The following is a 144,179-nucleotide window of genomic DNA, read 5'->3' on the forward strand; positions in this document are numbered from 1 at the left end:
TGTCATTATATGTCTTATATATCCTGTGTTTTAAAATGTCTTTACATACACATCTCATATCTACAATGTAAACACTAAGACTGTCTCCTCACTCTAAGAGCTTCTACTGAACATTATATATATATATGAACCTCTTTATAACACGAACAATCTCTCTAAGTCAACAACATCTCTCTCTCTAAGACTCAACAACATCCCTCTTAATAAGACTCATCTCTTAATAAGTCTCAACATCTCTCTCAACAACATCACCTCTCTCTAAGACTCTCACTATAAATAAGACCTAACAACAACAAGAAAAGAATAATCATAATAATAATAATGAACTATACAACAACAGTGTAGGACTCTACGAAATCAACCCCTGTCATTAGGTAAAGAATAACAAGTTATCCAACATGACCGTTCAGTTGGACCATATTTGATAATTTTACCTAATGTTTATGTACTTCAAATGTGAATTTCTCAATACAAAACGTGTATTTCTCAATAGATTTTAACTCCAAAAGATTCCTCACATAATATTTAACAAAAACAAAATTTTTTAATGTCTACACAGAGTTTTTTTCTCGCAATAAACTGATGCCGGGATTTAGTGCGCAAAAAAAGTCCAAAAATTCAGTACTCAAAGTTAAGATGCTGGAAGTGAACTTGGCTTATCTAAATATTGAACGGAATGGAAATCACTGAACATGAAATGAAATACAAAAGTATATGGAAATAATTTATTTCAAAAATTTTTGTTAGTTTTAACAATTTTTGTGTTATCATGAAACAATAAAAAAAACTAATAAACTTTCATTTTTTACATTTTATAAATTGTTTTTCTTTTTTTATAACACTTGTTTATCACAAAAAAAAAAAAAACTAATGAGAATTTTTATTATTTAAATTTCTATAAATGATGTCTTTTTGAAATAATATATTTATGTCTTCCACAAATTTTATCACAGAATTTTGTCATGAATAATGTATGAAAGTTTTTTATTAACACTTCTTCTGTTATCACTAGGGTTATGACAACAGCATATTCTTTTCATTGTTTTGACTCTCGAGTATATATCCGACACAGACACAGTTAATCAACCAAAAACTACATCACTCTATATAAAAGCGTGTAAGATATAAACGGATACACACTCGAGTCAAAACAATGAAAAGAATATGCTGTTTTCCTAGCCCTAGTTATCACAAAAAAAAAAAATTATTTTAAACATTTGTATAAAAAAGTTTCTTAAAATGAATGGAATTTTTTCATAAATAATTTATGAAAGTTTTTTTTATTAACACTTCTTGTGTTATCACAAAAAAAAATCTTAATTTTGTTTCATGCTTAGTGACTTCCATTTCATATTTAGGTAAACTGAGTTCACTTCCAGCATCTTATCTTTGAGTACTGAATTTTTGGACATAACCAAAAGGTTTACCTCTGTTTCTCCCCTAAAATAATTTTCTTGTTCATCATGAGATTTCAAGAAAAAAAAAAACTATTTGATTGACCAAGACGATTCTCCTTGACCAATAAGCAAACACTTGTAACATAATTGGGCGGGGGGGGGGGGGGGGTTTACCAAAATATGTTTTATAGTGTAACAAATATATAAAAAAAATAGGGGAACTAATGAAAACAAAGTGTCGTAAATAGAAAAAAAGGGGAGCAAAATAAAAAAAGGAGCAAATAAAACTAGACTCCCAAAATTCATTTAGCCCAAGTTTTATTAAAAAGAAATAAAAGGCTGATTTCTTTTATTGCCCAAAGCAAGGGTCAAAAAATTAACCTTAAAGTAACAATTACGAAAATAAAAATAGAAACATATGTAAAAAAAAAAAAGGGTCTATAATTGAGAAACTATTCCAGAATTAGCTTTATCGACTGGAACGACAGAGTTAAATTTATCATCAACAAATAATAGGAAAAACGAGGAAATATTTGTTAGGCTATCTATAATATAAATCTCACCGGTCTGTTTAAGTGTATGTATGTATGTCTGCCTAAAACTTTTGGCAGAGGCGACGGATTTTCACGAGATTGGTATCGTTTTGAAGCGCGACCCTTCGGACGACCAATATCGAAAAATTGGCTAAAAACATTAATTCCTTCACCCTCAACTGGACACTTTTCTACAAGAAGGTTTGTTTTTTTTTTTCAAATATCTTTGAAAATCATGTCCTCTGTTCGACTGACTAGCCTTAATTTAAACCATCGCCATTTCCGGTTTGGTGACTGATGCAACGGCAAAGATGTCACATTTTTTTGTCACATTCTTTTCTTCCTTCGCAGTACGAATTCGAGCCTGCCTGCCTACTACAACTTTTTTTTTTTTTTTTTTTTTTTGCTCAACACACCTCCAAACACCCGGGCAACGCCGGGCACCCAGGCTATTTTAAAATAAAAGAACAATTTTACTAGACATAAAAACATGAAAAGGCAAGATACATGCAAACATATAAAAGGTCTTAAAACTGTTTTCTTCTTTCAGTCTTTTTCTTTGAGATACGCTCTCTCAATATTCTGGGACCTTCTTGTCGTAATATTTTTTCTTTTAAAATAAAAATGTCCTATGAAGAGTTCTTTCTCTTATCACTCTGGGCTAAATTATCTTTCAAAACTGTCTCTTCTTTGAAGTTCCTTGAATTTGAAGAGGGAATTTCTTTTCCTGAAACTGCATGGAGACAGCCAATAACCGGCACATCTTCATCTTGTCTGAATGGTCGGCGAATTAAAATTTTGTCTCTTACAGAAAAATCCTAAAAAAACACGTTTTTTCTGCTGGTCTTCTTGAATCGAATAATTTCCCAGTTGTTAACGCCTTTTTGCCTTGTAAATAATGTGAAATGAAATGATATTGAAAGTTTAGTAATAGTTAGTGAAGCTTCAAAAAACATATTTCTCTAAAGGAGAAATACCTGGAACTTTCTATATATTTAACGCCAAACTTTAACAGAGAAACAATGTTAGTGACCCTCCTTTAGGGCTGGCTAAACTCGGTCTGAAGAAAACAAAACCGGCATTGATACACCCTCTCACTCCTGTGAGAATTGCTGTAAGACAGTAATGATGATGAGTCATGAGCCCCACCAAACAGGAAGGAGCTGACAGGGCACGAAGTGTAGGCTTCCCGCCCTACAAAGGCAAAAAGGACCGAACCCTCAGCTTCCTCTTGGCACCGCTTGATGACTGAGGTTAAAAAAATAAAATTCTGAAACTTAATTTTGAATGATGGAATGAAAAAAAAAAAACAAACCTTTATATTTCCTCTTTTTTTAATGTGATCAAATCCTGTTGCGTTCGTGAAGATAATGTCACTTTTTGCTGATTCTTATAACTAGCAACAACACTGTATGAACATGAAACTATTTATTAATGATAAAAAGAAACGATTATTATTTGTAATGCCTGTCTGCCATCTTAGGTCTGTTGTCTTTATGTCAGTCGTCTAGTCAGGGGAGATAACTATTTTGTTATTTCCCTTTATTTCTGCTCATAAGAAGTCCAATTAAAAAGTACATTTCAATACAAGCTGAATCTGAATATTCAGAGAACCGTCTATTTTCTTAGGCGATAATGAACTCTTATTACAGTTGAATTTCTTAAAGCCATAAATACAATTAGTTTTGCGAAGACTTCTATATTATTAATATACACATTTTATCCTTTAATCGCTGTCATGCCTTTTTCTAACTTTGCCAAACGGAACTGTTCTCTTGCCAAATCACTTTATTACTCGAGTTCAAATCTCATGCAAGTATTACAGATTGATCGACCTCCTGTGCACTACGAGTAAGTTGCTTGAATCTATATATCTATAAAAGTGAAAATGTGTGTGTGTACATTCCCTACTAAATAACTCTGTCAATTTTCAGTCTACAGACTCGAGATTTGATATAAGGAGTATTTAGGTTTGGGAAAATCTTTTTAATCGTTTTTTTGCCAGAAATTTGGCTGTCAAGGGACCAAAGTTCAATGATTTGACCTTTGAAAACTCTACCAAACTCCTCCGCCAATTTTGGGTCTAAACCTTGAAATTTTAAATGAAGGTTACTTCGACATGGATCAAACTTTTTCATTTGATTTGAGCCTAAAAAAATAAATGTTGGGGGGAGGGGTCAAAATTAAAAAAAAAAAAATTTGACCACTGCGGTCACTAATAAATAAGTCAGCCAATTTCTGGTCTAAACATTTGAAATTTTACATAAAGGGTATTTAGAGATAGTGCAAGCTTTTTAATCAGTTTGGGTCGAAAATTTGAACTGCCAAGGGGTCAAAGTTCAAAAGATTTGACCTTTGCAATGTCTAGCAAACAACTCAGCCCATTTTGGGCCTAAACATTTGAAATTTTTACATAACGGGTATTCAGGCATGTGGCAAGCATTTTAATCAGTTTTGGGGCAAAAATTTAGCTTCCAAAAGGTCAAAGTTGAAAGAGTTGACCATTGCAGATTCTATCAAATTCCTTTGCCAATTTTGGGTCTAAAGACTTAAATTTTAGATGTAGGTAACTTGGACGTGGGTAAAACTTTGTATTTTAATTTGAGACCAAAATAACTGCTAAGGGGTCAAAGTTTGAAAAAAAAAATTGACCTTTGCGGTCTATGAAATTACTCAGACAAATTTTGTGTCTAAATATTTGAAATCTTACATGAAGTGTATTCACATGTAGGGCAAGTTATGAACAGTACATAAGGTTTGAGCAAAGCCGGCCTGAACTGCTAGTCTATATATATAAAAGCAAAAATGTATGTATGCTTCTTCTCGATGTCCACAAAAGGCTTCTTTCAGAGAAGCGCTCGCTCGCTTCGCAACTTCTTATATCATCTATAAATTGTAATATCTCACACTTAACCACGGAGCTCGCCTGTCTATTTAATTTTATTGACTTTCAAACGTTAATTATTCCACATTTCCCCACATCGGCACGCGTTACATTCGGGTTTCGGTATAAACAAAAAGTGAAACTCGACTAATTACTGGCCGAAAGCCAGTGGTCTCTAGAGAGCTAAGTAACATTTGGACAATGTCGACTTTGTCACATCAGACAGTAGCTTTCAGCTTTCATTTCGAGACGAGACGCTCCCCCTAATAAACAGGGAGCGGGTTTTTAAAAACAAACAAAGCGATTTATTGACCTCATTAAAAACTGTCCCGCACAAAATGCTATCTGCTGAATACCTATCGCCGTCACGTCAATCAAAAACGCACAGTTTCCCCCCCCCCACTTTACTATTTTCCAACTGCGCGTCAACGCTTCGTTTTTTTTTCACGGGCACCTGTTTTTTTTTTCACATACACCTACAAACACCCGGGCAACGCCGGGTACCCCTCGCTAGTCTGTAATAAATCCAGAAGTTGTCAACCAATCTTACTGACAAGCAATGTGGATTTCATCCAGCAAGATATACAGCTGACTGTGATATCACAGAATCAGCGAATCTTTTGACAGCAATTTAGTTTCTATGGCGATAGCTCTTGATATGTCAAAGGCAAAAAATCGCTCCTTATTAGCTATGGAATATCTGAAAATATCCCCTCAAATAGGTTCATAATAATTATGGACAAGCAAAAGTCCAAAGCACACAGCATCAATCATCTTGATCTTAAAAAAAAATAAAAATAAATAATGGATTATTAACAAATACACCTCCCATGCCCTACTGATTACACAATTTCCAAACCAAATATTCTTCAGCTTCTTATAATCAATCAAGTCTAATCGATAACGTGTAGAACCATGCAGATCCTACTGACAATCGTTGACCCATAACATTTGTATGCCATGATTACTTTCTCATCATCAGTTCTGGATGCATCATCATGGCAATTGGCAGCCAATGGTTTACATGAATACAAAAACAAAACAACGCAAACTTACCAGAGAAACAAACTCCAAGACAGTGTATAAATCAGTTAATCAAATATATCAGTTAAAACACAATTGAGATAATGAGTCGAGCTCATCACCGTCATTTGGTTGATCTGCCAAACTACCTTCAACAACTGACTACTCAAACTTCAAATCCTAGACATCTGGTCATTTGTCTCAAGAAAGATTGATAAGCAGAAAATGGCTTTCTAAGCCAATACCTGCTGTCTACTCAACCTACTTTCAATCATTTTTTTTTTTTTCATCAGTTTCTCAGTGTCCCTGAGTATTGGCTCTAGGGCAAGGGACATAGCCACTGTTTCAATAGAAAGTCTACTTTTTAAGTTTAAACGTTGGAATTGCTATGAAAAGCAAAGGCCCAAGAGTGAATGTTACCAAGATTAAAGTAATAATCAGTGATTGTATTGTAAATCTATATAAATCTCACCTGTCTCTTTAAATGTATGTATGCCTAAAACTTGACAGAGGCAAAGATTTTCACGAGATCGGTATCGTTTTGAAGTTTGACCTTTCGGACGACAAATGTGGAAAAAGTGGCTAAACATTAATTCTTTCACCCTCAACTGGGCACTTTTCTACAGGAAGTGGGGGTCACTTTTTTTCACAGATATTTTCAAAGTCATCCCTATTCGATTGACTAGCCTTAATTTGAACATTCGTCACAGGTTTGAGCCTGCCTATTTACTACCACTTTTTTTGGGGGGGGGGGGGGGCTCAACATACACCTCCAAACCCCTGGGCTAGTCACTTCGAAGAAAGTTCCTATGCTTAGTTTGCAGTCAGGTAGCAAGGTGCAAGTCCATCTTTTATAGTAATTGTAAATGTTGGGTAGACGAGAAGTGCAATATAATTACTCGTAGTTTGAGAGTTAACACTCTTTGAACACAAACTGGTTCAACAATGGCGATGATAACAGATGGAAAAATTACATGTGAACCTGAAGCGGTAGAGAAAGTTTATAACCTTGGTAATAACATTGGTGCTAGTGTGATTGCAAAAGTTAGGAGTGAATAGAATAACCCTGTCATTATTAACTAGCAATGAATTACCACTATTGACTAAGGGAAGAATCTATGAGGCACATGTATGCAATGTGAAGATTTACGGAAAAAAATGTCAGTGTTGAGGACACATTTTTTTTCAGCATGCAACATGAGAATATGATGCATAACATGTCTTAAAATCAAGTTTAAGCTTGATGACTTTAGAGTCAGATGAAATCTCGGAAGTATATAGAGATGTATGCAGAAGAGTAAACATAGTATGACCATGTTGAAAGAATTGAGTTCTTGCATTTGTAGAACAGTTGAGACGGCAGGGTCAGGCCAGGGAAAACATAGGAGAACCTAGCTTCAAAGAAATCAGTTTGAAAGTCAATTTCTAAAATCCATTCAGTACATGCCACAATGTGTACAAAAAAAAAAAAAAAAAAAAAAAAATACTTCTGATACAAAAATCAGTAAAAATACTTATGTCTGGTTTTACTGTTACTGTAAAACAAACGATCTCCACCAGATCTGTCTAAATTTAAATCGGTTGCTCAAATATGACAAGAATAAACAATTGCAACAGCAATTTGGGCCTAAATAGTAAAACCCTAATTTTGTTGTCTAGAGTATATATTTGGGGATGGGGGGGGGGGGCAGAGAGAAGAAAAGAAAAAAAGTAGGGTAAGCGTAAACCAGACTGCTTGAAAGGTTTATGTAGCTGGCAAAAAAATAAAAATAAAGTACTCCTTCATAAACCAAATTTGGTATCATTACAATAATTTACCATTATTCATGACAAATATTCACACTGCACAATCTTACTTTTTACCAATAGAAACAGTTGATATTTCTATGACAAACTCAAAAGATATTTAAGTTTACTGTTCATATGAAAATGAGGATTTACATTTCAAATCGTGGATGAACATAAATTCTCTTCTGGTAATGTAATTAATACATTGTTAATTACAAATGTACACGTTTAAGCGAAGTGGATTCATTTCACTTGCACAAATGATTATTTCATTTCTTAGAATTAATAGAATTATTGACTCGAAATTAAAATAAATACAATTTTTCAACATGGAACATTTTACATCTCCAAGTGTAACTATACGATTTTGGATATGTAAAAATAATGCTAAGGATGAAATTTTCTACATGTGGAAAATTCCATTACCAATTCAGGATTATGTGGAAGACTTGTCAAAGAAAGTTGCCAGTGACAATATGTGATGAATCAGCAGATTCCCATTTTTTTGCTGAACCATGAAGTGGTTGCTTTTTGGACAGCGCCAAAAGAGAAGTGGTATTATGTATGCAGAAATGTTTACTGCAAAGATACTCATTGCCTTTCTAACTGATGATATTAAACAATGTTCATTGCGATGATAAAAAAAATTGAGGATGAAGGACAAGTGACTGCTACATGTTGGCAAAAGGACCATACCAATCATAATCGTGCTAACCAACTACTGGTAAGATTTCAAAAACCAAATTTATCATCCAAGCAGAATTTTTCTTTTAACCAAACACGATGTATTATTTAGATTCATTCGACTACTGTTCTCATCTTGAGTGTCATTTTCACAATGTTTCGGTTGATGGGACATCTGACCTTCTTCAGGTGTATCTTGTCGCTACCCTCGTGAAGGGTTCCGCTCAAAGTTCTGAGTTCGATAAGATACACCTGAAGAAGGTCGGAGGTCACATTGATTGAAACGTCGTGAAAATCACTAGATGAGAACAGTAGTCCGATGAATCCAAATAATCAATACTAATCTAAAAAATTCAGAAACGTCAAACACAATGTTGTTGATTAGTAGACACCCAAAGATTTTCACAAGTTATGTAGGTATGATGTAAACAGTTCTAACTACAACCGGAGAAAGCAAAAAAAAAAAAAAAAAAAAAAAAAAAAAAAAAAAAAAAAAAAAAAATTATTTTGTCAACAATTTCATTCAATTAGATTAAATTTTGATTTTAGCGGGTAGGATTGCATCTGCACAGGGCATATCCATGGAACTTCCTTCCTCCCAGATATTGTATACAATCAAACAATTATGTTGAAAAGAGAAAAGGGGACAAATCACAAATTGTCATTTTAAATTTAGTCAATTTTATTTTTTTTTTTTAAAGAGAAAAAAAAAAAAAAAAAGCTTTAATTTCATTCATGTAGAACTTTCATTTTTTCTCGTTCCTTTTACCTAAATGAGTCGTACAACAATTTGAGAGATGCTGGTGCCTATAGCAACTAATAGGCTGACAGTGAGGAAATTATAGATTAAAAAATAAAAAGACAGATTGTTTAGAGTTTACTGAAAAATGCCAAAAGAATTTGGACAGACAAAAAAAAAAGTCACAATGATTGAAAAACAAAATAAAAGGTGAAAAAAATGTTAGTAAAAAGGTTGGTGAGTAAAAGACTTTATTTCTCCAAATTAGGGATTTTTTTTTTTTTAATTACTTTTTTATAATCCATTTGTTTTTATTGCAGAAGAGGGCACATTTGTTTTGATTCAAACTGAGCCCCTTGTCAGCTGGTTGAAGAGCCATTTTTGTTTCGTTTATGAAAGTCCAGTACAAAATAAGACTCCCTCCTTTTTTTTTTTTTTTTTTTGTTTAAATGTGACAGAAGAAATATTGTCGGTAAAAATTCTTTGGCAGTTTTCAATGTTGTTGAAAAAGTTGCAGCTGTAGTATTTGTTGTTGTAGCAAGGAGGAAGAGGGCGATGGAGAGGAGACTGGCTGGAGGCAGAAGAGGAGGATCCGGCCTGTAAAATATCTTTAATCTTCTTCATCTTCAGATTCTAAAAAACAAAAAAAAAAAAAAACAATGAAAAAAGAAAAAATTAGAAAATGGAAGAGAAAATTGAAAATTTTTTTTATTAGAAAACTTGAAACAATGGACATATCTAGAAATTTTTTTATTAGAAAACTTGAAACAATGGACATATCTAGAAATTTTTTTATTAGAAAACTTGAAACAATGGACATATCTAGAAATTTTTTTATTAGAAAACTTGAAACAATGGACATATCTAGAAATTGAACTATATACATTTTGCTGATTTACTCAGATTGTCTCTCTTATAAATGTAGCACCTTATACTTTAGTAAGAAAAGAATATGCCCGATTGGTATGGATTTAAAAAAAAAAAATAAAATAAAATAAAAATAACAAAAAAAAAACAAAAAAAAAACGTAAAGCATGCATGGTCCCTGTGAGTGCACAGTGAATGAGGCATAAAAAAATGACTAAGTTCAGCATTGAACAAACAGTGCAGTTTTAGGCCTTAAAGTTTTGCACCATGCAAAAAAAAAAAAAAAAAAAAAAAGACTAAGTCCATCACTAAGCCCCTACCACCATTTAGCCCAAAAAGTCCCCAAGGTCTTAACATATTTAAATTTGAGTTCAGCACCATGCAAAACTTAAATAGACATACACAGAAAATTTTGGACAAATATGGTAAAATAGTCCTAAAAATGGAGCGTTTTTATTAGCCCTAAAAGAGCCCCTGGGGCACACTCAAAAGTTATTGCGAAGTAGAGACAAACAAAATTATATAGAAATCAGAACTTTTCAGAGAGTTTTATAAAAATCCAAGGCATCAATTTTTTTTTTTTTTTTTTAACAAGCATAAAAAATTTTTTTTTAATTTTAGCCATTTTAACCTGAAAGACACCCCTAGGCAGGCAACTGAAGTTTTCCCGGAAAATCCGTTCTGGTACTTTTTTTTTTTTACTCATCATGTTTAATGTTTGTGCAAAATTTCAAAAAAATTCTAAAGGAGTAGTCGAGAAAAGTGCGGACAGACAAACGGACAAGGTGAATTTACAGGTTCACCCTCCTTTAATTTTAACAAAATTTCGAGCTCTTATTGTTCAAGTTAGACAATAACCACTGAGACAATAGGAGAGCGATGATAAAAACCAGTTGCTCTCTCTTGCAGTTTGGAAAAAAAGATTTGTGCTATGTGTCTGGCAACTTCTTGCCGATGACAAAATATCCTGCTACATTTTGTAACTCTAATCTCTTCAGTTCTAATGGAAGTTAATACTACTATAACCATATATTTCATCTTCATCAAGTGGTGTACTGCTTGGTAGCAGCATTGATGGCTATGCCGCTTCATCAAGGAATTCATGGTTGCTCATTTTTATGTTGCCCAGGTATTCAGATTTCAACGTATGTTTCTCGCAGTAGTTCTCTGCTTCTCCTACTCACAATCTTTTCCGTCAAACTAATCAGCTCTATTGTGCTTTTTCTGTAGACATGGTCCATGAATCTAGTGTCTTTTTCATACCGTTACCTCTTGGAACCATATATTTACTCTAGTCTAATATATTTTACAACCTCTAGCTCTAAATGTGGGACGAGAAAATCTAAAAAGGGCATGAACTGAATTTATGACAATCGTAAGTTTTGTTTACCTTCTTCAGCATGTCTCAACCATTCAACAAATTGTTTCATTTGATTCAGGAAGACACTTTTCCCTTTGGCAGAGTGGCTGTCCGTGTACCATTTCAAGATACAATCTTCAGACAGAACGTCGGCTGCAAGCAAACACAAAAAGTACAAATGATAAGTGTTGAGTAAACATTTTTTTTCAAGTTTTACTAAAAAAAAAAAAATAAATAAATAAATAAAAAAAAAATAAATAAAAAAAAAAAATAAATAAAAATAAATAAAAAAAAAAAAAAAATAAATAAAAAAAATAAATAAATAAAAGATAAAAAAAAAAATAAAATAAAAATAAATAAATAAAAAAAAAAAAAAAAAAAAAAAAAAAAAATAATAAAATAAATAAATAAATAATAAAAAAAATAAATAAATAAATAAATTAAAAAGATCTTTGCATTTGAAATGATTTCAATCTAATTTGATGATTATTTAGCAAGATTGTGATACAATTAGCAACATTTACAATTAGTCTTAAATCTATTAAATGACAGCAGTTTAACATTAAAAGCTTTCCCTAAATTCATTCAGTTGTAACCATAAATAATTTTTAACCATTGACAAACAAATATGGTCGGGGTGGGGGGCCTAAATAAACCAGTAATATCTGATTAGGTTATGCCAGCTTTCTTCAAAGGAACAGTTTACAAGGAATATTAAATTCATAAATGCCACATATACCCCCCCTCGCATTGCAATTTAACATACAGTGCCGTATACCTAAATAGTCACCCATCTAATACTGACCAAGCTCCACATTGCTTAATTTTGATGATCTAACAAGAACCAATGTTAGATGATGATTATGCCATACTTTCAAAACATACAAAATACAAGAAAGTTTCATTGGTTTTCTTGATAGTCGAGGTGGCTCAAGGAGTTTCCACTAAGAAAAGGCGATGGAAAGACACTCATAAAAGCAATCAATTCACTATAGTTCCCAGGTTGTGCATCAAGAACAGCCTGCATGGCAGGGAATATCGCTCCATGGCAAGCAGTGAATACATTAACAGTTTCAAATTTTTAAAAGAAATTATTATAGCTAAGTGGTTAACATTTTGGACAAAAAGAGCGTTTCCAGTAAATTTACTTCTGGGGAAAGGGAAGGGTTGGTTGTTTTTGTTTTGCGGCATATCAACCCTTTTCAAGTTATTTAATGCCGAATCCAGTGATTTTGAAGAAAAAAATTTTTTAATAGAATATATTTGTTGTTTTTTTTTTTTCAAATCAGTTTCTATTTAACCCATAGTTGGGACCCTTTGACAGGAAAGATTATGAGTAGGAGAAGCAGAGAACGGTCAGAGTGGACCTGAGAGCAACGGCAATTAAGGTGTGGCTCTACACTCCCCAAAGCCCGCAAGCTGGGGCCTCACCATCAGATATAGTTCAAGGTCATATCCAGGACCAGAAAGGAAAGGGAGTCAGATTCATAGTTTTCTTAACTTTCCCAGAAATGTTTGGACACATTTTGCTAGATAAGTAAATACCCCCCCCCTCGATTATCGCTAAATCATTTGATAACAACCATTCACAATGCAATCACTTTTGATAACTAACCGAGAAAAAAAAAAAAAAAAAAAAAAAGTGTGGGGAGACAAATAGGTTAATCAGATGAATTCAGTCGACATTTTTCTACACCACTAACCAATTTCAAGCAAGATTGGAAATTGAGACACAGAAAGCTCCATTAAGAATCGTACGAGGTTTTAACTTTCACAGCAAAATTAGCATTTCAGTTTTTAAAAGAAAAATGAAGGCAAAAGGAAGAGAAAATAGGAAATAAAAAAAAATTAAAAACTCATTTAACTTATTTGTAGGAGTTTTTTTTTTTTTTTTTTTTGAAATGCTAAATTTTATTTGTATACACATTTTGAGATTTTTAAGAAAACAAAACGTTAATAATTTCAGTTATTTCTGCCCGTTGTGAACTTACCTTTATAGAAGAGTAAAATGATCTTTGGGAACACCTTCATAAAATTCATGTTTTCGTAGCAGTATTCTTGAATTCTGAGCATAAGAGCCAACTCAGACTTGTCCGTTTTAGCAGTGGAAGAAAACAAGACACTGTAGGTACGCAGGTGCTTAAAAGCTTGTTCGGCTACAAGTTCCTCTTTTTTGTTCCATTCAACAGTCCCCATCACGGTATTCCAGATCTGAAATAGCAAATACAGAAATGGTCACAATTGCAATACACGAGATGCGTCAAAATTATGGTTTTAAATAGAAATAAACCACTGGAAAATACACTTCATCTCTAAACAAGATACTTCTGGGATAGCCCTCAGCCCTTTTATTACAGTCTCCATACCTGGAAGTTGGAGAAGCCACAAAGCCAAATCAGAGGAATTGGACGGTTGTTTCCGTAGCGATTTTATTCAGGCTAAAGCATGTAGAGGTTTAGAGATCCCTCTTTGATTGTATGTCGCCCATAGATTCCAGGGTGAGATCATGGACCTCCCCCCTCAAACAATAGGAAGTGATTTGTTTAAAAAAAAAAAAATCTAAGATTAGTAATAAGGCCCCAAAACCTTTTTGAATTCCCAAGGTAGGAAGACACCTTGTAGTCAAGCCATTCCAGTTAGGGTGGAAATAGTTGGTTTGTTATGATCAAGTGTGGCAGTGACTAACACACAAGAGTCCATTTCAGATTTTAGAGTCAATAAATTTAGAAGTCAGAACCAGTTTTATAGTTTTCAGCTTTGGATAACCGACTTCAGTGCTGGTCTCTCACACAGAATACGAAAATTTACAGAATGAATTAAATTTGTTTTTGATTTATTTTTTTACTTGTAAACCAGTGCTTACACCTTCAACAATCGACAATGTGAGAGAAGACAACATGGCCAGAACAAAAAGAGAAGATGAAGGAAAAAAAAAGTGTTGGTTAAGACTTGTTGAGAGAGAGAATATACATGGCTTCACACCGGTATAAATCCTAGTACTATGCACATCATGGGGCTCAAAATATTAGAAAGAAAAAAGTTCCAACTTACCAAAACAACCATTTCTGGTTCAGAGAGTTTATGTTTAGTCACAAATTCTTTCAAGTGAGAAATCATCTGAAAAGAGGAAATAACTTTTTTTTTAAACATTCATCTCCACATGAAATTACATTTTATATGGATTTATTAATAATTATATAAAAATCCAATAATGTAGAATACCAAAAATAACTTTAGAAAAAGCTTGCTCATATATCTAACATACCTATAAAGTTGAGTCTTGCTTAATTTCACAATCATTAATAATTTACGAAAAATAATCAAATACCAATCATCTTTAATAGTAGGAAAAAAAAAAAAAAAAAAAAAAAAAAAAAAAAAAATGCACATCTTAGATATTCCAAACCAAAAATCAATGATCAATTGGTTTTACTGTCGGTTTTGGGTTATAAATCACCAGATTCACTCCACAAGCAATGCAAACACTTCTAAAATGAAGACTACCTCGAATGCAACAAGAAAAAATGCCAACAAAATGAGAAACTTTACCTCTTTTATACATTCATTATCCTTGATCATCATGGTCAAATCCCTTTGCAACTCTTTCTTCACTTCCGCAGTCTGTTGGACACGCTAAAAAATAAATTAGATTTGAGTTTAGCTCGTTTAATAATGAACCAACACTGTATATCAAATTTTGAGTCGGTAGACTTAAAATTGACAGAGTTATTGCGTAGGGAAATGTACACACACAGACAGACACTTTCACAGCTATATAGATTAGCAACACTTAACAGAGTATTCACTTTCCCTTTTTGAACGCATTTTATTTTAAAGAGTTTTAAATATTTTTTTTTCCGTGCATACCTGTAAAGCAGCCACTTGTGAAAGACCAGCATCCTGGAAATGGATGAGAAAAGCTTCCTGACTCCTTTTATTGAGCGGGAACAATTCCTGCAGAAGAGAAATTTAAAGAACTGAACAGGATTTTCATTATTTCAAAAGTAATATTCACCAACTTATTTGGCATAGCTATTCTATATGGTGGCTTACCCACTGTAAGGATGCCTACGCACAACATTTTTTGTGGCAGGAGTTATGCAATCTCCAACAACACCTCTCCAGAGTCAATGTTTTTAAATACCAGTGGCAAGTGGAGGTTCAGGATGACTGGAAACAATGCCGAGATAAGCAGAGAGTACATACAACACTTAGAATTTCCAAATGGTCGCCCATCTGATACTAGCCAGGCTTAACGTTGCTTAACTTTGGTGATCAGACGAGAACCAGTGTGTCAACATGATTATACCATATAGATATTTTATAAATGCGCGCACACACACACACACACACACGAAACTAGCGATGAATAACAAATTTAATTAAGAGTATAACACTCAAAAAGGAATTATCACCCTTTAATAATATAATAGCAAATTTGCATCTACAGTCAAGTTGAATTTATAAAAGCAAAACTATTGAACCAATTTAAGTTTTAGCAAACGAAAGCAACATAAACCTGGATAGTTAGTGCGTGAGTGATAAAAAAAAAAAAAAAAAAGATACATAGCTAATTTGAGACAATCAGTGTAGACAGAATAAAACTTAGATAGTCACATGAACATGAAACTGTCAGTTACTTCGGAAATTAAATTCTATATAGTAGGGGTGGATAGGTAATGTATATCGGGTTGAACAGATCAAAAGAAATAAAAACAGGGAATTGACAAATCTGCATTTTTGATGAATGTACTCTCTAAATAAATATCTGGCAAAGAGATTAATAAACATTGTTTATAAAAACATCATTTGGATTACTGTTCTTATCTTGGATATCATCCTCATGTTTTAGCCGATGTAAACTCGGATTTTCATTAACACTTGGTCTCATTGGAATCCGTACAAAATTTTGAATGAGACGTTTTATTTCGTTTAAACTTTTTTCATTAAAGATGATTGGATATGACAATCATGTTGACACACCAATTCTTGCTAAGTCACCAAAGTGTGAACTTAATATTCCCATGAAACTTCCTCCTTTAGAGGAAGTCGGTTCAACCCGTCTAGGGTAAGTGCTGCTTCAGTATGACTAGATAGAAATCTTGAACAATTATATTACCAGCATCTATTGTCAGCCTCCAGAATATTGGAACTGAACACTTAGCACTTTTATCCATTGTACCATGGGTCCTTACAAACTAATCCAAATTATCAAACATCATCTTAAATATTCAGTTATAAACCTGCATCATTATTACTGTTCAATAAGTCAAGTTTTTAAATCAATAAAAAATTCAATAGAAAAAAAAGATTCAAATGACTTACTAGTAATCTGTTCTCCACCTGAGAGCGCTTCATTGTCCCACAAACACTATTGATATCTTTTTCATTCAGCCATGTTCTAAACATGATTGTCGCAAAGTCGAGAGACAAGCCTTCCTTGGCGACATGCTGTTCAAAAAGACTGGTAAGAATTTTGGCTGAGCACAAACCATTTGCCAAGAAGAGGCCTGTGATGATGGCCAACTTACGACGTTCTTCATCACTGTAAGCCTTGAGGTAGATGAGTATCTAAAAAAAAAAAAAAAAAGATTGTAAACAGTTTATTACAGTTAAAAAATTTTTTTTAAAAAGCCTTGTTTGGGGAGGGAGGGGTAAAATTGTTCTTGGTCAACCTGAAATCCAGTAAGAGCAAGAAAAGTATAAACGGATTCAAATGGTCGATTGAGAAGAGGAAAATTATATTTCCAACTTCTTTACAGTGTTCGAGGTTAAGAACTTTAAGGGAATATTCAAATATCTTTGCATCTCATATAGAAATCAAGTGTTAGCCCCAGGAAGGGGTACCTTGATTTATAAGAACTTTAACAGAAGTAAAATGAAACATACGGATGGGATAATTCCAATATTTTCAGATTCAGTACATTAAATGAGAATATAGGGGCGGAAAAAAAAAAAAAAAAAAAATGTTAAAGTCTATCAAGTGATTTTTTTTTTTTTTTTTTTTTTTTTACAGAGGAAAATCAAATTTTAATGAGATTGAGTGTCGCGGCCATTGCGAACAAGGAGGGGGGGTGCTTTTACAAGAAAAAGTGATTAACAAAGGACAAAATGAAAAAGGGACAGAAAAAAAAAAAAAAAAAAAAATCTTTCTGCCCACGCTTCAAAATCTCAACTTTTGACAAACTATAAGTGGTAATTGAGTTATCTCTCCATAGTGGAGAGATAACTTCATCCGCAAAATAAACAAAATGGCCGTGACACAATCGCTCTCATTAAAATGTCCTAAAAAATCTATAAAGCAAAATTAGTCCAAAGAAAATCAAAAGTACTTACCTTTTGTAACTCATCCTCAAAAGATCGTTCCAAATATTTGTATCGTCTGATTAGCTTGTAAAACACCTAGAAAGAAAATCAAAACAAAAAATGTAAATTGACTTGACATCACTCCAGTTATATGCAAGTTGAGCTTAACTATTGAAATGACAAAACTTGCGGGTGATGATGAGGAGGGTGGTGAGAATTCAATAGATTGTATCAGGTTATTCGAATTGAAATCAATATGAATTGTCTACATTTGTTTCCAACATTGGAGTCATTAACATATCACAAAGAGGTACTCAATTTTAACGCAATGTTACCTATGCAACTGACAAAAATGGCTATTCTTAAAGTGTATCCATTCCATGTTAAAAAAAAAGAAAGAAAGGGACAGACTAAAAATTACAAAACACTAAATTCTGCAATTAAACTTAACTAGATACATTCAAAGTAGTAGTCAAAGTACCAAACGAATCCAATTTGAACAAATGTTGGTGTTAATCGAAATGAAAAGACTTTATTAGTTGACCACGTAAAAACAGATTATGATTTGTAATAGAATAGCCCTTTTGTAAATAACAGGTAAAGATTAACTTCAGATTAAAATAAATGATACTCACTTCATAAAATGCTTTCAATGTCTCCACATTCTCTTCTGCGTGAAAAACGCAGAGTTGGGCACGAGTTGGTTCACTTGGAACAATACCACCGCCAGGTGCTTTTATAGGAGGAAAAAAAAAAAAAAAAAAAAAAAAAAAAAAAAAAAAAATCAAAATCATTGAGACTACAGTTTTTCATGAAATGTTCATCTTTTAATTCAAGAGTGGAAGGAGGGAGTGGGGGGGGGAACAACCTTTCCCCTTTAAATGATACTTATCCTCAAGATTAAAAACATTTGATCAGAATTGCCAAGTTAACATCAATTGAACACCATGTTTATTCTTATACTTTATTTCAGCTGGTCATGAGGTTATATACTGAATTACACTGTTTAAATTCAAACCCATATACAGTTATGGTGTGATGGTAATCTACTCTACTTAATGACTATATGGACACTTTTAGACATAGGTTTGTTTACTTAACGACCTATCAACTTGATATTTGATATCAAGCAGATTTTGTGGGAAGCTATTTGGTATATATTACGGAGTTCTTACATTTTTAGTTTGCTGAGCGAGTTGTCTTATATGGCGCCGTACCTGCTGGTGAGTCGATTTAGTGTCAGGTTCTTTGTGTTCTATATCATGATTTTGTTGTTATTGTGTGTATTGAGTTTGGGAGTTTCGTTCATATTTTTGGTGAATAAGTATTTCGTTTCAGAAAATTTATTATTTTGGATGATTCTATTTTGTTGAAGCTGTTTCTTTTAAGTAAAAGTGTCTGTGTACATTTCCCTACACAATAACTCAGTCAACTTTCAGTCTACAGACTCGAAATTCGATATACATGGTAGTGAGATTTGGGAAAATCTTTGTAATTGGTTTTCGGACAGAAATTTGGCTGTTAAGGGGTCAAAGTTAAACAATTTGACCATTGAGAACTCTACAAAACTCCTCCGATAATTTTGGGTCTAAAAACTTGAAATTTTAGATATAGGTTTCTTGGACATGGATCTTAACTTTATTTGAGCCCAAACCAATAAATGTTAAGGAGTCATAATAGGGGTCAAAGTAAAAAAAAAAATCTGACCTCTGCAGTCAACCAAATTACTAAAAACAATTTCTGGTCTAAACATTTGAAATTTTACATAAAAGGTATTCAGAGATAGGGTAAGCTTTTTAATCAGTTTGAGTCGAAAATTTGAGCTACAAATATATAAATCTATGTATGTTTGCATGTCTGCCTAAAACTTTCAACAGAGGTCACGGATTTTCACAAGGTCAGTATTGTTTTGAAGCTCAACCCTTCAGACGACAAATACCGAAAAATTGGCTAAAAACATTAATTTCTTCACCCTCAACTGGGCACTTTTCTACAGGGAGAGGTTGCCCTTTTCACTGATATTTTCGAAAGTCATCCCTTCTTTTCGATTGTCTAGCCTTAATTTAGACCTATATCACTTCTGGTTTGGTGTGGTGGTCGTAACAGCAAAGACGTCACGTTTTTTTCCTCCTTCGCGGTACGGGTTCAAGCCTGCCTTCCTACTACCATTTTTTTTTTTTTTTTTGCTCAACACACCTCCAAACACCCATGGCTAGTATCGAATAAAGTCAACACACTCCAGTCATATATGATTGGTGGTGAGTTTCTCCTCACATGCTGTGCATAATAGGGTTCGGTATCTTCCAGTAGGTACAAGTGTGTGATTCAGTATGACTTCACTTTTGTGCCATTAATTTGAGGCTTGTAGTCTGTATACGGTACTCGGTTGTTGAGGCTTTTCCCTTTGTTGCTTCTTGATCGGTTTTGTCACTTCCATTTAGTTCGATATGACTGCATCCAACATAGAATTATTTCTTTGTTATTTGAGAAGAGCTGTATTTTGTTCAGTACTTGAATGGTTAAGGGTCCTAGCATTTTTTTTTGTGCTAGAGAATCTGAATATAATCTGGTGTTTACTTTTAGTGATTAGGACAAGAGGCAAATCAATAGCAGTAATTCTTTCAACAATATATTGATACTGCATTAATCTTTTGCCTTGTTTTCGTTCACATTATATGGCAGCACTCCCTAGTTTATTTTGACTTAGGGAGAACGATTTTTGTGTTTTGAAATTCTTTGTGGAATATTATTGGGCTTGTTTTATCCTTAGCATATTTAGTCAATCTAGCAGAATTGTGTTCCTTTAATTGCCATGGCAGAATTTTGGAAATGATTGATTTGTGGATAATATCCATGTTTATTTATTTTTTTATCCTTTCTTTAATTCATAGATTAAACGATTCGACTGCTTTCATTTTTCCCAAATAAGGTTTTGTATGTGGAGCTGATAATAGTCATAGGCTGGATTTAGTGGATTTGAAGCTATTTTGGTAAAATATTGAATTTATCATTTCTTATTGATCACTATCAATAAGCAAAGATAAACTAGCTCCATTAGCCTCTACATAGAGGCTTTCTATTGGAAATGTGCTAATAGCACTGAGCGTGATTCTCAATCCTTGCTAGTGGATTATTTCCAGTTTTTTCAAGTATGAAGGTTTGCTGCTTCATCGTCCAACTGGGATCACACTATGGATGGTACAGTTTTAATAGAGTTTGCGTATTTGCTCCCCAGTCGGTGATCTACCACTTTTAATGAGTTCATAGTTTGTTACATTTTTTTTCCTTAAGTACATAATTTGGAGGATGAAAGATGGTTTTCGCTCAAATATAATCCCTAGAAATTTATATTCAACTTGTATTTGATTTTTATTCAATGCCAAGGTTGGTTCATTGTGTAATTCTGGAAAATTAGTGTACACATTTCGTTTTGGGTTTCTGAGAATTTGAAACTGTTTCCTGATAATTTTGTTATTTGGTTTAAGAAAAAGTGGAGTCTGCACTATCAGATGGATGTATTTGGATCTATAGTACATGAGAAAATTGTCCACGTAGAGTGCACAACCTATTCTTGTAGTTCGATTTCAAACAATACGATTTATTTTTATATTAAACTAGCCTGGGTGCCTGGAGGTGCGTGTTGAGAAAAAAATAAATAAAATAAAAAAAAAAGTGGTAGTCGGCAGCCAGGCTCGAACACGTACTGCAAAGGAGGAAAAGAACATGAAGTCTTTGCTGTTGCGTCCATCGCAAAATCGGAAGTGACGAATGTTTAGATTAAGGCTAGTCAATCGAAAAGACTGAATGACTTTGGAAAATATCAGCAAAAAAAAGCGGCCCCTACCTGTAGAAAAGTACCCAGGTGAGGGGGAAGGAATGAATGTTTTTTGCTAATTTTTCGATATTTGTCTGAAGGGTCAAGCTTCAAAACGATACCAATGTGAAAAATCTCACTTCTGTCGAAAGTTTTAGGCAGACATACAAACATACATTTAAACAAACAGGTGAGATTTCTATTATAGATGTTATGGAGAGGATACCTCCCTGTGGTACTCCATTTTTTTGTCCATGAATGCCAGAATGGACAATTCTTACGCTAAAAGATCTGTTTTGTAGAAAGTGTTGGATGAAGATTGGCATTCTTCCTTTTAGTCCTAATTCTTTTAGGCGTTTCATAACCGTTTCACATGGTGTCATACCTTTTCAATATCGAAGAATACGGCTACTAGATGTCCTTTTTATAAAGGCTTCTCTTATGTTGTCAAATCAAATGGTCAGTTGTGCTTCTGTGTTTACGAAACCCAAATTGGTATTTGTTTAAGTTTTTGGATTCTAGAAACCAGAATAGTCTGGTATTTATTTTTTTCCAATGCAGCTTGTTAATGCTATTGGTCTACAGTTTGACGACTTAGCATAATTTTGGTTTGGAGTGCTGCATTTGCGATTATATTATTGTGGTTGGTTTCCAGATTTTGGGGATATTTCCAGTATGCCATATTTCGTGCGTGTGTGTGTGTGTATATATTATATATATATCTCTGTGATACTTTTGGCAAATTTATCAGACATTTGTATGGAATTTTGTCAGATCCTTCTGCTGTATTGTGCGCTTTAGAGGGATTCTTCGAATTCTGATAAAGTGAATTTTCGTTGTAATTTTTGGTGTTTTGAGATTTGAAATTCAGGTTTTTTATCATTTTAACTTTTTGGATTTTTTTTTTTTTTTTTTTTTTTTAAATTTGGGCTGAATTTCCAGCAATCATGTTCCATACATCTTTGGTATTTGTGTTTACTTTGCATACATAGTTGTGCCAGGTGTTTTGTTTCTTTAATGGTATGCTTGGTTATAGATCTAATTTTTAAATTAGGTTTAAATTTTCTGATGTTGGAATTTGTTTAAACTTCCTAAGTGTAGCTTGGCATTTGTGAATAGCTTTGTACCGTTTAGTAAACCATAATTTATTGTATTTGGTAGAGGTGGAGAATTTTGGGAGGATTTTGTTTGCTAGGTTTATGAGAATGTTAGTCAAGTGATCATCATTGCTCGCTTATGTTATCAGAAAGGATCGACATTGTTTTTGAAAAATTTTTGTTCCAGAGTTACGTCCTGGTTTTTCAATAGTATTGGAAAGTCACTTCCACATGCGTCTCCATATATTTTCCAATTGTAATCCAGGTATATGGATAGGTCGCATAAAGCAAGATGTATGGTTGAGTAGGTTTCTGTTGCTGGATGTATGTTATATAGATGTAAATTATTTTTTATTAATTTTCCTTTTTGGTTTGTTTCCACGCATTATATTTTGACTATTGAAGTCAAAAAGTAATATAAATGGTTTTGGTAGTTGATTGATTAGATTGTTCAGTTTGGTTTCACTGGTTGTGTTGTTAGGTGGTAAATAGGAGCCTATGAGAAAGGACAAGCAGTATTTCTGTAAATACACAATCTTGTAAACCATTATGTTGTCCTAACTTTTCACAAGGTCTTTATTTGCTCGTCCTAACAAGAGCAATTGAAATGGTTTTTATGTGGGGAAAATTTCAATATCTCCACAAAAACAAACACAATCTGGATTAGGATAATAAAATATTTAGAACTAGCATTTCAGCCCGGCGTTGCCTTGGTGTTTGGAGGTGTGTGTTGAGAGAAAAAAAAAGAGAACACACACAAGTGGTAGTAGGAAGGCAGGCTCGAACCTGTACCACAAAGGAGGAAAAGAACGGAGAAAAAAATGTGACGTCTTTGCTGTTACAACCACCGCCAAACCGGAAGTGACGTAGGTTTTAATTAAGGCTAGACAATCAAAAGGAGGAGGACTTTCGAAAATATCGGCGAAAAAAGCGACCCCTCCCCCCTGTAGAAAAGGGCCTAGTTGAAGGTGAAGAAATTAATGTTTTTAGCCAATTTTTCGGTATTTGTCGTCTGAAAGGTCGAACTTCAAAACGATACTGATCTAGTAAAAATTAGTCGCCTCTGTCAAAAGTTTTAGGCAGACATGCAAACATACATATTTATATATTTGTAACTCAAGTTTTCGACCCATACAGATTAAAAAGCTTGCCCTATTTCTGAATATCCTTTATGTAAAATTTCAAATGTTTAGACCAGAAATTGTCTTTAGTAATTTGATAGAGACTGAAGCAGTCAAATTTTTAAATTTGACCCCTATTATGACCCCTTAAGATTTGTCAAGTTAGATCCATGTCCAAGGAACCTATACCTAAAATTTCAAGTGTTTAGACCCAAAATTGGCGGAGGAGTTTGGTAGAGTTCTCAAAAGTAAAATCGTTGAACTTTGATCCCTTAAAAGCCAAATTTCTGGCCGAAAACTAATTACAAAGATTTTCCCAAATCTCAGTACCCCCGTATATCAAATTTCGAGTCTGTAGACTCGAAAATTGACAGAGTTATTGTGTAGGGAAATGTACACAGACACTTTCACGGATATATAGATTATAATTTTGGCAAAGAAATTGCCCAATTTCTACACTGTCATAGAAATTGGTCAAAGCATTTAACAATTTTAAGTGTTCCCAAAGATAAGGAATTTTAGAATATTTCACATCACTCATCTACCTCAAATGCCCCCACCCCCCAACCTTCATGGGCAAAGAGTGATGAAAATTAAGGTAATTTTTTGTTCATGGAAACTAAGTTTTGATTTAAATTGATTTTTTTGCTGACTTTCACAACTAAATATTTGATATCAAACTTATTCCCCCTCCCATATGTGTGATCAGTCATGCTAAAGTTTGGAACATTTTTTTTTTTTTTTTAGTTATAAGATCCTCATTGTTCACTTAACTGAAGTAAGCTACTTACCTAGTTGACCTCCAGTAAAGAGGATGTCAAATAACACTTCAGCATAACGACGATAGTCGAAACGGGATCCACCCGTATCTAGAAACTTGCTGACCTGAAAAATAAAAATTTATTAATAAAAAGTTAGATTTGAATAAAACCAGCTTATATACAAGAAAAAAAGCAGCTTTTATTAACCATAAACAAGGCATACTGGCAATACATAAACGGATACTGTAAATTATGGCCAGCCTAAGTGGAGTTTTGCAGCAAGACGTTTGTTCATACTACATTTAAATTTCTGCACATTGGTATAGACAGAAACAAGGAAAGAATCCCAGAGGCAAGCAGTTTGAAGTAAGCTATGAGAGTAGAGATTTTTCTGGTATCTGGGGAGCTCTACAGTGAGGGGGACACTATGTTGCTGCAGAGATAGGGTAACAAGTGTAAAAAGTTCAGAACACATTGTGTTGACGTACGCATAAGACCAGTACAGGGATGGAACAGTGCGGCAATGAGATTTTTCCATTTGAGAAAGGAAAAGTTTTTATTTGCTTCAGAATTGCAAAGATTAAAACAAGTTGGGAATCTGAAAGGTTGCAATTTTTTTCTTTTTTTACTTCCCAAATTTTAAAGCAGCCAAAAAAGTGCCAATGACATGGAAACTTAACAATTCACCATCAGTAATCAAAGAAGACACAAAGAAAATATTACTTTAGTGCAGTATAACCCCCCCCCCCCTCATATCAATTCTTCTGATAATATAAAAGTTTTGTCACGTATCCAAAGCTGAACAGAAGAAAGGTAGCCTGATTGTAAACCCTTTTTGGCAGATCAAATATATTCAAGTTAGTCAATAGTAAGCAAAGACGACAAAAGTACATTTCTAACTTGCACCAATTTGGCATGTTGGTTACAGCACCAATGCTGGAAATGTGCCAAGGTTTAGGTTTAAGTTATTTATATATATATATATATATATATATAAAAAAAAAAAAAAAAATTGTTAGTGCTTTTCTAACGCTTCCTTTTAGACAATCTTTAAAAACGAATTCCTTAAAATTAATGCAAGTTCAAAATTAGTTTTTGGTGTCAGTGCTCTTATTAATAGCAACATTTCTCTACATGTTAAAAGGTAAAATTGAAATTTACCCTAGTGTTTATTTTCAGTTACACCTAGCTAAACGAAAAAAAAAAAAAAAAAAAAAAAGGCAGTGGGTGACACTTAGAAATTTGGTATCAAAGGAAATAAAATGGTCATGGTTGGTAAGGAATAACTTTTGTTTTTAATCATGCACGAATCAGAAATTTTAGCTTAAAATATTGCTATCAGAAGTTGGTAACCTGATAAACAGGAATCATTTCAGTGAGCAAAATAAAGTTTTCATTAATAGAAAAAAAAAAAAATACAGAAAATAAATTTTAGACAAACCTGTTCCAAATCGTTACTTGATTCATTCAAGCCTAAAATAATGGCGTCACGAAATGATGAAGGATCGTATTTTTCTTTTTCATCTGTAAAAAGATTAGAGTTTTTTTTATTCAAAAGGATTTACATACCTATAAAAAAAGGTTACTAGAAAAATAAGCAACAGAAAAAAAAAAAAAATTAAATGTACAAAAAATCATTTTATTACCAATGCAGAAAGGTGTAATAGTTCAAAAATATTTTATGCAATTTTATCAAACAAGAAAATCATTAAGAATCATGTTCATGATAAACAAGGTTACATTTTAGTTTTCAAATTCGGATTAAAAAAAAAAAAAAAAAAAAAAAAAAAAACTATTATATCATTTTTTTTTTTAATTAAGACAACTTAAAATTAGAAACAAATACTTTCAAACAGAACTGAAAAAACTAATATTACATCTACGATGCGATAATGTCATTTTTTTTTTTTCAGAATCAGAAAATTTATCAATATCCACTTACCCCTCTTTCTAGTCTTCAGCCGCTGGCCTGACAATATGGGTTTTTGGGCCTTCTGACTCATAAAAATGCTAATAGAGAAGAAAATAAAAAATTAAAATGGCTGATTGGGTGAAAAAAAAATCTGGATTTAATTTCATAAAAACAAGAGTTTAACATTTCAAAACAAGCACCAACATGGTTCTAACATTTATATATTGCGTGATAAAGAGCATGTAGATTTTCAAACACAATTTTGGAAGCAAATAGTTCCAATGCCATATGCAAAGATAACAATGCCATATGCAAAGATAATTAAAAATCACTGAAAAATAAAAGTTTACTTTAAAGGTTTTCAGAAATTTCAAACATCAATAATGGTTTAAGTTAAAAAATAAAATAAATAAAAACCAACATTAAATGTGTCGTTAAGAAATCCATTTTAGTGGTTAGATAAAATTTCTAAGCACATCATGACATTTCTGAATTTTTTAGATGAGGATTAGTTATTTGTATTATTTGGATTCTTTGGACTATTATTCTCATCTTGAGTGTGATTTTCACATTTCGATCGATGTAACTTCCGACCTTCAGGTGTATCTTGTCGAACTATGGAATGTTTCAGTTAAACTTGGAAATCATAATACATCTTAATTGCTACAAGGCAGGTCATCAGTGACACACTGATCAAGTTTTTATATTTGCTCCACCAGCAATCCAACCAGGTTATAAAAAAAGCTTTCCTCGAAAGTGAGGTCAGGCTATGTATGTGCCAAAAAGACAGTAAACTAAATGGATTGGAGGAGACAATATCTAACACATGTTAATCATGGTACTTAACAAATGAATTCGATATAAGCAAAAGATCTGTCTAAAATTAGAAGTGGCCAACAAGAACGTAAAAAAGTTTAAAGCAACATTGTTACTTTTGATTTTCCTTTTTACTATCAGAAAGTCCAGTTAATACATTTGGGTTTGGGGAAAGGAAAAGGATGTTTGAACAAAAAGGAAAGTCCATGGAAAATAACAGATTTTTATGTACAATGATGAAAAGGATTTCGGAATAACCTTTAATGAATTGACATTTGATTTGAACAAAAAACAAAGCAAACTAACCAAATGTTTTAAGATTTGTCACAAATTAACATTCAAAATTTAATACTTACGTGACAAAGAGTATGCAAATATTTGCCGGAAAACTTAATACACACAAGTACTTGTTGATTTCTAGTTTGTTCTATTTCTTTAGATAGAAATTCTCCAATAAATATTTAAGCAATTGGAAAACAAAGAAAGCATTCAACCAAGTGCAGTATTATTATTATTTAAATTACTTTAAATCTTAAATTGGTAAAACTTGCAGAGAACATCCTGTTTTACGGTTGTTATAAAAATTTAAATGTCGATCTGTTTTATTTATTTATTTTTCAACTGCCTCGAAAGAATAACATTCAACAATCGTATTTTTCATATACCCCAAAAACCTAGAAAAGTTGACATGTTGAATGTGAACAGTGAGTTGGACATAAAAACGGAAAAAAATTTAAATTTCCATTCCATTTTTAAAACAACCATAAAACAAAGCATTCTCTGCAAGTTTTACCCTTAAATTTTGCACCAATTCAGTTTTTTTTAAATCAACCTAGCAATTAAATATCAAACAACTTACTTATTCCCCGAGAAGGGAGGCAATATCACGAATATCAAGATTTGATATCACAGTTCATTGAAACTTAATGCAGTAGTTCAATTAATTCAATATTCTTTGTATGTATAGCATTAGCAGTATCAGAATTTTTGTAGGAATTTTTGACACCCCTAACACAAAACTGCGAATACAATATAAAAATCTCGGAATTTCTGTTAAAAGTGGGTTATTTATTTTCTTTATGGATTATACTTCCAAAATAAACTATTACAGTTGTTTTAAAAGTAATAGAAATATTTTTTTTTTTTTTTTTTTAAACAGTAATGAATTTTCCGAACTCAATATTTTTCAATTTTTAAACTCAATATTTTTCAATTTTTAAATTTTAAAAATCTATCAAAATTTTTCTATTGATTCTATTTTTACGATATTTTCAGGGTAAATGTGAAATTTTATGTTCTTTCCAATAAATCGAATATAATATTTTAGACAAACGTTTTCTTTTTTTAAATTCACGACCCCCCCCCATCCCAATTTTTAAGTGTCTATTAAAAAGTAAATACTTAATTTAGTAACCCGATGAGTACATAATTATTTACTCACAAATTGAAGAGAAAAGGTCAATACATAATATATTCAAATTTAAAACAAAAAAACAAACAGTGTTCTTATAGAATTTTACCTGTAAAGTCCAAAGTTTAAAACCTTTTTTAAAAAAAAAAACACGTTTTTTTTTTTTTTTTTTTTTTTTTTAAAAAATGAAATCTTGGTCCTTGCTCCTTTAATTGAAAAAAAAAAAAATTAGGGCTTGAATTGCATTTTCGAGGAGTTATAAGCTTGGAAAGATGGGGTGGAATTATTCACTATTTTTCACGAAATTTCTGAGACCGCTAGTATAGCATGTTTTTTTTTTTTAGGGGGGGGGGATCCCATAAACGCTTGGTTTCAGAGTTATAAACACTTAACGCGAAAGATCAAATTACTATAAAATCAAACAGTTACAATATTTTCACATGGAAGCAGGACTAACTTCTAGATTCTAAGAGTTTCCTATAATCTTGCACCATGTTAAAATTCAATAAAAGGGATCCTTTTCAATATGTACTATGGTTAAATAAACGATTTCAAATGGATTAAGAACAGAAATCAAAAGGATTAAAACCAAGGAGGCCATGCAACATGCCTACTAGCAGTGTCAGAAATTTCGTGAAAATAGTGAATAATTCCACCCCATCTTTCCAAGCTTATAACTCCTCGAAAAATGTAATTCAAGCCCTAATTTTTTTTTTCAATTAAAGGAGTAAGGACCAAGGTTTTATTTAAAAAAAAAACAAAACAAAACAATGTGTTTTTTTTTTTTTAAAAAGGTTTTAAACTTCGGACTTTACAGGTAAATTTCTAAAAAACTGATTTTTTTTTTTGTTTTAAATTTGAATATATTATTTATTGACCTTTTCTCTTCAATTTGTGATATATAAACCTATTAAACATAAATTAATTATTTACTTTTTAATAGACATTTCAAAATGAGAGGCGTAAATTATTCGACCCCCTATCTTTCTAAGCTTATAACTCCTCGAAAAATGTAATTCAAGCCCTAATTTTTTTTTCAATTAAAAGAGCAAGGACCAAGGTTTCATTAAAAAAAAAAAAAAAAAAGACAAAAAGAAAAAATGTGTTCTTATAAAATAAGGTTTTAAACTTCGGACTTTACAGGTAAATTTCTAAAAAACTGATTTTTTTTTTGTTTTAAATTTGAATATATTATTTATTGACCTTTTCTCTTCAATTTGTGATATATAAACCTATTAAACATAAATTAATTATTTACTTTTTAATAGACATTTCAAAATGGGGGGGGGGGCGTGAAAATGGGGGGGGGGCGTGAATTTAAAAAAAACGTTTGTCTAAAATATTATATTCGGTTTATTGGAAAGAACATAAAATTTCACATTGACCCTGAAAATATCGTAAAAATAGAATCAATAGAAAAATTTTGATAGATTTTTAAAATTTAAAAATATTGAGTTTAAAAATTGAAAAATATTGAGTTCGGAAAATTCATTACTGTTTTAAAAAAAAAATAAAAATATTTTTATTACTTTTAAAACAACTGTAATAGTTTATTTTGGAAGTATAATCCATAAAGAAAATAAATAACCCACTTTTAACAGAGAAATTACGAGATTTTTATATTGTATTCGCAGTTTCGTGTTAGGGGTGTCAAAAATTCCTACAAAAATTCTGATACTGCTACATGCCTACAGGTGTTCTATGCACCATCAAGCACGAAATGCCATTCAAGTGATGGTAGGCCTCACTCATCAATCTGATATGCGAGTGTTTACGAACGTATTACAAAGAATACGTCTAAATGTTGAACGAAAACTGATGTTAGCTATGCGAGAGAAAGGTGTGTGGATTATTATCATCAACCCAGTAATGCTGATTGTGATGTTTATTGGGTAAAGTATACTTCAGTAAAGAAAATGCACCCACAAAAGTTTGGATCGCCAATGGACTATGCCAAGAACAGAAAGATCATAAGTCGTTTAGAGTAATCCGTTCATAACAGCACGTACATATAGATGATAGAGATACAAACCATGTGCTTGTAACACTTCAAAACAATTGAATGAGGTGCAGCCATCCATTGTGTATTGATTCGACAAATATCCTCTACACTATCGAATCGTTCTGTTGCTCTAACAAAGTTTGAAAAGTCGCATATCAACACAAAAGCAAGATTTTCAAATGTGTTTTTAGTGGCACTTTACAACATTAGAATGCGCTGAACTAGAACAGAAATATCTACTTTCTCCAGATTTGTGAAACCTTTGCATCAGTTGTTACAACTCGAACCAATGAGAAACAGTTATCAGAAAATGTAGGATTGCAACCTGCACAGACCACCTGTAAGCAAGGGGGATGGTGTTGATCAGTACCGTCAACTGGGGTTATTTTGACATTGGAGCTACTATGATAATCCTATATCAACCTGTATTTTATTGTTTTCAAATAATCAACCTTTATTTGTTGATCCTTAGAACTGAGCTGCAACAATGTATTTTACAACTTTAACAGTTTATGCTTCCTATTAATGCTTTAATAAAGGCGTGTGAAGCATGGAGCAAAGATAATTTCAAGCCGGTTCTAGTTCATCTAGTGTGAAAAAAATAAAGTTTCCTCCAGAATATGAAAGTTCCAGTAAAGAGGAACGGGAAATTCACACCATTTGCGATCACTGGAATTCTAGTGTTGGTAAACGAAAAGTGGATTAGGAGGGATGATGAATTTAATGTATCAAGTTGTACATTAGTGAAAATGGAAGGTCAAGGGTCACCGATTGCAGTTGTGCCTAGCTATCTTTCTTTTCAGAGAAATATATATATATTCTACCATGCATTTTCAAATTAACCATACCATAGAAATTCTATAAAATGATGATCTTACATTTCATTGTATTTGAACTTTTCAAAAATTTTAATCAAGCAACAGTGAAAGGAAAGAATTTTATTTTTATCAAGTTCATTTCAAAAACAAATTAGAAACACCTGAGAGACAATACATGAAAGGGCCAACCAATATTCTAGATTTGCGTGGACCTGAAACCACGATAAGGTTTCTTTTTAAATGTAGCCAAAATTATTTAATTAGATGACGGTTTGGGAGGGGGGGGGAAGAAAGGGGAAAAAAAAAAAAAAAAAAAAAACATTTAGGAGGTTACGATGATAAAAACGCCCAAATTTGCACTCAAGTTTTTTAAAAGGGGGATCACTTATATAAATGAAATACAAAATGGACACCTAAAAATTAGAAAACCCAATTGGTAACAGGTCTATTTCCTGTTAACTGGCCACGAAATGAGTGCTCATTTTACATGAGCTTTATAAAGCAAGGCGATCCCTCATTCTAAAAATATTTAATTTTTTTAAAATTTGGTACTTATGCAAAGAGTGCTGAAATAACGCTATTTAGAAACTCTAAAAGGTGTTTTGTAACTACCTTGTACTTTCACCTAACAATTTAAAAGATACAGTAAAAATTCAGTTTAACTTGAAAATATTTTTTTGGTACATATGCACGTGTTGAAGTGCTGAAATAACATTTAGAAAGCCTTTCTTAATACGAGGAGAGGAGGGTGTTCTGTAATAATTCTGTACTTTCACCTAACAATTTAAAAGATAAAACTTGGAAATACAATTTAAAGAAAAGAAAAAAGCACGGTACAAGTACAAAAAACATTTCGTTACGAATACATTTTTTTTATAGGTTGTTTACTTGTAATTGCCCTCCAAAAGTAAAATCTTAATTTTGAAGAAATAAACTACGATGGTTGTGATAGTAACAATTTATGTTTTGTACCCCCCCCTCTCCCTATTGTTTTTCTCTTTTCGATGGTGATTGGTGCTCGCATCTCGTTATTGGGTTTTACAGAGTTAATATTGTCTGCCATGGGACCAGATCTGTACAAGCACCGAAAATTTAAATAAATCGACTTTCCTCCAGTAAGAAAAGAAAAAAGCTCGAGTACATTTAAAACGTTAACAAAGCGAGTAACTAGTGTTGTATTTATAAACGGTGAACAAAAGGAGAATTTGCTAATCTTGTAGTTAAAACGATGTTATGATGTGAAGAAAAAAATCTGATCGATTAAAAAGACATTTTGTTATAAAACATTAATTGACGAACAACAACACCAAGGGATTATTTAACCTAGAAGAAATTGAGTAATTACATAGAACGGAAAGGTGATCACACTAAATAGCAATTAAAGAGTATATGGATTTCACTCTCCATTGTACTATAGAAACTGTTGGAATATTTTAATCATTAAATAGAATTCGAAAATGGAAATTCAATGTTTTTAATCGCCGACGACCATTTTTTTCTTCTTCATTTGCACCAAAAATATGTTATAAAACCTTGAACAGTTTTGGTACTTTACAGAATACGGACAGACTGACAGACTCCCTTTTTTGAAGATATAATTTTAAAGTTGTATTCGGAATATTTCACAAACACCCCCTCCTGTCATGTCAATAACGGGTTTCTAAATGCTAATATTTCAGCACGGTCTGTAAACTACATGTTTATAATACAAAAGCTTAAACGAAATTTATTTCATTTAAGAGCATTTTTTTTTTTTTTTTTATTCGATAATTATATAAATACCATTTCATATATACGCATGTTTCAATATTTACTGAAGTACTCAATACACTAGTAGAGCCGATTAATCTAAAATACTTATGGCAAGTAAACTATACGCACCGAACAATCTGCCTAATTATATATATATATATATATATATATATATATATATATATATATATACACACACACGTGTTTATATCGACAATTCGTACCTTTAATAAACACAGCTTTGTTACAATTAATGGAATATTTGGAAAAAAATCTTCACCCAACTAGTAATTCAGCTACGTATAATATAATTAAATTAAATAAACTAGAATTTTAGTCTGGGACAATTTTTATCCAACATTTGGGCGAAATGGGAGATAATTGAACTACAGGTGGCAAAAACACTTTTTTTGTAAATAACTTTAGTTTAAAAGAAAAGGCGATTCTGGATAATACGAAAAAATTTATTGTCGTAAATTGAAGAGGGGGGGGGGGCTATAAAGAAGAAATCTTGACACGTAGTAACAGTTGTGGGTCGTCATTTTATAAAAGAGAGTTGGTTTCTCTTCCTATACTGGAGTGGGTGTTGAGAATGTGGATCCCCCCCCCCCTTTCAAGGAAAATAGCGACCAGGAGACACGATTTCGTAGTCACTTTTCAATAATTGGAGGAAGTAGTAATAAAGGACAAGAGGCACAATTTACTCGAAGTAAACGAAAGTTAAGATTTTGGTACTTTTGCAGTTTATGAACCTTTTTTTTTTTTTTTTCAAAGTTAAACTCGATTTTTATAACATTTTATTAGGTGAATATACAGAACAGTTAAATGTTAAGAATGATTTTAAATATTTTAGCACAGTACGTAAACTGCAGAAATATCAACACTTAAAAATTGTGGATAGGCGACGAAATTTTAATTACTAAAGGATACCCTGAAGCATTTGAGTTAGTCACATTAGTAGTACTATGTATTCTCGGCCCTTACTACTAACAATTTTTTTTTAATTTTACAGCTAAGTAAAATTCTTAAAAACCAAGTTTTTTTTTTTTTTTAATCTTTTAATTCAGCAATATGTAAACCAGACTGAAAAAAAAAAAAAAAAAAAAAAAAAATCGGTGCTTATGCACTTTTGCCACTGCGCTATTTTTTTCATGTTAAATTCAAGCTTCACAATATCTTTATTAAATTATTAGGTGGAAGCACAGAATAGTTACAAAACACCCTCTCCATGTTAAGAATGGCTTTCAAAATAACATTTCAGCACGGTGGTAAATCTGTGCTAAAACCAAAACGTAGCTTCTTTCTTAGAAGTGAGTGCACTGCAACTGCACGCATGTGGAACTGTTCCGTTTTCCTGTTTCCCACCTGACTACAACCTGGAGGTCTTCAAGTCCAACATAAACAAATTCCTGATGAACTTTGAACCACCCCCTTAAGTAAGACACCTTATCAAATCTCCAATACTAACGTACTGTACACGCAATAACCCTTAACCCCGAGTGGCTTCCGGGCCTTGATAAGTGGTGACCACCTTGTAGAAAAAAAAAAAAAAAGTGCACGAGTACGAAATTAATGAGTCATTGTGTCACTTAAGATTCATGGTTTTACCACTTTAAACCATTTTCAACAACCCCCTCCCAATCGAGTGGTTTTTAAGTTAAATATTAAGGCACTCATGCAGTATGCACTTATTGATCCGTGCTGAAATAACGTTATTTAAAAAGCCATTCTTAACATAGGGAGGGGAGAGTGTTTTGTACCTATTGTGTAATTTAACCTTACAATTGAATAAAAAATAAATAAATAAATAAATAAAAAACTAAACTTGAAAATACGATTTAAAAAAATAGCGCGGATCAGTAAGTGCATTCATTAGCACCAATATTAAAAACTAAGGGATTTTATAACTCAATTTTTTTAAATTTCGAATTAATCTGTTCAAAATAAAACAAGGTCAACATGTGTAAATATAAAACTAGAATCTGTACAACGACCCCTCCCTATATTTTTTTCCGTCTTACTGTAACAGGTCGCCTGGAAACTTTATATACATATAAATGTAGAAAAATATAAAATAAGCTTTTTCCTATTAAAAACAAAAAGAAAATGATTACCAAATTTAACGGCTTTTTTGTAATCGATAGACTTTTTCAGATAAAACACGGATCAATAAGTGCAGGAGGAGTACCATAGATTTTTCAGATAAAAAAACAAAAACAAAAAAAAAACGGTTTTACTGATTTTGTCGATTCTAATAAATTAGAACGGTAGCTTCAAAATTATGCAGTTGAAATTACCTGAATATTACCGAATTATTTTTTTTTTTTAATCGTGTTAGGTGAAAAATCTGGTTTAAATCAAAACGGAAAATTACCTCCCTTTTCAACTGTGTCTTACGATAGTTTTCAAATTCTATTTTTTTTTTTTTTCTTGAATAATTTTCTACCTTGTCGATTTTTGTAATTTTTTTGGATATAGTCATCTTAAAAATACGAGGAATATGTTTTCATGTGAAATTCAGTTTTACAATTTCCGAAATTTCGTCCTAATAGTGTAGAAGTGCCGACCCCCCCCCCACACATATTTACCGGATTCAGTTTTATTTTCAACTTCCTTTGCAAGGAAACACCCCAGTAAATTTGCTATAGGGTGGATCTATACGAGAGTGCCAACCCCCTAAATTTTTTTCGATGACTATCAAAAATTACAGACTTAAATATCATTAACAGAAAAGATTTTGAAAAAAATAGATTTAATGATTTTTAAGATGGGAGTTCATTTCTACCTGGACTTATTGTCCATTTCTTTTACCGACGTGTCACGTGATTAGAACCCCTTACATTTTTTTTTTTTTTTTTTCAAATTTTCTATTAAATCGGATAGATAATAATAGTAGGAGGGGGAACAAACAAACAAACAAAAATAACTTAGGGTTAAAAAACGCATATTTTTAGGGGGTGGGCACTATCATACAGGTCCGCCTAAGTCTTATCTACGATAATTTCCAGAAAAAAAAATTAAGGAATTAATTTTACGGCAGGAGGAGGAGGAGGGGGGGGTTCGCTTGTTTAGGTCCGGCAAGATTTTATTTTTGCTATATTTGCCTTAACATATATATATGTTAAGATTTTGTTCCTTAGAAGCGCCGGTTGAGCTTGAATTAAATAAGATACGTATTATATACGTTTGGAGCCATATCAAACGTATATAATACGTATCATTATATATATATATATATATATATATATATATATATATATATATTTTAGTACTCATGCAATGCACTTATTGATCCGTGCTAAATAACGTTATTTAAAAAGCCATTCTTAACATGGGGAGAGTGTTTTGTACCTATTCTGTACTTTAACCTTACAATTGAATAAACAGAACAAAAAAACTTGAACTTGGGAATACGATTAAAAAAAAGATATAGCGCGGATCAGTAAGTGCATTAGCACTAATATATATATATATATATATACACACACACACACACACACTATTATATTTAACTTAATGTTGGGTTTTCCATAAGGTTCAATCGAGATTTAATCTAGAAATATAATTGTGATACAAATTAAAAATGTTCTTTCAGTATTGAAAAAAAAAAAAAAAAAAAAAAAAAAAAATGAAAGTATACACTATTATTATGATAGAAAATTAGTTTTACTCGAAAATAGTTTTAAGGTTTTATTTAAAATTGGAAATTGTTAAAACTAAAATTTTAAAATAAATGTTTAAAAAAATCGTAACATTTACAAGAAAATACTTTAAAACTCAAAATATTTTATGTAGAGAATTTCTACAGAAAAAAAAAAGTTGTGGCTTAATCAAAGTTTTATGTAAACAGTTGAATTTAAGCATTTTAAAGATTAGAAACTTTTTGGTAAAACAATTTAATTATATCGGTATATGTAAATAAAATTAGGAATCTAGAAAATATTTAAACAAAAATGGAGAAAAAAAAAATTGTCTCCCTTAAATGAAAAACACCGACCATGCTAACTAAAACGAATCTGGCTTCACACAAAAATTATACGATTGTAAGGATAATTTAAATATATTTTGAAGAAAATCGTGCAGAAATTACAATTCAGAAATATTTATAGGTTAAAAATTAAAATCATAAAATATTTAAGGATTAAAATAAAAATGCGATCCGGAAAGAAAAATACGAGAGAAAGGATGATCACATGCTGTTCAGAAGAAAAAGGCCAACAGAAAATGATTATTTTTTAACTTGAAAATTAAAAATATAACAAAACTTGCCGAGTATTTTCCTGAATTCGAATTTATAGGAAATGGTCGAAATATTCCGGTTGCAGGTTTAGCAAGTGCAAAAGAAAGAATTAATAGATTGTATTTTTTTTTTCCAGACAAAAAATGTCGTAAGTGAGAAAGAGTCTATGATATTTCTTGTCTTCCTCTCCTTTCTTTTCCGTTTTTTTATTTTTTTATTTTAAATCTCGTTTGGCCAACTCTCGTCAGATTAATTATGCGCGAGATCTCAAAGATGGCTGCAAACGCACGCGTTTACACGCGATGGGCGACAACCGCTTTAAAATACCGGTTACAACACGTTCAGGTGAGAAGCCAAGGATATAACCATTTTTATTTTTTAAAATTTATTTTACAGAAAAAAAAATCTTCCATGATTATGTTTTCACAAAAACAGTATTATAATTCTGTCGTCCAGCCAGCCACGGAGTTATCTCCCCTCTTAAAGCATGTTAAGGACATTAAAAAGTTCCGTGTGTGTATGTTTTTGTTAATTTATTTAAATTTAATTAGTTCAAACTATTACCTGTGTCCATGTTATAAGACGGTATTATTAATTAGTTAAAATAACCCTGCCATTTTTTGTCTTCGGTGGGGGCAGCAGCAAAAATAATGATAAAAAAAGACAACATTCTTCGTAAATTAAAAAAAAAAAAACATGCGCTCTTTCGACCTCTAAAATTAATAACAAACACTCAATTCAGTTGGTGCTTATTTAGAATTACACTTACTAAAAAAAAAGAAAAAAAAAGAAACAATCTTGTGCTCGCCACGCAACGAAGGTATCATGTACCAAAAATCACGTAAATTGATCAAGCAGTTTTAACTAAGAAAATCAAATTTTACTTTTCTTGACTTGATCAATCATGATGTAGGGGAGACAACTCAATTCGAACTATCGAGGTTTAGAATTTGAGCTAATTAAAAAACAAATACACGAAAACGAAAAAGGGATTAACAAAGGACAAAATGAAAAAAGGGCTAAAAAAGACATAAGTGAAAAAAACACACTAGGGTTTGTATTATACACAGATTAGAAAAAGTTGTCAAAAAAAAAAAAAAAAAAAAGAAATAACAAACAAATGTTATCAAAGGCAAGATAAGTTACTTTTCTACCTAACTGGATAATTTTTTAGTGTGGGTTTGTATTACTGTACACATAGATTCGAAAAAGTTGTCAAAAAAACAAATATATAACAAATAAATGTTATCAAAGGCAAAATAAGTTACTTTTCTACCAAACTGGATATAATTTTCGTGTTTTTATTCAATGTAACATGTTTATTCAGCTCGAAAAGCATACCGTGTTTACCGATGTATTGGAAAATTCAAAATGGCGCCCGATTCTATCTTTAACACGGTAAGTTCGGGAAAAGGTGTTATAAATAATAAACTAGACAAAATACTGTTAGAAATTCGCTCAATATATGTTACCGTGACATAACTTGACATATATTCGGTGGTTTTTTAATAGTATTTTGTCTAGTTTATTATTTATAACACCTTTTCCCGAACTTACCGTGTTAAAGAGAGAGTCGGGCGCCATTTGGAATTTTCCGATACATCAGTAAACACTGCATGTTTTTCGAGCTGAATAAACATGTTACATTGAATAAAAACACAAAAAAATATATCTAGTTTGGTAGAAAAGTAACTTATCTTGCCTTTGATAACATTTATTTGTTATATATTTGTTTTTTTTTGACAACATTTTCGAATCTATGTGTGCAGTAACACAAACCCTTTAGTGTTTCTATTTAATGTAACATGTTTATTCAGCTCGAAAAACATACAGTGTTTACCGATGTATTAGAAAATTCAAAATGGCGCCGGTCGGACTCTTTGTTGAACACGGTAAATCCAGGTATTTTTTCTGCCTGTGGTTCAAAATAATCTCGTCAAAGTTTGACAAACTTTAAGCGGTGATGGAGTTATTGTAAGAAATTAATTCTCACATCCCAATTTCCTCCGATTTGCCTCCATACGTCTGGAGCCTTTAGTATGAATTCCTATTGTCAGAATGTTAGTTTGTTGTTCCTCGGAAGGATCCATGAATGTTCATGGTAAACTCGGCGGGAATGTTGGCGCCTATAATTAGGCATAATGTGAGCCACTTAGGACTCCAGATGAATTGAGATAAGATCCAATATTTGGTAAATAAACATGAAGAACGGTTCTTGAATGTCATCCTTAATTTGGATAGATTCAGCAGGATAAGTTGTCTCTGCTTGTAGAGATGTGGTCCTTCGTTCACCAACTGTTTAGTGTTCACGAAGGAATTGTCCGGTGGGAGCTGCTGGGTTTGAGACTATCCCGTTGCCGAGTTTTGTCTAGACTGAAAAAAGAAAGCATGATACAAAAAGCGCGCCAAGTGAATCACCTGACACATTCAAATTTAAACCAATGACGGCCATCCACTAATGTGTCGATGGCTGAATAAAAAGAAAGATGGCTGCTGTATGTGGAATTTCTCACAATTTCCCCTGTCCGCGAAATAGGTAAGATGGTGAGATACGATTGATATTAAAATTTGATTTTCTTCTGTAAAAAAAAAAAGAAACTACTTGATCAAATTAAGTGAACTTTTGGTAAAACTTGCAGAGAATGCTCTGTTTTACGGTTGTTGTAAAAATAGAACGGAAATTTTAAATTTTGTTCCGTTTTAAATTTGGTACATTTTTACATTACGTCCAACTCATCGTTCACATTCGACATGTCAACTTTCATAGGTTTTCGAGTATGCTGAGAAGGTTGGGGTGTCTATTCCGAAAGCCGTTCTTAACATGGGGCAGTTGGGTGTGTCTATTCCGAAAGCCATTCTTATGGTGGGGTGGTTGAGCGTGTCTATTCCAAAAGCTGTTCTTAACATGGGGAGGTTGGAGTATTTATTCGTTGTAAGCATACCCAAGAACCTATAAAAGTCGATATTTTAAATGTGGATGGTGGGTACTGATACAGTTTAGACATTAAAAAATGAAAATATTGGAGAAAAAAAATTATATTGTACATACTGTTTATGGAATAAAGTTTTCATATAAAAAAAAAATCACTTAATTTGATCAAGCATATTTTTCTTTTTACAGAGGAAAATCAAATTTTAATGAGATTGATCGGGTAGCGTCCATCTTGATTTTTTGCTGATAAGGAGGGAGCGCCAGGGGAGATTTAAAATTTTTTTTTTTATTACAGTTTCACCCCAAACAAGGTACATTGCCACTTTGATGTAGGAGACTACTATCAGGGACATAAGTTGCAGGGGTACTATGTAGGGAGTTTAGCAGCAAGATGTCTGTTCACATTACACTTGAACTTCTGCATATCAGTACAGTCAGGGAAGCAGGAAACCGGAAGAGAATTCCAAAGTCTTGCAGTTTTGGGGAAGAAGCTATTAGAGTAGAAGTACATCTAGGGATCTCAACTATGTAGGGGTGAGACTTCGCTGCTTACCGGGTTTGTCGGGGGTGTTTTTGTCGAGGGGGGGTACGAGGGCTTGTTGTTCATCAGAGCAGTCACCATTGAAATACTTGTAAAACAGGCAGAGGGATGCAATATTTCGTCAATGGGACAGGGGCTGAAGCTTAGATGACAGTTCGGGACCTATTAGGTTGGCGACTCTCTTTTGAAACCTGTCCAGGAGCGAGAGACAAGTAGCAGATGCACCAGCCCAAATGTGACAGCAATACTCCATACATGGGCGAATGGTGGCTTTGTAGAGATACAGGATACTTTCAGGCGTATGTAACTTTCTAGCACAGTATAGAGTGCAGCCTTGGCAATGATCTCTATGTATCTATTCCAACTCATGTGAACGTTAAGCCAAGAAGCTTGAATGAAGTGATTTCAGGTAAAGTATCTCTAGCCATAGGTATTAGCTATTAGGTTGGTAAGGTTTCATGTAATTATTAAAGGAAACGAGCTTTGTCTTGGCAGCGTTGAATGTTACCATCCATTTTTGACCCATTCCACTACAGACTGAAAGTCTTCCTCTAGGGTTTCAGCCATTACCTTAGATATGTGCTCATTAGTTTTCCCTACATGCCTGCTATATAGAGTGGTGTCGTCAGCAAATATACCCATCTCAGAGACAATTTTATCAGCTAAGTCATTTATGAATATCAGAAATAATAAAGGTCCAAGGATCGATCCCTGAGGTACACCCGCATTTATATCAAATGTTTTGGATGTATGCCCATCAAGGACAACCTGGATTCTTCTTTCATTGAAGAAGGATCTAATTATGCTAAGCATTCGTTCAGTAATACCATAGGATTTTATTTTCATGAGAAGACCATTGTGCCATACCCTGTCAACAACCTTAGATATATCTAGGGCTACAGCCCTCCCCTCTCCTGCCTTATCCAGTGCTTAGTATAATTGTTCAGAGATTACAGTTAGAATATCTGCAGTAGAATGGGTTTGCCTAAATTCATATTGGTGGTCAGACAGAAGTTTAGCAGCTGTAAGATGGTGAACTAGAGTTTGATTAATTAAGGACTCAAATATTTTGGTGAAAAGAGGGAGGAGGCTAATTGGGCGATAATTTAATGGGTCAGTTCTTTTGCCAGAATTTTTGTAAACTGGTACCACAGAAGCAGTTTTCCAGCAGCCAGGAAAACAAGATTCGTTAAGGAATTTGTGAAAGAGTTTAGAGAGAACTGGAACAACCTTAGCGGAGCATTTTTTCATAGCACAATCGGGATGAGATCAGGTCTTTTGAGGTGTGTAGGTTTTTTATAATATCATGTACTTGAGATAACTCCAATCACCACTTAAAGTTTGTCAAAATTTGACAAGATTATTTTGAAACATGAGCAGAAAAAATACATAGATAAATATTTGGCACTTCTGCATGACAGTGACATATGAGCAACAGAGACGAGTTATCACCCTCCTCTTCTTCGAAAGAGAAATGACATCTCCAGAAAAAAACATGAACAAACCTAGAACTCCATCCTGCAACGTAGACCCCTACTATCATGTCTCCTTCTCCAACATCAGGGGTATATGTTCCAACCTTCCAGAGGTTGAAACCCAATTGCAGGAGACGAAACCAGACATATTGTTCCTAAGCGAAACTGGCATAGGGCCGACCACTTCCCTAGGTAATTAAAGGATACTTAACATCTAAATCTGACTCCCAAGATCGTCATGGGCATGGAATATGTGCCTACATTAAAGATGGCTTTCCGTGTGGTAGGGATATCTCCAGAGAAGACCCTAATTTACCTTATCTGTGATTCTGGGTTGCATTTGCTTACACCACTGCATTTATATTTGCCCTCTATCGCCTCCACAACAGCGGAGTTACTATGTTTAAAACATATCTGAGAAAATTGACCACATCCTGTCTGCTCATCCTTCGGCTAATATTCACATCTGTGGTGACTTCAATGTCTATAATGTGGAATGGCTGACCCACTCAAACAAGACAGATGATGAAGGGAGGATCTGTCATGATTTCTCCATTGCCTATGACCTCACTCAGATTATTCACAAATCCACCCGTGTGTCCGATACTACCGGTCAGTATGCAAGCATTCTAGACCTTTTTCTCACAAGTTCCCCTGAGCTATTTTCATGTTCCGTTCTGTCTTCTCTGGGATCTTCCGACCACTCGGTTGTATCAATTAATATAAAAATGAAATGCAAGTCTTCTGACGTACCTCTCCACCATACAGTATATCGATACTCTATGGCTGACTGGGATAGCTCAGCTACTTTGGATTTAACTTAAATCCAAAGTAGCTGAGCAGCGGCTTGGTTCCCACCAGTTTTGGCAAATAGCAAACAGGATCCTGAACAGAAGCATGCGTTCTATCCCAACCATCATCAATGGACCTGAGGTCATCTCGTCAGCATCAGACAAGGCCAGACTATTTGCCAAGAACTTTGCAGCTAATTCTACCCTATGCGACAAAGGCCATCAACTCTCCGTATTTCCTCCTATAACGGATAACACGCTATGCAACATACAAATATCTGTGCGTGAGGTCGCCAACCTAATCAAGAACCTTGATTCCAGTAAAGCAACTGGCCCTGACGGCATCCCAATTATAGTGTTAAAAAAGCTTCAACCTGAAATTGCCCCCATACTTACAAAACTGTTTAAGCGTTGCCTTAAGGAGAATTACTTCCCAACACCCTGTAAAACCCCATCAGTATGCCCTGTATTTAAGAATTCAGGTGACAGGTTATCTGCCCCTCAGTACAGACCAATAAGTCACCTGTGTGTCATGAGTAAGTTGCTGGAATCCATATTAAATAAAGAAGTAGTCAACCACCTCAGCAGAAATAACCTTCTTAGTGAAATGCAATATGGTTTCTGTTCTGCTAGATCTATAACAGATGTGCTAACAGTTATATCTCATAGGATTAGTGAATCTCTCAACAAAGGCTTCCTTTCTAGGGCAATTGCTCTTGATATATCGAAGGCCTTCATAAGGTATGGCATAAAGGCCTATTTCACAAGATTTCCAGCTACGGTATAACTGGAAATGTTTTCTCAATTATTAAATCATTTCTCTCTGATAGGTTCGTAAGAGTAGTAGTTGATTGGCAGAAATCAGAAGCCCACAGTATTAATGCTGGTATCCCTCAAGGGTCCATCCTGGTCTCAACTCTCTTCCTGATCTACATCAATGATCTCCCAAAACATATACTTAAATTTTTTGTTGACATCTATGCTGATGACACGACCATCTATAGCAACAAGTCAAAGGCCGTAAATGACAAAGTTCTCTCTGATTCTCTCTCCTCTGATCTTCAGTGTGTGATACAATGGCTGGTTACTTTAAATGTATCTAAAACTAAGCTTCTATCTTTACATCATCAATGCTCTGATCCTCATCTGGCATCAATTAAAATGGATGGGTCTCGTCTTGGGAAGGCTCCATGTTTTTATAAGCTTCTGGGCTTGACCTTTACTCCTGATCTGAAATGGAACATGTACATCAAATCTGTTGCCAAGGTCGTTGGGAAAATGGTGGGATCCTTCTATCGATCCAGTAGATATCTCACTGCTGATGCACTTCTCTACCTAGATAACAGCCAGGTACGTCCAAGGATGGACTACTAAAAAGTCCATATCTTGCCTTTTAATTCAAAATAAGACTTCGTAACCTAGTGGGAGATGCCATTTTCTCTTCCCTGCAACCTCTTTCTCACAGAAGAGATGTTGCGAGTCTGTCTTTGCTTAATCATTATTTTCATGGCAAGTGCTCATCTGAGTTCCTATCTATGGTCCCCCTCACCAAACTTTCATGAGAAACACTCGTCTAGCTGAAAACACTATCAATAATTTGCCCCACTCCTTATCTGTGCCTAAACCTAAACTTAGATTCCATGAACAAAGCTTCTTTCTTAGAACTGCACACCTGTGGAACTCTCTTCTATTTGCCTGCTTTCCAGCTGACTATAATATGGTCATCTTCAAGTCCAACGTAAACAAGTTCTTGATGAGCCGTTCCCCATAAGTAATCCAATTTACCAAATTTCCACTACTAACAATTATTACGTCATTGTCCCATTGACCACTGTACACTTATCAACTCTTATCCTCGAGTGGCGTCTGGCCTTGATAAGTGGTGACTCCTTTGTAAAAAAAAAAAACAATACAAAAACTTATCCATGAACCATTAAAATGTACGTTTTGACCTACCTTTTGTAATGTTGGTGCAGGCGTAACCGACGGCTGATGAAAACCGATAGAAAAAGACGAATGGCAATTGCAGACACGACAACCAGCCGGGACTTTCTCGATACTTAATTGAAGTTGTGTGGAGACAAAAGTTTGGAAACAGTCTATTTGTCTTCATAAATCACATTGCCGAAAGCTATCAGGTTGGGAAGATTCCTTCTACTTCCTCTACCCCATCTCCTCCTTCTCTGATATCGTCAGCCTCCCAAGTCAGCCGAAAAAATATTCCAAAAGAAATATCCTGTTCTCTGATAGGGTCCTCCCCCATGAAAAATAACAAATCCAAAAAGATAGAAAAATATTATTACAACTTTAGTAAAAAAAACAAACAATTAAAACAACATCTATTTCAACTTTTCTTTGATAAAAAATATATTTTAACTTTCCTTTGAAAAAAAAATATATAAACATAAAATCTACCAAAAAAATTTTACTTTTCTATAACTTTTCTTGAAAATAAATGTAAAAAAAATAAACATTAAAACAAAACTAAAAGAAAAAAAATGTTGAAACTTTTTGCGAAAAATTTTTTTAAAACTTTTCTGGTAGAAAATTGTATTAAAAAATAAACAGTAACTTATTTTTGCTTAAACTTATTCAAAGTAAAACCACAAAAAATAATAAAATGATTTATTATAATTAAGGTAGTTACTTGTTGATTTTTTTTTATACATAGGCATAACCACTTATCAAGGCCCAGAGACTACTCAAGAATAAGGGTTAAGAGTGTACAGTAATCAATTAGACAATATAGTAATTGTTAGTAATGGAAATTTGGTAAATTTGTTAACAAGTGGAACGGCTCATCAAGAACTTGTTTACGTTGGACTTGAAGACACTACACTCTATGGCAGACACGACAGGAAGACGAATGAACACATTTCTAAAGAAATGGCAGAAACACTAGAGGAAGACCTCCAATCTGTAGTGGAATGGGGACAAAAGTGGTTGGTCGCGTTCAATGCTGCCAAGACTAAACTAGTTTCATTCAATAATTACAAGAAACCCTCTCTACCACCAATAGCAATGGCCAACGACTCTTTATCTGAGAGTCCATCTTTCAAACTCCTTGGCCTAACGTTCACAGGAAACATGAGTTGGAACAATTACATTGAAGGCATTGCCAGGGCCGCTGCAAGAAAGGTGGGCTCTCTCTACCGTGCTAGAAAACTACTAACACCCGAAAGTATCCTGTACCTCTATAAGGCCACCATTCGCCCATGTATGGAGTATTGCTGCCACATCTGGGCTGGTGCATCTGCTACTAGTCTCTCGCTCCTTGACAAGGTTCAAAGGAGAGTCGCAAATCTGATAGGCCCTGAACTGGCATCTAAGCTTCAGCCTCTGTCCCATCGACGAAATGTTGCATCCCTCTGCCTGTTCTACAAGTATTTTAGTGGTGAATGCTCTGATGAACTGCAATCACTTGTGCCCCCACGACGCGAGCACCCTCGACAAACCCGACAGGCTACTAGATCCCACCCCCATACTGTAGAGGTCCCTAGATGTAAAAGATCTTTTTACTCCAATAGTTTCTTCCCCAGAACCGCAAGACTCTGGAATTCCATTCCAGGTCCCTGCTTCCCCAACAGTACTGACGTGCAGAAGTTCAAGTGTAACGTGAACCGACACCTTGCTGCCCAAATCCCTACATAGTACCCCAGTAGTTGTTGCCCCTGATAGTAGCCCCCTACACCAAAGTGGCAATTTGCCTTGTTTGGGGTGAAAATGTAATAAAAAAAAAAAAAAAAAAAAAAAAAAAAAAAAAAAAAAAACCATATTGTAGTCAGCCGGAAAGCAGGAAAACGGAAGACAATTCCACAGGCGTGCAGTTCTAAGAAAGCAGCTTTGTTCATGGAATCTATGTTTAGGTTTAGGCACAAATAAAGAGTGGGGGGAATTATTGATAGTGTTTTCAGCTAGACGAGTGTTTCTTGTGAAAGTTTGGCGAGGGGGGACCATAGACTGAAGCTCAGTCAAACACTTTCCATGAAAATAATGATACATCAGAGACAAACTCGCAACATCTCTTCTGCGAGATAGAGGTTGCAGGGAAGAGAAAAGGACATCTTCTACGAGGCTACGAAGTCTATTTTGAACTCTATCAAGGCAGGACAAGTCCTTTCTAGCAGCTCCTGCCCAGATGTGGCAACAGTACTCCATCCTTGGACCTTCTTTTTTTTTTTTGTTGCATTTTGTTTACATTTTAAATCGCTGTTATTTAAGTTTCCTGGCGTCTCTGATCACCGCTCGACTTTTTCCATCAGTTCTCATCAACTGTCGGTTTGCCCACACGAATGTCACAAAAATCTGTGTCAAAAGATGCATGAATATGAAATCATTAAAAAGCAAAAAAAATTCATTACTTACTTGACAAGATATTGTGCTACAAATGTTTGTATTGTTGCTGTGCACCCTCGATGACGTCATAAAGAAAAATGGATAACATATTGGATCCTTTATGACATTAGTCATTTTCAAGTGCATATATACTTTTTATATATATACTAGCAGGCCGGCCGTCCGGCGTTGTCCATTCATAAAATACACATAAAAATATAAAATAAAATACGCATCAAATTAAAACAACGTTTCTATATTGAACTCTCATTCTTTGACGGCATGAATATATGTTAAGTCACACAGAAACTAAGACGTGCGTGCGAGTATCATGTTTTTATTTGAACAGTTCACTTCTTGTAAAAAAAAATAAAAATACTTGAGCTGAGATCAAAACCCAAACCTAAAGACAGTGAGTCAAGTATGATAACCATTAGGCCAACTTGACACAATCTTAAAAAAGTGTTTTGTAACCTACTTATACTTTACGTCGCAGAAGCTTATGGGATACATGTAGTAAGAAGGGCTTGCAACTTTAATTTTTGACAGATCTGTATATTTTAACTTACTGAATAATAATACAAACCACATCACAAACTATAAAACAAACATTAAAAACAACAAAACATTCTTCAAAACAAACCAGTTTGCAATGCAGGCAATGCACTGTTCCGTGCCAATGCAGGCAATGCACTGTTCCGTGCCAAAATTGCCATCATATATACTTTGGTGAAACCCAACATAGATTAGAGAAAAGACTCAATGAACATAAAAAAGATATTGAAATAGCAATTCTCTGAATGCATTATCTTCTTATTCATTGCAGTATAATCATACTTTTGACTTCAAACAAGCAAAAATAGTATCAGTTTTATTTCAAATAAATGTGTTTTATAATTGATGGTGGGTGGTTGGACTTAGGGTTTACGTAAATTGGAGTAGCGTTATCTTTTAAGTATGGTTCATATGTGTTTTTATCTAAGTTTAACGTGACGTCCAGGAAGTTTCACACATATATATATATGTATGTATGTATGTATGTGTGCATACATATGTATATTTATATATATATAAAAAAAAAAAAAGAAACGAGGAAAATCGTCTGCCTTAAAGCACTAACCTAGTTCTAAAACAGATCCTTTGTTCGATAAAATGCATGCCCATTGACTGATAGGAAGGGGCGCGGTGGATACTAGAAAGCTGATTGGCTAACTAAAATCCTCAACATATATAAAAACAAGAAACAACCACAGAATTTGCGCATAAGCCTGACAAATCCTATAGTGGATGAAACGCCGAATATTCAGTGTAGCTTAATCGCCATATATACTTTATAAATTACTAACTAGCTCTACCTACGTATTGAGCACTTTTGAAGTAAATACTTAAAGTTTACGCATAAATCTATACTTTCATATATTAATTTTATGTGAGTAAATGAAGTAGTTATATATATATATATATATATATATATATATATAAGTTAGAAAACCATTTCATCCGAGGCATGAAAATTGTTAAACAAACTGCTTTTACTATAGGCTTTAAAAATAAAGGTACAAGATTCAATTTGAAATTTATTTATCTTCAAAGTGCACTTTTACAAATTTTACAAAGTAAGGTATAAAAATTTAATTTAAATTGAATCAAAAAAATTACCTTGGATTTATTTTATGTTATGTACATTCTGTTGCACTTTAAAAAAAAAATCATTGAAAATTTTATATCTATATCATTAATTGCTAGATGAAAGACAATGTTTTTAAATTGCAACAAAATGTACATTACATAAAATAAATCCAAAGTAATTTTTTGATTCAATTTAAATTAAATTTTTATACCTTACTTTGTAAAATTTATAAAAGTGCACTTTGAAGATAAATAAATTTCAAATTGAGTCTTGTACCTTTATTTTTAAAGCCTATAGTAAAAACATTTTGTTTAACAATTTTCATGCCTTGGATGAAATGCTTTTCTAACTTGTATCTTATCTTTTTAAGATTATATTTAAAAACTCTTCTTCTCTCTATTTCAGTTTGTATTTCTCCTCACACCACAACTCATTTTTTGCAACCCCCTCTTTGTAATACAGTTCTGAATAATGAGAAAATCTGAATTTTTTTTAACAAAAACTTTAAAATAACTTTTTTAGATTAAATTTTTTTTAAACTTCTTTCAGAATAGAAAATCTTTAAAATTTAATAAGGAACATATTTCATATAGGTTTCATTAACAAATATTCAGTACATAACGAGAAAAATAGATATGAAAATTTGAAAAGGACTGTATAACTAGTTATGGTCAATAGTAGTCCTTGCCAGCAAAAATTTTTGTTATTGTTATTCTATTATCATTTAAAACATTTTGTGTCCTGCTCTTTTGTGCGAGGACTAATATATATATATATATATATATATATATATATAAAACACACAAAAGAAAAATATTGATGATACAAAATATATACTGGTGCATATATATTTAATTATCAATTCAATAAGGAAGATACATCAATGGGAGTACAGGTTATCAAAGCTCTTTATGGCAGGGTATTTCAAAGCCGAATTCTTCTCATCAGAAGAGGCGAGAGGTGCTAGGTAAACCAAAGGAATGCAATGTCTAGCAACAGGCACATTAGGGATGAAATATTAGGATACCTATAATATAAAAGGCAAAATGTGTGTATGTATGTCTACCAGAAACTTTCGACACACATGTCAGATCATGACAAAATTGGTATCGTTTTAAAGCTCGGTCTCTCGGATAACAAATATTGAAAAATTGGCAAGAAACATTAATTCTTTCACGATCAACTGGGCCATTTTTTACAAGGAGGGGGTCACTTTTTAGTCAACATTTTTGCTAGTCATCCAAACCTTGCGTCAACGACGTCGCATAAAACACATTATTTTGACCGCCTGTGATGTCACGATCGCAGTGGGTGCATCGATAAGATCGTTTGCTTTTTTTTTTCACCTCCTTTTCCTCTTGTGTGTTACAGGTTTGAGCCTGCCTACTACTCCTAATTTTGCTTCTTTTTTTTTTTTTGCTCAACCAACACCGTTACACATACCTTCACACACCCGGGCAACACCATTCACCCAGACTAGTTCTCCCTTAACTCAGGACTACTCTAATCGACCATGTCTCTGTTAGTATATATGCTTTATCTCTACAAAGCCACCATTCACCTATGTATGGAGTATTGTTGCCACATTTAGGTTAGTGCATCAACCACTAGTCTCTCTCTTTTAGGGGCCAAAAAGATTCAAATCTAATAAGTCTCGCATCATCAACCAAGCCCGTATCCCTGTCATCATGAATTTCATTTTTGAAAGCATTTTCAATAATGATTACTAAGAACTTTATTTAACATCATCACATTGTTGCATCCCCATGTTTATTTTATGCCCACTCCAATAGAATGTACTCTGATGAACTTGCGGCACTTGTGTCCCCTCGACGTAAATACTCACCGGCAAATGCAAAAACCCACCTTTTCACTCCACAGATCCCCAGATGGCAGAAAACCACAAAAAATAATAAAATGAGTTATTATAATTAAGGTAGTTTCTTAGTTTTTTTTTTTTTTTTTTTTTTTTTTTTTTTCATTTTGTTTACATTTTGAATCACATTTGAAATCATTTTTATTTGTCTTCACTCCACAGATCCCCAGATGGCAGAAAACTTCAATTATGATAGTTTCTTTTCTTCCAATTGCGTGCCTTTGGAATTCCCTACTCGCTCCCGACTGTACCAACATGCAGAAATTTAAATATACTGTGAATGAACATCTTGCTGCACAACTCCCCACTTAGGATTCCCCTATATGTTTGGCCCCCTAATTCACAGTCGACAACTACAACTTGGTGGTAATATGACTTGTTTGGGTTGAACACAAGTAAAAAAAAAGGAAAAAAAAAGCATTACTTTTACAGCAATATTTGATTTTCTTTTAATGTCTTTCTTTTTTTTTGTTGTTGTTTTTTTTAGACTGGTTTACTCGACCGAAGTCTTCAGCAAAATATGTTGATGAAACAGCAAGTCATGTTTTACCCAACATCGAAACATTACAATCCGAAATTTCGAAAAGAACGAGCACAGAAATTTCTCAAGGTAATCTCAATTTTTTTAAGTCAATATGTTTATTTTCAATAATAATAATAATAATAATAACTAGCGGGACCTGTGGAAATTTCACAGGGAACTCATTCATATGTAATATATTAATGTTGGCATTCTATAGATGTTCAGTGTAAATGGAGATGCTCTGATATTATTGTAGGTTTTTTGTTAAAACTGCAAAAGCATTTATCTAAGCAAGCACAAATGCCCAGTAAAGGCCAGTTGTAAAGTAGGCTTAAATATATTTTAATTTATGCAGATTTCGTATATATTATTATAGAGTTAATCTCGTCAGCATCAGACAAAGCAAAACTCTTTGCCAAGAACTTTGCAGCTAATTCTACCCTTTGCGACCAAGGCCACCAACCCCCAATATTTCCTCCTGTATCAGAAAACACGCTATGTGATATACAAATATCTGTACGTGATGTTGCCAACCTAATCAAAAACCTTGACTCCAGTAAAGCAACCGGCCCTGACGGTATTCCAATTATAGTACTCAAGAAACTTCAACCTGAACTAGCACCCATACTTACAAAACCGTTTAAACGTTGTCTTAAGGAGAATTGCTTCCCGTCACCCTGGAAAATCTCATCAGTATGCCCTGTATTTAAGAATTCAGGTGATCGTTCATCCCCCTCTCAGTACAGGCCAATAAGTCTCCTGTGCGTCATGAGTAAGTTGCTGGAATCTGTTAAATAGAGAAGTAATCAACCATCTCAGCAAAAATAACCTTCTTAGTGACACAATATGGTTTCCGTTCTACTAGATCTACAGCAGATGTGCTTACAATTATATCTCATAGGATTAGAAAATCTCTCGACAGAGGCAACCTTTCTAGGGCAATTGCTCTTGACATATCAAAGGCCTTTGATAGGGTATGGCATAAAGATTTACTTCACAAGATCTCCAGCTATGGTATAGCTGGAAATGTCTTCTCAATTAAATTATTTCTCACTGATAGGTTCATAAGAGTAGTAGTTGATGGGCAAAAATCAGAAGCTCACAGTATTAATGCTGGAGTCCCTCAGGGGTCCATCCTGGGTCCAACTCTTTTCCTGATCTACATTAACGATCTTCCAAATCACATCCTTACATCATTTGTAGACATTTTTGCTGATGACACTACCATCTATGGTAGCACATCTAAGACAGTAAACGACCAAGTTCTCTCCGATTCTCTCTCCTCTGATCTTGATCACGTTGTACGATGGGGAAAGAAGTAGCTGGTTACTTTTAATGCATCTATTACCAAGCTTCTATCTTTACATCATCAACGTTCTGATCCCCATCTGGCATCAATTAAAATGAATGGCTCTCGTCTTGGGGAGACCTCAAGTTTTGACAAGCTTCTGGGCTTGACCTTTACTCCAGATCTTAAATGGAATACGTACATCAAATCTGTTGCAAAGGCCGCTAGAAAAATGGTGGGATCCTTCTATCGATCCAGTAAATATCTCACTGCTGATGCAATTCTCTATCTATATAAGAGCCAGGTACGCCAAGGATGGAATACTGTTGCCACATCTGGGCTGGAGCTGCTAGAAAGAACTTGTCCTGCCTTGATAGGGTTCAAAATAGACTTCGTAGCCTCATGAAAGATGTCCTTTTCTCTTCACTGCAACCTCTCACAGAAGAGATGTTGCGAGTTTGTCTCTGCTTTATCGTTATTTTCATGGAAAGTGTTCAACTGAGCTTCAATCTATGATCCCCCCTTGCTTAACTTTCACAAGAAACACTCGTCTAGCTGAAAACACTATCAATAATTCCCCTCACTCTTTATCTGTGCCTAAACCTAAACGTAGATACCTGTCAAAAGACATGATATCTACACTAACCCTTTCCCTCTCTCTCCCTCTCGCTCTCCCTCTCTCTCTCTCTCTCTCATCTACTTAATATACCTTACTGAACAAGCAAAAGGTAGTTAAAATTTAAAACCTAAAAATTGAAACTCCCCTTTCTCTCCTTACCCCCTCCCTTTTTCTTTTCTTTACCATCCTCTCTCCACCTCCCCTCCCTATATCCATATATCTCCACCCATGCCTACCTGTATCTGCTACCCCCACACACACAATCTAATGTATCTTAATCCTCAAAACTGAAATATTGTCAATGCCCATCTCCCTCCCCCCTTATTATTTCCTACCCCCCCCTTGTTTTTTTTCGTATTTCTTCTAAAACACTTCTTCCTAATACTAACAACCAATTCTGTAAGGTCTGACGAGGCTGTTAGATCGTAAACATGGTCCAACATCTGAAACATATGTAACCAAACTGATAAAATGGTAATAAAAAATAAAACACATATTTGCTCTGCAATAGTATTGAGCACTCTCTTCAGGTTTTTTTCTATGTATGTGCGTGTGTATATGTGTATATGCCTGCGTGCGTATGCGTATATGTACATGTATGTATATGTATGTGTGTGTGAGTGTGTGCTATACATGGGGAAAGAAAGTCGTAAAAAAAACATAAAAACCTTCACCAAATGGACCAAAAGCCCCCTCTTTGAACTTAACTCTGACCGGACACTACCAACACTTACTGTTGGGGACAGAATGTCTGAGACCACGTCACTCTGAAAAACACATTTAGTATCAGCAGATGTAAAAATAACATTTCAAACTCCCATTTTAAAAAAAACCTTTTTACGAAAATATCTGAAGAGAGCGAACCTAAGCTTGAAACGCGTTATAAAAATATTTTAAAATAAAAATATGATAAAAGGCTAAAAAAAAAAACACAATTGTTGATGGCTACACTCTTTTAAATATACATTTTTTTTTATCTCATTGGAACTACACAACCATCACTTTAAATATATAAATATATATATAAATTTGAGTTTCTTCAACCATAACCGAAACCAAAACTTACGAAGAATTCTTGATAAAATTATTTATAAAAAAAACAATAGATTACTGGAGTGCCATCAGCTATCGTCGAAACCAAAACTTATGAAGAATTCTTGGTAAAATTATTTATGCCAAGAAATAGAAGAACATAATTAAACGACCTGGATGTAAGCGTGACACACAAAAGAACACACGACGCTATCGTATTAATATATAGATAATAGCAATGAAACAAATTTATCATTCCCTTTACACCACTAATAGTAGGAGCACTAGGAACAGTACCGAAAAACTTTGAAAAAAGAATGGGAGAGATTGGAATCAGAGGGACGACTGAGAAGATACAATGAAAAACAACAATGAAAATAGCTGAAATATTAAGGAAAACTATTGAATGCAGAGATGAACACACGAGCTACGGACACAAACTGGACATAAAACACAAAAACATCGCATGGAATCATGATAATTGAAACTGTATAATTATAAATTAAGCCACTCTGCACCCCTGCCTTCTGCCCTCCCCTTCTTTTTTTTGTGTGTGTCACCAAAAACTGACGCCACAGCAAATAAGCAAGAAGGGTCAAGAAGGATGGAAAGACCAACGAGAGAAAGCTCTAGCCAGACCGCTGCTGGATGAGTGCAAAGAGGACTGGAACTTTGGGGAGGCTTTTTGCCACCCAAATTCCAGTGAAGACCAATGAGTGCTGCCAATGAGAAATCAATGGTAAGCGGCTGTTATGATAATGCAAATTTATCTGCAATGCTTATCGAAAGAATTGGAGAGTACTAGAAATCTAGGGAAACTTGTCACTCGGACTCTAGAGAATGCCACAAGTTGTTCCCAAAGAGAAATCTTTGATGATGGACTGTGTGACTATTCCTAAGTGAGTAACTAATAATGATAATTTGCCAAAGAATTAAAAGAAATATGGAACATGGAGTGTTATTGGTAAGAGTGCAGAGAAAACTGGGGTCATGCGAAGGCGTTTTATCACCTAAACCCCAAAGAAATATCAATGGTCGATGCCAGCTGAAAATCAATGGTAAGTGGCTGTTGAGATAACATAAAGTCACCTGCGATAGTGATTGAGGGAAGTAGAGAGCATTGGAAATCTATAGAGACTTGTTGTCACTTAGACTTCAGGAAACACCACCCACAGTGATTGATTACTGATAATGACCTGTGTGAGAACTCCTAGTCAGTGAATAATAAAAATAATAATAATAATATTAATAATCATATTAATAGTAATAATATTAATTACAATAGGAATGACTGGAAAAATACAGCGAACAACAATCATGAAAACAGCTGAAATATTAAGAAAAACTCTTGAATGTGGAAACTAACACACAGGAGCAACAAGTGCGGGCCAGACAAACTGCTGCAAAAGCAAAACATGAAACACTACATGGAACCAAGAACACTGAAACCGCATATCTATAAGTTCTCTAACCCAACCCTACCGCCATTGCCATATCACCGCACCCCCCAAAAAAAGAGCGAGAACAAATAACCAAATAGTCAAGGAGGAAGGAAAGACCGATGAACTGACCAGACCTCAGCCGAATAAGTGCGAAGAGAACTGGGATGGGACCTTTGGGAGGCTTAGTGCCACTCAAATCCCAGCAAAGACCAATAGCTGCTGCCAACGAGAAATCAATGGCAAGCAATTGTTGCGATAATGCAAATTTATTTATTATCGAAAGAGGTGTAGAGTACTGGAAACCTGAGGAGACTTGTTGTCACTCAGCTTCCAGTGAACACCACAGGCTGTTTTCAGAGAAAGATCTCTGAAGACCTGTGTGAAAGCTCCTTGTGAGCCAATAATAATATTGATAATATTAATTACAATAATAATAATATTAATTTGCCAAAAAACTGAAAAGAATATGAAACATGAAGTATTATAGGATGAGCTGATCTACCCATTTCGGGAATAATGAACTTACCCAGAAACAATAAATATGGTTATATCTAAATGTTGTGGCAGTGATTCATGGCAGTTGTGGCTCCAGAATCATGATGTGTACTTCTATAACAAACTTTTGCTAATACACTTTTTGTTAATTATACCATTGTGTTTGTCTTGATTATTACCTGCCTGCTGACTTAGATTTCCACGTGAAGAAAATCAATATAAATACCAATAACACTGAGAACAACCCTGAAAAACTTATAAAAAAGACTAGAAGAAATTGGAAACCAACTCACATATGAACGCTAACCAACTACATGAATTTACAACAGAAGTAAAACAAAAAGATGGAAGGAATCCTATGTGAATCCAAAGGAACTGAAACTATGAGAAATATTATAAACTGTGCCCCACCCCCCCATAAAAGAAGCATTAGCTTTGACTTGTATTATACAAAATAACTGTAAAGTATCAAGGAGGATGGAAAGGCCAAGAAGAGAAAGTACTAATCAGACCTCCACTTGACACTTGAGGAGGTTTGTTGCAACCCAAATTCCAGTGAAGACCAATCGTTATTGCCAGCTAGAAATCAATGGCAAGCAGAAGTTGCGATAACGCAAATTCATTTGCAAAGGTTATTGAAAGAGGTGGAGAGAACTGGAAATTTTGGAAGACTTGTTATCAACCAGACTCCAGGGAACACCATTAGTTTTTATCAGTGAGCAATCTCTGCTGATGACCTTGGTGAGAACTCCTAATGAGTACATAATAATAATAATAATAATAATAATAATAACTAGGGCTAGGACAACAGCATATTCTTTTCATTGTTTTTGACTCTCAAGTGTGTATCCATTAATATCTTATATGCTTTTATACAAAGTGATGTGGTCCTCTGTTAATTAACTGTGTTGGATATATACTTGAGAGTCAAAACAATGAAAAGAATATGCTGTTGTCATAGCTCTAATAATAATCATTTAAATGACCAGAAGTGTTGTAGTGTAGTGGTTACAGACATTGACTGTGGTGCTTTGTGTGCCAGGTTCTTAGACTACTGTATCACTTTTATGAATTAAAAGATATGTTTAATTATGGTGCCGAAAACCCGGGATGAGCCAGAGACCTTTAGATGTATTTGGTTAAGTAATTTGTTTCACCAATGAGAATGACGACGTTCACTCATAATATCAGCAGTAGCAGTAGCTCTTGTTTTGTCGCTTCATCTATTACACAAGAGATAAACGACATTAAGATAAACAACATTAAGATAAACAACATTAAGATAAACAACACCTATCCATGGCATCCGAAACACACGCAAACAATGTAGCGTCCAAAACGAAAAAGTTGCCTCCCTTTTATTCAGCCATGTTAATTCCCAACAACACCTAAATTTGCATAATAACCCTTACCTCATAATCACACGGTTCTAGGTTCATGTGTGCATTTCGGCCACTGTTTCCTTGCAGCAGGTGCATGCTAATCGAGACCACTTATCCTTCAGTCTCTCCACACCCTCATCAAGAGAATCATTGGGAAAAGGTATGAACCCATATATTCTTCTTTCAGTTATAGAATAAATAGTAGGGTCTTGGTTGTGCAACTAATCCAGGAAAAGGAAAACTTCAAAATAACACGTCCTTTTCTGCTTATACTGGCATTGGTTTTAGTTAACCGGACAGACCTGCAATGGGAAAATATTTAGCTAAGAGAGAAGACAAATTAAGGAATTGGCTGGTTGGTGTCTTGGATGTTTGGTTCATGCTGAGAAATCAGATGGCTTAAAAACCGGCAGAATTAATTCCACTCCATATAATAGACCTCCTCCTCCTCCTCCTCCTCCTCCTCGCAGTTTGTAATATTTTTTTATGTCCAATGATCAAGCAGCTCCTCATTCTCAAGTTCTTTTTTTTTGTGTGTGGCCTACCAAAATGATAGTAGAATCTATATATTCAAGCAAGACAAATAGAGGGGGTTACTTTGATCTTGATATATGGCTCAGAATATGACTGCTTAAAATTTGATTTTTGCCATTTGGAAAAGTGATTTCCTCTTTAAAGCAACATTCCAGACGAACCACTTAAGATTTTACAAAAAGTATGTTCATTCCAGGTGGTGGACCTTCAGAGTCAGTCATTTTTTTTATCTCCATAGATATGTAATGTTACCCACGTTTACACATGTGTTAACATGTAGACACTCGGAACCCAACACGTTGTAACAGAGTACATCGCAAGGAACAGAAGACAAGTAATAGCTCTACTCACTTTTTTCCGTTGTAACAGCATTTATTTCTGGGTACTTTTCCAAATAAAACATGATTGTGCTCATCTCTGACCTCTCAAACGTCCTCTTTCTGTGCACACATTTTTTTTTATAGTCTTTTTCTTTTTCTGTACCATGACGTCACTTTGCACACAGATAGGGATTTCCATATGCATGTCCGCTGATAAACCTAGAGTGGTCTTGCAATGTGATCTGATTGATATCTATATATTCCAGCAAAACGAGCAGAGAAGGTTAGTTTCGTCTCTGCTCGGTCTAAGAGGGAGAGGGGCCTTTGAGATCTTAAATGGAGGGACCGTTTGTGTTCAATTGGAAGCAAGATTTGTCCTGACTGTAAGCCGGTTGTTTTGGTAAAGATACCTAGTATCATTGTAACTTCTTAAAAGAAAACGTTTTAAACTAGAGTTGCTTATATCGAATAATAAAGAACTGTCAACTCAGGTGTCTTACCATGAACTCTTGTGATGCAACTACTGACAATCAAAAACAAAAGTATTGAATGCCGGTGTGATATCATTTACTCTTGTAGACTAATTGCCCACAATCAAAGCACGAGCCTATCAACTAGTAAATGAGTTAAGATTTCCAATCAACTTGATCAGAAAAACAGTATTGAGTATTCATAAGCCAATCCTAACCTCTTTTAGTCAATTATCCAATAATTAATATAACTTAATTAAACTATTAAAAATTGCACTGTAAATATGCACAATTATTTCCGGTGCATTGATGCATGCTACAGATGACAGGCCTGCAATGGGAAAATGCTTAACTAAAAAAGGCCTAAGAAATTCCTTGGCTTCTTTGAAATCATGTCTTCTTGGATACAAGGGTCCATGCAGATGAATCTGAACACTTGAAATTCTACAGAAATTATGTCCACCCCTAATAATAGACACCATGGTCAGTAAGTTTTTATGTCCAAAGATAAAACAGCCCATCATTCTCAAATGGTTTTGTTCTATGGCTTACCCCAAATGACAGCAATGTCTGTATGCATATATATTCAAGAAAAATGAGTAACAAATTAATATTTTAATTTACTTTTTGAAATTTTTTTTTTCCAGATCGACTTGCCAGATTTTGACAAGATGCGAAAAGATCAGAATTTATCACCAGATGAGTTGCGAAGAAAGATGAAAAAAGAAGGGAAACAGCCACCTCGAACACATAACGAAAGACCCATTAACATCAGTTGCACTGGTTAGTATTAAAGTTTTCCTTTACGGATTCAAATCAAAGTGAAAAGCAATAAATATCTATATACTAGCAGGACCTGTATACCGACGTTGCCCGGGTGAAGTATGACACAAAACCAGAACAGATTTGCCCCACCCCCACCCACCACCACCACAAAAAAAAAAACAACAAAAAACAAATTAAACTACGGTTGTTATTGGGGTCCACTGGCTGACGTAGAAAATCTGGTGGTTACTGCCAATTAGTGCTGGTTTGGAGCGATTACTTATGAGTAAGCACTAGTTGCCTTTGCAAGTGGGACTCATTGATAGCCAGTGTCAGCCTCCATTGGCATGCTCTTCACTAAAATCATTTTTCTTCAACTATTGGGTACACTGTTGGTCACTGGCAGACATGAAAAAGGCTGGTTATTGTCACTTTTTGACAGAGGTGGCCACTGGCAGGCACATCATGTGTCTACAGATGTTTGGTACTGTCATTCATTGGCGGAGACTGTCATCTATGGTCTTCATTGGTCATTTAAGATAGTTACTGTCACTTGATGTAAGAAGACAGAAAAAAAATAATAATACTAACAATAACAACAATAATAATAATGCTACATTATTTTTTATTAAATTGTCATGTGAAAGTACAAAATAGTCTTAAAAATCTGTATCCGTTTTCCACATAAGCATAGTTGAAAACTGGAGTCCCTCAGGGGTCCATCCTGGGCCCAGCTCTCTTCCTGATCTACATCAATGATCTCCCAAAATACATACTTAGATCATTCGCTGACATCTATGCTGATGACACGACCATCTATAGCAACACATCAAAGGCTGTAAATGACAAAGTTCTCTCTGATTCTCTCTCCTCTGATCTTGAGCGTGTGGTACAATGAGGGAAGAGGTGGCTGGTTACTTTTAATGCATCTAAACCAAGCTCCTATCTTTACATCACCAACACTCTGATCCCCATCTTCCATCAATTGCAATGGACGTCTCTTGTCTCGGAGAAGCTTCATGTTTTGACAAACCTCTGGGCTTGACCTTTACTCCTGATCTGAAATAGAACACTTACATCAAATCTGTTGCTAAGGTCGCTGGAAGAATAGTTAGATCTTTCTACCGCTCCAGCAGATATTTAACTGCTGATGCAATTCTCTACCTATATAAAAGCCAAGTACTCCAAGGATGGAGTATTGTTGCCACATCTGGGCAGGAGCTGCTAGAAGCAGCTTTACTGCCTTGATAGAGTACAAAATAGACTTTGTAGCCTAGTAGAAGATGTTCTTTTCTCTTCCCTGCAACCTCTTTCGCACAGAAGGGATGTCACGAACCTGTCTTTGTTTTATTGTTACTTCCACGGCAAGTGCTCGTCTGAGCTCCAGTCTCTGGACCCCCGTCGCCAATCTTTCTCGAAAAACACCCATGAACCCACTATCAATAACTTTCCCTACTCTTTATCTGTGCCTAAACCTAAACATAGATTCCATGAACAAAGCTTCTTTCTTAGAACTGCATGGCTGTGGAACTCTCTTCCTCTGCTTGCTTCCCAGTTGACTACAACTTGGTTGTCTTCAAGTCCAACATAAACAAATTCTTGATGAACCGCCCCCTTAAGTAATCCAATCTACCAAATTTTCATTATTAACGACTACTATGATATTATACCATTGATTACTGTACACTCAATTACCCTTATCCTCGAGTGGCCTCAGGGCCTTGATAAGTGGTGACTTCTATGTACAAAAAAAAAGAAAATTGTGTAAGTTGTTTAGTTAAAAGACTGAATACTTATGAAAAGTAGTAGCCTTAAGGCAAATCAGAAACTTGGGCAACCAAAAGTACGACGGCTGCAGTATCAAATGAAATCACAAAAATGTTAATAATTAACCGCATAATTTAATTTTATTTTTAAAAAGTAGAATGTGTTTTTTTTTTTTTTTTTTTTTTTTCAATGATTAGAATTTTTTTTTTTTTTTACATGGGGGTCACCACTTATCAAGGCCCGAAGGCCACTCAGGGATAAGGGTTATTGCGTGTACAGTAATCAATGAGATAGTATTGTAGTAATCATTAGTATTGAGGGTTTTGATAGAGTGTCTTACTTAAGGGGGCGGTTTGTCAGGAGTTTGTTTATGTTGGACTTGAAGACGTCCAAGTTGTAGTCAGGTGGGAAACAGGCAAGCGGCAGAGAGTTCCACTGGCGTGCAGTTCTAAGAAAGAAGCTTTGCTCATGGATGGACCCCTGAGGGACTCCAGCATTAATACTGTGGGCCTCTGATTTCTGCCCATCAACCACTACTCTTATGAACCTAATTTGTTATAATTCCATACAAATCTTTAAAAAAAAATTTTTTTTATTTATTATTAAAAGATAATTATGAGAGAAAAAAAAGCAAATTTGAACCAACAAGATATGCGAACAAGGAAACTATTGTTGGAGTGAAGTGGTAAAATTTAAGATTCGCACTGCATTACTTACAAAGGCATTTTGCAGTATATCGACGATAGACAAATTTTAATCTACGGATGACCAACCGCGTATATAATCCGACTCAAAATATAACTCCTATAATATACATATATTTTTGGATGTTTAATTTTTGAATAAAACGTTTTTTTCCAATAGTAAAATATAAAAGAAATAGTAAAAAAGTTCAAAAATGTATTCTTATGTTAGAGTGTGAAGCAATAATATTGGAAAAGAAAAATATGAGGATTCTAATGATAAATGGTTAATTCTGTACATTGTTGGGCTTCTGTAGAGTAAAATGTGTATGTTGTAAGTACCGCATAGAGTGTGAATACTAATTTTTACCATTGAAGCATAATCTATATATATATATATATATATATATATATATATCATACTTTTGTGTGTGCGTGCAAACACTTATTGTTATAGGAAAGGAAAAAAACAAACGTGAACAAACATAATATATACGGATTTCATGTAAAAAGCAATAAGTGTTTGTAAACAATAATTTATCGTTTTCATTGTATTTTGTGATTGTGTGAATATTTCTTTTTTATAATAAACTAGCCTGGGTGCCCGGCATTGCCCAGGTGTTTGTAGGTGTTGAAAAAAAAAAAGTAGTAGTAGGCAGACAAGCTCGAACCCGTGACGTGAAAGCGGAAAAGAAAGTGATAGAAAACCTGACGTCTTACCGCTACACCATGACATGACCAGAAGTGTAAAGCGTTCACATTAAACGTACTCAATCAAAAAGATGATTTTCAGAAATGGGATTGCTTTTAAACCTCCCACAAAAGTTGTTTTAAATGTGGAGGAAAAGCAGCTCCCCCAAAAGGGGGGAACTCTGACAGTATCCAAATAAATAGTAGTTGTCTCAGTATGAAGGGTTTCCCCTACATTGACCAAGGAGAAATTACAGAACAAATACTACCCGGACGAAGGTCAGGAGTTAGCCTTTGCATTCGATTAGTTTCACTTTATTTATACAAAGAAGACAAACAAACAGCCGACATGATGGGACGATGGGAATTTTTTCGAACTCGATCTAAAAAAAATGAAAGAAACTATGTCTGTTTGCGAATCTGAGATATTATGATCTAGGAAGTATGTGAAAACTTCTCCCGGAATCTAATCAACATGGGAACCCTGATGCAAAAAGCCTTTCGTGGACACAAATGCATGTGCCCAATTTTTCCTTTTATATATTAGACTAGCAGAAGTGCCTGGCGTTGCCCGGGTGTTTGGAAGTGTATGTTGAGAAAAAATAAGTTGTAGTAGGCAGGCAGGCTTGAACCTTGATGCAGAGGTGGAAAAGAAATTAAAAGAAAACGTTACATTTTACCACTTGGCCAGAAAGGGAAAGGATTGAAATATGTTCTAAACATGGTTTACATTTCTAGATGTTCTAATTTAGCGATCAAAAAAATGACATACAGAAAGGGAAAGTGAATGAATTCATGAAGGCGAAGCCCCCAAGGATTGGGGGCTCTGGCAGTGTCTTAATGATTAGCAATTGTCTGATATGAAGGGTATTCCCCACAGTGATCAAAGATGATTGCCTTCAACACCTGCTGGCCAGTGAATCGATTTTTTTTTTCTTTTTTGAGTCAGTTTCGCTTTTATATGAAAAACACTAAAAAAACATGCGTCAGAACAGAATAGCGCAAATTTTATAAAAGGCGATCAAAATAAATCTAGACAAATCATATTATGATCTAGGGGGTGTATAATAAGTTTGAAGACATAGTAACCCCCTCGGAGCCCCCCCCCCTCGAAAAAAGCCTTTGCTGGACATACAAAAACGTGCGCGCCCGTTTTGTCTTTTATATATATAGACTAGCTGTGTTGCCCGGGTGTTTGTAGGTGTGTGTTAGGGTGGGTGGGGGTTAACAACAACAAAAAAAAAGTTTTGGTAGATAGGTAGAATCGAATCAGGAGCCTTGAGGCGAAGATGGAAAATAAAGCGTGAAAAAAACTGACATGTTTACCCGCTCGGCCAGCAAGGAAGAGTAACAGAAAAACGTTTGAATTTATTTAAGAATTAAAAAATGAGGTCAAATATCATGCCATAGAAATTGGCAGTTTTTTAGAGGTTTGTTTACCCAAATTGACAGGTGCATGATTTTGACTTTAATGGGGTAAAATAGAAATACCGCAGTTAACTTTCACTGCAGGATAGTTTTTTGGGGTTTTGTTTCCCCAAAATGTTGGGGGGAAAACCCGCTCCCTATAAAAAGGGAAGTGTCCCAATAAATAGCAATTGTCTGATATAAGGGGTTTCTCCAACATTGATCAAAAGCTGATTGTTTTCCGGACATTCCTGGCACGGAAGCTGGGAACAATGCCTTCGCTTTAGATTAGTTTTGATTTTATATGAAAAAGCCGAATCAACATGAGAGGGTTGGAAATAGCAAGAATTTTGTAAAAGTCGACGTAAATAAATCTAGACGTGAAGTTCGCAAATCCTAGATTTATGATTTAGACGGTATTCTAAGAAATAGTAATCCCCCCCCGAGAATCCCAGCGAAAAAAGCCTTTGTCGGACATATAGAAAAAATGCACACACAGACACACAAATACACACACATTTTTGCTTTTATATATATAAATAGAAGACTAGCGGGAGTGCCCGGTGTTGCCTGGGTTTTGTTGCTGTGTGTGTAAGAAAAAAAAAAGTTTTAATAGGCAAGTAGGCTCGAGCCCATAGCCTTGAGACAAAGGCGTAGAAGAAAATGATAGCCTGATAACTTACCGTGACGCTACGAGGCAGCAGAAGTGAGAATGGTTGAAATTAAACGATTAAAAAGCTAAGTATGAGTTCACACAGATGTGTAAATTTAATGAGGTCAAACATCACGCCATAGGGGAATGAAATCCCGCACTTCACTTTGGCTACAAGCTAGTTTCTGCATATTTGTTCGTTTCCCCAAGATGTTGAGGTAAATCAGCTCCCTGCAAAAAGGGGAGTGTCCAAATGATTAACAATTGTCTGGCTTACGTATGCAAAATTGCTACTGAGAATTGGTTAGTCTGTGTTCAGAAATAGTAATCTGTTAATCAAAGAACAATTGATTCTAAAATTAAGGCATTTGTCCAATTGCTGGTTGTCACCCATTCCGTCATTCTGCTAAACTATGGAGTGGTCGTTATTTTGTATTTCTAGCCCAACATAATGTGTATGGAATTAAAGAATAAGTAAGTGGATGAATTAGCTGGTGTCTTGTAGATAAGTATGACTATTATTACATATGGGGCAATATTTAAAAATACAATAAAAGGGATATGAGAACGTTTATCATAGGCAGACAAATCTTCTGCATTAGGGGTATGTTCACAGGTCCTACTTGAGTTCAATTTTCCTTTTTTATACAAAAAAGGTTTGAAACAAATAAAACAACAATTATATTCTGTGAGACAGGCGGATGCAAAATAAACACAAAAATCGAACACAATGCAATTAGCGAGAAAGACCGAGAACAAAGGCTTTCAAACAAGATAAAACTAAATTTATTAATAAGGGGAAAGAAAGATTTAACAGAAAAAATACAAATATATTCAAAGTTGATGGGATTGGAGAATATTTCTAACGTACAAACTGGGTTATCCAAAATAGCTTTATCGAGGGATTAATTTAGGTATCTTTTTTTTCTTCGTCTTTGCCAACTTTGCAGATGCGACATATCGCTTGGATGTCCAGAAAACACAGTTTTTGCGATCAGACTTTTGGGCCGAACTGCCACACGAGAGAAAACTATTTTTCTTTCTTTGTTTCGCTCGTCGATTCTAAAAATAAAATTGACGAAATCGTATTCTGATTCCTTTCTGCTTCTTGGCGTAAACGAGGTCACTACGTGCGTTGACCAAAGGACCTGTCACTTGCCTTCATATTGGAGGAGATGGGAGGTGTTACCCTCGAGTGAATCTTAAACTCTCTCGTTCTCTGTTTCTCTTTTTTTTCTCTCTCCCTCTCTCTTCCTTTCTCTCTCTCTCTCCGTGGGTGATGAAATTTGTAGTGGGTTCTTCCTTTGTTTCCCAGATTGGATCGCAGTGTAGTAACTGTTCCGCCGTCACATGTCACTCTCTCTGTCCTCGGCCAGGGGAAGAGAATTTCCCCGGACTGATTTTAACACTGGGTTTTAGTGGATCCTCATTCAGTTTGAACATACAATCAAACATCTATTCTATATTACTAACAGAATAATAAAACAATATTTGATGTCGAGGTGGCTGTTTGTAACACTATGAATAAAAGAAGCAGTGATTTTGGGATTTATGGGAGGAGTAAAAGTAAAGAGGCGAATTTGATATTACCTATGTGGGATTACATAGCTGAGAGTGAGGCAAGGAGAGCAAAATATATATTTTTTAGAATGGAGACAAAATGTGTGTATTTTAGGTAGAGAAGGGACTGCAGTATTTACTTTCAATTGTGAGTGCGAAATATTTGCATAGAAACGGCCTCTTTAGATCCTATTGGTTTGATAGTTAGGGGGTGGGGAAATGTCATCCATCATATTATATATATATATATATATATATATATATATATATATATATATATATATATATATATATATATATATGATAAGTGAGATAAGACACTGATAGAATTCAGATGAAAAATCCTGATAGATATTACTTGAAGTAATATTTTCAAGGAGATCCTAGCCAAAAAGGAAAAGCTCAATATTTAAGAATAGAGCAATATATAAGTTTCATGGTTTAATTTTAAATTCTGAAAAAAAACAACATATAGAGACATATATTCGATTTAAGAATTTATTGCTTGACAGGAAAGGAAATTAAAATAACCCCTTCTATATATTCCTTTTGCCAAGCAATAAATTCTTAAATCGAATATATGTCTCTATATGTTGTTTTTTCAGAATTTAAAATTTAACCACGAAACTTATATATGAATGAAAAAGAAAAAACTAAAATTATTTATATAGTCATCAAAATTTTATTTTCATTTTAAGACTTTTCCAAGATGACTAATTTGAAGAAATAACATAGTATTTGAAATGCACCACCTGTTTTCAAATATTATACTTTTCTGTTATTCAAATCAATCATCTCGAGAAAGTCTTGAAATAAAGACAAAACATTGATGCATATATAAATAATTTTGGTTTTTCCTTTTCCATTTTACATAATGTTGGAATATTATTTCCATAATTATCATCATTTATATATATATTTATATGTATATACTAGCAGTTCAGCCCAGGTAACTTACATTTAAAATTTCAAGTGTTTAGACCCAAAATTGGCGAAGGAGTTTGGTAGAGTCTGCAAAGGTCAAATCCTTCAACTTTGACCTCTTGGCAGCCAAATTTTCGCCCAAATTGATTAAAAACCTTGCTGCATGTCTGAATACCCATTATGTAAAATTTCCAATGTTTAGACCCAAAATTGGCTGAATAGTTTGCTAGAAACTGCAAAAGTCAAATCTTTTCAACTTTAACCCCTAGGCAGCTAAATTTTTGGCCAAAAACCAATTAAAAAGCTTGCCCTATGTCTGAATACACTTTATGTAAAATTTCAATCTCAATACCCCTTATGTCAAATCTCGAGTCTGTAGACTGAAAATTGACAGAGTAATTTGGTAGGGAAATGTACACGCACACAGACAATTTCACTTTTATATATATACTAGACTACTCGTGACCCGTTGGGTCAGTATGTTATATTAGATATGGAATTAATGTATGAGCGTGACACTTTTGACGTAAAAAAATAGTTTTTTGTGACATAACAAACATTTCTATGAAAATATATTAAAATGAAAAAAGAATATAGATAGATTTCTATGAATCGTTCTGTTTATAATTGTTTATTTTTGAAAAGAAAAAAATTACAGCCAGTGAATTATAAGTGGTTTACCATACTTATAGGTAAATGTGCACTGAACAGATACCATAATACTTAAAGTTAAATTCAAATTTTGATACATCTTTTTTAAATGAAATTGTTAGTTGAAAGTACAGAATAGTAAAAAACACTCTCCCTATGTTAAGAATGACTTTTTAAATAGAAAATGAAAATAAAATGTAACTTTTTCATTTATTTTAAACAAACATTCATGACCCATTGGGTCAAATATTTAATATATATGTTAATAATAAGTTCAATAAAACTAATTAAGACAATGCGGAAATTAATTGTGTAAAAAAAAAAAAAGCAGAAAGTATTAACAATTGTTTATTTGGATAATTTAAACGCAAAAAAAAAAACAATTGGGACGCTGAAAACGTACACAGTAAAACAATATGTTGTATTGTCGCGTTGATTATTTATTTGTAATGCAATTTAAAAAAAACATATTTTCGGGGTTATTTATTTATGTTGGTAGTGTAGAAGAAAATGTATGAATGTTTTTAAAAAAGGTGTATTAAAAAATGGAGAATAAATTTTAAAAAAAAAAGAAAGTCAGTGGAGAAATCGCCGTTGTAAATTGTTCTTATGGTTGTCAACGGTCAAAGTTGATTTATTTATAAGAAAATTGCGACATTATAGTTGTAATACAGAATAGTTGCAAAACATCCCCACCTTTCTTATGTTAAATAATAATTTCTAAATAACGTTAATATTTCAGTGCTCAGGTCAAATTCTGCAAAAGTAGAGATTTGTGTTTATTTGTTTACGCTGTTATGAGTTTATGTTTATGTACCCATGTGCAACCGGAAGTCGTAAACCGGATGTGGGGTTACAACACCCATTACAAGGTCATTTGAGTTTTATAATAATATATATATATTTTCAAATTTTCCAAGCTAAAATATAAATATTGGTATCAATATTAATATTAATATTTATAGTTTAATCATAGACTGAAAAAAATACTCAATCATCTTTATATTATAAGGGGAATTAAATTACATAAATTATAACTTATAAAACTTATAGTTCAAAAACAAAGAAATAAAAGATAGAATAAATTATTTCCTTATTCCATTGAGTTTCAAGAATTTGGCTTTTTTTCTTCAAAGCAGAAATATTTTTTATAGATTTGCTATCACATTGCTGGTTAGCACAAAAAATTGAAACCTGTAAATTTCGAAAGGATCATGTTCAAAACATTTTATGTATATAAGGTGCCTTCAATAAGTTTTCAGACATTTTTTGAGTGGACACTTTTATTAATAGTACACACATGAAACTCTAGTCCCTTTCGAAGTGATCTCCTCTGGCTGCAATACACTTGGACCATTCTAACAACTTCTGGAAGTTCTCTTGTGTGAACGTGTCAATGACCCTCATCACACAGCCTCTTTCATCTCCTCAGTTGTCACATAATGATAGCCTCTAAGGTTTCCCTTGAGTTTAGGGAATAATCAAAAGTCACAGTCAGTAAGGTCTGGACAATAGGGAGGGTGAGGATCTGTCTTGATGCCCATCTTGGTCAAAAAGTCTGTGACAAGGATGGAGTTGTGGATTGGTACATTTGCGTAAATCTTGGGACAAACTTTGCACAAATCTTCTACATCTTGAGTTTCTTGCGAATAATTGTGCATACAGTTCCCACACTGACATCAAACTGTGCTCTAAAGACACGTGACGGTCCTTATCCATGAAATTCTTTATTCGGCCAATCAACTCTGGTGTTCTGACTTCCTCACTCCTCCCACACGTCATCATCCTTTCCTTACCTACTTATCTGGAATCTTTCACTAAAAAACTGATGCTCGATTCATGCAAGATGGTCCAAAAGCAGTCTGAAGCATTCCATACGTTTCTGTGGCATTTTTTCCAAGTTTAAAACAGAATTTTATTGCATATCGTTCTTCTAAAGTGTCCTCACGTCCACATTGCATTTGTGAAATCTACCAACTGTGACAATCAGGCTTTAGTAGGATGTATTCCAATTCCTGCTGTAGCTGTTCATTTGAACCTGAAATCATAAAAATTGGTCAGTCATCTCATAAGATATAGAGCAATAACATACTGAATTTTCAAGAGTCTGCGACAATTTTAAATGTCTATACAAAAAAAAAGTCTAGAAACTTATTGAAGGTACCTTATATACAAGCTGAAATACCTGTTAATGCCAGGTTTCTCAAACCTTTCTCTTCTGCATGTCAGTTTTAATGAAAAAGAGTTAAAAAAATTTTAAACACAATAAAATAATTAAAAAAGAAACTATTATTTAGGTTTATGATGATAAATGATAAATATTGCCTAGGAAATAACTGGAAGGCTATAGCCAAGAAAAAATTGTCTTGTGAGCTTTTAACCATGGAAGATGCTTTACCTACATGGCTACTGAACAACGAAAATATTTTGTTTTGAGGAGTTCAGCGTAGGGATACGCTTCACATACATCTAAGATAGTTTGATTGTTTCAAATAAAAAAAAAAGAAAGAAAATTTCCAATAATAAAAATGGGATGTCAGATACATACAATGATTTGACCGAAGAAAGAAAAACTTATTTTTATTTATTTATTTTGATGATAGTGAAAAAGTTTAGATAATTGTAAGTATGCAGTTTGGTTGGCTGGAAAGGGAAAACTAAAAATGTTGAAAAATTTGTTTGTAATGCTACTTTTACATTTTTTGGTCCCCGAAAAAAGGAGGGTGGACCTGTAAATCCACCCTTGTCTGTTCATCCGTTTGTCCGCACTTTTCTCAGTAACTACGCCTTGGAATTGTTTGAAATTTTGCACAAACATTAAACATGATATGAGTAAAAAAGTAACAGAATGGATTTTCCGGGAAATCTCTGGTTGCCTCCCTAGGGGTGCCTTTCAGGTTAAAATGGCTAAAATTGACACTTTTGTGCTTATTAAAAAAAATTGATGTCTTGGACTTTTATAAAACTTTCTCAAAAGTTGTAACTAACTGATTTCTATATAATTTTGTTTGTCTATACTTCACGATAACTGTTGGGTGTGTCCCAGAGACCCTTTTAGGGCTAATAAAAACACTCCATTTTTGGGACTATTTTACCATATTTGTCCAAAATTTTGTGTGTATGTCTATTTAGCAGTTTTACATGGACTCAAATTTAAATATGTTAAGGCCTTGGGGACATTTGGGGCTAAATGAAAAGTCATTTCTTTTTTTGCATGGTGCAGAACTCAAATTTACATATGTTAAGGCTTAAAACTGCACCATTTGTTCATTTTCACCAGGATTTGACATCCTCTGGGGACTTTTGGGGCTAAATGGGAAGGGGGGCAAATGCTGAACTTAATAATTCTTTTTATGCCTCATTCACTATGCACTCACAGGGGACCGTGCATGCTTCACTTGTTAATCTTAAATTTAAAGAGTTCAAGAATTTCTGCCGATAAGGATATTGGATACAAATGCTGATTCCAAATCTGTGGTTAGTTTAGCTCTTAATTCAACTGTTTTACTGTGATGCCGCGACACATGTATATACAGTTTTGGATACTAGTGCATATTAAGAACTGGATCTTTGTAAATGTCCAGTAGGACTGAACACTTAGGAAATATGCAGAGTGCTGATGAAGTTGAGCTGGAGCAAGTTGTAAATTACTGTAGACAAAACAGTAAACTTTCTTGCATAGGAAGGACCTTCTTCGGCACGCACGAATGGAAATTGCCAACGTAATCAAGATCATTTACCTGTGGGCACACAACATGGCCACAAAAAATATCTGATCTTAAAATTCACTTGACTTGAAAAAAAAAGTGTTGCTATTTATTACAAATAAGCAATGCTTAAAATTTTTCTTGAAAAAAAACAAAAAAAAAACATTAAAAACTCATATTTACCCACAAAAACTGATAAATTGTTTTCCTTAAAATTCTCTTGAAAGAAAAAAATGTTTGGAAATTTTTCTTGTAAAAAAAAAAAAAAAAAAAAAAAAAAATTCTTCATGAATCTCACAGTAGATTATTTTATTTTATTGTTTTCCATTTATTTCGCCGATGAATGTTATGTTTCTTCATGTTTTTAGCATTTCATCGGCATCACTAAGCATAATCAGACAGTTTACGTCAAGTGCTGGTGAAGCCCGAGTGGACATTAACGAAAATCCAGTTCTTAATATGCAATTTGTTTTTATATAAATACTAGCGATGGGTACCCGGTGTTGCCCGGGTGTTTTTTGGGGTATGTGAAAAAAAACAAGTGCCCGTGAAAAAAAAAAAGAAGCCTTCACGACGCGCAGTTGGAAAATAGTAAAGTGTTAAAAAAAAAAACAGGTGCGTGATTTTGATTGACGTGACGGCGATAGGTATTCAGCAGTAAGCATTTTGTGCGGGACAGTTTTGAATGAGGTGAATAAATCGGTTTGTTTGTTTTTAAAAACCTGCTCCCTGTTTATTAGGAGGAGCGAAATTAAAAACCTTGCTGCATGTCTGAATACCCATTATGTAAAATTTCCAATGTTTAGACCCAAAATTGGCTGAATAGTTTGCTAGAAACTGCAAAAGTCAAATCTTTTCAACTTTAACCCCTTGGCAGCTAAATTTTTGGCCAAAAACCAATTAAAAAGCTTGCCCTATGTCTGAATACACTTTATGTAAAAAAAAATATCTGATCTTAAAATTCACTTGAAAAAAAAGTGTTGCTATTTATTATAAATAAGCAATGCTTAAAATTTTTCTTGAAAAAAAACAAAAAAACATTAAAAACTCATATTTACCCACAAAAACTGATAAATTGTTTTCCTTAAAATTCTCTTGAAAGAAAAAAATGTTTGGAAATTTTTCTTGTAAAAAAAAAAAAAAAAAATTCTTCATGAATCTCACAGTAGATTATTTTATTTTATTGTTTTTCATTTATTTCGCCGATGAATGTTATGTTTCTTCATGTTTTTAGCATTTCATCGGCATCACTAAGCATAATCAGACAGTTTATGTCAAGTGCTGGTGAAGCCCGAGTGGACATTAACGAAAATCCAGTTCTTAATATGCAATTTGTTCTTATATAAATACTAGCGATGGGTACCTGGCGTTGCCCGGGTGTTTTTCGGGGTATGTGAAAAAAAACAGGTGCCCGTGAAAAAAAAAAAGAAGCCTTCATGACGCGCAGTTGGAAAATAGTAAAGTGTTAAAAAAAAAACAGGTGCGTAGTTTTGATTGATGTGACGGCGATAGGTATTCAGCAGTAAGCATTTTGTGCGGGACAGTTTTGAATGAGGTGAATAAATCGGTTTGTTTGTTTTTAAAAACCTGCTCCCTGTTTATTAGGAGGAGCGAAATGAAAGCTACAGTCTGATATGACGAAGTCAACATTGAACAAACGTTACTTACTTTCGTTTTTTTTTATACCGAAAACCGAATGTAACGCGTGCCGATGCGGGAAATGTGGAATAATTAACGTTTGAAAGTCAATAAAATTAAATAGACAGGCGAGCTCCGTGGGTAACTCTGAGATATTACAATTTATAGATGATATAAAAAGTTTTAAGAAGTTGTGAACCGAGCAAGCGCTTCTCTGAAAGAAGCCTTTTGTGGACATCGAGGAAAAGCGTACATACATACATACATACATTTTCGCTTTTATATATATAGATAAATACATTTCATAAGTTTATACAAACACAAAAGTGACTTGTAGAAGCATACCGTTTTTTTTTTACTAAAATAAAATTTTATGTAAACAACAAAATGTGCTTGTAAACAAAATTATATCCTTTTTAGGCTATTAGTAAAACTTTTGGTAAATATACACTCTTCCTTTTTTTAATAAAAAAAAACTGCAACAACAAAATTATAATATATAATAAATATATATATATATATATATATAAGTGAAATTTTCTGTCTGTGTGTGCATTAACCTATCAAACTACTCTGTCAATTTTCAGTCTACAGATTCAAGATTTGACATAAGGGGTATTGAGATTTGGGAAAATCTTTTTAATCGGTTTTCGACCAAAAAAACGATTTGACCTTTGAAGACTCTACCAAACTCCTCCGACAATTTTAGGTCTAAACACTTGAAATATTAGATGTAGGTTACTTGGACATGGATGAAACTTTTTAATTTGATTTGAGCCCAAAACAATAAATGTTGAGGGGTCAAAATTAAAAAATAATTTGACCTATGTAGTCTCTACCAAATTATTCAGCCAATTTTTGGTCTAAACATTTGAAATTTTACATAAAGTGTATTCAGACATAGGGCAGCTTCTTAATCGGTTTTTGACTGAAAATTTGGCTGTCAAAAGATTTGACCTTTGCATTCAGCCAGTTTTGAGTCTAAGCATTTGAAATTTTACATAAAGGGTATTCAGATATACACCAGCTTTTTAATTAGTTTTTGGGTGAAAAGTTTGCTGCCAAGAGGTCGACATTGAAAGAGTTGACCTTTGCAGACTCTACCAAACTCTTCCGCCAATTTTGGGTCTAAACACTTGAAATTTTAGATGTAGGTTACTTGAACACAAGTCAAACTTTTTAATATATATATACATATGCACATGAAGTTATGAACAATACATATGGCCCAAGCAAAGCTGGCTGAACTGCTAGTATTCTATATATTAGTACAGCAAAGCTGGAGAGATCTCTCCAGGTGCAGTTGTGTTGGCTCGGTCATGTGTGCAGTTTGGAAGTTGGTTGCATTCCAAAGGATATCCTGTATGGTGAGCTGGTCTCTGGAACACGGTCAATCAGACAAGCAACTCTGCACTACAAGGACACCTGCAACAGAGACCTGATGACTTGTAGCATTTAGCCACAGGATCTCAAGTCAGTTATCTGATCGCACAGCGTGGTGAACAAAGGTCAAGGACGGCATCAAATTAGCAGAAAAGAAAAGAGAAAGACAATGTGAAGAAAAGAGAACCTACAGGTAACAGAGGATACAGTCCACCCCTGCCACTCTCATGATTCCTACCACTGACTATAACTGCAGCATCTGCCAATGTAGCTGCAAATCTAAAGTTGGACTATTTAGCCACAGCAGACACTGTAGTAAACCAAACTAGGTGCAGATTGCCATTGTTTCAAGAAACAAAAGATTGCCAATAATAATTATATATATAATTATATATATTGCTTTCCTGTTATTCGTATCATTGATCTCATCTTAGTGGCATAGTGGATAAAGTACTTGGTAAAATTCAGTTGTAAAGTTACACTATTCTAGAGGTTAAAGGTTCAATACTCGGTGTGGAGGACACTCAATTGCAAATTACTTTGGGCTTTTACCCATTCATGGTTGACAGAACGAGAACATGTCACCTCATGAATTAAAGAGTTCTGTTTGAAATTCTGTACAAATTCCTGAGTTCAACAGAAATAGTTTAGAGTTTGATAAGATACACCTAAAGAGGGTTGGAAAGTTACATTGTGTGAAATGTTGTTCAAATAACACTCAAGATGAGAACGGTCTTTTGGATAATCTAAATAATACGAATTATCGACCGTCATCTCAAGAATTCCGAAACATAATGCATTGTTTATGATTCAACCGGATATAAAAGTTAAAAAAATTGGTGTTAAGGCAGAATGTGTTCCTTCGGTTGTTTCACATTTTGGGGTGCCTCAAGTACAATTGATCCTTTCTTTCTTTATTAATTCTTTTCTAAAAATTATATATATATATATATATATATAAAAATTACAATAAGTTTACCAAGGTAATCAAAATGGTAAACTTAAAATATATTATAAATATTAAAGAATTAATATTTACAAGTAATCTCAACAAGATGTAGAAGCTCAATAAAACCGAAAAGGAAATAGAGCTTATAATATGAACAAATGATTAATAAAACATGTTAAAAAACATCTTGAAAAAGAGTTAAAAACATATTTAATTTTAAAAAAGGAAACACAAGATAAGTGGATAGTCCTTAATCCGCGGAGTTTCGAAGAAATACTCTCCTTCTCATCAGAGGGCAGGAATTAGCAAAATGCGGGATCGGATTTTGCATGTAAAAGTATTTAAAGAAACCACAAGTAAGTCACAGATCTTACTTGGATAAAAAAAAAAAAGGGTGAGGTAAGGAGAATAGGAGGTAAAAGAAAAAATGATAAAAAGATTTCACATGAATGGATAGTCCGGTGAAGGGTAAAAAATCCAAGAATGGTAAAATCCAAACACAGTCGAATTAAAAACCTTCAATCCAACAGGTAAGTTCCAAAGGAATCGCTTAACTGGAAGATGGTCCAAAATGATCCAAAAGGCAGAATTCCTTGGAAAAAATCACAAATGGAATGAGTTCAAATCATTAAAAAAAGTTCAAATGTGCACAGAAAAAGCACTGGAGAGAATATTTAAAACACGTCTGCCAAGGCCGGAAGAATCAAGTATATATATATATATATGATATAATTTACACAAAGATTGACCATGTATCAAACATTGCTACAACAGTAAAAAAATAACAGGTTTAGGATGTCAACTCAAAGCTCACAAGATATTAACAAAAGAAAAAACTTGGTACCAGAAGAAAAATTTTCCATAAAAATCTTCCTCTCTATTTATTCATTTAATATCAATTTTATCTTGTCCAGGGTTCAGATGTCTATTAAATACTCCCCCCCCCACCTTCGTTTTTAATAGTAAAACTTTTTGTAAACAAACTCCTTTATTTTTAATGGTGAAACTTTTTTTATAAACAAACCCTTTATTTTTAATGGTGAAACTTTTTTTTATACACAAACCTCTTTATTTTTAATGGTAAAACTTTTTATAAACAAACACCTTTATTTTTAATGGTGAAACTTTTTTTTATACACAAACCCCTTTATTTTTAATGGTAAAGCCTTTTGTAAACAAACCCCTTTATTTTTAATGGTAAAACTTTTTGTAAAAAAGTAAATTATTTTTAAGAGTAAAATGCTTGGTAAATATCTAACGCTTTTTTTTTTTTTTTTTTTAAATGAAAAATCTATAGACAAAATTATTAATGTATGTTTTTAAAAAAAATGTAGTTAATGCAAATTGTGCCCTTTTAATTGTTGTTCATTTTGGGGTGCCTTAAGTAAAATTGATCCAATATTTTTCAATATAATCTTCCCTAAAGTTCATAAAAATCATGTTTAATGTTATAGGTACGATAGTATTCTGATAATTAAGGATATAATAGTGTTATACTTTAAAGAGATGATTCTAAAAGTTGCAATAGATTATCAATTGTCAATTGATATAAATGTTGAACCTTCCCATTGACATCGCCGGAATTAAAACATTTGTCATCGCAGCATTTCATAAAAGAATTCTATAATTCAAACAATGGGACAGGTCGACCTAGGTCATCCTTTATGCATAAAGGCTAATCCTATTATTAAAGCTTAAATGATATTTTGTTATGTTTTGTTTGTATGCGTATTCACACTATAGTTGTACTTTAAAAATCTGATTTAGAATATTTCACATATGCACACATATACGTACACATACTAGAGTACTTGTGACCCATTTGATCACAATTACCACCGGTCCTTGGTATGACCTTAAACTATATCCGATGGGCTTTGGGGAGTGTGGAGCCACCCTTTAATTGGCATTGCTCCCAGGTCCACTCTGACCTGGAGTGGTAGTACCTGTTAGGGTCTCAACTATGGGTTAAATAGAAACCAACTTGAAAAAAAAAAATACTCTATTCAAAAATTGTTCTTCAAAATCACTGGATTCGGCATTAAATAACCTGAAAAGGGGTTGATATGCCGTAAAAAAACCAACCAACCAATCCTGACCAAAAATGCAACCAATATTGATGTTATTGTTTTTTAACTTCCCCTTTGCAAAACTCAATTATGTTCTACAAAGTCAAAAACAAAAACAATTTTCTTCTACAAAACAACCAAACCAAACACAATGAATAAATATTTGAAGATATAAAGAACTTGAAACATAAAAACTTTTTCTAAAATTAATGGATTTAGCATTAAATAACTCGATTGATTGAGCATACGATCTACTTGGATTAGATCTGCTGTCTACTCGCAGAAATATAACAGTGACTTCTGTTGTCTACAGATTTTCATGATCCTTGAGTACCAAACTTGCGACGATATACATTCATATTCGATCCTCTGCATGAGATGTAGCAGCAATCTTATTTCACACTATATTCTGCAGTCCTGAATGTGCTGCCTCAGAATTATGTAAATGAACATGTATCACTGTCACATTTTCGGAGTTCTGTTTTATTTAACTATCGTGATGTTCCTAAGTTTTATGCATTTCCTAATTAGCTTAGTAGCCTCTGTCTATTGCTAACGGTTTTATGATCATCTATAATATAAATCTCATCTGTCTGTTTAAATGTATGTTTGTATGTATGTTTGTATGTCTGCCTAAAACTTTCAACAGAAGGAATGGATTTTCACGGTATCGTTTTGAAGCTTGACCCTTCGGACGACAAATATAAAAAAATTGGCTAAGTACATTAATTCCTTCACTTTCAACTGGGCATTTTTTTACAGGGAGGGATCGCTTTTTTTGCCGATATTTTCGAAAGTCATCCTCCTTTTTCGATTGACTAACCTTAATTTAAACCATCGCCACTTCCACTTTGGCAATGGGAGTAATAGCAAAGACGTCACATTTTTTTTTCATGTTCTTTTCCTCCTTTGCGGTATGGGTTCGAGCCTGCCTGCCTACTACCACTTTTTTTTTTTTTTTTTGCTTAATACACACCTCCAAACACCCGGGCAACATGAGGCACCCTGGCTAGTGGCTTAATAAAGGAGGAAAAACAACTGAAAGTTATGGAAAATGTAAATTTTCTTAATATAAAAATATTTATCAGCTAAATATTCTTTAAAGAACATTTTCCATTTTCCATTTTAATTGATTAAAATAATATAAATCTTTTTCAAATAAAATCTCTTTTCTTTTTCCATAAAAAAAATAATCGTTAGCGAAATGTTTTTTGAATAAATAAACTAAATATCACTTATAAAATTTATTTTTGGTTAAACTGTAACAATTAGTTGTGTATTAAAATCAAAATAATGAACACCTGTACAGAAAAAGGCGCCTATCAATTAGAGAAGATGGGAATTAAAAATTACAGAAAAACTTTATGAAATACTTACTTGGTATGGAAAAATATTACCATACATAAAAAATTATGGAATTGAGTATTTTTATTTATGAAATTCAACTATGCATCATAGTTCAGAAGTTTGGAATAATCAGTTTTTTGTTACAGTTATTGGCCAGCATTTGGTTGAAAATCCATTTTCATTTTAGTAAAATTTAAAAAAAAAAAAAAAACATTTACTCCGTTTTTAAGTTTTCATTTTAACCCTAAACACTACTTTTTTTTTTTTAATGAATAATTTCATTTATTTATTTTTATATTTGTATTCATTTATTTATGTATGTCTAAAACATTTGATAAAAGTATATCCTTGGGTTGCCTTTTTTCTTTCTTGGCCTTCGCGCGAAGATCAAAGTGTAGTATCCGTTCTGATGTTGTACTACACTTTTTTGGTCTGGGTTAATGGAGGAGAAATCCTTCATGACTGATACATTTTTTAAATTTTTGTTACTAACCAGAGTGCCCCTTTTTGGGGAGCTTCCCCCTCCCATTAAAAACCGACCTTGTGTCTAACTCTGCCCTTGTGGGGAGGCAAGTAAAAAAAAAATATGTATCCTTTTTAAAACAAATTTTTTTTGTTTTCATTTTTTTGGTGATAACCACTTGACTTAACTTTGAATTTATCATCTTTAACTCCTTGACATACATTTTTCTGTTTGCTTCTCTTCCCTTGAAGTTAATACCAACAAAAAGAGAAAAAAACGAAAAAAATTTTTGAAAAGGATATATTTGTTGAAGGTCTTCACCTAAAAAAATGTTTTTATTCAGTTCAAAATACCTCCTATATTAAAAAAAAAAAAAAAAAAAATCTGTACGACGTACAAACCTATCACAGAAATAAAATGTCATATTTCAAAAATCAGATAAATTGATAAAATACTTTTTTTTAACTAAGAAAATCAAATTTTATGAGGAAGCAAGGACAGGCTGTCTATTTCTGCCATCTTGAATAAACAAAAGGAGATAACTCGATTCAAACTTCTAAGATTTTTATCATTTAAAATCATTAAAAAGAATTATTTTCTATATAAAAATAAAACTACTTGGTCAATTTGTGTGATTTTTGGAATATGATCTTTTCGTTTTCATGATGGGTACGTTTTTCTGTATTTTTGTTTTTTGATAGAGGAGTACTTCTGAATAACCACCTTTTATTTTAAAATTATATCATTGTTTTGCTTTTTGATTTCAAATATTCATACACATGATGTGACCAATTTCTTCTTATTTTATAGATATATTTTTAGTTCCTTGACAAAAGGAGGGTGGACCTGTATATATTCAACCTTGTCCGTTCGTCTGTCCACACTTTTCTCAATAACTACGCATTAAAATTTTTTGAAATTTTGCACAAACATTAAACATAATATGAGTAAAAAAGTAACAGCGTATTTTCTGGGAAAACTCTGGTTGCCCCCTTCGGGATGCCTTTCGGGTTAAAATGGCTAAAATTGACACCTTTGTGCTTATTAAAAAAAATTGATGTCTTGGATTTTATAAAACCTTCTGAAAAGTTGTAACTAACTGATTTCTATATAATTTTGTTTGTCTATACTTCACAATAACTCTTGGGTGTGTCCCAGGGGCTCTTTTAGGGCTAATAAAAACACTCCATTTTTGGAACTATTTTACCATATTTGTCGAAAATTTCCTGTGTATGTCTATTTAGCAGTTTTGTATGGTGCTGAACTCGGATTTAAATATGTTAAGGTCTTGGGAACTTTTGGGGCTAAATGGGGAGGGGGGAAGTGATGGACTTAGTTATTTCTTTTTTGCATGATGCAGAACACAAATTTACATATGTTACGGCCTAAAACTGCACTGTTTGTTCATTTTCACTAGGATTTGCCTCGTTCACTGTGCACTCACGGGGGACCATGCATGCTTCACTTGTTTCATATTAGTTTGGGGCCGAAAAACATTCATTTATTTATGCCTATTTAAAAAAAAATGTTTTCCTTTTTTTTTATCAGCTGGAGTTTTTGAAGAATATGTTCCCCCTGAAGGTGACGGCAAATCTTCACTTGTTTCAACAAAGGTTTGTGAATCCATTTTTATTAAATTGTCAAACTTGATCTTTGAGATTACCTGTTACAGACGTTCCAATCTATAATCTGTGCAGATCACAACTAACAGCACACAATTGTTGTTCATTGTGATTGCACATTGGCCGCTAGTCATTGGCTTGCAAGGTCAGTAGCGCTTGTTTTGCTTACAGTACTTGATATTCCCATATGGTCATCCATACAAATACTGACCAGATTAAAAGTTGCTTAACTTCAAGAACCAGTCATCATAATAGCTTTTCACTCCCATCTCAAGGTTCATTGCAGATCCGCGTTGAAGCATGCCTTACTTAGGAGACAGTCGATAAGGATGTGTGTGATAGTCTGCATGCAACTGGAACTTATTTTTCTTCTAGCACTAACCCCCTGGCATTCTGACCCTTATCGTAATTCCCTTGCATTCTGACCCTAAGCCCCTAGTATCTTGACCCTAGCTGTAAGCCCCTCGCATCCTGACCCTAACCCCCTTGTATTCTGATCCTAAACATAACCTCCTGGCAACCTCGCCAGTTGTCGTAGAGGATCGACTTCACATCATAATCCGCTTGATAAATGGATCGTTTTTGTGGCGCAGAAGGACACCTGAAAATGACAATTTTTTTTATTATCTTTAATTCCTGCGACACCCATTTATCCAACTGTTTTGACTTCCCTATTTGCTTTAAATGGCGAACGACTCTTGAGTGGTCAACCTTGAGTTCAGCAGCAACTTCTCATGTAGTTTTGCAAGGATCAGCTTCAATTAAGGCTTTCAAATGTTCATTATCAGCCACAGTCGGCCGGCCGCTTGCATTTCCGAGGTTCTCATCACCATTGTGAAATTTCTTGAACCACTGTTGTGCCACACGTTCGTTAGCGGTTTCTAGACCAAGCGCATCATTGACATCACGAGCTGTCTCCGCAGCTTTTCGGTCTAGTTTGAATTGGAACAAGAAAATCATGCAGATTTGAATTTCGTCCATGCTGCCAAAAAGCCTGCAAAAAAAAATGAATGAAAAATATATTGAATAACATGATTTAATAGAGCGAAAAATGCGCTTCAAAATGATATATAACATGGCTATATATATATCAATGAATTAATTAGAAATCATATATAAAAGTAACATATGTGAGAAAATAATATTGTTTTTGCACCAACCTAATATATTGAGGCAATTGCTAGGGCTGCTTTGAGGAAGGTAGGCTCTCTCTACTGTGCCTCACATTCCCTCACACCTGAGAGTATCCTGTATCTCTACAGGCCACGGTTCGCTCAGGCACGAGTATTGTTGCCACATCTGGGTTGGCGCATCTGCCACTTGTTTCTTGCTCCTAGACAGGGTTAAAAAAAGAGTTGCCAACCTAATATTAACTATTAACTAAACTCCAACCTCTGACATCGCCAAAACATGGCATCCTTGTGCCTGTTTTACAAGTATTTCAATGGCTCTGACGAACTCGAAGCAGTTGTACTCCATCAACGACATCCCCAATAAACCTGCCAAGCAACAAAATCCCACCCCTACACACTGTAGAGATTCCTAGATTTTACTCGGATAGCTTTTTCCCTTGAACTACTGCACTTTGGAATTCCCTCCCGGGCCCCTGCTTCTCTTACTGTACCGACATGCAGAAGTTCAAGTGTAATGTGAACAGATGGGAGTCCAAGATTGATGATATCAATTCTAAGTGCATTTCCATCATGGCCGTACAGATTTAAATAAAATGGTTGGAGAGCAGCTAACAAAGATCGTACTGACAAGTTTAAAGATGTGATGTTGACCGTAATAATATGTTGCTGTTATTGTTAATTACTCTGACTATCTGTAACTCTTTTTTTTTTCTTGCTGCTACAATCTACACACGGCTGAGAGTAGGAGGAGAATCAGATGTGTAACTGAACTGCTAATAACAAATAAAGAGAGAGAGAGAGGTGAGGGAGAGATAGAGAAAGAGAGAGGTGGGGGGAAACTACCTTCACCACTACAACTACTGTTACTACTACTACTACTACTAGATATTTGTTGTGGTTGAAGATCTTGCAGCATTATATCTATTTTAATGTCTTTTATATATTCTGTAATTGACAGTTTAAAGACGTTAAAATTACTCAGATCAGCTTGCCCAGTTGTTGAAACTGTGTTAATAAAAAGAAACTACCTAACACATAAGAACATCTAACTTTTTTATAAATGGAACATAAAAAAAAAATTGTACAAAAAGTAACTGTTACCAAAGGCAATAAGCGTGACATCTCATAGTTAACTGGTTAGGTAAGAAAAAACGAAACCATTTAACTGGTAAATCATATTTCTATCAATAGCAGTTACTTTTCTTACATATTTTCTTCTTTGGTTTTTTACGATTTAAACTATTTTAAAGTCTTTTTTTATTGCATTAGATTCCGTAAGTGGCAGTTTAAAGACATTAAAATTACTTGAAAATGTTTATTATTACTTTGAAGATTATGCAAACAATAGAACTTTTAGTCTGACGATGTGCTTCGTCCAACACAAATTGCAGCTGACAGTAATACCCTGGTGACGTTCACAAGAATTTTGATATTAGTGCTGTGGAGGGTGTATGCAAAGGATGAAAAATCTGTTAAGATAAAATTGCTGGTAATTTAAGACGGGGTAGAAATTAAACCCAAGCTATCTTGCAAATTTTAAGTCTGGTCACACCATAACCATATACGGTTCTACCATTCATGGTTGTAAATCGGCTAAGGTTTTTCTGAGTAATGTCAAAACACCCTCAGACTTATTTATTTATTTGCGCACTGTTATCCTCATCTTTATGGTTGTTGTTTCACCAGGTTTTGGCCAACTATTCCTCTGGCTTTCTTCAGGTGGTTAACCGCGACGGGATAAGAAGGCTGAGTCGCTTAACTGTATCATCAGTAATTACTGCAGAATAGTTGGCCGAAATATGGTGAAATAACAACAACTATGAAGATGAGGATAACAGTCCATAAATAAATATACAAAGGACTCATCTCAAAGGATTTCCATAAAACCCTTGAATTTCTTGACAATTTTAGAGATATGTTTTGTCTGACATAAATCGCTGTTGACGGTAATTTCATGTGAAGTTGCATGTTCATAGAAACAATTATGCAGGATCATTCTCCTCAACCAGTCTCTTTTAAAGAGGAGACTTAGATAGTTTGGTCACACTGCGTGCTGCAACAAAGAAGAGTTCATCCAGGAAGTAATAGCTCCAGAACCATTCCAAGATTGAAGACGCCCGAAAGGTCAGCTAGAGACACGGTTACACACCATAAAAGTCCATATCGGACATATCTCTGATCATCAGTGTTCATCACTGCTTCCAAGTCTGGCTGTCCATCATTATCTTGGCCAATATGGACTGTCGTGTGTAGTCTTTCATTTGAGACACTTTCTGTTCTATGGGAGGAGCTAGTTCAATCCATCCTGGATGAATGTTGGCTTCAGTCAAATCAAGTCATGTGATGAATTTTAATAATTTATTCTTTTAATTATTGTTTTTGTTTTTATTAAAAAATAATGCAGGGTGCCAAACAAAGGCTGATGGGATTGGAGAAGAAAGGAACATCATTGATGGCTGTCCGTAAAATCAAGAAATATTTGACGAACTTTGACATCAAAGAATTTGCCCAGGAAGCCCAAGACATTGTGATTGAAGCACAGGATTTGCTTCAAAAGTAAGCAAACAATTTTTTTTTTAAATCATTGAACCAAATCAGAATTTTAAGCATTATCATTTTCTATTCATACTAGCTACACTGCATTGCTGGGGAGCACAGAGAGCAAAATAGAAGAATTAATGGTCCTTGTCCAGAATTTTCCATTATTAAAAAATAAAAACAAAAATAAAAAAAAAATCTCTATGATGTATGTAGTTGTGACGAAACAAAAATATCCTATCCAAAAATCACGTTAACTAATCATGTAGATTAATTTTTAAATAAGAAAATGAAATTTTATGAGTAACTCTTGTTGGCCATTTTTGAAAGCAAAAAAAAGAAAAGTCAAAGGGAGATAACTTAATAATAATTCAAACTTGCAAGATTTATGCCATAATGCCTATGAATTCCTATTAAATCATGTAAAAATAATTTTCGTTATAAATCTAAACTACTTGATCAATTTACATAATTTTTTGAATAGGATATTTTTGTTTTTTTAATATAGAGTAAATTCTGGGCAAGAACCAAATCAATCTAGTACATAAAATTGGATCACAGTAACCATGTTCGCATGGGACCTACAAGTCAAAGGACAATTAGCTATTTACTGATTTAAATTTCAACCAATGAATGAGCAAGGGTAACAAGTTTTGAACAAATATCAGTTTTTGTAATGGAGGTGGGGGGGGGGTGACCATGCAATGGAAATCGTCTACAACTGAATGGCCTGTGAAGATGTGAACTAACTGCTTAAATAAGCAAAATATGCTAATGTCATTGGTTGATCAGCACAAGAAATAATTTGCATAACTGGATGCATCTTATTTTATTGCCTTGGGTGTTAGATGATTTGCATAATTGGACGCAATCGACTTCATTGTCCTGGATGTCTGTAACATAACAGTTTGTATCAAATGAATGATTTGCATAATTGGACGCAGTCGACTTCATTGTCCTGGATGTCTGTAACATAACAGTTTGTATCAAATGAATGATTTGCATAATTGGACGCAGTCGACTTCATTGTCCTGGATGTCTGTAACATAACAGTTTGTATCAAATGAATGATTTGCATAATTGGACGCAGTCGACTTCATTGTCCTGGATGTCTGTAACATAACAGTTTGTATCAAATGAATGATTTGCATAATTGGACGCAGTCGACTTCATTGTCCTGGATGTCTGTAACATAACAGTTTGTATCAAATGAATGATTTGCATAATTGGATGCAGTCGACTTCATTGTCCTGGATGTCTGTAACATAACAGTTTATATCAAATGAATGAATTGCATAATTGGACGCAGTCGACTTCATTGTCCTGGATGTCTGTAACATAACAGTTTGTATCAAATGAATGAATTGCATAATTGGACGCAGTCGACTTCATTGTCCTGGATGTCTGTAACATAACAGTTTGTATCAAATGAATGAATTGCATAATTGGATACAGCTCATTCTATTGTCACAGATTTCTGTCTATAACTGTTTATGTAAAACAAATGAATTGAATCCGGTTCACTCTGTTGTGTTTGATGTCTGTACGGTTGTATAAAACATGAGTTGCAACTCACTCTGTTGTCCCAGACGTCCATCTACACAAATCTCACAATCTGAAAACCATAATTTCAACCTTTGTATAAGTAGTGCCCTTTCATTTTTCGTATTGGATCCATAAGTTAAAAAAAAATGTGTGTATAATATTTTTCTTTTAAGTCGTTTCTCTCTATTTCTCTCTTTCGTCTCTATTCCCCCCCCTTTTTATCTCTTTCTCTCTCTCTCTCTCTCCATTCTACTCTCTCTTTCTCTCCCCCTCTCTCTATTCCACTATCTCTCTTTCTCTCCCCCTCTCTCTATTCCACTATCTCTCTTTCTCTTCCCTCTCTCTCTCTATTCCACTATCTCTCTTTCTCTCCCCTCTCTCTATTCCACTATCTCTCTCTTTCTCTCCTCTTCTCTCTATTCCACTCTCTCTCTTTATCTCCCCCTCTCTATTCCACTCTCTCTCTCATTGTCCCCTCTCTCTTTTTCACTATCTCTTTCTCTCTCTCCCTCTCTATATTCCACTATCTCTCTTTCTCCCCCCTCTCTCTTCCACTATCTCTCTTTTTCTCCCCCTTTCTCTAGTCCACTCTGTTTCTTTCTCAGCCCCTCCCCCATCTATTCTACTCTCTCTCTCTCTCTCTCCCCCTCCCATCTCTCTTCTACCAAATACTTCACTTTCCCTCAAGTACTGGTTCAATATGGTAAAAACAAAACGAAAACTGCTTGTTCAACCTAGTATCAGTGTTGTTTTTGAAAAAAGTACCAACGCTCATCAGTGTCCACAAATGCTGTTACGGTTGTAATTAGATGTGTCGGTCAATAGACCCTACTTTTGTTAAATAGAGAACAGTGACAGCTGGGGACATTCCTTGATATACCCCATCATGCATTTCTTCACACTTATAGATTGCAGGGCAACTTGATTCACATTATGCTGTACCTTGCTATGACAGGATTCTTCAAATGTCATCTACCATCTGGAATTGGTATTTTATGAATGCAAACTATCAAAGGAAATCCTTATTGTTCTTATTGTTGTCCAATGTTTTCTTTGATCTGTCATATTTTAAAATAGTGCCTTTAGTTTGTCACATTTAAGTTTAAAACAGCTTAGCCATGTCTGAATGGCCAAATTGAACAAATCCTCATTTTTTTTTTTTTTTTAATTGTTTCTTTTTTCTTTTTTTTTTCTTTCTCCAATTTTCACTCCAAACAAAGCACAGTTCCACTTTGAAGTTGGGGACTACTATCGGGGACATAAGTTGTAGGGATATTATGAAGGGAGATAAGTAGCAAGATGTCTGTTCACATTACACTTGAACTTCTGCATGTCAGTACAGTTGGAAAAGCAGAATCCTGGAAGGGAGTTCCAAAGTCTAGCAGTTCTGGGAAAGAAACTATTGGAGTAGAAGGTTTTCTTACACCTAGGGATCTTCACTGGGTAGGGGTGGGATTTAGCTGTTTGTCAGGGGTATTTACATTGAGAGGGTACAAGTGCTTGTAGTTTGTCAGAGCATTCATAATTAAAATACTTGTAGAACAGGCAGAGGGATGCAACATTTCATCGATGGGACAGAGGCTGAAGCTTAGATGACAGTTCAGGACTTAAAAATAGCACAAAAACTTCTGGATATGCTTACTTGTTAGTGAAAAAAATATTAGGATTCATGTTCAGAAATTTCCCTATATTAAAAAACAAAACTGAAGCAAAATCTATATGATGTATCCATGATAAAATGAAAATAACATATTCCAAAAATCACATTAATTAGTTAAGTTTTTTTTTTTTTTTTAATTCTCCTCAATTTCCTAGAACTGGTTTCATCCTTTATTTTTTTAATCAACTATTTTTCAAGTTTAACAAAAAATGAAAACTGTTTACATGATTCAACTGAAAGTAAAAAAAAAAAAAAGAAAAAAAAAAGGGATGTTTAAGTAAAATGTTTTTTTGGTCAATGCTCATTCTGGGGTGCCTGAAACCTATTTGATCCAAAAAAATTTATTTTCTTTAACCAAATATTTTTCTCTCTGTTTTCAAGCGTAACCAAAAATGAAGAGCGTTTGCACGAGTTGGTTTCTGAAAAAGCTTATCCTGTGAGTATTCAATTAATTTGTTTATTATTTGCATTTTCAATAATAAAATTGAGTGTTGGGTGAAGAAAATCCACAAAGAAGACACAAAATTTACAAGCCAGAACACTTTAAATGGATTTCTCAATTCAATCCGTAGTTGCATAAGCGATGCACCTTTGCATGCCCTCAAGGCTGTTAGAGGCCATCTCCAAGTAGCTCATTCTTCTTGACTAACGCAAATCAAGAAATTGGGAGAATAGCGATTATTTGTATCACCGCATTGGTTGAAAAGTTATTATAAAGTTCATGATATGAATTGAGTCGAATCTTTAATTTCTTTACAAGTTTCCAACTGGGAATTAATTCAAACTCCCCACAATGGGGATTCATCTACAAGAAGCATGAATGCATTCTGCAGGAATAAAGCATGGAAAGCTCCCTTGAATTAGAAACAAAGGTAACACGTCCCTCCACGTTGAAACATAAACTGGAAACTGATTTTGGCGCGCCTTTTCAACATGAAACAATGCGCATCATGTATGCGTATAAAAAATGGGGGAAAAAAAACATTCAAAGATAACACTCGAAATGCAACAGCGGAAGTGTTCCAGATGATGTGAATTCCAACAGCTGATTTATATTAATGTGCAAGTGGAATATAGCAGTTCAGAATAAAATAACACAAAATCTTTCGATTATACTTACTTATCAGTGAAAAAAACATTAGGATTCATGTCCAGATTCTCCCTATATTAAAAAACGAAAATGAAGCAAAATCCGCGTGATGTATCCATGACAAAATGAAAATAACGTATTCCAAAAATCATGTAAATTAGTCAAGTAGTTTTATTTTTATAACGAAAATCATTTTTAAGCGATTAATGGGAATTCATAGGCGTTACAACAAATCTTGCAAGTTTTAATTATTGTTGACTTATCTCCCTTTGGGTTTTATATTTTTAAGATTGTTTTCAAAATGGCGGATGAGATGGCCACTGTTGGGTTACTCATAAAATTTTATTTTCTTATTCAAAAACAAAACTACTTCATCAATTTACGTAATTTTTGGAATGTGATATTTTCTTTTTATCATGACTGCAATGCCCCATACATTTTTTTTATATTTGTTTTTAATATTTTTTAAATTTTACAAATCGTGTTTATTCATATTTAAACACCAATTTTCTGGCACCTCTTTCAGTCCAAATAAACTTACAAGAGGAAACTTGACAATCTAGCTGTCATCAAATTATTTTACTAGGTGGCTAACAGATGGCTTCGTGTATAGCCTACTATTTGTTTGCACTGCATCTGATGGTGGTAGTCTCCCTTTATTTTGCTTAAACTTAACCTTAGTTATGACTTCATGGACAAATTCAACTAACAACTGGAGTGTTAAGCTTAAGCATTCATAAATTAATTTAATTGATGCTTATGCGGATAGGGACACAATTGAGAATCACAGTTATACAGGTTTCAAATAAATTAACAAGAAAACTTTTTTCATATTCTTACGTATCAGGCAGAAATAGGTATCTGCACCCAAAATTAGGAAAATTTATCGAGTAGAATTTTAATTAAAAATAAAAATCAGTTTCATTGTAAAAAGGTGTTTTTGAAGGCTTAACAATACATGAATTGTACAGTCAGCGTAAGCAGATAAATAAATAATAATAATTCAATAATATATATATATTTTTTTTTAAATATTTATTTACCTAATTATAAATGTTATTTTTTTCAACTGTAAATGGTATTTATTCCCAAAAAATTTTCGAGAGCATCTCTCATCTTCAGGGGTAGAAATATATATCCACAAAGAGTGGAAATTTGGGGGAATAAATACCATCTACAGTTGAAAGATAATAAATATTAAAATATATATATATATAAATGTGAACATGTCTGTGTGTGTGTGTCTGTGTACATTTCCATACGCAATAACTCTGTCAATTTTAAGTCTAAAGACTCGAAATTTGATATACAGGGTACTGAGATTTGGAAAAATTGACGTAATTGGTTTTCGGACAGAAATTTGGCGATTAAGGGGTCAAAGTTCAACAATTTGACCTTTGAGAACTCTACCAAACTCCTCCGACAATTTTGGGTCTTAACACTTGAAATTTTAGATATAGGTTCTTTGGACATGGATCTAACTTAATAACTTGATTTGAGCCCAAAACAATAAATTTTAAGGGGTCATAATAGGAGTCAAAGTTAAAAAAATTGACTTTTTTTTCTTTTTTTTTTTGCTCAGCATACACTTCCAAACACCCGGGCAATGCCGGGCACCCATTGCTAGTGTATATATATATATATATATATATATATATATATATATATATATATATTATTGAATTATTATTATTATTTATTTATCTGCTTACATCTGTACAATTTATTTATCTGCTTACATCTGTACAATTCCTGCATTCTCAAGCCTTCAAAAACACCTTTTATCTGTTAAACGATGTTTCAAGAAAACCACAACATACTTCAGTTTTATTGTATTTTGCTGATCTGCTATTGATAAGAGTGAAAACCTCTGTCATTTAACCAAGTAATAATGAATGGAGGGTTGGCAAAATACAAAAATTATTTTTTATTAAAATTCTACTTGATAATTTTTCCTAATTTTTAGTAAGGATAATTATTTTTGCTAAGTTTATCAAAAAGTTTTTACTTGGAATGTGATTTGTGGTTTAGATACATGATAGATGTATAAATAATGTTTTTTTGGGGGGGGAGGGGGGAAGATGTTGATAAATTATTATGAGGTGAAATTGCATCTTCCGGCAAAATGGGGGCTTCTACATTAATAATGAACCTTGTGCCTAACTTGTCTGTACTTGTGAGGTGCAGATGTGTTAAGCAGGTGTTTGTGATTTTGAAAATGTTCTCGTATGACTCAAGCCAAGAATGACAGTTTGTTTATAATATTGAACCAAGGCAAAACGATATAAGAGCTTAGAATTTGAAAGGTCAAACCCAAAAGAACTCATGAATACAAAAACAAAACAATGTTTAAACGTTATGTATGAATGTCCCCCCTCTCTCTCTCTCTCTCTTTCCCTTTCTCTCCTCTTATCTCTCTTTCAATGAAGAAAGAGAAAATTAAATATAATTCTATTGTTTTAAAACAGGTGAAGCTTGCACCCCGTACGCGCGGGATATAGTAGTTTGGTGTGCACACAATGGGTCGACTAAATATGCTTCCTACTTGTTAAATGTTAAATAAATGATATATTTTTTTATAGAAATGCATTTGTTCGCTATTTTTGCATAAGCATTAAATTTAAGCATGCCATTAATGCCGATGATGGAAAGATGCCTGTAATGATGTAATGAAGACAAGACGCGTGTCACAGTCCAAAAGCTGTGGGAAGAAAACGGAGACCTCAAAGGTTGAACGTGAGTCCAGGCTGCGGATGCAAGTCCATTGCAGAGCGACTGCGACGTCGTTAGGGGCAAGTTATTTATAGAAGCCACGCAAATGCCGTGGGCCCCACAGCAGCAGAAACAGTAGCAGTTTCTGAGAGGCGCGAAAAAAGAAAAGAAAGGAAGGGATGTCTGGGTTGGCGCTTCGAAAAGGAAAGACGTTTTGTTTTGATTTTGCTTGACTCGTAGAATGAGCGGCAAAAAAACAAGAAAGGAAAAAGGGATGATATCTTACAAAGGAAAAGGGATTGTTTGTTTTCGGCGAGAAAAAAAAGCTATGATTTCATTTTGCTTGACTCGTAGAATAGGCGGCGGAAAAACAAAGAAAAAAAGAATGATGCCTTAAAAAGATAGAAAAAAAAACGTTATCCAGTCAACTATGAGTTCGCCATGAAGGTTTGTGAATTTCTCTTCATCATATTTCCTCATTGAAGAGACTTTTACCTTATTTTCACCCTGGACTATATGTTTTGTTTGTTTGTTTACTTGTTTTATAAAAATAGGGATAAATGAAACACAGATAAAAAAATAAAAAATATATATATATATATATATATATATATATATATATATATAACTTAAATGGAACAAGTACATCAAATCTGTTGCCAAGGCTGCTGGAAAAATGGTGGGATCCTTCTATCAATCCAGTAGATATCTCACTGCTGATGCAATTCTCTATCTATATAAGAGCCAGATACGTCTAAGGATGGAATACTGTTGCCACATCTGGGCAGGAGCTGCTAGAAAGGACTTGTCTTGCCTTGATAGAGTTCAAAATAGACTTCGTAGCCTCGTAAGAGATATCCTTTTCTTTTCCCTGCAACCTCTTTCTCACAGAAGAGATGTTGCGAGCCTGTCTCTATTGTATCGTTATTTTCATGAAAAGTGTTCAACTGAGCTTCAGTCTTTGGTCCCCCCTCACCAAACTTTCACAAGAAACACTCGTCCAGCTGAAAATACTATCAATAATTCCCCCCACTTGTTATCTGTGCCTAAACTTAAATGTAGATTCCATTAGCAAAGCTTCTTTCTTAGAATTGCACGCCTGTGGAATTGTCTTTCATTTTTCTGCTTTCCAGCTGACTACAATATGGTTGTCTTCAAGTATAACGTAAACAAGTTCCTGATGAGCCGTTCCACTTGTTAACAAATTTACCGAATTTCCATTACTAACGATTACTATATTGACCAATTTCTACTGTACACTCTTTAACCCCTTATCCTCGAGTGGCCGCTTGGCCTTGATAAGTGATGATGACTATGTAAAAAAAAAATGTATTTCTGTCTCCGACCTCCTCATTATTTCATATTAAATGTTTCTTTTTTTTTTTTTTTTACCGCCTGTTTGCATGCTTGCTTTTTGTTGTTCTAATAAGACTCGGGGAAAATCGATAGGCAATGAAATTTGCTCACACTCCACTGAATTTGGGATCAGTCTTGTAGCCGTTTCTGGAGGTAAATTCCCGTACCCTTCTTTAAGCTGGGTGCAGATAGTAACCCTAAGTCCATGTGCTGACATTCAAATTACTGCTGCGCATTTAAACTCAGTCCAGCGATGTAACATGCGACCCATGCCAGCCAGTTATAGCCAACGGCATCTCGATCTGTTGTGTTGCTGTTTCCATGTGCCTATCGTTGAATATCGTTCATTCCCCCGGGGAGCTGGTTGCATTCCCAGGTAGTTCCTCAACCAAGTAACTCTCCCCAGGAAACGATAGTCTACACCTTCTCTTACACAGATGTGATGTTACTAGTCTCAGTCTTTTCTGTAAATAATTTTATGGCCTGTGTTCTTCAGAATTGTCTGAACTATTCCCTGCTTCTTTTGTTCTGGCTCGTTTGACTCATTAGTATAGTGGTCTTCATCAATTTGCTGTTTTGATACCTCATTGAAATACAGCTTCTTATTCAAGTAGTTTTTTTCCAAGAAGTGCAAGCTTGCAGAAATCTCTTCTTGCTGACTGTTTTCCTCCTATTCAAGACTAAGATCAATAGGCATCGCCTGTGTCTGCGATAATTATCTTTTGTTCTTAACTTTTTACATCAAGTGGCTTCATACCTTGTCTGAAATGATTTCCATGACAAAAAAAATTGTCTTCAAAAGCAGGTTCATCAAGTACATCCAACAGAACAAATTATGAAGACAAATTAAAATATATTATATAAAAGGTAAAATGTGAGTGTGTGTGTGTGTGTGTGTGTGTGTGTTTCTATGTCTCACAAAATCTTCCGACATATGCGTCGGAATTTGATAAAAAATGAAGCTCGTTCTCTTGGATGACAAATATCGGAAAATTGTCTCAAAACATTAATTTGTTCACCCTCAACTGGGCAGTTTTCTACAAGGAGGGGCTCGGTTTTTGTGTCAACATCTTCACAAGTCATCGTCTCCTTTCGATTGATTATCCTTAATTCCAACGCTCACGACTTCCGGTTTCGCGATGGATGCATCAACTAAGACGTTACATTTTTTTTCCACCTTCTTTTTCTCCTTCACATTAAGGGTTCAAGTTTGCCTGCCTACTACCATTTTTTTTTTAACACCTCTCTACTATTGTTTTACCCCCTCCCCCAGCTTTTACCACATTTTTTTTTAAACACCTCTCCCCTCCCCAGGGTTCGTTACTACACTACCTCTCCACACCTGGGCAGTGCTGGGTACTCCTGCTAGTTAATTAATAAAACTGAAAATAATGAAGTTACTCTCTTATGGTTTCTGCAACATTAATTTTGCAAACAAATATTGTTCGTATATTTACATTCTGTTTTCTTTTTTTATGTATTAACGAGCCACTCCTTATCAAGGCCCAAAGGCCACTTGAGGATAAGAATTAATGAGTTTGTCTGATGGACAATGAGAAAATATTGGATTATTTAATAATACGTCTCAGCAAGAATTTAACGTTAGACTTAAAAATTACCCTGTTGTAATCAGTTGGGAAGTATTCCTATGGTATTGTATTCCACAGATAGGTAGTTCTTGGAAAGAAACTTTGCTCATGGACGTTCCATTTAGTTTTAGATACACAGGTAGAGGGTGAAAGGACAATTGTTTACTGTGGTTGTAGCTGGACGAGTTTTTGATGTGAATGTTTTAGGGAGGAACAATAAATTGAAGCTTAGTCGAACACCTACCATGAAAATAACGATTAAGTAGAGAAAGACTAACAGTCTCTCTTGCATGAGAAAGAGGCTGTAAGGAGGAGGAGAAGACATCCTCCACTAGATGTTGAAGTTGGTTTTGTACTGTCGAGGCAGAAAAGGTACTCCAGGCAGCACCTGTTCAAATGTGGCAACACTACTTCATTGCTAGCCACACTTCATTCTTTGCTGAAAATTATTTTTAAAAAACATTTTGTTTTAGTCATTATCTTTTTGTTTTAACTAGCCTGGGTGCTCGTAAAAAAAATAACGTAAGGCAAACGAACGAACGTTACGTGAAAAATGGCTTAAATAATACAGGGTTCAATATTTAAATTTAAAAAATCGAAAAAAAAAAAAAACATCTCACACCACGATTCGAACCCAAAACGTTTAGATAATGAACCAAGGCCTTAACTACCTGCGCTAAAGCGGCGTATATGAAGTTTGTTCAGTTTATCAACTATTTAAAGTAAATCAGGTCACGACATCATGACGTCATCTGACGCATGCATTGTTAACCCTCCCCCCTGTCAAATCTGTCTAGGCATCTCTCTCTCTCTCTCTCTCTCTCACTTCGTCTGCCTTACTCTAAAGACTGGAAAATGGCGTCTGGCTGTTTTTATTTAAAAAAAAAACTTTGATAATTAATATTTTTTGTAAGCGTATTTTTTTTTTTACTTCACTTTTTTTTTACTTTATTTTTCATTTAACTATCGTATCTACCTATTTTGAATGTGGTAATAACTTTGGTAACGTTGCCATAGCGTAGAAGTTCATAGTTTAGCTTTAATTAAATTTTTTTTTTACCGATAACAACATTTTTAAATTGTAAATTCAGACGGCCATTAGGGGTTGCTGACGTCAAGATCACGTGACATGACTCAACGGGTTTTAAATACAAGTTGACCCAAAATAAACGGCCACGTGTATACTTTATGTAGAAGAGTTGGCGGCCGTATTTTTTGGGGCAGTTATAAATCGATTTAAAAATATGTAATGTTTAACATTAAAATGTCACTTTTTTTGGGCCCCCCCCCTCCCCATGCAGAAAATCGATCAGTTGACGCACTTCTGATGTTCACTTTGGGCCAATTTTTCGATATTTGTCGTCCGGAAGGTGGGGCTTTCATATGAGACCAGGTTTGTGAATTTTTGTTGTGTCTGTCGAAAGTTTTTAGCAGACACACAAACATACATACATACACAGAAACATTTTCACTTTTATATATATAGATTATTTTGAAAATTTTAGTTTTATTTCTTTTTTTTTTACTTTTTTTGTAAAGATGGAGGAAGAGGTGGTTTAATTGAAACAATATAAAAAAATGTTTTTGTCTAAAATTCAATGAAATTTTGAAAACAATCTTATTTTTTTCCTAATATGTCTGAATCAAGATGTCATCTTTCTTGCAGGAACTTACACACGGACTTGATTTGAAAACATTACGCTGGAGTTTTGTTGGCTCTATAGAGCCTCCTCGTGTTGTCCACGTCCGGGTTACAGATATGATGAGCAAAGAGAATCTTTATGCACAAGTCACAGTGCGTTTGTTTACGCAACAGGTGAGAACTCCTCTTATATTTTCTGCAACATCCATAACATCCATTGCTGGTTCCCATCTGGTTACTTTTCTGAAATGTTATCCGATTTTCCTAACCTAATAGAACATCTAATTATTGTTGAATAATTATTAGTTATGAGTTGAAGTAACAATCTAAGACATTCAGAAAGTTTTCAACCTAAAACAAATTAATAATATGGTTTCATGAGCTTACTGATAAAATGTATGTATGAATGAACCCCTTTTTCAGGGTCAGCGGCCAACTAGCACCATGTGTGTTTGTATGTGTGTGTTGGGGTGGAGAGAGCTCCCTTAAGCCTTGGTGAAGGCAACCTTTCTAGGAGAAGCAAATCTCTGATTTAAAAAACCATAAAGCGGGAGACCAGTACCCGCATTAAGCTGGTCTGCAGTTTAACTTGTTGCTGGCTATCTTGCTCTTGCTTGTTGCTGGATCTCAACATTTTGAACCGAGAGAGAAACTTAGCTGTCATACAAAGCTAAGACTCTTTAATATCATCTGTGTATAGATACTCCCTAAGGCATTTGTCTATTAAAATGGTCCTGTGGCGATGGAAGTCATTTTTGGGCTCATGGACTTTAAGTGTCTGGGGGAGTGGCACTCGTCTGACAAGACGTTGCAATCATCATCATATATATATATATATATATATATATATATATACACACACATACACACACATATACATATATACATACATATACTTTTTATTTGTTTTACATAATCATTAATATGTTGCTACACATTCATGTGTTATGTCTCAGTCAGCAAGTTACTAGCAACTAGAGACCTCTGCAGGCAATATTGCTTACAGACTAAACTTTTGTATAAACAATTTCGCCTGAAGAGATCTCTAGTTGTTTGTAACTGACTGACCAGAACATGCTCATGAATGTGTAATAACATTAATTCTTATGTAAAACAAATAAAAAGTATATCTTACCCTACTTTGGTAAGGAGCACTCTTGTGTCAACCTCTTCAAAACTTCATTGGTTATTTGATCTCTCGACAATATTAACCTGAAATTATATACATGCATATATATATATATATCTATTAGCAGGACGATGGCGACAAAAGACTAATTCCACACATGTGAATTGAATTCTTTGGGGAAGATACCTATAAATGCTGCAATAATTAAGTGTTTTTAGTTTCTATGTCTCTGCGACTTTTAAATATCTCCATTTCCTTTTTACCAACCTTTTTTTTTACTAAATTCTTTTCCATTCTAAGGAGGAAAAAATCTTTCTAACTTTTTTTCTGAGAAATATATTTGCATCTCTGATGAATTGTTTAGTGGGCTTCCACTATTCAATGAAACGCATGTAAAGTGTACTTTAAAAAAGTATACGAATAAAATATTATGAGTGTTAATTAAATACATCTTCTGGTTTTGGGATGTTGACTAACTTTATATATATATATTTTTATTACATTTTCACCCCAAACAAGGCACATTGTCACTTTGGTGTAGGGGGCTACTATCATGGACATGAACTACTGGGATACTATGTTGGGAGTTGGGCAGCAAGATGTCGGTTCACGTTACACTTGAACTTCTGCATGTCAGTAAAGTTAAGGAAGCAGGGACCCGGAAGGGAATTCCAAAGTCTAGCGCTTCTGGTGAAGAAACTACTGGAGTAGAAAGCTCTCTTACATCTAGGGATCTCTACTGTGTAGGGGTGAGATTTAGTTGCTTGCCGGGTTTGTCAAGGGTATTTACGTCGTGGGGGCACAAGTACTTGCAGTTCGTCAGAGCATTCACCATTAAAATACTTGTAGAACAGGCAGAGGGATGCAACATTTCGTCAGTGGGACAGAGGTTGAAGCTTAGATGACAGTTCAGGACCTATCAGATTGGAGACTCTCTTTTGAACCTTATCTAGGAGCGAGAGACAAGTAGCAGATGCACCTGCCCAAATCTGACAACAATACTCCATACATGGGCGAATGATGGCCTTATAGAGGTACAGGATACTTTTGGGTGTTAGTAGCTTTCTAGCACGGTAGAGAGTGTGTAATATATATATTGAATAAATATTAAACTATATTTTATTTATCAAATCAATTTTTTGTTCTGTTATTGGTATTCTGCGGCAAGGGAGTTAATTGAGAAACAAGAGAGACAATTACGTAAAAATGATTATAAAGTCTTTTATAATTTTATCAGTATTTATGCATTAAAAGTGGATATCAAAAATAAATGCATTTTAAGTAAAAAAAACAAAACACTGTTACGTAATTACATATAATGTCGAAATTAGTGAAAATTCCAAAATTTATGAAAAATGATCGAGTAGAAGATCTGCTAGAACTATTTTTTTTATATAAAAAAAACATTGTTTTTGTATAATCTATATCATATCAGCCATTTTTTAATTTGAAATAGAAAAAGTTAACTAAAAACAAGGGAGGTAAGTCATTTTGTAATGGAATTTGCTGCAATAATTTTTTTATTATTTTTTACTCAATCATTTTCCTAATTTTTTGGAGTTTTTTACTAATTTCAACATGTAATTTTATTTTTACTAAAAATTCTTTTTTATTTTTCGATATGCAATTTTAATGCATAAGTGGCAATTTATATTATTATATTAAGTATGAAGTAAAAAATGCCTGTGTAAAAAAAAAAAAAAAAAAAAAAAAAAAAAAAAAATGACCTCCACCACCACTTTTGTGATTAATAGATGTTTTAACTTTTTTTTTTTTTTTTGTACACAGTAATCACCACTTATCAAGGCCCGGAAGCCACTCAGGGATAAGGTTTATTGCAAGTACATTACATTAGTGTGGAGATTTGATGAAGTGTTTACTTAAGGGGGGATTCATTAGGAATTTGTTAACATTGGACTTGAAGACATCCAAGTTGTAGTCTGGTGGGAAGCAGGCAGACGGAACAGAGTTCCACAGGAGTGCAGTTCTAAGAAAAAAGCTTTGTTCATGGAATCCACGTTTTGATTTAGGCACAGATATAGAGTGGGGAAAATTATTGACAGTGGTTTCAGCTAGACGGGTGTTTTTCGTGAAAGATTGGCGAGGGGGGACCAGAGATTGGAGTTCAGACGAGCACCTGCCATGGAAATAACGATAAAACAAGGATAGGCTTGCAACGTCTCTTCTGTGGGAGAGAGGTTGCAGGGTAGAGAAAAGGGCATCCCCCACTAAGCCACAAAGTCTATTTTGTACTCTGTCAAGGCAGGATAGACTGTTTTTAGCAGCTCCTGCCCAGATATGGCAACAGTATTCCATCCTTGGATGTACTTGGCTTTTATATAGATAGAGAATTGCATCAGTAGTGAGATATCTTCTGGAGTGGTAGAAGGATCCCATCATCTTTTTGTGATGATGATGTTTTTTGTGACACTGGATGTATGGACAATTAAATTAATATTTAGCACAATACTTGCCATAAATCACCAATAAAAGATTTTTTTTTGTTTACCTACATAAAAAAAATCTTTTATCGGTGATTTATGGCAAGTATTGTGCTGTTAAAAACAATTTTTTTTTTTTTACACTAGTTTATTTACCTGTAGACTAGTTAATCTACCTGTCTAATCTAAATATTAATTTAATTGTCCATACGTCCAGTGTCACAAAAAAACATCATCATCACAAACATTAGAAACAAATTATTTTCCTTTATAGTCACTTTTTATCAGTTAAAAACATCATCATCTTTATCAATTAAAAACATCATCATCTTTATCAATTAAAAACATCATCATCTTTATCAGTTAAAAACATCATCATCTTTATCAATTAAAAACATCATCATCTTTATCAGTTAAAAACATCATCATCGCAAACATTAATTAATGATAAATGAATTACCTTCCTTTATAGTCACTCTTCATCAGTTAATTGGGTATTTTATTTTATAATTTATACAAGAAAAATCATGTCGGAAGGAAACTAAGTTTTTTTTTTTAGTTTCTTAAAAATTAAAAAAAAATGTTCAAGTAAATTTACATCTGTTCCTTTATAATTTATATAAAAAAATAATCAGGAAAAAAAAATGTGTTGAATTTTCATTGAAAAAAATTAAATTTTTTTAAATCAATTCTTTCTTGCTTTAAAAGGTTAAAAAAGAATTTGTTAAAAATTTTTTTAATTTGTTGTTATTTGTTTTGCTTTATTTTTTTATTAATTTTATTTATAATGTGTTTTTAAAATGTTCAGCTATCGTGGAATTTCCACGGGTTCTGCTAGTATTTAATAATATTTTAATGCAATAAAAGTATTTAATAATATATTAATGGAATAAAAGTAATTAATAATATTTTAATGCAATAAAAGTATTTAATGATATTTTAATGCAATAAAAGTATTTAATGATATTTTAATGCAATAAAAGTATTTAATGATATTTTAATGCAATAAAAGTATTTAATGATATTTTGGTTGGTTTGGTTGGTTCTTTTGTTTTACGGCATATCAACCCTTTTCAGGTTATTTAATGCAGAATCTGGTGATTTTGAAGAACGATTTTTTAATATAGTATATTTGTTTTTTAAGACGTATTCTATTTAACCCATAGTTGGGACCCTAACAGGTGCTACCACTCCAGGTCAGAGTGGACCTGGGAGCAATGGCAATTAAAGGGTGGCTCCACACTCCCTAAGGCCTGCAAGCTGGGGCCCTCACCATCGGATATAGTTTAAGGTCATATCCAGGACCTTAATGATATTTTAATGCAATAAAAGTATTTAATAATATATTAATGAAATAAAAGTATTTAATAAAATATTAATGCAATAAAAGTATTTAATAATATATTAATGCAATAAAAGTATTTAATAATATATTAATGCAATAAAAGTATTTAATAATATATTAATGCAATAAAAGTATTTAATAAAATATTAATGCAATAAAAGTATTTAATAATATATTAATGCAGTAAAAGTATTTAATAATATATTAATGCAATAAAAGTATTTAATAATATATTAATGCAATAAAAGTATTTAATAATATATTAATGCAATAAAAGTATTTAATAATATATTAATGAAATAAAAGTATTTAATAATATATTAATGAAATAAAAGTATTTAATAATATATTAATGAAATAAAAGTATTTAATAATATATTAATGAAATAAAAGTATTTAATAATATATTAATGAAATAAAAGTATTTAATAATATATTAATGAAATAAAAGTATTTAATAAAATATTAATGCAATAAAAGTATTTAATAATATATTAATGCAATAAAAGTATTTAATAATATATTAATGCAATAAAAGTATTTAATAATATATTAATGCAAGAAAAGTATTTAATAATATATTAATGAAATAAAAGTATTTAATAAAATATTAATGCAATAAAAGTATTTAATAATATATTAATGCAATAAAAGTATTTAATAGTATATTAATGCAATAAAAGTATTTAATATATTAATGAAATAAAAGTATTTAATAATATATTAATGCAATAAAAGTATTTAATAATATATTAATGAAATAAAAGTATTTAATAATATATTAATTCAATAAAAGTATTTAATAAAATATTAATGCAATAAAAGTATTTAATAAAATATTAATGCAATAAAAGTATTTAATAAAATATTAATGCAATAAAAGTATTTAATAATATATTAATGCAATAAAAGTATTTAATAATATATTAATGAAATAAAAGTATTTAAAAATATATAAATGCAATAAAAGTATTTAATAATATTTTAATGCAATAAAAGTGTGCATTCTTATTTTTTGGTTTCCTCACTTTTTCTTTAAAATTTTGGAAAGAAAGAGTAGAAACTGGATCTTGGATTTACTTTTGGCAGACTTCCCTTATTTCATCCTTCTGTCCTCATATGTTTCTGACAAAGGAGAAAGAATTGTTATTTTCTGGCTCCGAATCTATCTTCATCTATCACTTATCGTTGGCTAGTTTTTGAAGTAGTATGTTCTTTTAACGCTTTGTATCAAGTGGCTTCATGCTTTGTCTGTAGCAATTTCGATAAAAAAAAAAAATCTATTTTTGGATGATGACTCAGCAATTTTTTTTTTTCAGATATATATATATATATATATATTAATACATTGTTTTATGATAAATTTATTACTATTATAAAATTAATTTATCAATTTATATGATTTTTGGAATATGACATGTATGTTCTGAATAATGAACAGTGGTAAAACAAAGACTGCTGTATTTGACAAGTCATCATAGACTGAAATTTATTAAAAACTGAAAATTTGTAAACTTTTCTACAATCTAAATTTATTTGGAAAAAAATAAAGATAATAATTATTTTTGGTGCTTCTACAGAATTGGGACGAGATTTTTTAGTCGAAACAATTGTTTCTTTATTTGTAAACTCCATTTATCAAGTGATTTTTTTTTTTGTCAATTCTAATAAGTTACAATCGTAGCTTCCAAATTATGCAATCAAAATTACCCGAATATTACTGAATTATTAAACAAAACAGCATTAATCATATTAGCAGGTGAAAATTTTCTGCCATCTTGTTTAAACCAAAACAGAAAATTACCTCCCTTTTGAACTCTCCTGTGTCTTACGATCGTTTTCATCAAATTCTATTTTTTATTTTCTTTAATAAAAATTTTTCTACCTTATCGATTTTCGTAATTTTTGGATATAATCATCTTAAAAATACGAGGAATACATTGTTTTCGTGTGAAATTCAGTTTTACGATTTGCGAAATTTCATCCCAATAGTGTAGAAGCGCCTTATTTTTCACTTTGTAATAAAAAAAATGTAAAACTTTAAAAAAAAGTATAGATAATTATTTTTACTTTTTAAAGACAAACATTAAAAAAAAATTTTGTTTTTCAGTGTCTTGCCATCTACGATAGATTTGGTCGTCTCATGTACGGAAGTGAACATTTAGTAAAAGACATCTTGGAATATGTTGTGTTCGAGAACCACATCTCCAATCTGTATGGACAGTGGAGGATACACAGTAAAATCATCCCCGAATGGATGCCACCCAGGGATCCAATCCTCCGAACGTACCGACTTCCTGAATTCGAACCAATTGAAGAGGAACCAGAAGAAACAGAGGAAACTGTTGAAGTAAAACAATCGGACGACGGAGATAAAACAACTCAATTAGCAACAGCATGATTTATATCACTTCTAGGCTTCCATACATTCTGTACTGATTGTTTTTGTATTGAATTTCTGTATAAATTATTTACAAGTTGATTACATATTTTGGTTATTTATTTATTTTTTTGTCAGGAGATGGGGCACTGCTTATTAAAGCCCAAAGGCCACTCGAGGATAAGAGTTTATAAGTGACAGGTGAGACAACCCTGTGATGATCAGCATGGTGGAAAATTTGGATAGAATTTGGTTATTTAAGAGAATGGTTCAACAAGAATTTGTTTACATTAAACTTGAAAATGACCATGTTGGAGTCAGCTTGTTATGTTTTTCATCACCAGAGAGTTCATTATACATATGTGGGTCTTTTATCGTGTTTGTTTGAGGTCGTCACTTCTGTTCATAGTCTTAGTTTTGTCTAGTGGTTGCTAAACAAATAAAACTTTTTTTTCATGCAGAAAAGGACCTAAGGAGATGTTTGCTGAAAGTTTCTTAAAAGTTTTAATTTTGGAGAGAATTGATTCACATCAGAGAGAGAGAGAGAGAGACTAAGGTTCTCTTAACGTATTATTTAGTTAACTTCTTAACGTAACTGAAATGGTGACATGCAGACAGATGTATCAGGGTAACATTTCAAATTTGGCGATTATCAAAATTTCTTACAGTGTTGCATACTGGTCAATATAACATGGGTGTATATAACGTCTCGTTTGTGTCCCTGTGTGTCTGAGGGAGGGGGGGAGATGTTTACATATGCACAAACAGGATACTTTTTTTTCTTACTTGGGAGTCATTGGGTATCAAGGCCTGAAGGCCACTCATTTATTAACTCTCATCCTTATAAGAGTTAATAAATGTAAGTTGGTAGCGTAGTAATCGTTAATTGTATAAATTCGATAGAATTTGATTATTTATGGGGACGGCTCAACAAGAACTTGTTTAGATTAGATTTGAAGTCTACCATGTTGTATTTAACTTGGAAGCAGGCCAGCGAAACAGTGTCCCACAGGCAGACAGTTTTATCATTGTCATCTCTTCTTCTAAACAACGCCGGATAAAGTTGGTGATTTCATAATTTTTTATTCTTTATTCTTTCAATTATTCTGTCGGATTGCAATTTCACCATTGTCTAGCTCTTTACGCCCCCACTCCCCACAACTCGTATCGAGTGAATTATCTCATTCTATGTCCTACCCGGCCAAAGGCCAATACTTGACTGTTCTGTCCAGATAACTAAACTCCACATCTATATCTAAAATTATTTTTCTAATATATTACGTTATCATCTGATGGTTTTCATATAATCCATTTGTTATTATTTCCACATTCCAAACTGGCCTCTTGGATCCAAATTCCTCTTCCAATCGAAAGCATAATTGCCAGAACAAAATTCTATTCTATCAAGTTAACATGCCTAGGTTATTGTTTATAAATATTTTATTTTAAAATACCTATTTAAACTTACAAAACACAATCATGATAATCAACTACATTATTTTCCAGCTTTGCCTGGAACACCCAACATAACATCAGTATTATTCGTGGCATTTTTACAGATTTGTTTTTTATTTTTTCAGATCCAAAAATGTAACCCCATCTGTCATCTCGACTCATATCTGTTGAGGGGAGAGGATGGTCTGCTTGTGTGATAGACGATCACACAAGCAGACCATCCCCTCCCCTCGAAAAGCAAAAGGTTGCATAATGATGACGAAAACATGCCGGTATATATCAGCGAAGGAATACAATTTATTTACATAAATTTGCATGAGAAATATTAAGAAAAGAGATAGAAAGAATGAGAGAGTTCATTACTTGCGATTGATAAGAGGCTGGTTGGTGGCCGATGCCACCAGAGTGGTTCTTGATTACATGTTGACTGCTTGAGGGTCCAGCGCGAAAGAGGAAGAGAAAAGAAAGAAACAGGCAGTCACGTGACTGTGTCGCTCTCTGAGTTAAAGAGCGACAATCGAATTAGCCTGGGAATTTCCATTCCCACATTGTTTTACCCTTACATGTTACCCATTCTTCATTCAACCTTGGGAATTATTCTGTTATGCAGATTTGGGTCATCATGACGTGCACTCGATGTGATCCGTGTCCAAATCAATACTAGCTGATCTAATCGCCATTGACACAATATGTAACAAGCTGGAAAGCAGCCCCGCAGTATTGGTTCCACTCACAGGTAGTTCTAGAAAATAAACTTTGTTCATGGAATTTTTGTTTAGTTTTAGCCACAGATAACGAGTGAATGAATTTGTTAATGGTGATTGTTTATTGATTAACCTTTTCGTTGCGTTATTAAACTTTTTATGGTCATCATTTTCAAGGAGCACTGGTTAGCTTTAATGTAAATTATCTACAAGAAAAATAGAATTAACATTTTTTTTGCTTCTGCAAAACCTTCCTCGATTCTTATCCAGAAATCCCCCCCCCATTTTAAAAACCGAAAATAAAGAAACATCTGTACATTGTACATACCTGCAATAAAACGAAAAATATCATATTCCAAAAATCATATAGCTTGATGAAGTAGTTTTATTTTTATAAAGAAAATCATTTTAAAGCAAATAAGGGGAATTAGTAAGCATTACAATATAAATCTTGTAAGTTTGAATTATCGAGTTATCTCCCCTTGTTTTTTTCTTTTTCTTTTTAGATCATTTTTCAAAATTGTGGACAAAATGGCTGCTTCAGATACTCATAAATTTTGATTTTCTTCTTTAAAAATAAAACTAACTGATTAATTTACATGATTATTAGAATATGATATTTTTGTTCATCACAGCTATGTATGTTATATAGCCATATCAATCCTTTATGGCATTACAAACAATGATGTGTTATATGACCATGAATATTGTGTGTTTTCATGTATATATATATATATATATATATATATATTCCAGGTAGAAAAATATTCACAAATTAAGAATAATTAAATTTCAACAAGGATCATTGATAGTTGCTCAATCAAAGAGACCAAATTATATTTATTTTATTATTCTTTATGTAAATATAGTCATATCTTGCTACGATGTGCAGACTGTAGCAAGATATGGCTGTATTTACATAAAGAATAATATATATATATATATATATATATATATATATATATATATATATATAAACATATAAAATACTTTTGCATGCAAAATCCGATCTCGCATTTTGCTAATTCCTACCCTCTGATGAGAAGGAAAGTATTTCTTCGAAACTCCGCAGATTAAGGACTATCCACTTATCTAGTGTTTCCTTTTCAGATTAAATATATTTTTAACTCATTTCAAAGTGTTTTTTAACATGTTTTATTAACTGTTTGCTCGTATATATATATATATATATATATATATATATGCCTTGGAAGTTTTTAACCTTTAAAACTATACAAAAAATTTTTTTTATTTTTTTATCTTTCGTTAGAAAATTATTTAGTCAGCAAGTCATTTAATTACCTGCAATCACTGCATCAACTTGCTATCTCAAAGTCACTACAGTACCAATAATAATTTATTTTTCAAGGAATCATCAGTTGTTTACTATGAAACACTGTTTCGGGTGTAAACATAACACTGAGTTATGTACCCTTAACCCGAGTCTCCAGGAAGGAGAGAGAAAAAGGAACTGTCATGGTGGACCCAATAAAGGTACACATGTACGTCGCTTATCGAGGCTAACTACTGTGTCTTGTTGTCTTTCCCTTATGAGTGAAGTCCTTCCCTCTTAATTATACATGGTGTCAGGAGTCGGATAAAAAGAAAAATAACGAAACAAAGGAAAAATACAACGACCCATCCTAAAAATAAAACATGAAAATACGTATGAACGATGAAGGACGCACCCTCACCACGTGGTAAACTTTTTTCGTTTCTTTGTTTGTTTTGTTTTTAATATCCAGTCAGTATACATATTCAATACTTTTTGACACTCTAGTTAAACACAAATATGTCTAACCCAAACGAAGCTTCACCAAAACATGCCGAAATCGACCCAATTTCTTTCATGTTACAAATGCAACAACAACAATTCACCATGCAAGAACAGATGACGAACCTCATGGTACGCCTTCTGCCCACCGGGCAATACGCCCCCACCCCATTGTCGCGCCATTCACGGGTGAAGCCCGAGCGACCAGTAATAGAACCTGACTCGTCAGACAATAAATGGATCATTTTTAAGGATGCATGGCTTCGTTATAAGGAGATGACACAACTTAACGACCCCACAGAAATCCGGAATGAGTTACGATCTGCATGCAATTCATCTGTCAATGAGATGTTATTCAATTTTATTGGTCCGGATGCCCTGCATAATGCTACAGAGGAGCAGCTGCTGGAATATATTAAATCCGTTGCCGTGAAAACCGTCCATCCCGAGGTATACCGTCAGCAGTTCTTTATAATGAGGCAAAGTGATGGGGAGACTATCACATCCTTTATTTCCTGGTTGAAATCACAAGCGATGCTCTGCGCTTTTAATTGTGGCAACCAGCAATGTACAATGTCATTTTCCGAAGACATGATCAAATCTCAAATCATTGCCGGATTACGGGACACCTCCCACCAGAGCAAAATTTTAGCAGAGATTACGTCCCTGCCAACTCTAAATGACTTAACTAGACGTCTCTTGACTCTAGAATCTACCGCCAGAGCATCAAATCACTTCCGACCAGCAGAGATCACACAAGTGGCCCAATTTAAATCTGCGTCATCAAGAAAGTTTCCACCACCAGACAAAACCAAAAATGATAATGGCAAATGCAAAGGTTGTGGACACAAGGCACACCCAAAAGGACGAAGACAATGCCCCGCTTGGGGTAAATCATGCCATAAATGTGGCAAAGAAAACCACTTCTCAACCACATGCCATGGCACAGCATCGTCAAATGCCATGATGGGAGACTACCCAAATGACAGCCAAGATGAAGATTCTTCGTTCATATCAACAATGACTGTGCAACCTAAATGACTAGAGGAAGAAGAGAGGATCCCGCATGGGTCATGGACCAACAACAAGTTCACACCAAGCCGACCAGAGCCACCTCCATTTTTCAATGTTACTATCACATTAGATACAAAGGCCCACCAACATCTCGGACGATTCAGACATATAAATATGAAACACCAACCCGTCCAATTGCTCGCTTTGGCAGACACAGGATCTCAGACAAGTACAGCTGGTGTGGACTTATTGAACAATCTGGGGTGCACTTCTGAACATCTGCTGCGCACCAGACATTGGTTACGTGCCGTTAATGATGACAACCTGCCCATTAAGGGGGCCTTAATTGCCACGATGTCACTCGGTAAGGCAACATGTTCGGAGGTGATATACATCAACCCAAGGGTTAAGGGCCTGTATATATCACAAACGGCCCTGAAAAAACTCAAAATTATCAACGACGACTTTCCAGCACAAATTAATAGTCTGGTAGCTACAACGAAGATGGACCACAAACCAACTGACCGAATGTTAGCCCCATGCGGATGCCCATACAGATCACCATGCCCATCACTGCCAGACAAGCTCCCGTTTCCTGCCACACCGGAATATCAAGGAGAGATAGAGAGCTGGATCAAATGCTATTTTGCCAGCAGTGCATTTAATACATGTACACACCAGAAATTGCAGACCATGACCGGAGAACCGCTTACTATCACATTCCTCGACAACCACCAACCTAAGGCTGTTCACAAACCAATCCCTGTCCCTCACCACTAGAAAGAAGCTGTCAAATCCCAGCTTGATGCAGACGTAGCACTGAACATCATTGAACCAGTGCCAGCAGGGACACCAACGACATGGTGTTCGAGAATGATCACCGTGCCCAAAAAAGATGGCAGCCCACGTAGAACGGTCGACCTCCAAAATTTAAATGCAATGACAAGACGAGAAACACACCACACACCCTCCCCATTCAATCTTGTCAATACGATACCCCCAGGAAAAGAGAAAACTATTCTGGATGCCTGGAACGGATATCACAGTGTTCCTCTGGCTGTAAAGGCACGGGATGCCACCACTTTCATAACAGAATGGGGCAGATACAGGTATTTGCGAGCCCCCCAAGGTTTCGAAGCGTCCAATGATGGTTACACAAAGAGATTCGACACCATTACAGAAGGTTTCCCTCGTGTTGCTCGCTGTGTGGACGACTCTATCTTGTGGGATGATGATATGGCACTATCCTTTTGGCACACCGTTAGATACATCATACTATGTGCTGAAAATGGAATAGTATTTAACCCAGAAAAATTCCAATTCGCAAAAGACAATGTAGAGTTTGCTGGCTTCGACATCAGCTTAACAGGGTACAAACCATCTCAAAAATTACTTGAGGGCATCAGAAACTTCCCATCACCGACAAACATTACAGGAGTTAGATCTTTCTTTGGTTTGATTAACCAAGTTTCATATGCGTTTGCCCAAGCACCCATCATGTCACCCTTCAGAGAACTACTGAAACATAACAGCAGGTTTTACTGGGACGATACATTGGAACAACTCTTCCAGCAATCCAAGGAAACAATCCTAGAAAACATCCGGGATGGCGTTCGAACATTCGAAATAAATCGCCCAACATGTCTGACTACAGACTGGAGTCGAACAGGAATAGGATTTACCCTACTCCAAAAACATTGTGCATGCCTGTCCACAATGGACTACCATTGTGGGCCAGGACATTGGAAAGTTGTATATGCTGGCTCCCGATTCACTAGACCTGCTGAGAACCGGTATGCACCAATTGAAGGGGAAGCTTTAGCTATAAAGTTTGGATTGGAAAGCTGCAAAATGTTTGTTTTAGGCTGCCCCCACCTGATACTTGCTATTGATCACAAACCCCTTGTGCCGATATTCAATGATCGTAGCTTGGACGAAATAAAAAATCCCAGGATTTTAGATATCAGAGAGCAGACCCTGATGTACCAGTTCAGGGCCATATCAATACCAGGCACCAATGGTGGAGCAAATGCCATGTCCCGTATCCCTACACATACCACCAAGGTCGCAGCAGCGGAATTGGATAGCATGGAAGAAGCGTTGCAAGCTGGAATAGAATCCCGATACAACCAAGAAACATCTCCTATCAAGATGGTGCGCATACAGCAAGAAGCCGCGATGGATCACCAATACATGAACCTTGTGGAAACAATAGAACAAGGATTCCCTGAACACAAGGATCTTCTACAGCAAAATATTAAAGAGTTTTGGAATATGCGAAGCGACCTATACACAGTTCAGTCTCTAGTATTCAAGGAAGGCCGCATATTAATTCCAAAAAACCTACGTCGCGAACTCATCGACCAACTCCATGTTGGCCACCAGGGGGTCAACAGTATGAGAAGCAACGCCAGACAACGTTTTTTTTGGCCTGGTATGGGAGCACAATTGCAGGAAAAGCGCAATCAGTGCAAGCGCTGTAACGAAATTGCCCCATCAAACCATAAAGAACCTGCAATGGAGCCTGTCCACCCAGAATACCCTTTCCAGTCGACAGTAACAGATATTTTCAACATGGCGGGACAGAAATATATGATATATGCTGACAGATATTCAGGTTGGACAGAGGTATCTTCAATGCAACAAGACGCCAGGATCTCCACAGTATGCAACATCTTACGCAGGTATTTTGTGAATTATGGTGTGCTGGAGGAAATTGCTTGTGACGGTGGACCCCCATACAATTCTGATGAGTGGAGGACATTTCTCAAAACATGGGGCATATCCCTCCGAGTTTCGTCGGCATATTATCCACAAAGCAATGGCAGAGCTGAGGCAGCCGTCAAGCAAACAGGCAACAACTCAACCCACTAAGAATTGGGGGACATGTGTCAATTCAAAACCAACATGGACACAAACCACTGCGCTGGGATAACACCGGCACGATTGTTGAAACTCTCCCCCACAGACAATACCGTGTATTAGTTGATGGCAGCAGAAGAACCACACCCCGAAACCGCCGTTACCTTCGCAAAATAAGCACGGATAGCCGCAACCTGGCTCATGATGACACCCTACCAAATGACCTACCAAACAGAATCAGGATCCATTCCCCACAGTCACCTACAAACTCAAACCCAGTACGCCCAGACAGCCAACAACACCCTCAAATACAAATAACACCAACCCCACCTTCCACACCAGGTACTCAAATAAAGAATGAACCCCTGAAAATGACAGATACAGGGCAGAATGAAAGATCTGAAGCTAGGTCTAGACCTATCCGTAACAGACGATTACCGTCTAGATTTAAGGACTTCCAGCTTGGATGATAATAATAATAATAATAGTGGTAATAATAATAATAATAAAAAAAAAAATAAAAAAAAAAAAAAAAAATAAATAAATAAAAATAACATGTAAACATAACACTGAGTTATGTACCCTTAACCCGAGCTCTCCAGGAAGGAGAGAGAAAAAGGAACTGTCATGGCGGACCCAATAAAGGTACACATGTACGTCGCTTATCGAGGCTAACTACTGTGTCTTGTTGTCTTTCCCTTATGAATGAAGTCCTTCCCTCTTAATTATACATCGGGGATTTAATATATATATATAATATATATATAAATATAATTGTCTATTTCTAAACCTATCAATGTTTGTACCTTAGAAACAGTTATGCATCAATGTGTGCTTGGTGCATGAATGCATAAAATATGCTGCTACATTGTCATGGGTGTATATAACGTCTATGTAACATATCAGTGTATCAAAATGTGTGTGCGTATATGTTATATAGTCATATCAACCCTTTGTGTGTGTGTGTGATGTGTAAACACATGCAATACACAAATTCAATAGTTTTTAACATGCTAGTTTTAATGGACTACTGTCTCTAGTCCAAGCACGCAGTTGTTGGCAGTAATAACTTCATGCATGCATGGCACACAGACGTAGGCACATCCTTGCATCAGACTGGTTTCTATGCTAGCTGACAGTTTGCACTTAACGTGAAACAAAGATCCTTCCAACTTGATAGCATACGAATTAACACAAGACAACTTCCTTATTCCAGTTTCATCCCAAACAAGTCACAGTGCCACTTTGATGTAGGGGGCTACTATTTGGGGACATAAGTTGCAGGGATATTATGTAGGGAGTTGAACAGCAAGATGTCTGTTCACATTACACTCGAACTTCTACATGTAAGTACAGTTGGGAAAGCAGGAACCCGGAAAGGAGTTCCAAAGTCCAGCAGTTCTGGGGAAGAAACTATTAGAGTAGAAGACTTTCTTTCATCTAGGGATCTCCATTGTGTAGGGGTGGGATTTAGCTGCTTGTCAGATTTGTCGGAGAGTTATTTATGACAAGGGAGTACAAGTGGTTGTAGTTCGTCAGAGCATCCACCAGTAAATCTTTGAAAATCCAATTCTACACACTTGATTAATTACGTCATTAGATCGTCTGACATCTCCGATTCTTGACTCTGACTTAGAAGTCTTGTTAACTATAGGTAGTAATCTGTTTCTTTGTCTTATAAACTGACCTCTCCACCTCTTTGATGCTTCCAAAAATGATGCCAGTGTTTGCCATTGTCATTTAATAACGTCTTCAACCTTTTTCCATATTTTTTGGACGTAAATATTTACTTATTTTTTATTTTCTCATTTAAAAATCAATAAAAGATCCACATGTTTAAAAGCGATAAAAAATAACAGATAAAGTGATTTAGGAATCATGGCATAACGGTTAACGAATTAGACTATCATACATATGGTCTAAGGTTCAATTCATAGATACAGTCAAGCTACACTGACGAGAATGTGAACCAATATGTTGCTACTTTTTCCTAGGCATGATCCCAAATAGTAGCCACTTACGTCCAAGTGGCGATATGCCTAGTTAGGGGTAAACATGAGGTTTTTTTTGTTTTGTTTGTTTTTTTGTTTTTTTTGTTTTTTTTTTAAAAAGGCCAGCATTTATATGTTGGGAAGTCACTTGTTGGGTATCCGCTTCATTCAGCACAGACAAGATTGATTTTTTTTTTTTTTGTCTTTTTCAAAGCTGTGGATTAAATTCACTTTCTACAATTAATGGTGATAATATTTTGAGGAGCAGATATACATCCAGTTTCTACAGCAAAAGAATTTTAAAATCTCAAAGAGTTTTATGTAGTAATTAAAACTTGATTAATGTACTCCTTGCGGTACTGATGTTGTTTTTGTTTAACTGTTATTTTCTATCTATTCTTCTATCTTCTATATAAATAAAATGAACTCATTTTTTCCCCTCCGACTTTGACCTTTATAGGACTGCACCTGTATACATTTGGTGCAGCCGTGTCATTCACAAACTGAATCACGACATCTGCCGTATGTTATAGGCTTATTACCTATTCAGTATCTCGCTGATCAGAGTTTCCTATATTCTGTCTGGTGAGAGTCCACTGTACAAAGCGGTTACATTTAATGGAAGTAGTAAAGTATACTCTCTCTACTAAATCCATCCTTCCACCGCCACTCACTTACACCGTTCCAGACCGTTCACAGGAGACATTTAAAACCGACCACCGGTTAGAATTTATCTAAAAACTGGACTGGACTTACGCTGAAACGAACCACGCTTACTTTGTCATTGGTTAGCATAAAACATAAACACAATTTATAAAGCATTTATTATAATAAAATTAGATTAAAACAGAACACAATCCGTTACCTGGAATTGAATTCACAATTACATTACTTCGATTTCGTTATAACCCGCGTGGTTAGAGTTTTATGAAAACCTGAATTGGCATTTATTATAATAAAATTAGATTAAAACAGAACACAATCCGTTACCTGGAATTGAATTCACAATTACATTACTTCGATTTCGTTATAACCCGCGTGGTTAGAGTTTTATGAAAACCTGAATTGACATTTACCCCTTAACAGCCAAATTTCTGGCTGACACCCGTCACATCGATTTTCCCAAATCTCAGTACCCGGTATTTCAAATTTCGAGTCTATAGACTAAAAATTGACAGAGTTATTGCGTAGGGAAATGTACACAGACAGACAGACAGACAGACACGTTCACTTTTATAGATATATAGATTTCTTACCAAACTTCCTTTATAATCTTTCCTTTCGGTCTTTCCTTCTTTCTTTCTTTTCTCTCCTTTTTCTGCTCTTTCCATTGTTAAAACGAAACGAAACAACCTGATATTCCAGGTTTTACTGACACTCTATCACTCTACGACTCTACGACTATTACTTGTGTATCCAACTCTATTTGTGCCACGTTCCTTTACTTTTGGCGTACCACTTACCAGACGACATTCAGGTAAATAGAGTTTTATATGCAGCGATATTCACGTACATGGACTTCCCTTTTTGTTCTTTTTCTTGGGGGCCAGTTTACGTTACTACACGTTAGCCATGGATCGGGCGATTGCTGTCAGACGATAATACGACTTCTTTTTTTTTAATTTTTTACTTTTATATTATGCTATGTTTCCACTAATTTTGGAATTCATACTCAGGGGACGTGTGACTTATTACATCAGTGGTTATTTATTTATTATTTTTTTGCAATTTATTACTTTTTTTCCCTTGGTGGAAGTTTCATTAAACCATTGATACAAAGCCTATCTGAATGTCAGCAGACATAAATAAAAACTATAAATTTTAATACTAACATGAAATACACATACTTACATTTTTCAGCGTACGATTCTTGTGGTTATTCAATATTGTTGCATTTTTATTCTTTCCGGTTTGCAGTAGAACCTCTCTTTCTCCACTTTTTATTTCGTTCTTTATTTACTTCCTTTTTTTTTGGGGGGGGGGAAATCTACCAATGATTTTAACACACATTTTCCATTCTGGTGGAAAAGTTATTCTTCCAGATTTAGGTATACCTCCTGAACCATTACGCTCACTTATTGATAACAATTCAATTAACTCAACACATTTCTTGAACAACATCCGGAGTTACAATAACTGCTTCAGTATGACAAGCTTTGGTGCTGAACAGATACGTGAAGGAGCCTACATGCCGACATTTAAAGTTTGTGGGCAGATTTCTCATAGATTTGGTTCTTTGCTTCCCATTGATACTGGAAATCCACAGTATCTTCAAATATATTTCATGGATGATGATCAGCAAGAAGCTACGACAAGATGTAATTATGCTCCCAAAACAAAGTTTGACATTGTTCTTGATTTGCAAAATATGCTTCACCGAGAAAATAACTTTATCAAAAACTTCAAGATGGCTATGGAGCATGCTCCATGTGATGATTTCAAAGTAGTTATACATGCTGATAAAACTCCAAGACAAGAACATAAACGTTGTTTCAATGTTCCAGATGCACCTGAGGTTGCTGTTGTAATAGTCGGTCAAGAATTTCATCAGCGAGATATCATCTTGCATCGCAGAAACCATCAACTACAGCGTATTGCTGTAACACATTGGGCATATGATGCTTTACAGTACCCAATCATTCATTGGACAGGTCAAGAAGGTTATAATTTCTTTGTATGGCAGACAAATCCTCAAAATAAAGAGTTAGTAATAGGAAAAAAAATATCAGCTAATGCTTTCTACGCATTCCGAATTATGGTCCGTGACAACAGTTTTAATATTCTGATTAAATGTAGGAACCTATTCCAACAATACATAGTTGACATGTATGCTAAAATAGAGCATGAGAGGCTTATCTACATTAAAACTCATCAGAGGGAGCTAAGAGTTGCTGATTACATTCACTTAATACTTTTGGAGAATACTTAACTTCCACATACATGCGCATCATCCCACAGTTATTCACCTCGCAGTGCATCTAGAAAATGGACAGCGGGTTTACTTCACTGAAAATAACGCAGCTGATAGAGTTGCACATCCACCTCCAACTACTTTAACAGCGTTTTTCAATTTGTGTAAAACAGACGCTTTCGCACGTACACTTCTGTATGCTGAAATTCCCGCTTATTATACATGGGACACTCATAATAAAATATTCAAGCGACGCTTACAGGGTAGGTCAGTTCAAGACTACCTGTGTGTTAAAAAAACTGAAGTTTTGGGCAGGGTATACACCGTGCATCCAAATCATTTTGAATGCTTCTGTTTGAGACTGCTTCTACATCATGTTAGAGGTCCACAGAACTTTAATGATCTAAAAAATATTAATGGTCAAATTATGAATACATTCAGAGATGCATGTGCTGCACATGGACTGCTTGATGATGATAACCACTGGGATGCTACATTACAGGAAGCATCTACATCTGCCTTGGCACATAATTTGAGACATTTGTTTGCTATCATGTTAACTACCTGTGCAGTATCTTATCCAACACGACTTTGGCATACACACAAAGAAGCATTAAATGAAGATTTCCTTAGGGAACGCAATCAACATCCTGGGGCTGGTATAACTTTTACAGACAAAATCTTCAATACTGCTCTGGTTCATATTGAAGATATTACATATAAGATGAATGGTAAAACACTGACAGATTTGGATCTTACCTCACCTGATAGATCTAATACACATCCTATTGTTACTGCTTGGACACGTGAAATTAGCTATCAACCACATGAGCAAGCATCAATTGTTCGGGACGGTATTGCAAAACTAAATAGTGAGCAAATTCATGTTTTTCGAACTGTAGTTAATACTGTTGAAGATCAGCAAGGTGGCCTTATATTCCTTGATGCACCAGGAGGAACAGGAAAGACATTTGTTACTAAGTTAATTCTTGCAAAAGTAAGGTCAGAAGGAAAAATAGCTGTAGCTGTGGCATCATCAGGTATTGCAGCAACCCTTCTTCCTGGTGGTAGAACAGCTCCCTCCACATTCAAATTGCCATTATCATTAATAAAAGATTCTATTCCAATTTGCCATATAGAACGAGGATCAGATTCAGCTAAAATTTTACAGAATTGTTCCTTGATCATATGGGATGAATGTACAATGGCACATAAAAAAGCATTTGAAGCTCTAGATAAAATATTGCGTGATCTCAAGTCACGTGATGTTGTCATGGGTGGCATCACACTTTTATTATCTGGTGACTTCCGACAAACGCTTCCTATTGTTCCATGTGGAAGTCCTGCTGATGAGCTCGATGCTTGCATTAAATTGTCATATTTGTGGAAGTACATCAAGACTAACCTTATCTACAAACATGCGTGTCCATCTTAATAGTGACCCATTGGCTGATAAATTTGCTTCCATACTTCTACAAATTGGAGATGGCAAAATTCCAACAGACAAACATGGTAAAATTGTAATTACTTCAAGTATTGGATCAATTGTTTCCTCACTCGCAGAACTTTGTAACAAAGTTTACCCAAATATAGCTGCAAATTATACTAATCCTCAATGGCTAACAGAAAGAGCAATTTTAGCTCCAAAAAATGATATGGTACACATCATCAATGACCAACTGCTTGATGAAATTCCAGGTGAGGAACAAATTTACACTTCTCTAGATTCTACTGTAGATAATGACCATGCTGTACAGTACCCTACAGAATTTTTAAATTCCTTGCAATTACCTGGTATGCCACCACACAAATTAAAACTGAAATCTGGATGTCCAATTGTGTTACTCAGAAACCTTGATGCTCCACGACTATGCAATGGAACAAGATTATGTGTAACACGAATGCAACCTCATGTGATAGAAGCAGTCATATTGACTGGTGTAGCTACAGGCGAATTGACATTTCTTCCTAAAATACCAATTATTCCATCAGATTCAACAATTCCATTTAAAAGGCTTCAGTTCCCAATAAAATTATGTTTTGCCATGACAATAAATAAGTCGCAAGGACAAACCTTGGCAGTGGTTGGTCTGAACTTAGCTTCTTCTTGCTTTAGTCACGGACAGTTTTATGTAGGATGTTCACGGGTAGGTTCCCCACACAATCTATATATATTAGCACCAGAGGGTAGAACATCAAACATTGTGTATCCAAGAGCTTTATACAAATAGGAAAGCCAATTCTCCCTTCTATTATTATTTATAGTTATTTTTTGCTGTGAATTATCAGCATGGCAGTCTCATAAGTATTGTCCACACTCCACCCATATTCCTGTCAGGTCAATGTTTTAAAACTCTGATAGGAAATTCTTATGGGAAGTTTCTAATCTTTTTCATTATAGAATGTGTACCTTTTTCTATTCAAAATTTAATTTAATACAACCGTTCACTTCTTTCATGTTAAGTTACTTAAAATCACTAAACTCAGTTGCAATGCTCCGTGGCATAGTGGTTAGCATGCCGGACAATTCACATTATATTTTCACATTCGTGCTGACTTACCATAGTCTTTTTTTTTTTTTTTCATAAACACCTAAAATGGATTTTCTTGGTGGCCGAGTTGTTAACATTGCATGTTTTTTTTTTTTTTCACACTTAATTTTCCAACTTCGCCCCAATACTCCGGGTTTGATCCTTCCTACTTACCTAACATCACTTTTTTTTTTTAAACAATCCCCACCCCGGAAACAAACACCCGGGCAACGATTTTTTTTATTCTTTTGTTTTGATTTACTCAAAACCGCACACACCTCGAAACATCCGAGCAACGCCGGGTACCCCTGCTAGTATATAAAATAAAATAAAGATAAAGTCAGGGTTGGTCAAGTCTTCAAAATGTGGAGGCCCGTTGACGCTGCCAAATTTTTCATGGTCTTTTTTTTTTTTTCAAACAAATCTCCACTGTTTTCATAATAAAATGTTCAAATTTCATTAACCATAAATGGTAAAGAATCTATTCAATATTAAAACCTTTCAGAACAAGAATTCATCTGGTCTGGTGGAGTATCTAGCTTCGTGCTATTACTTGAGGCAGCATCACTTGGAGAAGGTGCACCATCTATCTATATATATAAAAGCAAAAATGTATGTTCGCTTTTTGTGTATGTCTAAGAAAGGCTTTTTTCAGAGAAGCAGTCGGTCGCCTAACAACTTTTTTAAACTTTTTATATCACATGTAAATCGTAATATCTCAGATTTAACAATGGAGCTTGCCTGTCTATTTAATTTGCTCGACTTCGGGAAGATAAATATTCAACAGTTTTCTCTCGCTGCATGCAGGTTAGGCCTTTTCCTATAATGTTTCCCCCTACCCCCAACGTCTATGGGGGGGGGGAAAGCATTCCCGCACTAAATGAAATGCTATCCCGCAGTCAAACTTGACCTCATTAAGTCATTAAAACGTGCACCTGCCAAATCCAAGTAATTAAATAAATTCAAACGTGTTTCCGTTAGCATCTCGCGATGGCCCAAAGGTTAAAACCGTCGCACTCTTTTTTTTTCACACTTTAATTTACAACTTTGCCTCAAGGGTTCGGGTTCGATCCTCATACTTACCTACCAAAACATTTTTTTTTATTTTAACCCCCCCCCCCCGGAGTTTTGATTTAACCAAAACCACACACACCTCCAAACACCCAGGCAATGCCGGGTACCCCTCACTAGTATATATAAAAGTGAAAATGTGTGTGTGTGTATGTATGTATGTATGTTCGCTTTTTTGTATGTCTGTAAAAGGCTTTTTTCGCTCACTCCTTCTTAAAACTTTTTATATCACGTCTAAATGATAATATCTAAGAGTTACGAACGGGGGTCACGTGTGTATTTAATTTGCCCGACTTTTACCAGCTCGCCACGTCTTCGAAAAGTGTATGATCTGGCTTGCAGCGCAAAACTAGGTCAAACATCACGCCACTTCCTCCCACCTGTTTATTTCACTTTATAAACCTTCACTTAACGCGCTTATCAGTTCCTCTCCCCTCGTGTCCGAGATGGTTAGGTGTCTGGATTTTTTTCCCTTTCGTTTCCACCTTTGCATCAAGGCTTCAGGGTTCAATCCTACCTTCCTACAAAAACTTTTTTTTTTCTTTTACCCGGCCAACGTTTTTTTTTTTTTAACACACACACCTCCAAACACCCGGGCAACGCCCGGTACCCCCCCCCCCACCCGCTAGTTCTTCATAAAAGCCAGTGTGGGTTATCCATACTAAGGAGATCTTATTTGGTCCGCGAATACTCTGTGATTTTTTTTTTTATTTAGTCAGGAATGTAGGAAAAAATATTGTCATGCCAGGTTGTCCTGATAAACCCTTCTGCAGAGAGACCTTAAACACTTGCGGATAGTGTTTAGTAGGTATTAAAGTTTACTTCTGTCAAGTAGGCATGATGTAATTGTTTTGTTTACAATACCTCCACAAGAAAAAGTTTTGGTTAGTCGAGTCCTGGAAACATGAAGGTCAGTTGATGCTGTCAATTTTTTTTTTTTTTTTTTTTTTTTTTTTTACAAACAAATCTCCATTGTCTTTGTAATACGTTAAAATTTGATTTAGGAACCATAGAAGATAAAGAATCTATTTAACTTTAAAATCTCTGTTACTTTCTGACCATCTTGTGTTAACAAACTCTTTAAATCTTATATTAGCGAAGAATGTGTGTGTGTTTTTTTTTTTTTTTTTTTTTACAAGGTGGTCACCACTTATCAAGGCCCGGAAGACACTCAGGGATAAGGGTTATTGTAAGTATAGTACGTTAGTGTGGAGATTTAATAAAGTGTCTACTTAAGGGGGCGGTTCATCAGGAATTTGTTTACATTGGACTTGAAGACATCCAGGTTGTAGTCAGGTGGGAAGCAGGCAGACGGAACAGAGTTCCACAGGCGTGCAGTTCTAAGAAAGAAGCTTTGTTCATGGAATCTACGTTTTGATTTAGGCATAGATAAAGAGTGGGGAAAGTTTTTTACAGTGGATTCAGCTAGATGGGTGTTTTTCGTAAAAGATTGGCGAGGAGGGACGAGAGATTGGAGTTCAGACGAGCACCTGCCATGGAAATAACGATAAAACAAGGATAGGCTTGCAACGTCTCTTCTGTGGGAGAGAGGTTGCAGGGAAGAGAAAAGGGCATCCCCCACTAAGCCACGAAGTCTATTTTGTACTCTGTCAAGGAAGGATAGGCTGTTTTTAGCAGCTCCTGCCCATATATGGCAGCAGTATTCCATCCTTGGACGTACTTGGCTTTTATATAGATAGAGAATTGCATCAGTAGTGAGATATCTTCTGGAGCGGCAGAAGGATCCCACCATCTTCCCAGCAACCTTGGCAACAGACTTGATGTACATGTTCCATTTCAGATCAGGAATAAAGGTCAAGCCCAGAAGCTTGTCAAAAGATGGGGCTTCTCCTAGACGAGAGCCATCCATTTCAATTGATGCCAGATGGGGATCAGAGCGTTGATGATGTAAAGATAGGAGTTTGGTTTTAGATGCATTAAAGGTAACCAGCCACCTCTTCCCCCACTGAACCACTCGTTCGAGATCAGAGGAGAGAGAATCAGAGAGAGCTTTGTCATTTACGGCCTTTGATGTGTTGTCGTAGATGGTTGAGTCATCAGCATAGATGTCAACGAATGATTTAAGTATGTGTTTAAGGAGATCATTGATGTAGATCAGGAAGAGAGTTGGGCCCAGGATGGACCCTTGAGGGACTCCAGCATTAATACTGCAGGCCTCTGATTTTTGTCCATCAACTACTACACTTATGAACCTATCAGAAAGAAATGATTTAATGATAGAGAAAATATTTCCAGTTAAACCATAGCTGGAAATCTTGTGAAGTAGGCCCTTATGCCATACCTTATCGAAGGCCTTTGGTATGTCAAGAGCAATTGCCCTAGAAAGGAAGCCTTTGTCAAGAGATTCACTAATCCTATGAGATATAACCATTAGCACATCTGTGGTAGATCTTGCAGAACGGAAACCATATTGCATGTCACTAAGAAGGTTATTTCTGCTGAGGTGGTTGACTATTTCACTATTTAATATCGATTTCAGCAACTTACTCATAACACACAGGAGACTTATTGGTCTGTACCGAGAGGGAGTTGGCTTATCACCTGAGTGCTTAAATACAGGGCATACTGACGAGGTTTTCCAGGGTGTTGGAAAGCACTTCTCCTTAAGGCAACGCTTAAATAGTTTTGTAAGTATGGAAGCAAGTTATGGTTGAAGCTTTTTTAACACTATAATTGGGATGCCGTCAGGGCCAGTTGCTTTACTGGAATCAAGGTTCTTGATTAGTTTGGCGACCTCATGCACAGATATTTGTATGTAACCTAGCGTGTTCTGTGTTATAGGAGGAAATATGGGGAGTTGATAGCCTTCGTCGCATAGGGTAGAATTAGCTGCAAAGTTCTGGGCAAATAGTTTGGCCTTGTCTGAAGCTGACGAGATGACCTTTGGTCCGTTGATAATGATTGGAATAGAACGCACACTTCTGTTCAGGATCCTATTTGTTATTTGCCAAAACTGGTGGGAACCAAACCGCTGATTAGCTACTTTGAATTTAACAGACTGGGCATATAGCTCTCTTGCATTTTTTATTACTCTTTTACAGTGGTTGCTGGCGTTCCTGAAAGCAGCTTTAGTCTCAGTGCATCTACTACATTGGTAGCTATGGAAAAAGTGATTTCCGTGGCAGCAGCACATTGTGGGAGAACCATGACTGGTTGGTAGGTTTTTGTTGGAATTTTTTAGATGGTATGAATCAGTCTATACCTACAATTAACCATTCTGTCAGGTCTGATACTATAGAGGACACATCCTTTTTAAACATGGAATGCAGAGGTAGATCAGATATAAATGTCCGGAAGCTATCCCAGTCAGCCATGGAGTATCGGTATACAGTACAGTGGAGGGGTACGTTTGGGGACTTATTACATTTCATTTTTATCTTAACTGATACGACGGAGTGGTCGGAGGATCCTAGAGGAGAAAAAACGGAACATGAACATAGCTCAGGGGAAGTTGAGAGAAAAAGGTCTAGGAGGCTTGCATATTGACCTGTAGTATCGGGCACACGGGTGGGCTCGCAAACAATCTGATTGAGGTCATAAGCAATGGCAAAATCATGACAGAACCTCCCCTCATTGTCCGTCTTATTTGAGTGGGTCAGCCATTCCATGTTAAGGACGTTGAAGTCACCACGGATGTGGATGTTAGCCAAGGGATGTGCAGACAAGATGTGGTCTATTTTCTCAGATATGCTCTTAAAGATAGTAACTCCGCTGTTGTGGGGCTGATAGAGGGCAAATATAAATGCAGTGGTGTAAGCAAGTGCAACCCGGAAGCACATATAAGGTAAATTAGGATCTTCTCTAGAGATATCCCTGCCACATGGGAAGCCATCTTTAATGTAGGCACATATTCCATGCCCATGGCGATCTTGGGGGTCAGATTTACATGTTAAGTTAGAGTATCCGTTAATTATGAACTCATCTAGGGAAGTGGTCGGCCCTATTCCAGTTTCGCTTAGAAAGAATATGTCTGGTGTCATCTCCTGTAATTGTGTTTCAACCTCTGGAAGGTTGGAACGTAGACCCCTGATGTTAGAGAAGGAGACATGGTAGTAGGGGTCTATGTTGGAATATGGGGTTCTAGGTTTATTTGAGTTTTTTTTCTGGAGATGTTTCATGTTGAGGTTTTGGGATTTGTGGAACAGGTTGGCATACTTGGTTAGAGCAGTACAGAGAGGGAAAGTAAGAGAGAAAAAGACAGAATTTTTTTTTTTTTTGTAACAAATTAAAAAGTATGTAATAATATTATTAAAACTATTAAGCTGGTTTTGCCGATTTAAAATTTCATATTGAAAATGAAAAACTGGGATTTGTTTGAAAAAAAATATATATTGGAAAAAACAAAGTTTCCAATGTCAGTTTCACAAATTCTTTCTCCAAAAAATTAGCCATAGCGGATTGCAGGATCACTTGATCATGATTTAATTCATTACTGGCGTTCTTCAATTCCTGCAGAGTTTCAGGTTTGTTGACCCCACAAGAAAAAGTCAGGGCTAGTCGAGTCTTGGAAATGTGAAAGCTGGTTGACATTGCCAACTTTTTATTTATTTATTTATTTTTTTTTTTTTGCAAACAAATCACCATTGTCTTCACTATTAATTTCCATTAAAGTATCAGCAAAAATAAAGAATCTATTCTATGGAGTTAAGTCTTAAAATGAAATACTGCTGCCACATCTGAGCAAGATGTGCTTGGTGCACCTTATCCAGCCTTGATAGAGTTCAAAACCGGTTTTGAAACCCAGTAAGTGATGCCCTTTTCTATTCAGAAGAGATGTTTCGAGCCTGTCTCTGGTCTACAATCATTTTCATTGCATTTGCTTGGCTGAACTCCAATCTATGGTCCCTCATCCTTGCCAAACTTTCCCCCCCAAAAAAACATTCAACTAGCTACAGCCACTATATATGATTCCCCACCCCCACTCTCTATCTGTGTCTAAATCTAAATGCAGATACCATGAACAAAGCTTCTTTTTCAGAACTGCCTGTGGAACACTGTTCTGCTGGCCTGCTTCCCGGTTGAATACAACATGGTAACCTTCAAATCCAATGTAAACGAGTTCTTGCTGAGCTGCCCCCATAAATAATCAAATTCTACCCAATTTGCACCATTATCTACCACCTTGCATTCATTTACCCTTATCCTCGAGTGGTCTTCAAGCCTTAATAAGTGGTGACTGTTTTAGTATTGTTGTATTTGGGGATTTTTACAAGAATTCCTATAATTTTCAATATTCAATTTATGAATAAATTAACAAACTTGCATTTGATTGATTTGTCGATTGATTTGAATTTAAAGAGATTTTTTTTTATATAAAGCATTTGGTATGTCCAAATAGTCACCCATTTTAGTGCTAGCTAAGCTCAACGTTGCTTAATTTTGATTGTGTTATTTTATGCTGAAACCGTATGTGTATTTTGTGACTTGTAGATTAATTGGAATTTTAAGGTTTTTTTTTTTTTACACAAGAACATCTGGTATTCCCAAATGGTCACCCACTTAAGCACTGGCCAAGCTTAACGTTGCTTATCATTTTATGTTGAAATCGTTCGTGTTTTTGCTTACAATTTAATTGCAGATCAAACTGAGTTTTTAAAAAGATTTTTATTATATAAGACATCTGCTATTCCCAAACGGTCACCCGTCTGGGTAGACAATGTTGCTTAACTTCTGTATACATGAAAAGAACAAGAATATTTTGTTCATCTTTGTTTTGCTTGTTCCTATTTACAATGCCTCCCCACGGGACAGAGTTAGACACCAGGGTCGTTTTTTAATGTGGAGAAAAGGAACAAAAATAAAAATTGTCTCAGTCGTGAAGGATTTCTCCTCCACTGACAGAGAACAAGAAATTGAAGTGCAGCATCTGAAGAACAGATACTACACTTTGATCTTGTCCCGAAGGCCAAGTTGTTTTGCTTGTTATTCAAAAAGAAACTTGGAAATAAAATCAATGTTTTTTATTTATTTATTTATTTTTATTTATTTATTTATTTTATTTTAATTGTGTGTGTGTGTGTGTGTGTGTGTGTGTGTGTGTGTGTGTGTTCATGTGAAGATGGAGGAGAAAAAAAACCCTTGGAATCACGTTGACCAACACAAATGTAGGTTAAAGATTTTTCTTTAATAGTAGGCCTTTTTTAAGTGCTTAGTGCTTTCTGTATTTCTGTGGGTGTGTGCACTGATCCTTGCAACCATATACATAAGTATATGTAAGTGCAGGATGTGATATGGAAGGAGTGTCTAACCACCCTTCCCCCACACCAATATGGCCGATGAGATACAGAGGAAAGAGGAAAGTGATTTGGAGAGAATTTAGGTTGAAACTAAATGAAAAAAAAAAAAAAAACGAATAATTTAATTATTCTCAAATTGAACTAAGGGCGGGAAATTTGAAACATGGACAAAAATTTCTAAATTTAAAAAAGTACAAAATGTCAGGAAATTTTCCGATCTAAAAAAAAATTTACAGTAAACTAACCTTATTCATTAATTTTGAAATTAGTAAATTACTAGCAGGCCACTCGGTGTTGCCCGATCAAAAAATATGCATAAATATTATATTTTAATTCATACAGAGACTGAGACATGTGCATGCGAGTTTTATGGGTTTTTTTTCTAAACAATTCACTACTTGTAAATGAAAAAAAAAATACTCGAGCTGAGATCGAAACCAAAACCTAAAGACAGTGAGTCAAATACAATAACCATTAGACCAGCTTGACATGTTCTTCAAAAAATGTTTTCAAACCTACTTATTCTTAACAAGAAATCTGTCATGTGAACAATTCGCGCATGTGCAATCGTGAAACAGTTGACAAAAAAAGAATAAAACTCTAATGACCCATCATGTATCAATTTTTCAATTTTAACTCTTTAACAGCCCTTTTTTCCAGATGAAAACCGATTAAAGAATTTTCCACATGTCTGAATACTTTATATATCAAATTTCATGTCGATAAAAAATTGTTGACTATATATCTTAAGAAGTGTCCTCACACACACACACACACACACACACACGCACACACAGACACACACACACACACACACACACACACACACACACACACACACACACACACACATTCACTCACTTTTATAGATGTATGGATTTATTATTACAAGTTAGAAAAGCATTTCATCCAAGGCATGAAAATTGTTAAACAAAATGTTTTTACTATAGGCTTTAAAAATAAAGGTACAAGATTCAATTTGAAATTTATTTATCTTCAAAGTGCACTTTTATAAATTTTACAAAGTAAGGTATAAAAATTTAATTTAAATTGAATAAAAAAATTACGTTGGATTTATTTTATGTAATGTACATTTTGTTGCAATTTAAAAACATTATCTTTCATCTAGCAATTAATGATATAGATATAAAATTTTCAATGATTTTTTTTAAAGAGTGCAACAGAATGTACATTACATAAAATAAATCCAAGTTAATTTTTTGATTCAATTTAAATTAAATTTTTATACCTTACGTTGTAAAATTTATAAAAGTGCACTTTGAAGATAAATAAATTTCAAATTGAGTCTTGTACCTTTATTTTTAAAGCCTATAATAAAAACATTTTGTTTAACAATTTTCATGCCTTGAATGAAATGCTTTTCTAACTTGTATCTTATCTTTTTAAGATTATATTTTAAAACTCTCCTTCTCTCTATTTCAGTTTGTATTTCTCCTCACACCACAACTCATTTTTTGCAACCCCCTCTTTGTATTATTACAGGTCTGAATATTCTCTCTGTTTCAGTTTGTATTTCTCCTCACACCACAACTCATTTTCTGTAACCCCCTCTTCGTAATACAGGTCTGAATAATGAGAAAATCTTAATTTTTTTTAACAAAAACTTTAAAATAACTTTTTTTAGATTAAATTTTTGAACTTCTTTCAGAACAGGAAATCTTTAAAATTTAATAAGGATCATATTTCATATAGATTTCATTAACAAATATTCAGTACATAACGAGAAAAATAGAGATGAAAATTTCAAAAGGAATGTATAACTGGTTACGGTCAATAGTAGTCCTCGCCAGCGAAAGTCTTTGTTATTTTTATTCTATTATTATTATTATTATTTAAAACATTTTGTGTCCTGCTCTTTTGCATGAGGACTAATAAAAAATTAGACACTTTTTATCACTTTTCTCATCTGCTAATTGGTTTAGTGAAACTCACTCCAACTTTGTAAAATGTACTCACGTTGGTACATATTATGAGCGGTATCAATTTGAATATTTGCAAATATGATTCGTCAATTACATTTGTTGGTGCTTGTGCAGTTTAGCAAAGATATAAAAAATTTTAGTGAAACCAATCATGATGCAACTATCTTGACAATTTCCATCTATGAGGAGGGAGACGCCATGAGAGATAACTCCACCTAATTTTTGACATTTGTAAAAACGCACATGAAATTCTAATAATTTTATTAATAAATTTTGAAGCGATTTTTTTTTTTTTTTTTAAATGAAAAAAGGAATGCCTAAAATTATTGAAAACTATAAAAAATAATCTTGTGAAAGTTTGACAAACTTCAAGATTAAATGGAATTATCTTCCCTGGCGATCCCTTTTCTGAAGAGCAGAAAATTGCCAAGATGGCAATACCACGATTGATCTCACTAAAATTTGATTTTCTTCTGTAAAAAAATCTACTACTTGATCAAGTTCAGTGATTTTTGTTTTAATATGAAAACTCCATTCCATAACAGGCAATGACATCGTAGAGATTTTTCTTTATCTTTATTTTTTAATAATGTTAAACTACACAAGCACCCATTTGTCTTCTGTATTTTCATTCTTTGTTCATAAATAAAGGTTTTATCATCATTTGAAGTGTAAATATATCCACTTTTTAGAGACACCTTATATATCTATAAAAGTAAGAATTTGTGTGAGGATACTTCTCAACCTATATACTCAACAAATTTTTTACTTGAAATTTGGTATGTAGGTTATTCAGACACGTGGAAAACTTTCTAATCAGTTTTCATCTGGAAAAAAGGGCTGTTAAGGAATCGAAATTGAAAAATTGGGACGTGGGTGGAGGTCGTCGGATTTTTATCTGTTTATTAACTGTTTCATGACTACGCATGCGTGAATGGTTCACATGACAGGTTACTTATGTTAAGAATAAGTTGGTTTGTAAACTTTTTTAAGGAGAAAAAAAAACATGTTTACATGTCTACAAAAAGCGGGCATAAGACATTAGCTTAGAAATGCAATAGAGAAAGACTATATGTACACTCGTGAGCCAAAAAAATGGGCCAAACAAATTTTATACATTTTATTGCACTAAAAGCTATATTGAACAAAGAACAATTGAACAAGGATACTTAAACGAGACTAATAACACAGAACAAGACATTTAATTTAATAAATGCTTAGGATGGAATCGCATTCCTTTTTGATTTCTTTAAAAGATCAATCCTTTTAGACATGCTCTCAACCAAAGTGGAACACTGTAAAGAGGAGATGCTATTCCATTTGCTTTGCACAGCTTCCTACAGTTTGTCATTGTTTGAAAAGGTTCTTCCATCCAATGCACGAGATATTATAGACCAAATATTCTCAATTGGGTTTAAATTGGGGCTTTGACCTAGCCAAAATATCACATTAATTGAATTATCAGGAAACCATTTTTTTGTGACTTTAGCAGTGTGTGCAGGGGCATTATCGTGTTGAAAAATAATGTTTTGAGATATTCCCAGCTTCTGGATACTTGGTAACAGGCCTGTTTCTAATATTCAAATGTATTCCTTTGCATTGATTGACTTCTCACATGTAATAAGTTCCCCAACTCCTGCTGCAGTAAAATTCCCTCTACCATTATCTCTCCATTCCTGTGTTTAACTATCATTTTTACGCAACTTGGCAAAAATCTTTCTCCAGTTCTTCAATTGCACCATTTGGCAGCATCAATAACAAGACAAAATCTTGATTCATCTGACTAGAAAACATTCCTGAACAAGTCTGTATCTTTCTTGCCATAATACGAGAAAAATATCTTTCTATCATCTATGTTCTTCTTAGATAAAAATGGCTTCTTTGCACACCTTTTAGAAGAAAATCCCATTTCTTTCATTCGTTTCCAGCCCCTGTTTTGAATTCTTTGCTATGGTCAACATAAGTTTTCTTTCAATCCTTCAAAACAGTTAATTTAAGCCTGTGGTCATCCTTCAAAGTGAATGCTCTAGGGCGACCAGATCCAGATTTCCCTTTTACCAAGCATTCGACTTCGAACCTTTGACCAATTCGTGTTACTAGAAAAAGAGATGTTTTCACTGTTTCTTTTCTTAAAATATAAAAAAATCTGCTTGTAAGTCATTTAGGACTGCAATTCGGTTTTTTATATCCTTGTCAAGATGCGGTCTTACCATTTTTTTTAGGATTAATTTTTCCACTTATTATTATATGCTATAATAATAATGATCTGCAAAATAGAAATTTTCAGTTAAAATTAACAAAAATTCATGGAAAAGTATTGAAAAATCGATTTCTTCCTTCTTTCACTCTTGGCCCATTTTTTTTTTTTTTTTTTTCTCATGAGTGTGTATAGAAGTAGGAAAAAAGTTGAAAATGTAGGTAGAAAGAAGATATGAAAAACGAGGACATATATAGGAGAGTAGAGAAATACAAAAATAATAAAAAACAAAACAAAAGTTTTCCAAAGTTTAAATGATTATCCAAGTAAAATCCACGAAGAATATCGGCGAGTTGAAAAATAGTACAGAGGACATCGAGCTGATGGTAAAAAATATCCATGGCGAAAATTTAGAATTGAGGGTGAAACAATAAAATTATCGCCCTGACATGATTCCATTCCAGTTTTCTTTTTTTTGTTGCAGACCATCTACTAGTTGGCCAGTTGTGTACAAATCCCAAGAGCGATAGGAACCTTCACTCATGTCTGAAAGTAACACAATGTTCAATGAGCGAGATTGGAGATGTGCCACTGTACAACTCATGCTCTCTACCGATCCAAGTTATAAAAACATGACCATTGCCAGCACCCTCAAAATGCAACGCTGGATTGCCACAAATAGCAAGGATGTCCCAGGATGATGAAAACAAAGTTTCCAGTCACAGTAATGTTCTTTGGTTTCAAGTGAATTCCCTTCCTGCTACCTGCCTCCCTGACTGTAGTAATATGCAGAATTTAAAATGTAATGTAAACCAACGTCTTGTTAATCTTTTCTAGGCATGGTCCCAAATCGTAGCTCCTTACGTCCAAGTGGCGATATGCCTCGTTAGGGGTGAATGTGAGAAAAAGAAATATACATATTACTTATTATCATAGCAAGGATTGAACTCATGACATTAGCATCCGTAGTCTGGCACTCTACCAAAGAGCTACGATGGCTCGCCACTTGAATGCACTGTTTTTTTATTGCTTTTTAAATCTAATATATATATATATATATATATATATATATATATATATATATATATATATATATATATATGTATACAGGGTGGAACGATAAAATTGTCACGCTAGAAAAGACAACATGATTCCATATCCGTTTAATGAAGACAAATTTTCTTTTTCTTGTTGTAGACCATCTACTAATTAGTCTATTGGGTACAAATCTCAAGAGCAATAGGAGCCTTCTATCATGTCTGAAGTGACACAATGTTCAACAAGTGAGATCGGAGATATGCCGCTATACAACACATGCTCTCTACCGATCCAAGTTATGACAACAGGATCATTGCCAGCACCCTCAAAATGCAAATCCGGATGGTTCAACACTTGAGGGCACAGCTCAACAAAGTTTCCAGCCACGGTTATGATCTTTGGTATGGTTTCAAGTGAGGGCCACATCATGCCACCTCACATTTTCGAAGTTGGCTTGAAAGTCAACACCAAAGTGTACCTGGATGTGTTGAAGAGTGTGGTGATTCCCTGCTGCAATCAGGTGGCTGCTGGCCGACCAAGGGTGTGGCATCAAGACTCGGCATCAGCCTACAAGTCCAAAAAGACCAAAAGATCTCTAGCTATGGTATAGATGGAAATGTCTTCGCAATTATTAAATCATTTCTTTCTGATAGGTTCATAAGAGTAGTAGTTGAGGGGAAAAAATCAGAAGCTCACAGTATTAATGCCGGTGTCCCTCAGGGGTCCATCCTGAGCCCAACTCTTTTCCTGATCTACATTAATGATCTTCCAAATCACATCCTTACATCATTTGTAGACATTTATGCTGACGACACTACAATTCATGGTAGCACATCTAAGACAGTAAACGACCAAGTTCTCTCCAATTCTCTCTCCTCTGATCTTGAGCACATAGTACAATGGGGAAAGGAGTGGCTGGTTACTTTTAATGCATCTAAAACCAAGCTTCTCTCTTTACATCATCAACATTCTGATCCACATCTGGCATCAATTGAAATGAATGGCTCTCGTCTTCAGGAGGCCTCAAGTTTTGACAAGCTTCTGGGCTTGACCTTTACTCCTGATCTTAAATGGAACACGTACATCAAATCTGTTGCCAAGGCCGCTGGAAAAATGGTGGGATCTTTCTATCGATCCGGTAAATATCTCACTGCTGATGCAATTCTCTATCTATATAAGAGCCAGGTACGTCCAAGGATGGAATACTGTTGCCACATCTGGGCAGGAGCTGCTAGAAAGAACTTGTCCTGCCTTGATAGAGTTCAAAATAGACTTTGTAGCTTCGTAGGAGATGTCCTTTTCTCTTCCCTGCAACCTCTATCTCACAGAAGAGATGTTGCGAGTTTGTCTCTGATGTATCGTTATTTTCATGGAAGGTGTTCAACTGAGCTTCAATCTATGGTCCCCCCTCCCCAAACTTTCACAAGAAACACTCGTCTAGCTGTAAACACTATCAATAATTCCCCCCACTCTTTATCTGTGCCTAAACCTAAACGTAGATTCCATGAACAAAGCTTCTTTCTTAGAACTGCCCACCTGTGGAATTGTCTTCATTTTCCTGCTTTCCGGCTGACTACAATATGGTTGTCTTCAAGTCTAACGTAAATAAGTTCTTGATGAGCCGTTCTATATAAGTTATCAAATTTACCAAATTTTCATTACTAATGATTACTATATTGTCCAATGTATACTGTACACTCTTTAACCCTTATCCTTGAGTGGCCTCTTGGCCTTGATCAGTGGTGATGCCTATGTAAAAAAAAAAAAAAACCTGGACTACTTCGTTTGTCATCCATCAAGAATATCACCGACATGACCTCTCACAACACCTGAACACCCACCAGCACTTGTGAAAAAGGCATGCTCCCAGTTCTGGACCTGTATCGAGGCGGTGATTGAGGCTGAAGGCGGCTACATTGATTAGATGTCAGCTCTACATGTGAATGTAAATGCGAATTGATTTTTTTCAATAAAAGTTTCAAAATAAAGCTGTAGTGTTGCTTTGACACGTTTTATCATTCCACCCTGTAGAATCTTGCGGATTCGTAATTTAACCATTAGACTTGGATATGTATACGTTTATATATTAGTGTGTAAAAGTATGCAATAGATGATATATAAAATAACAACCAACCTGCAGTTTCCACAAAGTTTCTTGGGTGTGCGTGGCTGCTGATGGGAATAACTTGAAGCGGCTGATCACGAAATGTTAAACTACTACGAGAAAATTATAATGATAATCAGGAAAAACATGGAAAAACAATAAATAAAATTACAAACATGTATCTAACTCAACCCTAACCCTAAACCCTAACCCCCAAACCCTAAACCCCAAACCCTAAACCTAACCGTAATCTGTATGATTAAAATTAATATTTTTATTCTTCCAATTTATAAAAAAGTAGCCTTCATAGATTCGTATTAGCTAAAAACGGTGCATTTATAAAAATTGAGGAATGCTCGACCGATCTTTTTCAGTTATTTTCATCAGCTGCTGAGTGAGCCAGAGCCAACTTTGTGGAAATCGCAGATTGATAAATGCAGTAGGACCTATATAAAATTCAGCAATGTGATTCCATGAAGTTTTTGTTGACTCAAAAATGGATCGTCTGAGAGTCCGAGTTATAAATGTAAGAACGCATTGAAAAATGTAATTAATGTAAAAGAATTCAGTGGGTAACACTCTTTTTAAAAATTCAGTAATGTGATTCTCCAGGCAGCAAAGCTTCCATGTAACAAAATATCAGGAAGTGAAAATTAGCGAAAGAGAAAAAAAATTACAGTGTTTGAAAAAAATTACAGTGATCCATGAAATTAAAATGAACAAGGAGGCAGAAAAATTAATTTAGTAAAAAAAAAGAGAAAAAAAGGAAAGAAAAAGAAAAGGAGAAAAAGTAAAAAAAAAAAGATTAAAAATGCAAATGAAACTGACGATTGAACAGAGAACAGATGAAATAAATTAATAATAAAAACACCAATAATGAGATATACATATTATAGCATGGTTCAGATTGGTACGACAATTAGCTCTATTGAAAATAACTGTAATATTAATGACAAGAATGATAATAACTAGATCGTACAATATATGATTCTAATAATATGATGCTATGGTATAAGAAGGTATAGGAAGTAATAATATTAAAATATACATGGCACCAGAAGGTTGTGTACAAGCCCGTTCTAGGCTTGCACAAAAACACGTGTTTACATCTCAAGCCATTTTTCTTGTCATACACATACGCGCACACAAACATACGTGTGCATGTACACACACGTACATATATTCATGTTCACGTTCACGTACATACACACACATTCACATGCATACACACATACGCTAACGTACTCACATGTACGCACACATACGCGCACACGTACGCACACATGGGCAACGTCACTTCCCCTTTAAAGGAAATCCACACATGCGCAAAAGACTACCGGAAACAACTATAAAAGCAAGAAAAATTTCGATTCAGCTCCCGAGCTGAACGGTTGACCGACCAACTGTTCCCTTTCGGGGCACGTGCCCGCGCGCCTCACATCACCTGCTACTATGTGTTGGGCAAGAGCCAACAGACAGTACGTACACCTTACACACTTTCTCTCCCCATGGCCTGGATTGACTTTCTCTCTCTCTCTCTCTACAACAATAGACTTTCCCTCTCATAAGCTAACAATGAGAGATGCGCGCGAAACTGGATTGACTTTCTCACTCTCTCTCTCTCTCTCTCTCTCTCTCTCTCTCTCTCTCTCTCTCTCTCTCCCTACAACAATAGACTTTCCCTCTCATCAGCTAACAGCGAGAAACGCACGCCAAACTGGATTGAGTTTCTCACTCTCTCTCTCTCTCTCTCTCTCCCTCTCTCTCTCTCTCTCTCTCTCTCTCTCTCTCTACAACAACAGACTTTCCTTCTCACCAGTTAACAGCGAGAGACGCACGCCAAACTAAACACGTGCTGTACCCTTTTCTTTCATTTGTTTCTTCATGAAATAAATTCTAGTTCGTTTAATTCAATTTAACACGTTGTTTGTTCCTTTCTCAATTCAAATTCATTTTTCCTATTTTGTACGATTGGGAGGTATGTATAATATATCCACCAGTTCACTACAGTTGTGTGGGGATCTATGAATAAAAATAATAAAACTTTCACCTGGAAGTTGATTCGTAGACTGTTACATATAAAGTGTGCAAATTTGTCGTTGCACGTCGGCTCCACGCATCCTTCCTGTCAGAAAAAGAAAAATATTAAAAAGTTAATCTGGCCAATGGGAAGCATGCATGCTTAAAACAAAGTATGAACAGCCAGTGTGTTGTAGCGGCTGGCGGGGAGATATAAATATCCAAGGTTTTGTGAATCGAGGAAAAGAAGAAAGAAAAGGGACCAAGAGAAAGTAAGAGACAGGCACAGCGTCAAGCGAGAAAAAAAAATTTGCTTTTAAAGTTAAAGCCGGCAACACTTTTCTGCTAAGGACTACTACAAGACTACCAAAAACTGAAGAGAATATATCCCCTCCATAAAAGGAATAAGTACTCTTAAAAATATTCGTCTTTCAACTCCTTCCTTTTTCTTTCCTTCTAAGCATAAAACCGAACTTTCTCAACCGAACTCAAATTAAAACCAAAATTTTATTCATATTACTTTGATTTATCGGACTATTGTTCTCATCTTGAGTGTGATTTTCATAACGTTTCACAATGTGTCTGCAACAACCCATGGTGCAGTGATTAGAGAACTTGGAAAAATCAATTGTAAAAAGTGATATTCTCCTGAAGATTGAAGGTTCAATCCTCAGTGTGGGCGACTAAAAATACAATTACAAATTACTTAGAATTAGAACCTCTATCCAGTCATGGCTGATGGAACAAGAGCTACCCCTGTGAAGTAAATTAAAATTTCCGCTCGAAATTTTGTCTGAGTTCGACAGAAACATTCCCAAGTTCAAAAAGATACATCTGAAGAAGGTCAGAGGTTATATCGACTGAAACGTTATGAAAGTCACACTCATAATGAGAACAGTAGTCTGATTAATCCAAATAATATGAATAACCAATCCTCATCTGAAAAATTTTATTATGCATAAAAGCTATCATAGATGTTAAATGTTCCTTGTCGGTCTTGTTTTTTTTATGGAGTTGTTGTTGCATGTTTTAAGGCATAACCAAATAAAACTCGCTTCATCTGCTGCACTTGGCACCAGAAGGTTGGTGCACCTTTCATGACACCACTTATTGCATGTTCTGCTTTTAATGGAGTTCAGGCCAATTCCAAGCTTACAGATGCTGGAATGGTATTTTGCATTGTGGAACAGATATCGTCTTTTTAGTCTCAGTGATACTTCATCTTTGTCATATAAACCTGAAGCCACCTTTTTCGAACACTGATTTCCACTTCTGTCGCATTTGCATATAGAATCTCCTATTGAGCAACATTTCTGCAGGATTTTGTCAACTCATCAAGAACAACTTTCAATGAGTTGGGCTAAGTGCTGATCCTAATGCTGATCCCTTAGTTGAGCTAAGTGCTGATCCTAGTTATTATTATTAAGGGTTCAGAAAGCATACTAGCAAAGGTCACAGTTCTAGTTGATTCTTGGAAACTGCATTTCCTATGTGACAACAGTCACGGAAACAAGCGGCGAAGGGTGACGTGTGCAACGTTCAATTATCTGCCTTTCTGTGTGAGGAACAGTGTCTACCAAATTATTCTGTCAATTTTTGGTCTACAGACTTGGTATGCTGCTATAATTTGCTGAAGAGAGTTGCTTTGTTTGTCCATGGCATGAGGAAGTCTCTGGAATGGTTGTTAGGTCCTTAGCACGGCAACCAGCTCCACAGGTATTAGACACGATGAAACAGCAGGCACATCCCCTGTCAGAAATAACACAACTTTGAGACAAGACCGCTGATTGGTCATCGCCCCACTCCTTCCCTCTTGCAGGGAGCTTTCGTATTCACAAGCTTTTCAACATCTTTAAATTAGTTGCTGTATAGTTTTTAAACTAAACACACACATTTTTTTTTGTTTTCTTTTTTTAAGCGTAATTTTAAATGCCTTCTTTTTCAAAGTCAAAATTGCGTGACTACGTTCTTATAAATGCATCTTCCTTTAGCAGACGTAATTAAACATCTTTATCTGTCCGGACAATTGTTATCTAAAACACTAAAAAATATATTGATTAATTATCAGAATTTGTTTCATATTGTGACTGGTTTACGCGAAACCAACCAACTACTAGATCTCACTTGAAGATTTCACTACTAAATTCAAGTTAGCCAGCAAAATTGTCCGACTTGATTTTGCAAGATTCACCTGAGAAGACCAAGGTAAGTCTTGTTTCAAGTTTGTGAATTATTTCTGTGCTAACCGGGGTTCTGTGCCATGTGGGATTAATTTTTTGTTTTATCCAATTATATTTCACTCTTTATGTATACCAATCCTTTTGCTTAGAAGCTCAATGTATGATAAAAATAATAACAGAGCATATATATATAAATAAATAGCTATATTTGTGGGAACATGGTGGGAATTGGCAGTGAACCGGATATTAATGCATCCACCATGAGAGACAGAATGAAAAATCGTCGTTTGCACATGGCTCCACGCATCGCTACCGCTTGGGAAGAAAAAAATAAGATAACCACAAAATAATTATCGACCAATGGCAAATAAACACCTCAAATATCACAGTCACTGGGAGCCAGTTTGCCACTATAAAACGAGGGATTTGAGGGAACCGAGAGGAGGGAAGAGGAGATTCGCCCTGCTGCGTCAGTGAACGCACGGACAGATTCTCCCACCCGACCTAAAGAGATGAAGAGGAGGAGGAAAAAGAAGACGAAGACGCCGGGCTGCTAGCTGCTGATGAAGAAGTCACCCGCTTGTCAGTTACAAGCCAGGACAAGCATCACCGACAGCAGGATGACCGGCCAACCCCTAACCACATCCATTGTTCAAAAGATAAGTTACATTTTACGAACATTCATTCCTTGTCAATTCACACATACCTACAAACATTTTATGAACATTCATTCCTTGTCAATTCATACATACCTACAAACATTTTACGAACAATCCATTCTTCGTTAAATCACATTCCATCCTACGAACACTTTGCCTCTTCTAATACAAACTGTTAGTAGTAAAATAAAATCGGTTCTCAACCTTCAATATTCATCTGTCTTTAATTATATGGAGTCAGAATCTACACACTTCCAACGTTTTCCATTTCATTTATTCTTTGTTGTGACCTCTATGGCATCCCTTCCCACCTCTAATCCTCCTTTTATATAAATACCGAGGCCATATATTCCAAGATCCAAATATTTATTTTCAATGCTAAATAGCTCCTCCAGCACGTTAAAATTTCGGTAAATTTTTTACAGATTCGTTTCATTATACAGAAACAATCGATTATTATTATGTCAATACCGACTCTTTTTGTGCATATACTCCTCAGAAATATATATACTTATAATATTAAGTTATTTAATGTCCAAGTGGTCCAAATTATTAATGCCATCACATTTTATTTTCTGTGTGTGTGTGTGTGTATATATATATATATATATATATATATATATATATATATATATATATAAGGATAGATGAAACTCATCAGCTAAGTCTATGGTATACATATTGGAGAAGGTATCCTGCCTTGATAGAGTTCAAAATAGAATGTGTAGCTTAGTGGACAATGCCCTTTTCTCTTCCCTGCAACCTCTTTCTCACAGAAGAGACATTGCGAGTCTGTCTCTGCTTTATCATTATTTTCATGGCTGAGCTTCAATCTATGGTCCCCCCCCTCGCCAAACTTTCATGAAAAACACTTGTCTAGCCAAAACCACTATCAATAATTTTCCACACTCTTTATCTGTGCCTAAACCTAAATGTAGATTCCATGAACAAAGCGTCTTTCTTAGAACTGCACGCCTGTGGAACTTTCCTCCAATTGCTTGCTTTCCAGCTGACTACAATTTGATTGTCTTCAAGTCCAACGTAAACAAATTCTTGATAAACCGTCCCCCTACGTAATTCAATTTAGAAAATTCCCACTACTTATGTTTACTATGCTACAATCACATCGACTAATGTATGCCCATTAACTTTTATTCTCGAGTGGCCTCCGGGCCTTGATAAGTGGTGATTCCTGTGTAAAAAAAAAAAAGAATCTCTAATATAAAGGCTTTTGACAGGGTATGGCACGATGGTCTTCTAAGGAAAATTAGATCATATGGTATCACTGGAAGAATACATAATGTAATTAAATCCTTCTTAAGTAAGAGAAAAATCCAGGTTATCCTCGACGGTCGTACATCTAAACGATATGATATAAATGTGGGAGTGCCTCAGAGGTCTATCCTTGGACCTTTATTATTCCTGATATTCATAAATGACCTTCCTGATAAAATTGTTTCGGAGATGGGTATATTTGTTGATGACACCACTCTCTATAACAGGCACGAAGGGAAAACAAATGAACACATATCTAAGGAAATGGCAGAAACACAAGAGGATGACCTCAAATCTGTAGTGGAATTAGGGACAAAAATTGATGGTCACATTCAATGCTGCCAAGACTAAGCTTGTTTCCTTCAATAATTACAAGAAACCTTCTCTACCACCAATAGCAATGGCCAAGAACACATTACTCGAAAGTACTTCCTTTAAATTCCTCGGTTTAACGTTTACAGGGAACATGAACTGAAATAGATACATTGAAAGTATTGGCAAGGCTGCTGCAAAGGTGGCTTCTCTCTACCATGCTAGAAAACTACTTATGCGTGAAAGTATCCTGTATCTCTATGAGGCCACCATTTGGTCATGTACTATTATCACATTTGGGCTGGTGCATCTGCTGCTTGTCTGTCACTCCTGGACAGGGTTCAAAAGAGAGTCGCCAATCTGATAGGTCCTGAACTGTCATCTAGGTTTCAGTCTCTGTCCCATCAACGAAATGTTGCATCTCTCCGCCTGTTCTACAAGTACTTTAATGGTGAATGTTCTGACGAACCACAAGCACTTCTATCCCCCTCGATATGAATACCCCCGACAAACCTGACAAGCAGCTAAATCCCACCCCTACACGGTATAGATCCCTAGGTGTAAGAAAGCCTTCTACTCCAATAGTTTCTTCTTCAGAACTACTAGACTTTGGAACTCCCTTCCGGGATTCTGCTTTCTCAACTGTACTGATATGCAGAAGTTCAAGTGGAATGTGAACAGACATCTTGATACCCATCTCCCTTAATAATACTCCTGCAACTTATGTCCCCGATAGTAGCCCCCTACTTCAAAGTGGCACTGTGCCTTGTTTGGGGTGAAAATTGAATTAAAAAAACAAACCCCCCCAAAAAAACTTGCAGCTAAAGTGATTACCAGCCATCTTGTCATGGCGTGTCTGAACCTCCATGCCATGTCATATTCATGGGGGTTCAGAAAGTTCTTTTCTTACTAATAATTAAATGATGAACAGATGTCTTTCTGGGATTTAATTCGTCACCCATAAATGTCACCTATAAAATGCCACCTATAAAATGTCACTATAAAATGTCACTTACAAAAAGTCACATACAAAAGTCACTTATAAAATGTTATCCATAAATGTCACCTATAAAATGTCAGCTATAAAATGTTATCTACAAAATGTCACCTATAAAATATCACCTAAAAATGTCATCTACAAAAAGTCACCTATATATATATATATATATATATATATATATATATATATATATATATATATATATATATATATATATATATATATATTTATTCCAGGTAGAAAAATATCAAAAAATTAAGAATAATTGAATTTCAACAAGAGAGTCAATTAAGAACCTTAGCTTTGATCCATGCCAGTCATGGCATATTTTCTCTCCTCAAAATCTGAAAACATTTGGAACCTTTTTAAATTTTGTATTTTAATTTTTCTTGCCTTGCCTGATGAAATCAAATATAATTGAAACGGTCTGCACATCGTAGAAAGATATAACTGTATTTACATAAAGAATAATAATAATAATAATAATAATAATAATAATAATAATAATAATAATAATATATATATGCATACACACACACACATGCACACACACACACACACACACACACACACACATATATGCGCAGATCATCATATAATGATTAGATCACTCTGACAGACGTTTAAAAACATTTTAAAAATAAATGTTTAAATTTCAACAGTATTTCTCACAGCTAACAGTGGCCTAATGGATTAGGTCCTTATTAATGAAACCAGAGATGGCTTCTATTGTTGGGTTTGAATCTATCGACTGGTGTTAATCCTGACACCCTGCATTGATGATTCCTGAAAGGATGAAACACTAGTGTCTGTAGGTATTTAATAATTATTATAGTAATAATTATATATACCCCGTCCGTTAACTTGTACTTGTATTGTTAATTTGTATTACATATTGTAACGAACGTTAAACTCAATTTGTCTATTTACTTTTCCTTCTGCAAAAGATTCTCCATTTTTGGGCCCTCATATTTGCTCCCCTACTTACTTAAAAGACAATGGACACCCTCTGAAAGAATGCATGCATCTAAGCAATTTATATAATTGTAATCAATTTAAAACGTTACTGCTTTAGACTTTTATGCATGTTGCGTTGATCTTTGTCCAAACAAGTTTTTCCATTACATGAATCGGAGAAATTTCTCTCCTTACTGATTTCTAATGAGCCGTAGCCAATCTTTATGGCACGTAACACGGCATGAAAAACAGAAACAAAGGCATGAGAAAACCTCTCTGAAATATCTGGACAGCTTCACCAGCAATGGAAGTACCTTTTGTTCTGGTGATTCGTAAAGTTCAGAGGTCAGCCTATTTCCCAGGCATTGTGGGATTTTGAACTGATTGCTTAAACAAAAAGAAGAATCATATTATTTATTCCATCTATCTTCTCATGCAACAAATTAAAAATTGGAAATATGCAACAAATTAAAAATGGCTTGCTCGAATGAGGTAAACAGACTTTTGTTCGACCTAGTAGGGTCCGAAGCTCTCAATATATCCACAGAAGAACAGCTCCTACGACATCTACAACTCATTGCAGTGAAAGGTCCACATAAAGAGATGCATAAACATAGATTTTACAATACGAGACACCATGAAGGAGGAGGGTCCCATACAGTTTTTAGCAAAGCAAAGCGAGGTTTTGCAATTTTTTTCTGTCCAGCGTCCTAATAAGAGCTGCCAACAGACTTTAAACAATTTGGAGGACATGGTGGCTGGTTAACTTGTAGCTGGACTTGCAAATACAGAATATCAGTTGGCCAAAGCCAATATTTTAATGACACCACTATAGCCCTTGATCCCCTGGAGGGGCATAGGCCATCTACAACTTTTGTAGATGTTTTTGTAGCAAAGAGTTCTTTTTACAAGGTGAGGGTGCTGGCCCCATGCCTAACCTTCCCAGAAGGTACATACAGTGCCTAGCCTTCGCAAATGGTCACCCATCTGGTACAGTACTGGCCAGGCTCAATGTTGCTTAACTTTGGTGATCTGGCAAGAACTGGTGTGTCAACACGATTGTGCCGTACATTTAATGACAGTGGAACAGAAATTTCACAGACTTGTTAGTTTAGAAACAATGGATACGTCGACTCCTCATTTGTAAAGCAGCCTAAATGAGCGTTTGATATTTAACTCAATGAGGTCTGAGACGAAACAAGGCGGAGGTATCCAAAACCCCTCAAAATAAACTGTGTGATGGGTGTGGGAGGACATCACACTCCAACAGGCTAAAAAGGTGGAAGAGCTGTCTGGCAAGGGAATTCAGATGCCATAATTGTGGAATTACTGGACACTTACGAAAAGTGTGTCGAAAGCCAGAGAGGTCGACAATGGAGTCAATGAGCGATTCAGCACGACACCAGTCAAAAATACTTAGCAGCAGAGGTGGAAGAAGACCAGCGTTTTGTAAGCAAAAACAGAAATTAACAGCAATACCACATCTTGCATGGAGCAGGTTTTCAGATCAGCGAATCCATTCATGTGCAGAATAAAGAGAGATCATATCCGCAAGGATAGACAAAAGCGGGGAGAGTTGTTGAAACCATAGGTAATAGACAATACCAAATACAGTTGGATGAAAGCAGCAGGATCACACTATGCAATCATCATTTTCTCTGGAAAATCCAACCTGTCGTGGATACTTCCCTATCCCCTATACTTATTATTTGCCGATGCAACCACTCTTGCAACCACCTCTTCACAGGCCAAGAATAGAGGACAGCATATCCCTGTGTGACATTCAAACGAAGCCTTTTCCCCGACTGCTACCCTCCATAAAAGTTGAAGTATCTTTAATACTGGAGTCTCATACCGAATTCGGGCACGCCTTGCCATCAAATACACCATATCCAGGCCGTTGTGGATACTGATGCTCAAACATGTTCTGAGTGGCTCTGAAATACTAGAAATATTGAGATGCACTAGCGACATGTAAATACCAACTACCCACAAGATATGTGTAATGATGGACAACCCATAACACATTAACGGAATAATCTTTATGCGTAATAAAGTTGGCCTTAAAGAAACTAGTG

At 34.6% G+C, this 144,179-nt stretch overlaps 2 protein-coding genes across 3 annotated transcripts; one reads left to right on the plus strand and one right to left on the minus strand.

The window, feature by feature from the left end:
- Window positions 1-8,967: 8,967 nt before the first annotated feature.
- LOC145258311 (eIF5-mimic protein 2-like) lies at window positions 8,968-45,045 on the minus strand. 2 transcript variants are annotated; one of them, XM_080116362.1, is made up of 13 exons: window positions 45,021-45,045; window positions 26,317-26,384; window positions 25,816-25,898; window positions 24,405-24,498; window positions 18,217-18,314; window positions 17,612-17,677; window positions 16,601-16,846; window positions 15,143-15,229; window positions 14,825-14,908; window positions 14,327-14,392; window positions 13,267-13,486; window positions 11,306-11,428; window positions 8,968-9,681 (listed from the first exon to the last, which is right to left on the minus strand). In XM_080116362.1, the coding sequence occupies exons 2-13, from the start codon at window positions 26,375-26,377 to the stop codon at window positions 9,659-9,661; spliced, it is 1,251 nt and encodes a 416-aa protein (XP_079972488.1). In that variant the 5' UTR covers window positions 26,378-26,384; window positions 45,021-45,045; the 3' UTR covers window positions 8,968-9,658. The 2 variants fall into 2 exon arrangements, with proteins under 2 accessions (XP_079972488.1, XP_079972487.1); XM_080116361.1 differs by lacking the exon at window positions 45,021-45,045 and adding an exon at window positions 37,355-37,564.
- Window positions 37,517-103,949, plus strand: LOC145258312 (large ribosomal subunit protein mL45-like). The gene is made up of 8 exons (XM_080116363.1): window positions 37,517-37,670; window positions 51,393-51,515; window positions 59,658-59,793; window positions 81,214-81,278; window positions 84,825-84,976; window positions 88,545-88,599; window positions 96,577-96,726; window positions 103,578-103,949. Exons 1-8 carry the CDS (start codon window positions 37,581-37,583, stop codon window positions 103,866-103,868), a joined length of 1,062 nt encoding a protein of 353 aa, XP_079972489.1. The 5' UTR covers window positions 37,517-37,580; the 3' UTR covers window positions 103,869-103,949.
- The last annotated feature ends 40,230 nt before the right edge of the window (window positions 103,950-144,179 follow it).

The sequence above is a fragment of the Euprymna scolopes genome, chromosome 33 (genome assembly GCF_053919585.1).
Source record: "Euprymna scolopes isolate OS-2025 chromosome 33, ASM5391958v1, whole genome shotgun sequence".
NCBI lineage: Eukaryota > Metazoa > Mollusca > Cephalopoda > Sepiida > Sepiolidae > Euprymna > Euprymna scolopes.

Bases quoted from the DNA above. Each gene is read 5' to 3' on its own strand.
- LOC145258311 (XM_080116362.1), bottom strand. From the start codon at position 26,377: ATGAGTCAGAAGGCCCAAAAACCCATATTGTCAGGCCAGCGGCTGAAG. The intron at 25,899-26,316 runs GTAAGTGGATAT...ATCTTTTTACAG, and splicing joins GCTGAAGACTAGAAAGAGGG to ATGAAAAAGAAAAATACGAT. The intron at 14,909-15,142 runs GTATGCACGGAA...TTTATTTTTTAG, and splicing joins CACAAGTGGCTGCTTTACAG to CGTGTCCAACAGACTGCGGA.
- LOC145258312 (XM_080116363.1), top strand. From the start codon at position 37,581: ATGCGCGAGATCTCAAAGATGGCTGCAAACGCACGCGTTTACACGCGA. The intron at 59,794-81,213 runs GTTAGTATTAAA...TTTTTTTATCAG, and splicing joins CATTAACATCAGTTGCACTG to CTGGAGTTTTTGAAGAATAT. The intron at 96,727-103,577 runs GTGAGAACTCCT...TTTGTTTTTCAG, and splicing joins TGCGTTTGTTTACGCAACAG to TGTCTTGCCATCTACGATAG.